This window comes from Thunnus thynnus, chromosome 6 (genome assembly GCF_963924715.1).
Source record: "Thunnus thynnus chromosome 6, fThuThy2.1, whole genome shotgun sequence".
In the NCBI taxonomy this organism is placed as follows: Eukaryota; Metazoa; Chordata; class Actinopteri; order Scombriformes; family Scombridae; genus Thunnus; species Thunnus thynnus.
Window position 1 is genome coordinate 32,279,668 of NC_089522.1, and position 112,749 is coordinate 32,392,416.

A 112,749-nucleotide genomic window follows, 5' to 3' on the forward strand; every position below is an offset into this window, starting at 1 on the left:
CAGAGGTTCGTGAAAACACAACCAGTAGAGTTTTATTTCCTGTTAAAAGTATGACAGGACCATAAATTTGTTCTTTTTGGAGAGATGTTCCATCTTTACTAACACCTGCTATCAGTTATCTATAACCTCCTACTTCCTGTTTTTATACAACAGTTATATAAACTTGTATGACAGTCTAAATTATGGCTTCACATATTATTTTACTTTTTCATGAAAGTAATAATAATAATGGAAACAATAATAGCATAAAAGTATATGGCTGCATGACTGTGTAAATAAAAAGCTTTTGTATAAAATGCTTTCAACAATGCTCTTAAATAAATTAGTTATAATTATTATGGAGTGAGACTGAAGGATACTTAATAACATCAGTGTTTTATGACTCTTGCTCAGCGGGTGAGTGGACTGAAAAAACAAGCCGCGACTTACAGTTAATATTGATTTGTGTTTCAAGTGTTAGAATAGAAAATGTCTGTGTGCTGCAATAATTAATTCATTTACTGTTAAATCAATATTTCCTTCCAGTCTTTAAACAGGGACTTCTTGTACAGTCCTGCAGTGTCTTCATGCCGATGACGAGTTTCATCACAATCACAAACACTAACATGTAACCACAGTTTACACTCAGTTTGCCTGTTACATCATCATGGAGGCACAGTTTGACTATGCATGCCAAGAAATGTTCATGCTTTCTGGTCAGTTTAAGCATCCGTACATCTCTTTAACGGGACGACATGTCTGCTGCTCTGCTGGTGTGCCGTCCTCATAGAAAATTAAAAATGTGAATTAAAATGATTTTCTAATTAAAGAGAAGGCCATCACACATGAGTAGAGAGACCATTTTAAAGTGTGTGGTTGCTCAATATACAATTACAGACACGGAAAGAGGTTTGAACATTTCACAGACAGGAATGCAGAGCAGCTGTCGAAGGCTCTGCACCACCGGTGTTCCTCGGAAAAGAAAGATGGAGGACGTCCAGTCTGTGAGTCAGACGGTGTTTCAGTTCGTACTTTTTTTTTGTTCTTCTGTGCGTAACAACACTATTGCTGAATGCATGATTTCCTGACTGGTCTTTTACAGGTTCCAGGAGACGACCACATCTAATCCAAGGTGTGGAGAGCCGCCTCTGAGCCCTAACCTCGACCCCCTGTCCCTTCATGGTTAAGGATATTAAGGCTGTTCCTGTGCTTGAGTGTCTTGTCTGAGGTCGTAACACGAGGACGACGAAGCATTTACGAATCTGATCCTCTCAGGGCTCCAAGTGCTTTTTCTGCCCCCCTCCCCTCCCCCACCCCCAACATCTTTTTTGAAAGCTTTTTTTACTTAAGGGACTAACGTTGTTTTCATGTCTGTCACTGGTTGGTATTTGTTAAAGATGTGTTTGGTTTCTTCTGGTTATCTCCTTTTTTAAGCCCATCATTTATTTACAGGGTATCTACGGGTCTTGAAAAGTCTTGAAAAAGGCCTTAGAAGGTATTTAAAAGTCTTAAATTTCATTCATAAATATCTTAAATGTTAGTTATAAAATGTGTTTTGTGTGATTTTAGCAAAACCTGGCTTGAAAATCCCCAGTTCTATTGTTCCAGACCTCTGACCTTAAATTAATTGTTTAATTGTTTAATCTATCCATCAGTTAATCCATTCTTTGTCTGCTGCTTATCCAGGTCATGTTAATGAGTAATTAGTTATATTATGGAGAATGATTGTTATATACTACCAGGAAGTAATGACAAAAGTGAAATAAATTCTCATAAACTGACATTTATTTCCACATTAGACTTGGTAAATAATTCTAGGCCTTATTATCCCTAACAGTTGATATCTTTCATACTTTGACTATGACATGATTGAACATCATCCTGCTATGACTGAACTCAGAGGCGATGAACCCAAACACACTGCGAGGCTGGTAAACAAAGTCTGGTTCAACGTCCAGCTACATTTTGTGAGGAGAGGAGAGGAGGATCTGAGAAAACCTCAACCATGATCTTTTGTAATAAAACGAGATTCGACGGCTGGGTTAATCATCATCAAAGAGGCTAAAATACTTTTATAATAGCATAATAATGACAAAGTAATACTAATAATAGGTGTTATGAAGAAACTTGGTCAAACTCGCCAATTGATTCCTGTTTTATTTCTACCTTAAGGCACCGAACATGTGACACTCACCTTCAACGAGGAAACAAAGAACCACAAAAACCATCATGAAAGGATCATCAAAGCAGAAGAGGGTCAATGTTTGATGTTTGAAGGCCTGAGGAGTGAACTGTTTCATCATTTCAAACACATCTAAGATGACCTACATAGAGGCTTTTACCTCCAAACAGAGGAGAAAAGTTAGAGGAGGTGTGACACTCTTTGGAGCCAGTGGGTGTCAGTTACTGGGTTCAATGGTATCTCTAAAGAGTCACAGCATCAGGAACTGGCTGAGGGCGGACTAGAAGCAAGAGAAATCATGTTCTTTACAAAGCTACTAGGCTCCTTCTCTGCATAGTCGAAAACGGTGGAGCGACGCGCTAAACGCCAGCCGTGGAAACGTCAGGCCTTCGGAGGACAAAGCTTCAAACAGCTCGACAGCATCACCGGCTAAACGGCGGAGATGCAGCATGGGACTTTATGGACAGCTGGCTCAGCAACTGCTCTTTAATGGCAGTATGCAATTCAATTTCTACAAATAGCCCCAAATGCATCAGCACCCGTAAACAGCTGGCTGCTGCTGCTCTGCAGAGACGTCATGTGACTGACGCTGCTGTACTGTAGGAAGATATATGACTTCACTGTACTGGACACACACACACACACATGCTGTATTAATATGTTATTATATGTGTTTTCAGAACATCTTCACTTACTGAAAAAAACATTTTGTTTGTCAGTCTGTGGTGCTGAATCTCTCCTACATATTATTTATGTTTGTGTATTAGATTTCAAACACAGCTTAATTAAAAAATGTATAAAATGAGCTAAAATTTATAAATAAAACTTCTTGTCACAATCTACACTGAAAGCCAACATTTAATAAACGATCTGAAACATTTTTCTTTCGTTCTTTATTTCAAAGGTAACTTAATCAATAACTTGAAAAGCTGATTAGCAAAAAGTTAATTGCTTAATTAACTTTTTGCTTAATTAAATTGTATTCTAAGTGGTATTAAAGTGTCTTTACAAGTCTTAAATTTAACTTGGCGAAGCCTGCAGAAACCCTGTGTAGCACTTTATGTTTACAATCAGTGTGCACATAGAAATATATTCCTTAATGGGACTGCAATTATAGTAGTTCTTCAATACATGTGTTTGATTATTTTACTGGATTGAATAACATTCAGGAATTTATGCTGCATGCAAGAATCTTCTGTCATTGTTTCTCACATGAACTGATATAAAATAATATTCAGTCAGCTGGTAATAATATTGTTCTATCATCAGTCAGTGTGAGTGAAACAGACAGAAAAATGCAAATTTGGAAATAAGAAATCCACTAAACTTACACATATTCACTGTTCTGGTTCTAAACAATGACACATTTCATTCTAACATTTATTCACATAATTATTAACGTTAGAGACATAAATTCAGAACGTTGAGTCAGTAGTGAGATTAAAGTGCTTCAGACAGGAGAGTTATTCTTCATGATGAGACTGGCGCAGTCAGCAAGACGACTACTTGACAGATTCTGCTGCCAGACATAAGAAATGGATGCTGCCTAATAAAATAGAAAAGCCGGCTAAAGACCAGACGACAGCTAACGTTAGCCAAACCACCGCCCATGAGGACGGACGTGAAGTCATTCCTGCTGCTGCAGGTTTAACGGCGCAGTCATTGACGAAAAGTCAGCAGAAAAATTAAAAAACGCATCCTCTTGAGTAACAACACTGGTTTCCTGAAGAATGAATGATGTGTCAGACAACCTTGAGGAGCAGTTTATTTCAAGAAGCAGCAGGGGGATTCATCTATGCAGCTCAGTGAGAGCACAGATGTCTCACATAGAACATCTTTTGCCGGTTTGCTTTCCAGAAGTCCCTGAAGACGTGGCTCTTGCACAACTCAGGCGGCAAAAAGCCAAACTGCTACATGTTACAGCATATAAATAACAGCACTGACACAGATTTTAAACATCTGACTGGACTTATTCAGACTGTCATTGTTAACTTTGGTAGCTCTTTCCCAGCAGAGAGATCTGACATTTTACGCGACAAAAGTTGGATTCAGAATCCCTTTGAATTGAATTGAATCCATTACTGGAAACGAACTGCTGAAGACACAGAGCTGTTAGAGCTGAGCAGCGATCGCACGCCAAAGAAGAGAAGACATGAATGCACGGCATTATCTTCATTCTGGATCTGCATTTGATCCGAACATCCTGTCCTAAGCGAGGAGAACGTTTTGCCCTCACGACCTCATACGAGCGCGGAGTTTGAGCTTCTGTTTTCACAAAAATAAAGACAAAACACAGAAGAAGTCGACTGAACTCGATATGCGCGTCCTGCACGGCAGGCCACTCATCACATTAGCAAGATGTAAGTGAAACTAATCTGCACAATTGGATAATTGGAGCAGATCATATTCAGGATAAGTAAATATCCCATAATAGACCTGATGTTGTTAACGAACTGACTGTTTGATAAAAACAGCTGCATTTAAACATGAACCCACATGTTCTGATAATATGAACGTTTCAATAAACTTTCAACAACAAGCCTGTTTTTCATAGTAATGAATGTTCATATTGTTCTGATTATTGAACATTGACTCTAATATGAAAAGCTAACGTTCATTCTGCGTCTGTTTAAATGCACGTATCTGGTCTCATTTATAAATATTTAACATGTTTTTAATAAAGTGCATGAAACAAAGTTGTGATTTATCAAACTTACTCTTTGAAACGGCTGGTTTACCTGCTCAGGATGATATAAGCTGATGTAAAAATGTTCATTTATGCACAAATTTGCTCTTCTTATGATTTATAGATGAGGCCTGATGTGAACTGGTCTCCAGAAGAAAAGTTTGGGAAACACTGATCTACTCTTTCAAAACTTACGTGTCATGGTTTGTTATTGATTATTAATAAGTTGTGTATGTTTTGAATGTCATTTGTACAGCATTCTGCATGAGAAACAATACACCTGTGACGGTTTTTAGCTAAAGTTGGTGTTTAACACTGGATCAAAATAATAGATTTGAATGAGGAGAGTTAAGCCAGTGTTGCACTGGTGCCATGTTGACCCAAACTGGGTAGAATTTAAACGCAGAGATTTTTATGTGTTGATTAACTGATAGACAGAACATTAACTATTTAGACGATTGAATAATCATTTTAGTCATTTTTTAAGCAAAAATGTCAAACATTAGCTGAAAAATATTAAAATTTAATACTTTTCTTTGTCAGATATGACAGTAAACTGAATATCTTTGGGTTTTAGACTGTCGGATTGATAAAAGACATTTCAGGTTGTATTCTGGATCATTTCCTGACATTTGATAGACTAAACAACTAATCGACTGATTGAGAAAAGAATCGACAGATTAATCTATAATGAAAATTAGTTGCAGCCATAATTAAGACGTCACCTTTGATTCAGAGAATTTACTGCTGAAATTCATGGAAATATTTGTCTGTAAGTCTGCGATCATTTCAATGATATTATAAGAGTATAACAGGAATATCATTAACTGTCATCATACTGTAAACAAAAGGCTTCACATGTTAACAACACAAAATAATATTTTAGGAATATTAACATAAACATACTGTCTCCATAGAGAACCTGCAGCACATGTTGTCTCAGATTATTATAGAAGCGTTGAAGTGAAATACAGATGGGTCATTATTATAACTGATATTATAGGAAACATGTACAATAAGCCATATTGACCAGAATATTGTAGAAAAATGATAAAGTAAATGTAAGAAAACATGACGTTAGATTCTTCCTGCAGGATAAACCTTTTATAGAAAATGAAAGCTGAAATACATGAAGATATTAAGGCTTCAGTTATATCATAAGAGTATTATGGGAATATTATTAACTGTCATCATGAAGAGGATCCAAAAAAAACCATAAAGTGAACAAGAGTCAGAAGATGACTCAACACAAACAAATCTGCTTGACTTAATATGAGAATATTTCATGATTATTACATAATGGACATATTATTCCCATAAAATCACACGAGAATGTTATGAAAATAGTGTAGGATTGTTAGTAAGAGATGAGTAATTATATCAAATCGACCAGAATATTATAGAAAAATTCATGAATGCAGATGTTCATTGCAGAGGACAGAAGGATTAATGTGTCTGTAAGAGTATTACAGCTGGAAGAACTGTTTGTTATAACGGGAATATGAGGAAAATATTACGATAAATTTCACAGGAATATTTTTAGGAATATTCCAGCAGAAACTCGCTGGTCTCCATCTTACAGCAGCTGCTGAGGATGAGGAGGAGCAGGTGACACCGGGTTATAACCCGGTTAAATAACACGGGAGCAGCTCGGGTGGGAAACATGAAGAGTAAAAAAAAAAAAAAAAAAAAAAAAAAAAAAAAAAAAAAACCAGAGCAGAGCAGAGCTGGTTAGAGCCGCAACAACATCAGCATCCCGAGCAGAGAGGAGATCCTCCTCCTCCGGCTGCCATTTTACAACCACACACACACACACACACACACACACACACAGACACACACACACACACACGCAGAGGAATGTCATGAATATCATTTCATTTACACGGAGCAGCTGAAATATTGATGTTTATGACGGTTGGTGTTTTATTTCGTTTCTCCTGCAGGCAGCGCGCAGGGCTGAAAAAACCCACAAACCAAACGCTCCTCCCTGTGAAAACCTCCTGCAGCCAAAAACACAGACGGGTTGTAAAAACAGCGAATATCACCCGGACAGCATGAATATATGAATATATAAAGACAGAGTATCATGAAAAATCAGCGACATGTTACACATTCAGTCTCAGCAGAGACACAAACGGACGCAGCGGGTTTTTTTCTTTTTGATTCCTATAAAAAATAATTCCTGAATAAAAACGGATCAATCAGCCTGATATCTGACATTTGACGCTTATTTCTCATGATTTTTCAGTTATCAATAATAACGATAATATGTCTGATGTCTCCGTGCCGCCGACCGTCCTGCAGCCGTGATGCGGCCCGACACAGAGATGCTTCTCCGGGAGACAAACACAAACATGAAGCCCCGGCGGGCCGCCCCGCACCACGACACGAACACACCCCGACCACCGAGCACACATACATGAGGACATGATGAGAAAAGAGAATAAATGATATATATATATATTTTTAAAAAAGATGAATGTTTAGTGTTTGTACCTGATTTACGAGGTCCATCCTGCAGCCTGTCGAGAGGAGAGAGAGGAGATGGAGGGATGAGGATGAGGATGAGGAGGAGGAGGAGGGAGGAGGGAGGAGAGGGAGCAGGATGGAGGAGGAGGGGGTTGTTTCTGTGTTCGCGTCATTTATTATTTTTTTTTCTCTTCATCTGTATTCAGACGCTTCAGCAGCTCAGAGATGAAAGTGTTAATGATCTAAACAAACAATCTGATTCAGACTCTTTTTAATAACAAACATAAACTGAACGGATTAAATATGGGAAAAAAATATTTTGTCAGATCAAATTTTTAAAAACTGAAATATTATACGAGTGATTGCGTCATCTTGGTAGTAGGACGTGTTGACGCGGTCTTATAGATCCCATTGCTTTTCTTATCAAGACCCGCCCTGAGTAACAGGCGCTGTGATTGGCCAGACGTCCATGCTATGTCCTAACTGTATGGCCAGTGGGTGTCTGGTGCTGAGTAATACAGGAAACGTTCATTCTGAAGAACTATGAGTTAACAGTTTGAGACAAAAGAGGCTTTATTGTAAGCAGCTTGGGGGGAAAAAAGGCGCTGAATGTGATGAGTTTCCTATTTATCAGACTACAAAGGAGCAACACGCTCTGTTCTCCTGCTGGAGATGAACTGACGGAGAGCAGCTGTCAGTTGTTTTCAGTTTCCTTGGTTGTTTTACACCTGGGACACACTGCCTACCTGTTCCTGAGCAGCGCGTGCGTCTCTGAACTGCTGCGCGCGGTGTCGACACAGACACACATCCCTATCTGTCTACGTAGAGTTTGACTCTTGATAATGTTCTTCAAATAATATAATGTTACATATAATTTCATTATAAGTTTCATTTATATTTAGACAGAAAAAGGTTCAGAAGTGCTCGATTGTGAGGAATAAATACTATGTGAGGTGAAAGTGTTTCTGATGGGCATACACTCACACATACACTCATACATGATGGGGTTTTTATTGGTTATATCGATTATTCCGCCAGTTAAACCCCTGCTGTCACCGCTCCAAGAGAAGAAAATCCCTCCAGGCGACACCAACTTCCCCAAACGAGCCAAACAAACCTCCAAACTAACTGTCAGCAGGGAAACTGACAACAAATAAAGGAAAATATGACAACACTGAATCTCCGTTTGGACGCAGGTGAAACAACAGGCAGGAGTTCCGGTTTGAACTAATATCACAGAAAGCGAGAAGGAGAAAAGAAGCTCCGTGTGTCACCGACTCTCCGCTCTGAAGTTCCCCGCCAGAGAGGCTTCCTGCCCCGGCGTGCACCGCGTAGGCTGACCCGCAGTTTTTTTTTCTGTGACACATTCTACACATATAGACGTTGAAACTATAGTGAAAGGTGTAATATTGCTGCCATGATGTCAATATGACTATCAATAGATCATCTTCACTGTCTATTTTTTGCTGAGAACCGCGTGCGTCACGCGTAAAAAATAGGCGAGATACTGACGTGTGATGGTGCAGGTGATGATGATGATGATGATGATCAGTGATGGTGATGCCTATAAGGTTTAAAATATATTCAGTTTTATATTTGAACATATCTTTCACATGATGTTGATGTCGTTACAGGTGAGTCAGAAAACCACTAGACTCATATTTCACCAGGATTTCTAAATTAGCCTACTTCATTTCTTTTCTTAAATCAGAAAAATCATATTGTTATATTTAAAAGCACTGTGACAAATCTATCTGTAAAATTACAAAAAAACAAACAGTAAACTACAAAAAAGCCAGTAAACTACTGGCAGCTGTAGTTGCCAGTAGTTTACCGTTTTTTTTGTTTGTTTTGTTTTTTTGTTTTGTTTTTTACAGTTTCTTACTGTAAATGTTACAGTAAACAAAAGTTTTCTTATTCATATCAATAAAAACAACTATAAATTGCAGACATAAACTGTAAATAACAACTCAATCTTAATGGTCCATTGTAACAAATCTATCTGTAAAATTACAGATACAGTAGTAGAGTAAACTACTGGCAGCTGTAGTTGTCAGTACTTTATCAGGGTTGTTTTTTTTTTTTTTTTTTTACAGTTTCTTACTGTAAATGTTACAGTAAACACAAACGTTTTCTTTTCATATAAATAAAAACAACTATAAACTGCAGACATATACTGTAAATAACAACTCAATCTTAATGGTCCATTGTAACAAATCTGTAAAATTACAGATACAGTAGTACAGTAAACTATTGGCAGCTGTAGTTGCCAGTAGTTTATCAGGGTTTTTTTTTTTTTACAGTGTCACTACTGTAATTTACTTTAATAGTTAATTGCTGTAAAAATAAAACAGTATTCTGCTGTAGAATGTGATGAACAGTTTCTTACTGTAAATGTTAGAGTAAACAAAAGTTTTCTTCTTATTCATATTAATAAAAACAACTATAAATTGCAGACATATACTGTAAATAACAAGTCAATCTTAATGGTCCATTGTAACAAATCTATCTGTAAAATTACAGATACAGTAGTACAGTAAACTATTGGCAGCTGTAGTTGTCAGTAGTTTATCAGGGTTTTTTTGGGTTTTTTTTTTTTTTTTTTACAGTTTCTTACTGTAAATGTTACAGTAAACAAAAGTTTTCTTATTCATATCAATAAAAACAACTATAAATTGCAGACATATACTGTAAATAACAACTCAATCTTAATGGTCCATTGTAACAAATCTGTAAAATTACAGATACAGTAGTACAGTAAACTATTGGCAGCTGTAGTTGCCAGTAGTTTATCAGGGTTTGTTTTTTTTACAGTGTCACTACTGTAATTTACTTTAATAGTTAATTGCTGTAAAAATAAAACAGTATTCTGCTGTAGAATGTGATGAACAGTTTCTTACTGTAAATGTTAGAGTAAACAAAAGTTTTCTTCTTATTCATATTAATAAAAACGACTATAAATTGCAGACATATACTGTAAATAACAGCGTGTCTTCAGTCGTAATTGTTCAGTAATGAGATCAGCTCAGTTTTACATGTAAAATCTTAACATCAAGTGGCAGCTTTATGGAACTGAACATTTATTTAAAAGCTTTCAGATATGTCGAGTAGATTCAAGTATGTGTTTGAAAAGAATAATTCTCAAGGTTCAAGCCCTTCATTATAATATCCTGAACTGCCAGCAGAATTTAGTCATGAATCAAAACAGCAACTGCTTTTAAAACTACTGTTTAAAAAAATATAAAAGCACAAACAAACAGATTGAAGGATATACAGTTTGTAATGCCTTCAAATGTACTCTGTTATAAACGGCAGAAGGTTGAGCTCCAAGTTCACTGAGTGAGAAAGAAACAAGAATGAAAATCGAGCGCAGAGTGAGAGAAAGAGAAATGAAAGAACTGAATGGGAGAGAGAAACTTTTTACACAAGAAGGAGACTTAAAATTCCTTTTTGAAGTGACGTCAAGTTTTTATGAAGAGAGACGAGGATTCACTGTGAGCTTTCTTGTCTTCTTAGGAATTTACTTGCCCCAGCTGGCGTCTGTTCTCCTCTCAGAGTGAATCACAATGAAAACATGTAAACATATCAATCAATCTGATATGTTCCAGGTTTTAGTGCAACTTGGCAGGAAACTACAGCTTAGAAACACACTAAAGCTAAAATAACTTAAATCTTTATCAACTTGACTACATATCTGAATAACCTTCAATCGTTACGTGCTTTAGATTGAAGGCTATTATTAATTATGAAATACAAGTGGGATAAACAAGGTGAAGTTATAGACTAGGTCTGATGTGTAGTTCAAGAGAAAACAGTCATCCTAAAACAATCTTTAAACTAGACTTGCAAACAGCAGTAAGAATAATGTTTAAATATCAGTAATTCAAACTTCCAACTGAAGAACACAACCTGAAAAACACTCAGTCAGGTGTTTACTGGGATTATACCAGTTTAATGTTAGTAAAAATTTAAACGTTGTCACTATAACTGGGTAACAAGATGCACAAATGTATTTTCTATTTTCTCAGTAAGATGTTACTGAGCTTCTGGTTTGATTCCAAAAGGAGGATGAATGATGTTTATATGATGTTGATGGTTGGTTGTTGCTTCTGTTCTTCCATCGCTGCAGCAGAGAAAATTAAAATACTGTATTTTACCCTCAAATCTTACAGTAGCTGACTGTTAATGTCTCATCTGTCACATCCTGCCTGGACTTTGGTTTCTGGACTTTTTGTGTTCTTTTGGGGTTTCCAGCATAGACTGAATAAAAACATGGACGTAGTTACCGTGACGTCACCCGTTGGTTTCTGAAGAGCGGTTTTGAAGCTCAAAGCGAGCCGCTCCAGCCGTCGCCATCTTGGCAGTGCGTGACGCTGCCTAACTCCCAGCCAATCAAAAATGGGCAAAGAGGCGGGCCGAATGGCTGAAACAAGCCACCTAGTGGCTGGCGGACCTGTCACTCAAAGCAGCCATGTCCTTCATTATGCAGAACTTTACGGCTTAATAAAATTTAAACAGGTGAGTTATAAAAAAATTCACCTCCCGTACAGTTGTCATGAAAGAGGAAATTAGCTACAGAGACCAAAACCGTTGTTTGTACCAGTTTATTTCTGCTGTAAAGTTGGGCATTTTAACATGGGGGTCAATGGGGATTGACCCGCTTTTGGAGCCTCAAGTGGTCATTCAAGGAACTGCAGTTTTTGGCTTCATTTTACAGCCCTGGAGGTTGCTGCTTGGTTTCCAGTAGCTTAGAGTATTGTGTTTTTTGGTTTCCTGGTTTCCCTGTGTTTCCTCCTCCTGTGTTCGTGTGCTCTTCCCCTCACCTGCCCTGCTCCCTTTGTTTCCCTCAGCCAATCACTCCCAGCCTACCCTTCCTTGTGTCTAGTCACCTGTTCCCCATTGCCTGATTAGTTTAGTTTGTATTTAAGGTCTGCTTTTCAGTTGAGTCTTTGTTGGATCGTCTGTTTTTGTCCTGTCAAGCCTGTTCTGTTGGAGGTATGCCTGTCCCGTCACCTTTTGTTTGTATGCTCGTGTCAAAATAAAACGTTTTTCTTCAGTCCTGCATTTGGGTCCACTCATCCCTCCTACATCCTGACATGATCTTGGTATTGGCTCCAAAAAGCATCAAAATTTACAGTATTTAGAAAGAACAGAACCTTACTGTTAGAATTTGACTGTATTTTTACAGCAGTTTATCACAGTGAAGAGTTTTCTGTCATTAAGTTGCTTAAAGTTAATAAAATAATCATTTTAACTCATTTCGCTTCCCTCCCTCCTCTTAAACAATCATCCCTAAAGTCTCCAAACTCTGTTTCAGCACGTGAGACAATGTTTAAATTTACAATAAATGTCATTATTATCATGACCAGAGTGTGTAAATGATTTAATGATGATGATTTATGATGATACATGATTTAAAACTTGAACTTTTTTCTACTTTTACTATTAGATTTCCAACAATAAATGCAATAATCATTTTTAAACCAGTTTCTCTCCCTCTTCCTCCTTCCTTCCTCTTCTGTCTCTCTGTTCTTCTTCTGTGGTTGTTCTGTGGGTGTCAGTCTTAGATAACGGTGATGTATGTTTGTGAACTATACCAACATGTTGATCTTCTCTCAGTGATCGGAGGGTAAGACTTTTTGTTTTTAAGGCTTTACTAGACAAGTTCCCCTCCTACCTCACTTCTCTTTTAAAACCTAAATCCATCTGTCATCACACCCACTCACAGTGATATTTTATATCCCTTGAAACTCCTCAGATCAATACTGAGCTTGGAAAATTAGCTTTTATCTTTTTTTTTTGCACCAAATAAATGGAACAAATTACAAGAGGTATTGGATTTAAACAGGAATGTGTCAGCGGATCATTTTAAGTGTCTGCTGGGTGATATTATTGTTGCACAGTGTTTCATAGACATGGTTGCTATTTATTGTTTGTTTTTATTTGATTTTTTTTTATTTTTCTACACTGTATTGTTTTTATTGTTGCTGTATTTCCTTCTCTGCAGATTTGTTTGTTATTTATTTGTTGTTATTTGACTTTTTCGTAATTTTTTACTGTTTTTATTGCTGTATATTTACTCCTGCCACACTGTAAAAAAAAAAAAAAAAAAGGTAAAAAAAATGGTAAAAAGTCTGGCAGCAAAAGTTGCCAAACACTTACCGTCAAATAACAGTAAAAAACCTTTAATTATTCTACAGAGATTTATTTTAAAAATACGGATATTTACTTTGGACATTGTCTACATTTTTACAGTCCAACCATAATAAAATAAAAAGAAAATCTCATTATAAAACATTGCTAGAATGTGAAACAAATGTATAAATCTGCACAAAAAATGAAAAAGATCATGCAATAGTTCCAGCATGACAGTGCGGTTTAGCCACTGATCTATATAATGAGTGAGCTAGTGCACACACCTGGTAAACAGACAGTAGGCCTGGGTCATGCAGTGTAGCACCCAGAAGCAGTTCCTTAAACTCCACTTGGCTTTCCCCTGGCTGAGAACGCCCTCCTGCAGGGTGGTGAGGCTGGGTATGACCATGGGGATGTTGAGGCCCAGAACCTTCCAATAACCATGCAGGCCGTATGTGAAGGCTGTGCCTGGGAAAACCATGCCAGCGATGCAAAACAACTCAGGAAGAGGCTGGGGGATGCAAAGTTCAAATTATTATCATGATTAAAATATTTATTTTATCAATAAATTTGTGACACATTGATATACTAACATTAAATTAAAACATACATATTTTGAGGTGTTCTATTATTTTCCAAGTGTATTACAACTGTATTTCTAACCACAACTACGGATTGTTTCAGCTTCTGCCGTCTGGTAAACGGTACCACAGCCTCAGAGCCCGGACCAGCAGACAACCAGGCTTATGAAAAATGAACAATAATTGCCTGTCTGCACAGTATACACACACACACTCACACACACAAACTTACACAGCATACCACACTCATTTCACTACCACACTGTAAATCTTACTGCATTGTGGTGCATTGTGTGTTCTTCACACCAACACTAACTTAGTCGGTAGACAGCAGGTTACTGGTAACGTATTTACTAGCAGTAAATAGGAGCAGCTGGGCGGTCTGATGTTTCTTTAATAAATAATATTAGTAACTTATCAAGCTAACTGGCTAAACTTATTAACACTAGCATACTAGCTGTCACTTAAAGTCTTTCTCAGGTCACAACTTGCCACAGCCTTTTATTTAATGTTTGCAGGACAGAACAGGAGCTGAAACATGTAAATGGTCAACTGACAAATGTAATTTATTTAACGTTACTATGACTGATGTGAGATTCTGATTCAAGGCTAATGTTAATAGCTTCATTAGGACTGGCATAACGCTATGTTATCTGACACCACACAGACTTAACGTTACTTAATGCATACAAAAAGCAAATGCTAACATTAGCACTGCTGACTCCACATACATTTTAAAATTCTGGCGCTTATGCAACATCATTGCTTTAGTTATGTCAAGTTGTAGCTAGCGTTGAATGCTACTATCTCACTTTCCCTTTCTGCTGCCCTTGGTGTTAGCTCAACTCATGACAAGTTCAGTTTATATTTCTTTTTATATGAAACTTCATGTTTAGAAGAAAAACAAAATGATTACCTTACCTTTACTGAAAGCTGAATGTGAGTCATCATCTTCAAATCAACAGTCTTGGGAAATGACTTGCGTTACTTTATCCAGAGAAAGTTTCTCTCTGTAGTCTCTGTAGCGCTTCAGGCAGAGATCAACAAAGTGCGCGTATATGCAAACAATTGAATGTTGCGCAGTCATTGGATGAATCACACCGGGAGGACCCGCCCCCAGAACTCAAACAATATCATTGGTCGAGATTATCGCCCCACAGCCTGATTCATCCAATGATTGTACAACATTCATTTGAATCTGCTCACATTTTCTCGATCTGTCTGAAGCACAGAGAGTATAGAGACGTTTTCTATGTGTACATTTATATGTTTTTTCAAGTGTTTTAAGGTCTTACATCCCTTCACCCATATTATCAAAGCTCAAGCCAGACGGATATGTTGGATAGTTGCTTGTAATTACTGTCAAATACTATTTATATACAGTAAATATTATACATTAGTTGGAAAAGTCTGTAGACAGTTGCTTGTAATTACTTTCAAATAATGTTTATATGAAGTAATGATTATTGAAATTATGTTTTTGTATGCCATTTTCACATGATCCTATTTTTTGTACAGTATAAAACCAGTATTTACCAGGAATTTACTGTAAATAGATAAGACAATCACATACAATTAAAGCCTAAAGCTCTCAAGATACCTTTATTGGGTGTTAAAGGAGGATAATTTGAATATAATTTTACGTAATTTTTTTGTGTTTTATATCTGGAAATCTGTGCTTTGATTGGGCGGCCTTAAGCATAAACTGGATAATTCTATGAATTTACAAAATAATACTGTACAAAACAAGCCTTTATCTAAATTAGGTCATTTTAAAGTATTTCCTCAATGTTTTTAATTTTTTTGTGCAGATTTATACATTTATTTAACATTCTAGCAATATTTTATGGCGCAAGGCCCGAAGGGGCCACAGCTGGGGCACCTGGACAGGGGCCACGATGGGTGCCAGGAGGAGGAGGAGGAGGAGGAGGAGGAAGAGGAGGAGTTACTGAAGAATTATTTTTCTGAAAAAGTGGAATCATCAAACAAAATCCAGACTGGGCGCAGACAGACAGACAGATAATCAGCTCAGAAGCACAATAGACAAGAGGCTGGTATAAATGCTAGGTAGCTAATGAGGAAATACATTACACTAATACAGTTTTATTTCTAAAAGACAACAACAACAGTGTCTCTCTGTCCCTCTTTCTCTCAACCCAACAGGTCGAGGCAGATGGCGTCCACCTAGAGTCCAGTTCAGCTTAAGGTTTCTTCCCATTAAAGGGACTTTTTACTTGCTGCTGTCACCAAGTGCAGCTCATGGAGGGATGTTGGGTCTTTGTAAATTAAAGACTACGGTCTAGACCTGCTCTATTTAACATGAATTTGAGAAGACACTGGGCCTTTTTTCTTTTTACTTAGATCCTATAGTTGTTCTTATATTGTTTATTTTGGTAAAACTGGTTCATGTTGAAGATGTTAATCTTTGGCCCTGAAAGTTATAAAAGTAGTGTTATAAAATAAAAGTATACAAACATTCAGTATGTACTTGAGCATTCATTCTGAAACAAAATATAAGCTATTGCATACATTACTACAGCTATACAGAATAGCCAATAAACTATTTTATGAATTATTCATAATGTAACTAACCTTTTCTTTTATTCATTTTGCCAAGGCATTTTTAGAGGGTAATGAGACAGAAAATGTTCCATAAACATATTCACAAGTGAACCACTTTATTGTCCTATTGAAACTATATTTGTGGATAATGAAAACCAGTGTAGTCATTGGATGGATCAGGAAACTTCTGCCTTATTCTCAGCACCACACATGATGATATTACCACCCGGACATGTTTATACATGTTGTTGTGCCTCCAGTTCACCATAGTCCTGCCTGTAGGTGTTGGACGCAGCCTGCAGGACCCATGGATGGAGGCACACTCCATCTAGTCCAGTGTGGACTGTCATGCATTGTATCTCTTCCTCCAACTCTACACACTCAGTCATGACCTCATTTACACCAAAGTAGAGACACACTGACCAATAACTGCCTTGAGAAGACATGTTATTTGATAAAACAATAGACAGTTTTATAACTTAAAACCGTTGTAACTTTAAACACTCTGTCCCAGTATCTTTTAAAATGTCTTGGAAAAATGTACCTGATTGACATCCCTACAGCACACACTCTCCAAGCTTCTGGCATGGAGGCTCAGTGACAACAAATGCACCTGTTTACTACAACACAAGTCAGGTTTGTAGCAGTTGTATCCATTTCAGTAATATACCTGGTCTTATAAGTAGTAATGTCCTATAACTGATTTGAATATGGGATTATCATAACGTTAACGTCACCCTATCATCCACTCCCAGACTGGTGGCATCATAGACTGGTATATCATTTTGAGTTTGAGACCTTCTACTATAATCCACACCTCCATTGTTTTATGGACTATGATTATTTGGACATGCCATACACTATCATCAGTGTTTCACTATTGCTGTTGCTATTTTCTTTCATTTACTTTCTCCTCTTTTATTCGCTCCATTATTGAAACTCTAAACTCGGCATACGTATGAATGAATGTTACCATATAATGTTTTTTGGGTTTTTTTCCTTTGGCATGTACCTCCCATTGAATCTACAGGCAGCCAGGGATCTAACATATTTACAAAGACACTTTTAATTAATGTGCAGTATTCAATGTGCCACCAATATAGTTACTTTATGCTTGTTATATTTGCATAATGGATATTTATCCCTCTGCTTTAACACTATTATAACTGCTAATAACGTTGCTACTACTGTACTACTATAGTTTTGCAATGATTTCTCTGGCTCTCAGTTTGCATCATATGTGTTCCCCCCTTATTTGACAGCCTTCCTAAAACATGTTCATTACTTGACCACCAGAGCGCAATGTAAGCTCAAATGATCTCTGTTTGACTGTTATTGCATCCAATCCTGCCCACAAACATCCGGGTCAGTTCAGTTGAGCAAATTCAACTTGCCTATAACTGGTTGAGATGTGTAGGGGGTAGAATATGTGGGTGACAGCACTGTCAGGTAGGGCTGGGCGATATGACCAAAATCTCATATCCTGATAACGATCCCTATCCCGACATAACACATTTTAATTCAATGTATGAATAGATGGTCAGCATAAAGCCGCTTCCATATGTGCTTTTACAACATTCTGGCGGAGGTCCGACTGATTAGAGCTGTAAACTCTGTCATGACGGAGGACAAAGACGTTTCTAGGACGAGGGGAGGACATTTCTCTTCTTTGAGAACACTAAAAGTTAAGTTAGACTTTTCTGTTGGCTTCCTGACTCATTTAAAAAAAAGATGAGAGAAAAAGAGAGAGAGCAGCTGTGGTCAAGTGAGCTAGAGACTGAATGAAGAGAGGGAGGGCTGGTAATGAGAAAGCCGGTGAATCAGATCAATAAAACATTATTTTCTGATTGTTTCACAGCTGTTACTCTAAATCACAAACACGCCCACACCGACACACACCTCCGCTCAACCCTGCAGCTGTAGCAGAGACTCTCACACACTGAGCTGAAATTAAAAGAGTGCACATAAATTTGGTAAATAAGATCAATAAATACAGTGTCTATTGCGTTTTGCCGTCATTTATGGTTGCCGTCTCGCTGCTTCTCTCCTCTTCCTCAGCGCGGGCGGGGCTCAGCCCTCCGCATATGTGCAGCAGAAGAGACAGACAGCGGTGAAGAGTTGACAACAACTAAACTCATTATGTTACTGTCATTGCAATAAAAGCTTTTTCTCTCTCGTCACACGATGTGTATCGTCACATCGCATATCTTTTCTATTATTTTTATTTCTGTTGGATGGACTGCACTGCGCTTTCCAAATGAATCGGCGCGAGATGATGGAAGCGGAGGACAGCAGCGACGCAGAGCGACTGTGTTTCTGCTCTGAGCTCTGACGCTCTCAGCTCCGGTGTTAAATGTTGTGAAGTCATTCAACTCCTGTTGAAACAGACATGTACCAGCGTCTCTGCGTCTCCTCCTCTACCGTCCAGTGTGATCAACTCTCCGGCTGGCAGCGCTGTCAGCAGCCTGCAGGAGAGACGCTCCGCGGTGCTTTTGGATGTTATAACTGAACTAATACCAGGATACAAGCTTTTTATTTCTCTGATGTTTTCACATCACAAACGATGAACAACAGCATTAAAACACGAGTCTTGCAGGTAAAACATGCGACTCATGCAGCTGATGATGATCAGTTCTCCAGATCCTCTGTGTTGCAAAGCTGCTGTGCTGATCCAGTTTGACCTGCTGTGTGTCTGTGGTCACCCGCCTTCCTGCTTCACTGCCTTGAGTTGAGATTGTCAACTAGAAGTCTGTTTATTGAATTTAAAAGTAAAACTGTCTTTCACTCAACCAGCCTGTCTGAGTGTCTGCATGAGGGTTCTGCTTCCTGTTGTCTAAACTGGTTTGTTACAGTACAAACTGGCCAAATGTGGACGATCAGCACGTCTACCATGAAAATGGAGATATGAAACCTCATATTAATTGTATGATTTAAGATTATCAGAGGAGGTTTTCTGAATAAAGGAACTGGGTTCCTGAATCTCCACACTGTCAGCCAAAGAAACTGAGTCCTTTAAGTGAATTTAGGAAGAGTTTCATAACGACCAAGTGAAGTAGTTTTGATAAAGCTCATTAAAAGCTTCTCATAAATATCACATTATAAAGTGACACTTGATGATTACAGGCCAGAAAATGTATGATGCAACATGTGATGTCAAACAGGAAAAGGTGCAAAGATGAGCAGCTCAGATTAAAAAGCTGCAGCGTTCAAAACAATTTGAATCAAATATTAAAGCTCTCTGTGTGTTAAGTGTCTTTACGACCACTAGGAGGCACCAGAGTCAAACACTTTTAAATTTTATACATACTGGCTATAAAATGACTCACTGAGGTGGACAGAATGAACACATCCTGTTCCTCACCTATTATGTTAGGGAGTAACCCCTCTAGCTGTCTTACTAGCACCTTGCTAAGAGTTTTTGTGCCTGAGTTCAGGAGACTGATTGGACGCATATTCTCACATCTGGTATTTGGTTTTCCAGGTTTTGGTAGGAGAGTTTTTAGGACCTCTCTTAATGAGGTAGGAAGAATTTCAATAACAAAAAGCACTATAATAATATAATATAATAACAAATGAAATGATGGTGGAATTACTGTGCTGATGAACTGAGTGATGTATTTCAAAGATATTTCAGTTCTCTTTAGACTCTGAGGTTGTTCCTGATCTCTGGAAGAATTCTAACATCATTCCAATTCTGAAGACCAGTGCACCTGAAATCCTAAATAACTATAATATTAACATCACTAGAAATGAAAGATGAGCCTGGGAGAGGTGTTGATGATGCAAAGTTATTTATTTTGAACTCTCTACATGAACATTTAGAACAAACAAGCACATATGTAAGATTATTTTGTGTAGATTTTTCATCAATCTTTAATACAGTGCAGCCTCACATACTAATAAAAAAAGCTCAAATCTTATTTCCATTTAAACCATCAACTCATCAGATTGATTATCAGTTTTCTCACTAACAGAACTCAGACAGTGGTTATAAATGGTCGAATATCTGAATCGGTTTCAATCATATTGTAAAATAAACAAACACTTTCATAGTGCTGGAGTTTCTACCAGCTGATATTTTACTGCAAAATCAGATATTTTGGTGGAAAATACAACAACCAGGTACGTTGTCTCTGAACATTTCACCCATATGTTCAGTATCAACATTTTTGCAATTTAAATACATTAATTAACCACAGAAACTGTAGTCAGTAGGCCATTGTAGAAGATGTGATGAAGCCTCGTTTTGATCAGAAAAATTAAAAGTATGTTTCACACATCTAAACATGAAAACCAGTTAAATTTGACCCTAACACAATAGGAGGGTTAAATGATTTTAACATTAAGCTGCAACATAACAAAATGTGAAAAAAGTAGAGTCTGAATACTTTCTGAATGCACTGTAATATGCAATTGAGTTGAATATGAACATAATTTCTAGGAGACAGAGTTGGCTCAAAGTGTAGAAGAACAATATCAAACAACATCTACATTTATGAAGACAGGATGAACATTTCAGAACACGCACGTAAGAAGAAACATGATCAGTTGTGTATCATCAGCATAGAGGTGAAAAATAGCATGTTTATAGATAATATCTGCCGATTAAACAAAAAAAAAACAAAAAAAACATGTTAACCTGCACAGTACAGAATCCAGATCCAAATCCAAACATCATCATTTGTTTGCTGTGAGTGCAGAGTAGGTTTGGTCTGGATCCCTGCTGTCTGGATCCAGGCTCTGGTAGACGGAGTCTTCATACATGGAGACTGGAGGACAGTTCTCATAGCTGACAGATAACTGAAAATAAAACAGGAACAACATCAAACCTAATATAGCAGTAACCATGGTAACAGCCCAGATATTGTGTTCTTCAATTGTTTGCTGATATTTTAGTGATAATGACTGGACAGGCCAGAGGTCTATTAACAATAATTATGATTTTATTTAATTATAGTTTTGTTCATATTAGTGAAGAAGTTGCAGACATGAGATTGTTTATTCCTAACTGAAAAAATAAAATGTATAAATGCCAACAGTAAGAGTTAACATGAGACATACAGAGTTAAAGGAAGTCACCTCCATGTTTCTGCTGTCTGAGGTTCCTCTGGTGTTCAAACCAGAGTTCTTCCTCTTCTTCAGCTTGTAGAGGAGCAGCAGAACAACAGCCAACAGCACAACAATCACAGGTGGGAATACAACCAGAGGCCAGAAGTAACCTGGGGGAGAGACATCAGAGACGGCTGGGAAGGAAGAGAGAGAGAGACATGTAGTAGTTTAAAAGACTGGGATCTTTTGTCTTGAATTAGAAGCTTAAAGGTTCCCTGTGGTGCTTTTGACCACAAGTAGCTTGGTTTTACATCACATGTTAATAATTAATCCTGCCAGTGGTTTCACATCATCCCACTGATCTACAGGATGCAGGAACCTGCCCAGAAACACAGCAATGCACCAACAAAAGCAGGAGAGAAGAAGACGAACCACAAGCAATGCAAGATTTAAAATACTTTAATAATCAGCTTTGCAAATATTTTATGACTGAGGAAACATATTCAACACTTATGTTGGACCTAAAGGATACACTCAGCATGTTTTGGTGAGTAACACTGAATATAAACATAACCTTGTTTACAAGAAAACTACACAGGGAACCTTTATCATAAATGAGATCTTCCTGTTGATAAAGTCTTTGGTCTGAATGTTTCTTGACTTGTCATGTGCTGACATCACATGTTAATAATAATCTTACATCATTAGAAACGTAGGATGTGTTTAAACATTAGACGTGAAGATAACAAGGAAATTTATTGTAAAATTAAATGTGAAATGTTTTCTTCTAGGTGCTGAACTGTCTTATGTGCTGAAACACATGTTGGACCATCTTGTTATTCTTATTAGACAACGTTGTTATGCTGAATTTGACTGTTTTAAGAGGACGTTTTGTTGCAGAGAGACAGTGATGGACAGATGGACAGACATGAACTGTCCTGTACCTGTAAACTGCTCTGTGGTTTCAGGGAAAGATGATGAAGGTGTGAAGCTACCTGAACTGGAGATCAAACTCTGTGTTGTTGTTGGTGTGGAGGCTGATGGGACTGATGTTGGAAAATGTAGGAGAGTCCAGTTTGGTTTTGAAGTGGTTGGAGCTGTGAACAATGAAAACACATTGAAACAGTCAGATACTGAATCAATAATGCAGAGAAATGAGATACTGCTCTAGACAGAAAGATCATATTGACAGCATCCATCACATACACAAGAAATACGCAGCATTAAATATGTTAATGAAGTAAATGATTAAGAATATTTGAAGTGGGTTTGTTCTATTAATCACAAGAAATTATTGTTATTTGTTTTCTGATTACAGAAGAGTAAGAAAATAACATCCACAGGTTGGTTTTCTGACATTAAACATAAAAGCAGAAATGTCTGAAAAGGTTTTTAAAAATCGGACAATAAAGTCAATTAATCAATCAATATGTTTTGTTAAATTACAAGATTAGATTATCGAGATGTTGTAATTAGTAACAGAATATTTTAGAGAACGACAGGAAAACTAATTAACATGACAGCGACATGAAAACTTGTGTGATACAAATCTGACATTTGTTCAAATGAACACAATGAATGTCCAGAAGCAGTTTGTGCGGCAGCTTTACAGACACAGTCAGGTAATCAGTCCTCACCTGATAAGAAGCAGAAGAACAGATTATGGTGGATATTCATTCTGAGTTTGATCTTGATGCAGAAAATCATCAAACTGTCAGAGACTGCCTCTATATGTCTGTCTGATCAATCAGGAAGCTGACGATGCTTTAAGTTAACACTCTTCTCTCTCTCTCTCTTCTCTCTCTCTCTCTCTCTCTCTCTCTCTCTCTCTCTCTCTCTCTCTCTCTCTCTCTCTCTCTCTGCAACATGAGTGATCTAGAGGAAGCATACATGTCTGACAAGTACAGTATTCAGGTGGTAGTCCACTGAGCGTGTTTTTAATCGAGTCACTAAGTCTCGAGTCCTCAGTGTTCGAGGTCGAGTCATCAAGGTTGAGTCTGAGTGGAGTTCCAGGATGGGCTCCGGTGCTCCACTCTGGCAGTCAAAGAGCTGACATACAGATAAAAAAGTTCTATATTAAACATATTCATGATGCACTGATTGCAATTTTCTTGGCCGATTCTGATTTTCTTTCTTTCTTTCTTTCTTTCTTTTTTTTTGGACTTAAAGGTATTACAAATTGCGAGCTTTGTGTCTTCTTCACTCACGCTAAAGAACTTCCATACCAACGACATGTGTGGTTGTTGCTGTCTGTGCCGCAGCTGCTGCTGTGTGCGTGACGTGAACCATAGTGTGGCTATGTGCGGAATATTTGACAGCGAAACATCGGATATATATTACTTCTTTATCAATTAACAAGTTCAAGTTCCTCGTCTTCAACTTCCGAGTCCGAATGCAATCAATGCTCGAGTTCAAGTCCGAGTCGAGTCACGAGTCCTGAAAATCAGAACTAGAATCCAACTCAAGTCCTGGACTCGAGTACTACAACACTGTCACTGAATGATTTCAACACCAATAAAAGGATCTTAAAATTGATTCTAAAACTGACAACCAATGAAGGGACTTTAGGACGGGTGAGATGTGTGCTCTCCTTCAGGTCTTAGTCAGTACACATGCTGCTGCAATCTGAATGATCTGCAGTTTATTTATAACTTTCTTAGGTAGACCAGAAATGAGAGCATTGCAGTAATCAAGCCAGCTAGTGATAAAAGCTTAGATAAGTGTCTCAGTATCTGCCTGGGAGAGAAACAATTTCACTTGAACAATATGGGGATAAAAGGCAGTTTTAAAAGGCAGTTCAAAACAGTCTCAGCCAGACAGATGAGTCCTAAACCAATCTAAAACTGAGCCAGAGAGGCCAACACACTTCTGTAGGCTGTTAATAAGGATTTCATGATCACCTGTATCAAAAGCAGTGCTTAAGTCTAAAAGAACTAATATTGAAAGTTTCTTGTCATCCATGTTCATTCTCAGGTCATTTAAATCATTAACTAGTGCTGTCTCAGTGCTGTGTGGTGAGGATGAAAGCCAGATTATAACTTCTCAAATATACAGCTGAAATTTATGTGATCATTGAGCTGTTTAAATACTAATTTCTCAAGAATTTTACTTAAAAAAGAAAGATTTGAAATTGGCCTGAACTCATTTAGCACTGAAGGATCCAGGTTACTATCAGTTTTCAGTGGCAGGGGGAAACTACCAGTCAGCAGGGAGTGATTTACAATCACCAGCACTTCATCCTCCAGACCAGAGGTTGTCAACGTGGGAGGTGGGCCTCATTCTGTATTACATAGTTTATATCAAATCTGATTTAGATTCATGATCAAAACTGCTGTGAAGGCTCTTATATAATGATATACAATAATTAATAATATAATATTTCATAATAATAAAATAATAAATTATCATTTCAACTCTGGCTGAAGATAAGGACACTTTACTTTAATCAGCTCCATTTAGGATCTATGAGCACCATATAAACATTTAGTAAATATTTCATACTTTCTAATATCAAACACATTAAATGTTTTCTTCCTCTCACTCTCGCTATCTGTTTTGTACATCAGCAGTTTCATGATGAAGCTGCTTTGACTCTGTAACTGTGATGAAACTCTAAAATGAATTTGACTGATGTCAGGTTTAAATCTTAACTCTTTTATTTTAAGCTAAAGAAAGTAAAGTTAAAAATAAAGTGAATGTTCAGTTAGTTTTAATTTAATGTTGATTTGGTGTTGAGAGAATGATTCAGATCAGTTGAAGACATGTTGTCTTAAAGTAGTGTTTTAGCTTCCTTTCATTAGTATTTTACACACTGATAACACATATTCAAACCACTGTGGCTTTACTCTGTGTTTTAAGATCATCAGATAAACATCAACAGCACATTCAGCAGCGTTTCACAGGCTGTTTCCGCAAAGAGAACATGGTCAAACTTCACTAGATTCAAATCATTCATTAGTACCGGCTCAAGGGTCTGTATCATGAAGAAAGATCAGATCAAACATGTCAGCAGCACAAATACTGAAGAATTAGCTTGATGAAAAAGTGGAATCATCAAACAAAATCCAGACTGGGAGCAGACAGACAGGCAGACAATCAGCTCAGGAGCACAATAGACAAGAGGCTGGTATAAATGCTAGGTAGCTAATGAGGAAATACATTACACTAATACAGTTTTATTTCTAAAAGACAACAACAACAGTGTCTCTCTGTCCCTCTTTCTCTCAACCCAACAGGTCGAGGCGGATGGCGTCCACCTAGAGTCCAGTTCTGCTTAAGGTTTCTTCCCATTAAAGGGACTTTTTACTTGCTGCTGTCACCAAGTGCAGCTCATGGAGGGATGTTGGGTCTCTGTAAATTAAAGACTACGGTCTAGACCTGCTCTATTTAACATGAATTTGAGAAGACACTGGGCCTTTTTTCTTTTTACTTAGATCCTATAGTTGTTCTTATATTGTTTATTTTGGTAAAACTGGTTCATGTTGAAGATGTTAATCTTTGGCCTTGAAAGTTATAAAAGTAGTGTTATAAAATAAAAGTATATAAACATTCAGTATGTACTTGAGCATTCATTCTGAAACAAAATATAAGCTATTGCATACATTACTACAGCTATAATAGCCAATAAACTATTTTATGAATTATTCATAATGTAACTAACCTTTTCTTTTATTCATTTTGCCAAGGCATTTTTAGAAGGTAATGAGACAGAAAATGTTCCATAAACATATTCACAAGTGAACCACTTTATTGTACTATTGAAACTATATTTGTGGATAATGAAAACCAGTGTAGTCATTGGATGGATCAGGAAACTTCTGCCTTATTCTCAGCACCACACATGATGATATTACCACCCAGACATGTTTATACATGTTGTTGTGCCTCCAGTTCACCATAGTCCTGCCTGTAGCTGTTGGACGCAGCCTGCAGGACCCATGGATGGAGGCACACTCCATCTAGTCCAGTGTGGACTGTCATGCATTGTATCTCTTCCTCCAACTCTGCACACTTAGTCATGACCTCATTTACACCAAAGTAGAGACACACTGACCAATAACTGCCTTGAGAAGACATGTTATTTGATAAAACAATAGACATTTTTATAACTTAAAACCGTTGTAACTTTAAACACTCTGTCCCAGTATCTTTTAAAATGTCTTGGAAAAATGTACCTGATTGACGTCCCTACAGCACACACTCTCCAAGCTTCTGGCATGGAGGCTCAGTGACAACAAATGCACCTGTTTATACAGACTCAGGTTTACTCTCAGCTCTGCTGTTAAATGTTGTGAAGTCATTCAACTCCTGTTGAAACAGACATGTACCAGCGTCTCTGCGTCTCCTCCTCTACCGTCCAGTGTGATCAACTCTCCGGCTGGCAGCGCTGTCAGCAGCCTGCAGGAGAGACGCTCTGCGGTGCTTTTGGATGTTATAACTGAACTAATACCAGGATACAAGCTTTTTATTTCTCTGATGTTTTCACATCACAAACGATGAACAACAGCATTAAAACACGAGTCTTGCAGGTAAAACATGCGACTCATGCAGCTGATGATGATCAGTTCTGCAGATCCTCTGTGTTGCAAAGCTGCTGTGCTGATCCAGTTTGACCTGCTGTGTGTCTGTGGTCACCCGCCTTCCTGCTTCACTGCCTTGAGTTGAGATTGTCAACTAGAAGTCTGTTTATTGAATTTAAAAGTAAAACTGTCTTTCACTCAACCAGCCTGTCTGAGTGTCTGCATGAGGGTTCTGCTTACTGTTGTCTAAACTGGTTTGTTACAGTACAAACTGGTTATAGCTTAGCTAGCATTAGAGCTAACAAGCTTTTTCACTGGCTCTTATTCCATCTTACAGGTTAAGTAACGTTGGTGTAGTTAGCACAGCTAAACAAGGATGCATTCGGTTGTCTTCTTGAGTCACATTACCCTCACCTGGTATGTCATAACAGAACCTCAAGATTATCACGCATCTCTTTCCTTGACTTAAAGCCACCTCTAGACTGTGCGACAACAACGATTGTATAAGTTTATTGCATGTCACATTGTGCGAGACACCTATGATAAAATCTTGGTCACAATCTGTGTCAGACTGTAGATATCAATATGAGGCTGTCAGATTGTGAGATGAATGTGTGGTGAATTGTAGCACTAGAATGTAGGACGCCGTTTGGACTGACATCAAAAGATTTCACCACATTTCTCTCACAATTGTCAACCTTTGTCTCAGACAGTCTTGTGTGGGCCTGTATAGACTGTCTTTGATTGACATCTCCCCTAAAGCACATTTCCAATCCACTGGAGATAGAAATATGAACGTATATTCAGCCTATACAATATATATCTAAAAAAACACAGCAGTAGAGTGGACAAAAGAGTCATTAAGTTTCATTCAGTGTATTCTGCTCATTCGTCATTCACCACAGTTGGATCACTCATTCAGTATACAGCAGGTTTAAATGTTTAGTGTGTTCATAATGGAAAAGTGACAAAATTGACTTTTGATTTATTTTTGTGTGTGCTATTGATGGATAATATTCTCCCACAACGCAATGCACGAAACAAATTGAGGGAGCTACAAAAAATATCCCTCTGAAGAAGAGTGTCAGATGGATATATTGGATAGTTGCTTGTGATTGCTGTCAAATACTATTTATATACAGTAAATCTCATACATTAATTGGAAAAGTCTGTTGATCTATTGGATAGTTGCTTGTAATTACTTTCAGATAATGTTTATATAAGGTAATGATTATTAAAATTATGTTTTTGTAAGCCATTTTTGCATGAACATTACTGTAAATAGATGAGATAATCACATACAATTAAAGCCTAAAGCTCTCAAGATACCATTAATGGGTGTTAAAGGAGGATAATTTGAATATAATTTTACATAATTTTTTTGTGTTTTACATCCAGAAATTTGTGCTTTGATGGGGCAGTCTTAAGGATAAATTGGATAATTCTATGAATTTACAAAAGAATACTGTATAAAACAAGCCATTATTTAAATTAGGTCACTTTAAGGTATTTCTGCTATGTTTTTCATTTTTTTGTGCACATTTATACATTTATTTTGCATTCCGGCAATATTTTATATATTTTTTGTTTTTATTTTACAACACTTGGACTGTAAAAATGCAGATAATGTCTACAGTAAATATCTGTATTTAAAAAGAAAAATCTTTGTAGAATAACTAAAGGGTTTTTTTTTTTACCAATATTTGACGGTAAGTGTTTTTTTAACTTTTTTTAAAAAACTTTTTTTAACATTAAATTTAAAGTAAAAATACAGAAAGTTGTCTTAATTTTACATTCAGTAATAGGATGTACATTATTTGTATTTTTACATAGAATTCAATGTAACGTAACATTCAAGACCATTAAGTAATTGAAAAATCCTGTTAAAAAACTATAATATTCCATTATATTAATTTACAGATTACAGCCTTTATTTTATGGTGAGTATTTTTAATAAAAAATAATTTACTGTGTTTTTATGGCATTTACACTTAATGTAGAAAAAACAAAAAAACTGTAAAATAATACAGTAAATTTCTGTGAAATAACTTTTTTTTTTCAGTGCAGACATGTCTGATAGTTATTTGCTTTATGTGATATTTTATTGTTATTACTGTGGTTGTTATCATATATCATATATCATACTGTATCTCCTTCTAGCCTGTATGAATATGAACTCAGGACACTGCTGTAAAAGAGCTTAATGCTCAATTTTCCCTGAATAAACAATGGTTATAAAACAAACCTCAGACAGCAGAAACATGGAGGTGACTTTCTTTAAGTCTTTCTGTCTGTGTTTAGTCTTTTTTATTGGTTTCGCTGAAGGATACGACTCAACTGTAAATCAGATGAAAAGGATCACATGGTAGTTTAAAGTTGCATTAATGTATTTTTGGCTGAATTCCCAATTAAAGTTCAGATATGTTAAAGTGAGAGCAGGAGCAGCTGCTACAGCACCCTCTGCTGCCACAGCTGGTAACTACAGGACGCTGCGCATTTAAAGGACGAGTTCACAGTTTTTCAAGTTTTTCCTAAAACAACAGTCAGGAGTCCGAATGAACATTGAAACATGTTTTTCGCTTCTTCAGTGACACGTCTTTATTCCACCTGTTTCACATAAGATGAACAATCGTCTTTTATTATGTCAAACAAAACTTTTTCCTTTTGTAAAACAACTATGTACATAGTGACACGTGCTACAGATAATGATAATGATGCTGTCGATGATGATGATAATGATGAAGTAGCCATGTGAAACAAATGTTTTCTAACGTCAGTTTCATTTCTAATGGTACATGCAAAATATTTGATCTGTTCGTGTATATTTGATAAAAGTCAGTGAATAAGAAGTTTTTATGTTGATGTAACATGTTTAAATATAAACAAGCTACCTGGAGGGAATAATGTGCCATCTTCTATTGATCTTCTATTGATCTTCTATTGATCTTCTATTGATCTTCTGTTGATCTTCTATTGATCTTCTATTCTGATCATGTTGAACTTCTGAGTTACATTTTTCCAGACACATAATGAATTAAACAAGATACAGAAAGTTGTGCTTTTCAATCATTGATTATAAGTGTTTTGCTTTTTTACTGGTTGACATACAGAACAGAATAGAACAGAACAGAATAGAATAGAATAGAATAGAATAGAATAGAATAGAATAGAATAGAATAGAATAGAACAATGAGTTACTGATTTCTACTAAACATGTGACATCTGTTCAGATATTTTCTGTTTGTTATCCACAGTAACATTCACACTTTCTGGACACACAGCTGTTTAATTTTAAAATGTGATTTTTAAACACTTTAAGTACCAAAAATTAAATCTCATTAGAGTTCAGGTGGCAGCAGAAATATTACAGAAACATTTCTAAAAAAACTGGGCAAATAAAACCAAACTAATCTGCATGGCTCCATGTTCTAAGAGGTTTTGGTTGGATTGATCCTCTAACAAACAGATGCTCTGTTCATTTTGCACTTAACTATTATTATTCATGATTTGCAGAAAATGAAAGGCTATCCTTTATTTCAGCACTGATTCACCATTTAAAGAGCACATAGTGAATAGCAGAGAAGTGATACGATGCTGCCACATGAGGGCACAAGTGTCAAATCTACACTGTGTCTGATCTAAACTACTGCAGCTTCTCAAATAGAAAATCAAGAAGAATATTCCAGAGAGTGTCTGAACTCAGAGGCGGCAAACTCTAATTCATATATTAATGACTCCTGTCTGCGTTTAGATTCAGCAGGATGACGATATATTTAAAACATCCGACTGTTGAAGGATTAATGTTTGTCCTGTGGAGCTCGTTAAACATCATTACTGATAACTCAGCAGCTGAGTCGACTCCTGTGTAAATACACTTATCTCATGTGCACAAATCAACCAAAGCGTGGGGATGAATTGTAGTTCGATGTAGTAAAATGTGGCCTTGATGTATTTTGGCCACTCTTTACATACTGTCTACATACCTATTTACACACATACATATCTATGTACAGTTCATACATACAAATAAAACAAAACAAAACTACTTCACAGTGCTGCTAGAGGTCAGAAACTCCATAATGTTGCTACTTAAACACTATTCAGGACATTCAGATAAAGACATTGTGGGATTGTACAGTAATTAAATAAGTAATTATTACAACATCTAAATAAGCTGCAGACATGTTTATGTTTGTGAGACATGAAGAATATCAGCAAAACAACTTAAACTATATTAGAAACGTGTCTGAAACGTTTCCTGTGGATATAAAAAAGGCAACGTGAGGCGTTAGTGTCCAGTTTTTTTTTTTAAAACTGAAGCTTATACTTGTGAGGAGGCAAAGAAAACAGAACCGAGATGTGAAATAACATCGAGGCAAAACAGCAGCTTGTTTTCAGTCTTTATTTGAGGTAAATGAGGGTTCAGACAGAGCTGTTTCTCACTTCTGAACGTCTGAGGAGGATTTTGAGGGAATCCAGGTGGGGAATTAAAAAGCCCTTAACTGCTGGGAAACTGTCCGAACAGTTGGAAAGAAAAAAAACAAAAAAAAAAGATGACGGAAACACAAAAAAATTCAGACGAGACATAAACACACCGGACTGTCGGCGGTCGAGAATCAAACAAACAAACAAACTTTTTTCTCCCGTTTCTCTCTTTTTTTAGAATGAATAAAAAATATCAAACATTTAAAAAAAAACAAAACAAAACAGAAGAGCTGAACACAGTGAACGAACAAACAGTTTCTCCTTTCAAATAAAAAACAAAACAAAAAAAAGTCTTTTCAGTTCATCGTCTGATTGGATCTCAGCCAACACAGAATAATAAAAATACACGTTAATAAAATCTTCCAAACGGCTCCAGAAAGCTGCAGAGCAGGAAGTTCAACACAGCGTCAAAAAAAAACATCCTGATATATAAAACTCAAACTCTCAGTCGTGACCTTTGACCTTTAAAAACACATTAAATCCAAAGACAGGAGCTCAACTTCCTGTATTTCTGAAGAACGTTCACTGCTGACTTTCATCTTATTATTTTAATATCAGAAAGACAGTAATGCATGATTCTATTAGCTAATACCTCGTTCTTTTATTTAATACTTAAATCTTCTTCTATCCTTCCTTCCTTTTGTCTTTCTTCTTTGTCTCTTTCCTTCCCTCTTCTTCACCTTCTTCCTTAAATTTGTATCCGTTGTCTCTCAGCCCTCTTCCCTTCCTTTCCTCTTCGTCTCCTTCCTTTCTTCCTCCATTTTTTTCCTCTTTATCCCATTTCAACCACCATCCTGCTCTTCTTCCCTTTACTCTTCCTTTCATTTCCTTCTTCCTAACCTCTTTCCTTAAATGTTTATCCTTTCTCTCTTCTTCCCTCTTTTTGTCTTCTTCTTCTTTCCTTTTTATCGTTTCTTTCTCTGTTCTTTCCTTATTATTGTTTCTTCTTCTTCCCTCTTAAACTCCTCCTCTCTCATTTAAATTCTGTCCATAAAATGACAACATTTACATCAACAGTGACCTTTAACCTTTACTCTCTCTGTTTCCTCCTATTGGTCAAAAATCTTAAACTTTGAGTAACCCCGACGCCTCTCTGTCTTGTCAGCTGATTGGTCAAATGTCCTGTCAATCACTGATGCCCCGCCTCTCTCAGGTCCTCTCTCTCTCTCTCTCTCTCTCTCTCTCTCTCTCTTATCATTGATTGGTCCAGAGCGTCAGCCCGTCAGAATGATGTCACGCAGGTCATCTCGTCGGCCAGCTCGTCCTCGTCGCGGCCCGTCCTGATCGGCTCCTCGTCGCTGTAGAGCGCAGCGGGGTCGGCGCCGGCGTTGCCGAGGAAAGTGTGGCTCCCGGAGCCGAGCAGGTCGTTGGCGGCCGACTCCATCTCATCCACTGTCATGTGACACGCGTCGGCGATCTCCCGCTTCGCAAACGCCACAAACTTCGGATCCCGAGCGTAAAGGCCGAGACCCTCAGAGATCAGAACCTGCAGAGAGAAGAACCAACAGTCAGCGGCTTCAGTTTAACACACCTACTGATCAATATCTGATCGATCAATATCAATGCTCACCGCCTCCACCAGACTGTCAGCTGATCCACGTTTCTCTGTGAACTGAGCGCCGAGCTGAGAGGGAACTCTGAGGGTGGTGTATGCTCTGTACGGAGGAGGAGCTACAAGAAAACAAAACACAGTCACATGACCGCTTCAAACAGGAACACAGCTGCAACCATCAATCAATTAGTAATCAATTAGTGAATTGAAAGAAAATTAATTGGCAGCTACCGTATTGGCCTGAATATAAGACCATATTTAATTTTGGAAATTACGTTTGAAAGAGTGTGTAGTCACATGTTCACGACATCAGATATTATTTTTGAGTGTTCTGGTGTAAAATGACTACAGGGAGTGTTGCATTATGGGTTGTTTGTAGCATTAATGTTGCTAGGCTAGCGAGTTTCTCCCAGTTTGTTTATCAGTCAGCAGTAAAAGTGTTTGTTAGCTCAGTTTGAGCTGCAGGAGTTTCTGAAGGTTCTTGTGACGTGTTTTTCCACTGCGAAGGAAATAAATTCATGACGGGTGAAAACGACGCTTTTACTGCAGAAACAGACTAAAACGGCGTTTTTCTCCCCTGAAAACGAAGCTTTTCCAAAACGTCCTCCAGAGTGTGTAAATGTGAAACGCCGGCTTGGTGTTGTTGTTTGTACGGGGGAGAACGGAGCTTTGTAGACACGCTGTCATATCAGTGACAGAACAGATGGTGGCAGTAGCGCGGCGCTTCATTGGCAGAGGAAGAAGAAACACAACAATGGCGGACGGCTTCATGCGGGTGTTGTTCTATTTTCTACCTTGACAGCTTGTTCAGAGTTAATCGTAGTTATCTACCGCCTTTCTCTGCTCAAACTGTTGGAATCTGCTGCAAATGTCAGAAAACCCCTGCAGAAACGGAAACAGCATCCTGGTTCTTCTTCGCTGGTTTTCTGTGGCTAACTTGCTTGTCTGCCCTCTGCACATGCCCAGTAGGAGGAGCATTTGGCATTTTAATGTAGACAGAGGTATTTGCAGAAACAAGCATTTGTCACTATTTTCTGACATTGACATGATGATGATTAGTTGCAGCTGTAGTCACGTTCATGTCACATGCAGGATGAATATGAAAGGAAATTTTAAAAACATTCATATTTATAATCTGTGCTCATAAGACCCTCGATCAGACAGGATTAAAATCACAAGAGGATGTCGGTAATAAAATATACAGTTTAACCTTTGTGTTGTTCATTCTTCCTACCTGATGTCCCTGCAGGGCCACCGTACCAGGCCGGTCTGGGCGCTGCACCGGTCACACTGACACCTGATGGACAAAATACAGCAACATGTTTTCACTCAGAGGCCACCAGTTTAATCAGATATGATCCAATACAACAGAACTGGTTTTATATATTTATATTTTCTACCTTAACGCAGTTTTATAATGTTATTAACTGTCAGAGAGACATTCAGTCAACTATATGTTTATTACTGAGTTTGTAGTTAAAGGACACGTTCACAGTTTTTCAAGTGTATCTTACAACAACAGTCAGGTGTCCATATGAACAGTGAAAGAGGTTTTCCTCGCTGTAATCATTCCTCCTGTTCATACTGGATATTAAAAGATCCTTCAAATGTGTTTTCAATGTTAGTGATGGAGGATAAAATCCACAGTGTGTCCACACAGTCATTTAAAAGTCTCTGTGAAGCTTCTATTCAGCTTCAGCAGTCTGAGTTAGTCATATCAAGTGGATATCTGACACATTTACAGTCTTTTTAGCATCAAATTCCCTCTTTGTGTTTCCTCGGACAGTGTTTCCCTGTTGAGCTGCAGGTGGAAGTATAGTAACAAAAAGAGGGACTTTGGTACTAAAAAGACTGTAACGTTGAAAGATATCTACTTGATTTGACTCATTTGGACGCTTAAATACATTTTTGTGACTAAGATTAGCGGTGAAGGTAATAATGTACGAATGCTAACAGTCCTCACCTCGTCCTGCTACTCCCTTCTTGCCCTCTCCTCCTGCTCCTCCTCCTACTCCACCTCCTCCTCCTCCTCCTCCTCCCCCTCTTCCCCATGATGGGCTGCCTTCCTCCTCCACCAGGATGAGAGGAGCATAAAGTAGGCGACCGCGGCGAGGACAAGGATTCGCCCAGGACGCCGAGGAGGCCGCAGATGAGCGACCGGATGAGAGACGAGACTCATAACTGCCGTACGTCTGCTGCTGCAGAGAGAAGATGAGTGTGTGTTAATGTCTATGTGTCTGTGTGTGTGTGTGTGTGTGTGTGTGTGTGTGTGTGTGTGTGTGTGTGTACCTGTGTGCGTGTGCGGCGTGGAGGGGAGGTGGGGTGGTACGTTCCGGGGATCGGCAGGTCGTCGCTGCTGCCCTGACGTCTCAGACACTGGATGTTAAATGAAGGCTTCCGACCTGACACACGACAACGAAACAAACGCTCAGCTGTCACTGATGATGTCACACTGACAGTGATGATGTCACACTGATAATGATAATAGCAATCTTTATTTATATAGCACTTTTAAAAAATATATAATTTATTTGGATATTTATTTGCCCACTTTTTAAATTAATTTAGAGAAGTATATTTTCATCATTTATTATTATTATTTTTTTTTTTACACTTTTTAAAATATATTTCATCACTTACTTATTCATTTTATTGTCAATTATTTAATGAATAAATCTATTTAATTGTCTATGTTATTAATATAATCATGATCTGTCTGAAGTCATCTCACCTGTGGGCGTGGCAGGAAGCAGGCGTCTCCGGGTCGTCCTTCTGCCCTCGTTGTATCCGTTACCATAGTTACTGTTGGTGTAGGAGGCGTGGCCATTGTAGTGGTCTCTGTACAGAGGAAGCTCGTCAGGATAATGCCTGGAAACACACACACACACACACGTTTTAACACACAGAATAAGACACACATTTACCTGTCTGTCTGTGTGTGTGTGTATGTGTACCCGTCTGTGTGTGCGTACCTGTCTGTGTGTGTGTACCTGTCTGTGTGTGTGTACCTGTCTCTGGAGGTGATGCTGTCGTTGTCTTCTTCTCTGCTGTAGTAACCCTGCTCTCCGTACGCCTCCATGTCTTCGTTCCTCCAGTATCTTTCCCTCGAGTCTCTCCTGCAGAAGAAGAAGACAGCGTGATGGGCTGAGACACGTCAGTCAAAGCACACGGCTCCCCAAAAACACGTTTCAACCTGAATATCTTCTTAATTGACTTTATGTGACCCGCAAATTTGAAAGCCCTACCTTCAGTGTTTGTAGTACTACAGCCTACCTTTCATTGTTTGTAGTATCACAGCCTAAATTCCGTGTTTCTAGAATGGTGGCCAACCTTCTTTGTTTGTAGTTGGAGGCCTATTTTCCATATTTGTAGTACAACAGCCTACCTTCAGTGTTTGTAATAGGATGACCTACCTTCAGTATTTCTAGTACAACAGCTTACCTTACATATTTTTTGTATGGCCGTCTACCTTCCATATTAGTAGTATGATGGTCTACCTTCCATATTAGTGGTAAGATGACCTACCTTCCATGTTTGTAGTAGGACGGCCTCTTGTGGACATGGTCCAGCACACTGTTCTTCACTGAGGCCCGTCGGTGATGATGATGATTGACAGATGACCTCATGTTTTCTCCACGGCGGATGTGTTCGTCGTGCTCGCTGCCGTTTGGCATCTTGGTGAGCGAACCAACCCGGTGGATCAGACCGCCGTTAGACACACCGCCATCACCTACAACGCCACCAGGCCCTGCAGACAGAGGAGGGATGTCAAGTTACACACTATGCACTGATGCAAAAGAGATTTCCAGTTTTCATTTAAATAAAGGTCACATTTAAAAATATTGATATTTACCTGTGGGAGAGGTCAGTGTGGAGCCTCGTCGATCTTTTTCTGGTCCAAAACCATTTTCACCCTGCAGACACACAGAGAGCATCAACGGAAGTTTAATCAGAGAGACGAAAAAACCTTAAAGGACGACTTCACCAATGTCTACATGTTCCTACTACTCACTGATGGGGAAAAGCAGACACCAAAATATCATACTACTAAACACAGGCCGAATATCATGTTGTGAAATCAGACACAACAGAATATGGAGGAGAAAGAACCACCGGAGCTACACTACAGTCGCAGCTGACACACAAACTTCAGCTGCTGAGTTTGTCTGTGATTCCACTGATGACAAATCAGAGAATTTTGATCCTCAAGTGGACAGAAAAACTGAATGAAACAAAAAAAACCCCAACTAGCTTTATAATATAACGTCAGAGCAGAGGTGTGTTGCTACTATTTCCAGATAGCATACGGAGGTGGGCCACTTCAGGCAATGACTGCTGGTCTTCTTCTGGCCTTCACAAAATGGATGTGAGCCTGAAATGGCCCCAATTTAAAATAGAAAATATGACCCAAATATCCCAAATGAAATCTGGGCCTTTTTTGGTAAAGATGTGGTGCTCTCAGGTATGTGTATTCTGGATGTGGGCCAGTTCTGGTTTATCTGGTTTGTTCTTGGTTGACATACAGCTCGCTTGTGGCCCAGATCTGGGAAACAGATCAGTATGTGGGGCGGATGAAAAGTGCTGAAAGTGTCGAGTGTGGGTCTGTGGATCTGGGCCACATTAATTTTGCTATCTGGGTTACAACTTATAAGGCTGAGTATCGTGATGTGGAATCAAACACAACTGAATGTGGAGGAGAGAGCGACCACCGGAGCTACAGCCTGCCTGGTGAGGATCGGCAGACAGAATGGAGACAGAACTGAAAGTTCTGTGGTGCTTTGGTAAACCTGACTTTGTTTCCTCGCAGAATATTATATTATAGAACAGCACAACAGCGACTGTGTGTTACCTGTAACTTTTGCGGCTGCATTCAGCTTGAGCATTTAGTTCCCAGTTTCTTGTCGTCCATAATGATAAACAAAACAGCGTTTGGTTGCAGTTTTTCACAACTTTGACCAGGATTATTTCCCAAACCAAGCTGAAATGAAGAGGGGTTTTTTTGGCTGTCCACTGGCAGCATTCTGGCTTGTGTACAGCTCTCAGTAAGTTTGCAATGATACACATGACTAACTCCATCACGCTGTTTGTTTAATGCACTCCAGTACGATATATCCAGACTCAATGAGGAAAAATGTTGGGAACCCACCTGCTTTCTGTAAACACACCATCAGTAGCGGACTGTACGGGACAGTTTGCAATGCATTCTGGTTGTTTTAGGATTCCCCCTTAAGAGCGATACGGGGAATCTACAGCCTTTGTCTCAGTATTCTCTAATCATAGGGCACCAATTTAAAAAATACTACATAGGTGACCTAGTTTTAACCTGTGTGTGACCTGTGTGTGTGTGTAAGATAAAATAATGACCTTATATCCACCGTTCTCCTCCAGCTCTTCATCCTCCATCATCACCTCCTCCTCCTCTTCCTCCTCCAGGTCCTCATTCAGAGCCAGACGCATCTCTGGACCCAGATCCTGCAGAGTCTTCAGACCGGCTTTACACAGCTACACACACACAAACATACATGTAATACACACATTATGAACTACACACTGTTTAATATACAGTACACACGGACAGACAGACCTGTATGGCAGACGGGTTGGTGGTGTCGGCTTCTCCCTCTAGATCTCCCTTCTCCTTCCTCTTTCTGAACTTCCTGAAGTAATCCTGGATCAGGAAGGTGGCGTAAAACTTCCCAACTGTCACTTCTTCCTCTGCAGGAGGAAACAGGAGAGAGAGGTCAGTCAGCAGTAGCCTACTTGTGGTAGCAGTTATCAATACACAGTAAAATGTGCCAAAAGTGTAGTAGTGACCATTCCTCTGGAAGCCCAGTATTCATGTTAAAAGATGACCCGGCCTTATATGTACACTGTATCTGCTCAGGCTGACCTACACTGGCTTGATAGGCAGCTTCATCTGACTGTAGCCACTAATTAGATTAGTTGATTAGTCAATTGCAGAAAACTTGCCAAGTCTTTTGATAATCTATTAATTGTTTTGCCAAATATTCTCTGGTTTCAACTTCTCAAATGAAAGGATTTGCTGCTCTTCTAATCGTTTTGAGTCATTTTTTAAGAACAAAATGTCCAAATTCTCTGATTCTAGCTTCTTAAATGTGAATATTTTCTGGTTTCTTTAGTCGTCTATGACAGTAAACTGAATATCTTTGAGTTGTGGACAATACAAGACATTAGTGGACGTCACCTTCGTCTTTTGGAAACAGTGATCGACATTTTTTCAACACCTGAGCCGCCAAAACAACACACAGCATGTTAAGCCAACTAGCATGTTAAGCTAACCTGCATGCTAACAACATGCTATGCTAACTAGCGTGCCACCTGAGCTACCAAATAGCCAGAAAGTCAACTTCAGCTGTCTCACCTTAGCAAGCAATAAAACATGCACTACCATTAACCAACAACATGCCAGCTAACAGCTAACATCTTGTTAAGCTAACATGTTAAGCTATTTAGCATCACTCCAGTAGTATTATTGGTATCAGTAGTATTTGTAGTACTTGTACCTTCATGTGGTGGTATGACCTCATCAAGCAGTTTTGGTTTCATTCTCTTCCAGATCTTCTTGATGATCCCCCTCAGCTCCTCGTTCTCCTGATCCGGGTTACCTAGCAACAGCACATAGTGAGTGTAGCTCAAATTTTAACTGAATTTCCAGCTAAAATGATGGAAAACCAGGTGGAAAACGTGATGGAGATATGACATTTCTGTTTGTTTTCATGTTTTAAAGGTGCAGTGTGTAGAATTTAGTGGCATCTAGCAAAACGGACTTGGCAGAAATGGAATATAATATTCTGGACTAAAAATGGCGCCCATTCAGTCCTATAGGAACTGCTCGGCTGGTGCGTTCGCCAAAAAAGTTTCTAGCTTCCCGGTTTGCTTCCGCGTTGTGTGGCCCACTGAATGCTTGGTTTGTGCTGCCTACTTTATGTTTGCTTTTGATTTTGTGTGGTTGCTTGTTTGTTTATTTTTGTAGATCACATGACTTTTGTATCTGTTTATAATGTGTAATGAGATGAGATTACTCCCATTAGGCTCTAGGGGTTTTCTAAATCTCACCTGCACAATTTGTTTCTTCTCTTTTGTTGTGTTGTTTTATGCTGTTTTGCTTTTACTGTGCAAATAAACAAATAAAAAATAAAAAAAGAATATGCGCTGGTGTGTTTCTCCCGCTGGCCCTGCCCGCGAGTTCCTGCTCGGCCCATAGACTTTACATGTGGTGACATCACGGACCTTTCAATCGCTTTTCTCGGCTCGATGAAAGTTTTACCAATATAAAACCTCCAAATGGATAATAAGTTCATAATAAAAAGAGTCATAATTGACGTTGTTTGCAGTTCGAGGTGTCTTTTCAACAGTTTTACAGATATCTCTTTTACAATGGTGGTCTATGGGGAAAATGCTTTATGGCTGAGCGGCGGTGCCCTATCCAGCTCTTGTTGCACTGCCATGTTTCTAACAGAAGCCCAGGACGGACGAACAAAACTCTGGCTCTAGAGAGGACCTTTCACATTTTTCGCGAGTTTCGTAGCCACTGTAGGTTCTTCTACACGCTTGGACGGGGAGGGTGACGGGTATTTAGCTTGTTGCAATCTGCAACCTCACCACTAGATGCCACTAAATCCTACAGACTGGTCCTTTAATATGATGAACATTACAGTCTCCTTACAGAGCCGCCAAAGGGTTATGACAAGAATTTTTTTCTTATGTGTTCCCTTGCAATAATTTTGCATTCCCATGTTTCCTCAGTGTAACCCCTCTGGGATCCAGCTCTTTCATAATCAAGCGGACATTCCCTTTTCTTACTCGTAGGCTGTACTCTCTACAGTTAGAATACATCCATCTGTTTCCTTGCAGTTTTCCTGAGTACAGTAACCGGTCACGAATTAAACCGACAGCATCCTGCAGATCACCGTACTGCTTTCTCCTGGAGAGACCTCTTGAGAATTCATCACTTTCACTAATTACGTAACCATGCCTATTGAGCAGTCGTACTATATCAGCATACTTAATGTCCAGTAAAATTCACTGAGCTGACCCTTACTGGGGGGGTTGTACTGGGAGCAGCTGAGCGGAAACAGACATATGGCCGATCTGATGTTTTTGTCTATTCAGTGACAGTCACATGCTTCATTCACATCATCATCTATTCACTAAGTCCATTTACATTTGCTTTTTATCCACACACCAACTTTTACACCTCAGATAAGAACAAACACTTTTTAACATATTTTAACCTTTTTTTTTTTTTAATTAAATTTCCACTCAGGTGTTTTTTAAAAACACAAATTGAAAATCCAAGTAAAAATGTAGATGGAAACAAATGTAGTCAGATACCTTCAGTCTTGATCTTCAGCGCCGTGCGAACCAGAGCAAAGAGCGTCGCGTTATAGGTCACCATCCCATCAGCGTTCAGAGGCATGTTCATCGCTACCAGACGCTGAGGAGGAGGAGGAGGAGGAGGAGGAAGAGACTGTAAGACTGTAGCAACAAAACCCCCAGTATACTGAACTTTTTATTACTGAGATATGATATTTTCTTTACCTTACAGGCCACTCTGTGAGGACAGAGCTTCCCAAAACCCAGAGGAGGCTGAATCCTCCTGAGCAGAGCGACAACGTCCAGGTGTTTAATACGACCCCTGAGAGAGAAGAGAACACAATACGATAAAATACGACACAATACAGATACTCTACTATCTTCTGTAAGTCTTTGATGATGTATATTCATGTTTTTTCTTCGCTGATATACGTCAGTTTTAAATGTTACTGTTTTTTTTGTTTTTATCTCACCAGCACGATCACTTTTTACTTCTTTAATGCATTCTGGGTTTATTTTTGTGTCTTATTTGTGAAAAATAAAAAAATTAAAAATAAACTAAACAGATGCTTTGTTAGAATTACTTCTATTTATATTCTGCTTTTTTTGCACACACAGTTTTTATCAATGTCAATATGGAAGCACATAGTTCACCCACACTACACACAATCTCTAAAATAATTAAATTACTGTACTGTTTGTGTTTATGTTTATTGTTTCATGTTCATATTTATTGCTTTTTCTGTTGACATCTGGACCGAATTGAATTCCTTGTACTTGCTACATGGCGAATAAATCTGATCCAGAATCTGATTCTAAGTGATGGTTACGTTTTGGCCTCATGTTGGATGAGAACAAAATGTCAGAAATCTTTTTCTGAAACAATTATTCATCATACATCCGTATAATCCTGCTGCTTGGCAGCGTCCTGGAGCCGAGTCAGTGGGTTCTTGAGATGTAAACTGTCTTGTCACCATCTTTTATTCACTCGTTCATGCATCTTAAGCAGAACAGATCGCTATCAAATATTAGAAAAGGACTGGAGGCTGTTGGCCGAGAAAACCGAGACAGATTGTGATCAGATTTATGATCTGTAAATGAAAGAGTTTTAAATATCTGGATTTTATCTGAACTGGAGAGACAACTGAAATTACGAGTAGAAATGGTTGCCAACTCTGGAATAAATGTCACGTCTGTCCTCCGTCCAGCAGGAAGAGATGAAACCATCGACCTTCATACTGTCAGAGTTAATTTACATAAAAACATTTATGACAATGTTACGTCAGAAAATAATGAACTCACTCCAGCCAGTAAACAGCTGCTCCTGATTTCAGTTTTTGTGTTAAAAAGTGTTAATAATTGTGTCTGTGTGTGTGTGTGTGTGTGTGTGTATTTGTGTGTGTGTGTGTGTGTGTGTGTGTGTGTGTGTGTATATATTTGTGTGTGTGTGTATTTGTGTGTGTGTGTCATACTTGGCTTCTGGATCGTATTCAGACCAGATCCTCTTGAACTCGTCCAGGTGATGCGGCCCAAGAATCGACCAATCACGTGTCAGATAGTCAAAGTTGTCCATGATGACGGCGACGAACAAGTTGATGATCTGAAGGAGACAAAAAGTCCAAAAAAAAGTGAGGACATTTAGTCAAAGATACGTAGTTTTGTTTTAAAGGAGTCCTGCTCAGATCTTTTAATTCACTCCTGTAACACATAACAAAAATAATTCATGTTTTTAAAAGGATGAAAATCGATGCAGCAGAACTAGAAATATCTTCCCTTGTCTTTTTTTATTCCACACGTTCTTCTTCCTTGTCAAAACCTGCGCCTACATTACCCACAATGCAACTGGAGCTCTGACAGTTAAGTGGGAGATTCAGTCAGGTATTAAACTTCTGCAACCAGAGATTTTATTTATCAAACTTCACCAGAATTGTAAAAACAAGGAATTAAGATGCTGTTTTGAGCACAAAAGCTAACAATAAACATATGAAGAACGAAATCCAGAGAAATAATTTGTACATTTGTACTCTGACAAAACTGAGACAACTGCAACTTCCTGACACCGTCTACCGTCACCACCCGAGAAAACTTCTCATGAAAAAATCTTGTTATTGTAAAGTTATTGTAAAATAAAAGTTAAGTGTTGACCCTAATTCACAGATGAAACTGTAACTCATCGTTTTTAAGACTGAACCTTTACTCAAAGTCTTTTGGTCTCATTTTAATCACTTTTTAAACAAAAAAATCAATCAAATACTAAACTCAAATTTAAAACTGAATTTATTTTATTTGGTATTTCTGCTGATTAAATGTCTGTCAAGAAAATGTGTCTTTATTAGTAAAATTCAGTATATTATGAAAACTAGAGCCTAATTTGATGAATATGATCATTTATTTTTAATTCATTCATTGTTGCTTTTGTTTTTTATTTCTGTATTGATGTATTATTTGTATACTACCTCGAGCATGAAATGTGTGTATATATATATACAGTATATATATTCATATGTGTGTGTGTGTGTGTTTGTTCAGACCAGGAAAGCACACAGCATGAAGAAGCTGATGAAATAAACGATGGCGAAGTTGCTGCCGCAGGTGAACTCTTCTCCTGGTTCGTAGTCTGACTCAGGATCACAGCGTTTCCCCGGCAGACTGGCCAACATGATCTCCTGCCACGCCTCACCTGTAGCACACCTGCAGCGACACACACGCACACACACACACACACACACACACACACACACACACACACACACACACACACACACACACAAAGAGCACAGTTAAAAAAAAACAAAAAACAGAACACAACCAAAGTGTGATAAAGGAGTGATAAAGTGATGTTAGTGCACGGAGGGAGGAAGAGGAGGCGCAACAGGAAGAAGATCTGACCTGAAGAGGAGGAGAACGGCTTGAGGAAAAGTCTGGAAGTTGTTGTTCCTGTTGATCTGAGTGTGAGACTGCATCGCTACCTTCCCGAACGTCTGACAGAGAGAAAAACAGAAAGAAAGAGAGAGTGGAAGTACAACCTGTGTTTTTAATCACATCTTTAAAATGTATTTCCACAGTTTTTTTGTATCTGTCTGTATTTCTAAAGTCTTCGGCAGATAAAACATTTCTTTAGTTTTATTTCTTTGACTCTTTATGGGGTTTTTTTTGCTTGTTTTTAATTTAATTTATAGTCTTACGATAGAGTCACTGTATGTCACCCAGACTGCTGTATATTGTTTTCTTCAGGACAAGTTAGGCTATTCAGAAATACAATCATTTAGTATGTGAGAGGTACTATATACACTGTAGGAAACTTAAAACAAAAAAAACAATTTAAATCTTGTAATTTTTTTTGTCTTTATGTGCAGAAGTTTTCAATACAGCACAAATCACCATGTTTGGGAGATTAGAGGAGATTGTCTGGGTTTCAGGGATATAAAAACCATGTTGATGGCACATTTTAAGCCGTAGTAAAGGTTTCATTAATTTGATGACTCTAATTGATTTGCTGGTTGTAATTGTTCTGTATGAGTGAGCAGAAGGTCAAACAAACCCCGGGCCTCGTCATAGACCGAAGGGAAACACCTGAATCTCCTTCCTGTTATTGAAATAACACGACAGACTGATGCATCTTTCTCTAAAAAACATCTTTCTGTGAGTTGGCTGCACTGTGCTGAAGTAACCAAAAAAAATCAGCACCTCAGAGCAGATTTACAGCAACATCAACACAAAGAGAGCAGCTATCAGAACAAACAGATTGTTACCTTCCTGCAGGATCACCTGTTCAAACTCACCTGCATGCCGATGACGGCGTAGATGAAGAAGATCATGGCGATGAGCAGAGCGACGTAAGGCAGAGCCTGCAGGAGAGACAGAGAGAGAGAGAGAGAGAGGAGGAGAAGGAGGTTAGACTCTGCCGCTGTGCTCCGAAGCAATGCAGCAGCCGCCTGGTTAGCCCCGCCCCTCTGACCTGCAGCGATTTGATGAACGTCCACAGCAGCGTACGAATCCCCTCCCCTTTGCTCAGCAGCTTGACCAATCGCATCACTCGAAACAGACGGAAGAAGGTGATGGACACTCGAGAGCTGTCCTCTCCGCTCTGAGACAAACATTTACAGTGACGTCAGCAGCAGCGCTCACAAATACAAATATTAGAATTTAATTAATGAAGAAAAATGTAGAAAATGAAAATTACAAAGAATTTTGTGGGTGCAGCAGATAAAAAAATATTTTAAAAATTGTGCAAAAACATGAAAAGTTAAATTAAGACAGGATATTTCTGATCAAAATTATATTATATTAATCTAAAAACACTGAAATCAATTGATAATAATATACAGTATATAATATAATACACTGCAGTATAACATTTTGAAATATGATACATCTACTACTGATAATAATACTAATAATAGAAATAATAATCCAGTATATAAGGTGCAGTCGTATCGTTATAAAAGACCAGCGGCTGAATAAAACATAAAGATACTAAAGAAGACAACATGAACAGTATTTATAGTGTTTTTACTCACACTGAACTCAGTGACCACGATGTCGACCACGCTGCCGACCACGATCAGAGCATCGAACGAGTTCCAGGCGTCTATGAAATAATGCTGGAAAAAAAAAACGAGACAGAAAGGTGTTAAACACTCATTCAGACTGTCCACTGGGTTTCCTCACAGGTCAAATATCAGTATATGAACAGACAGAAGAGAATGTCAGTGCTCTAAAATATAAAAAAAAAAACATGTTGATAAGATATTCTGAGCCTCAGTAACATCAAAACAAAGATCATATTAATGGATTTTGTCATTTCTTTTGTTATTCTGTCTGGAATCATCTTGTTCTATATTTTTGGAACTACAGATTTATATCTGTGATCGGCACATCTGAGATATTTATAGCCCCAAAATGTACAGACTCAAACCAACAATGTGTTAGTCCTCTAGTCTCTCAGTACTTTCCTTCTTCCCTACTCTATCTATGTCTCTCAGCTCCAAACTCATTGGTTCCTACTGAAGATCTTTAAAAATACTTTTAAACTAGACCTGCAAGCAGATATACACAACTCAGAACCAAAGGCTCCCCGACTGGGTCCAATGTGATGCTGGGAGGGTTTGTTGCTTTGGGACATTTTTCTATAAATTAGCTCCATTCCTGCTGCTTTAAATAATTACTGCATATAAAGTTTAGTTGGGAGATGATTTTAAAAATTCTTTCCTCCTTCCCAACTCTATCTGTGGCTCTGAGCTACAAGCCCATTGATTCCTTCTAAAGATCTTTAAATATAACTCACAAATATACAGTGTAGTTTCATATTTAAACTATTTAAACAACTCAGAACCAAATGCTGGAAGTATTTGTCATTTTGGGACTTCATTTTATATAATTAAGCTCCAAGCTCATTGGTTCCTACTGAAGATCATAAAAAAACTCCTCATAAATATAGTTTCATGTTTTAAAAAGTCTCAGAAAAACTGGAGGAAATATTGCATTTGTTCAGGACTATTTTCAGTGGCGGATGAATCCACATTTGATGCTCTAGTGAGTATTTCTGGCTGCAGGACAGTGTGTGTGTTGGATTGAGTCAAATGAAACTACAGCGTGTGTTCATGGTGATGAAGAAACATGTCATCAAAGCGCAACTGTGTGGCTCACTGATGTGTTTTTCATCATTTTTGGACACAGTGAGGAAGAAGATAAATCATAATACTTGTTGGTTTGATCAGAGCATGAAGAAAAAGACTGAATATCAGCAGTTATTTGTATTTTTTTTGTAGGTGTGTTTGGTGTTCTCACTCTGAGTCGGAGAGCGAGCAGCTTCAGCACCATCTCCACAGTGAAGAGTCCAGTGAACACCATGTTGAGGATGTCCATGACGTAGCTGAAGTCTTTCGACTGCTCGTAGTGCTGCAGGACAGGAAACACACACACGCGTCACACACAGGGATTCATGTCAGTCAGTACGAGTCAGAGTTTGAGTGACAGGTTGGAGAGAGAGATTAACCTGAATAGCCAGCGTGACGGTGTTGAGCAGGATGAGGACGAACATGACGTACTCGAAGCCGGTCGAGTTGATGATGGACCAGAACTTATACTGAACCGGATTCTTTGGGATGTAAAGTTTCAGCGGCTGAGCCTTCAGGGCGTATTCTACACACTGACGCTGCAGTGGAGACAGAAAGACAAAAGATTCACAACTAGATTCTGAGAGGTAATGTTTCCACGGTGAGATTTTGTTTTGTTTTTGCTGAAAGAAGCAAAGTTTTTTATTGTTTGTCTATTTTGATTCTTTTATTCTATAAACACATTTATCTCTGTGCACTCATCATGATACAGTATATCGTTAAATACAGATTCACATGATTCAATATATGTGAATCTCCTTTCTGATTGAAAGCTGGAAAATACATCACCGTCCACTGGAGATGTAATAATTTGACAATTCTTTCACAAAGGTGGATTGAAATTTGATACTTGACTAGTTAAAGGGAAACTAAAAATGTACATTTCTAGAAACACTTTGCAAACTCCTGTAAGTTGGATTTTTAAGTCACTGTGCACCTTGTGAAATTTGCTACAAGACAAATTGAAACCTTTACACCTGCATTTGCCACCTTATAGGTCAGTAATATATGGAAGTCCATTTCTGCCAGTAAAAAGGAAAAAACTTGATGAGTAAAAAAATGTTCACGGTATGTCAAAATTTTGATTTATTAAGTCAAAATGATGAGATAAAAAGTCAATATTATGACATTAAGTATCTAAATTATGTGGTAGAAAGACAATATTATTGTAGAAAAAGTCTAAATTATGAGATAGAAATTCAATACTATGAGATTAGAAATCTAAATTATGAAATAAAAGTCAAAATTATGAAACAAAAAGTAAATATTATAAGATAAGAAGTCATAATTATGAGATAAAAAGGCATAATTATGAAGTAAAAAGTCACAATTATGAGACAAAATGTAAATTTTAAGAAACAAAAAATATAAATAATGAGATAAAAGTTAAAATTATGAGTTGAGTCCAAATTGTGACTCTTTATCCCATATTTCTTTGTAATCTTTGTAATGGGCTTCAGTAGTAAGAAGATTCATCCAGTTAGTTCATATTTTCATTATTCATCCTACAACGATTTTAAGAGCTACTCAGTGACTGAGTTCGATCAGGACGAGGAAACACTTCTGTGTGCTTTTGTTTGGATGACTCAGTGACTGTTCATGTAATTCATTAACAAGTTTGATTCAATATATGTGGATTTAAAATGATTGAAAGCTGGGAAATACATCACCGTCCACTGGAGATGTAATAATTTGACAGTTCTTTCACAAAGGTGGATTGAAATTTGATACTTGTCTAGTTAAAGGGAAACTGCAAATGTACATTTCTAGAAACGCTTTTCAAACCCCTGAAACGTGGATATTTAAGTCACTGTGCACCTTGTGAAATTTGCCACAAAAAAGTTTTTTTATGTTTTACACCTGCATTTGCCACCTTATAGGTCAGTAATATATGGAAGTCACTTTACACCAGCAAAATGAAAAAACTTTTTAAAAACTTTGTCATGATGATTAAAAAAATATTCATTTTGATTTATTAAGTCAAAATTATGAGATAAAAGTCAAAATTATGAGGTAAAATTCAAAATTGTGATAAGTCAAACTTATGAGATAAAAAGTCAAAACTGTGAGACAAATATTATGAGACAAAAGGTAAAAATAATAAGATAAAAGTTAAAATTATGAGATATAAAAGTCAAAATTATGAGTTGAATCCAAATTGTGACTCTCCATCCCATTTTATAATCTTGTTATGGGCTTCCATAGTAAGAAGATTCATCCAGTTAGTTCATATTTTCATTATTCATTCTGCAATGATTTTAAGAGCTACTCAGTGACTGAGCTCGATCAGGACGAGGAAACACCTCTGTGTGCTTTTGTTTGGATGACTCAGTGACTGTTGATGTAATTCATTAACAAGTTTAAAGGTGTTGAGGATGTATTAGTTCTACATGTGGTATGAAACATCCATAATAAAGATAAAAGTAACCAAAACTGTATGTACCACAGACAGGTGGACAGGTGAGTTTACCTGGTTCTTGTCCAGCTCACAGTTCTTGTACTCTTGCTCTCCCTGCTCTCTGAAGGTGATGATGACAAAACCCACAAAGATGTTCATCATGAAGAAGGCGATGATGATGATGTAGACGATGAAGAAGATGGAGATCTCCACTCGGTAGTTGTAGATGGGACCAGAGTTCTCCCCGTTAGCATCGATGGCCTTATACAGCAGACTGGAGAGGGAGGGGTTAAATATGCAGTTATCAACCTGCTCTGTTTGTTTGTTTGTTTGTTTGTTTCTTGTCAGCGGTGTGACTCGTCTTTCACAGTCTGAGTGTCTCACTTCTCTATGAGCGAGGTAGAGAGTTGTAGAGATTTTCTTATCTTACTGTATATCTGAGCAGGAAAAAATTAAGTGTGGAGTTCCTCAGGGCTCAATCCTCGGGCCTCTGTTATTTAAAGAGGCCATATTTAGCACATTTCCAGCCTCTATATTTATTTTCTGGGGCTTTACTGGAATATCTTTACATGATTTCCAGTTAAAAAATCCTTACTTATCTTCTACTGGTCCTCTATGCAGCCCCTCAGTTCAGCCTCTGTCTGAAACAGGACGTTTTAGCTCCTGTCTCTTTAAGGCCCGCCTCCTGATGAGCTCCACTCTGTTCTGATTGGTCAGCTTCAGGAAGCTGTGTCATGATTGACTTCCAGCCATTCTGGAGGCTACATCGACAAGTCATGAAGCAAACTATAGTAGTAGGATTTCACTACTTTTTCTTGTTCTTCACTCTAAATATCAACTTCTCAAATACATCTGTACATATTCAAGACGAAATCTGATCTAAAAATACATGAGTGGACAACCTTAGCAACCAAAGCTACGGAAACCAAATAGCCAAATCACCAAATAATGATTTTTCCCTCTAAACTTGTCACATGCATAAATCAAGCTGCATCTACATCTGAATACTTCTTCCACCACTAAACACACACACACACACACACATATACACACTCTCAGATACTCACGCCGGCCAGCCTTCGAAGGTGGACACAGTGAAGAGCGCCATCATCCCCATCAACACGTTATCAAAGTTGAAGTCGCTGTTCTGCCAGAGTCTCTCTCTCACCATTGGTTGGTTCACGTCTCCGTCTTTATATACCACAAAGGTCCCTCTGAACACACACACGCACACACACACACACACACATACACACACACACACACACACACACACACACACACACACAGGATGCCATGTGTCAGTATTTAAAGGAAATGTCTGGTGATTTTCTATATTTTTCTTATTGTCAACACATCCCATGTCCAAAGGTCAGCAGAAACCTTTAACACAGAAGTTGGATTCACAGTTGAAGAAGTAAAAACTTACTTGCACTGTTCAGGAGTGTGTTTGGCTTCGTCAGTGCAGCGATAAAATTTACCCTGAAACACAAAAAAAACATGTCCAACAGTGAAACATGCATCTCTTTAAAACAGTTAAATATTCCATAAATACAGATAAATCTGTTAAATCAATATATTGTAATAAGTTGGACTAAATATTAGGAACAGTTTTCAATATAATGCACCACCAGCACCCACTACAACCTCAATAATAAACATCAAGTAGAAAAATCACCTTTCTGACAATGTCAACAAAAACTAAAAATGTAAAAACTTCATACAAGTAGAATTTATGACAGAGCTGTTGTACTGGACTGCTCAGGTGTTCCTAATAAAGTGCTCGGTGAGTGTAAACTGTAGTGGTTTTATCAGATTCATTGGTCTTATTGTGTGTTTTGGTTTTTGTTTACTTGTTTGTAAGTATGTAAGTATCTTATCTTATCTTAAAGCAATGAATGAAGGAAATGGAGGCACTGCTCACAGCTGGAAAATGTACCATTAGTAGTTTTATATACGCTATTAAAAAAATCTATGGAGGGAATCTGGAATTAAATAAATAGTTAAATAAATAGTTATTATAAAAACATTTTGTTTCTCTTTGTGATGATCTAATCATCTAACCGTTGAATTCCAAAGTCACCATTTAATTGGTGCACAAACTGCATCATTTCCTGATACTACAAATCACAAATCTCCAGTATGTAATAGGGGTGTGCCCGAATACAAATACATTATTCGGCAAAGCACAAATAGTGAGGTTTTTTTTTTACGAATATTTGTTTCATATAAATATTTTTTAAAAAGTTAGTTAGAGGTCTGTCTGCAAAGTCAGTACAGTCGTCTGTCATCTGGGAGACTCCAGTTCGAGACCCAGTTTGGGGTCCTACTTCACAAGGTAGTTTATTCATAAAAACTTATTGTAACACTTTAATTTACTAAAATTAAAAGCATAATAAAAGCAAAAACAGGATTTGTAAGCCTCTTCTCACTTTTATTCAAATACAAATAATTTTGCTGCCTCAACAAATACTGGACTCTCTGCACATCACTAGTATGTAATAAATACTGTATACAGTTAGTATGTAGTGTATGTAATTAGTATGTAGTATGTAATTAGTATGTAGTATGTATGTAGATGCAGTATGTTACCGTCTCACCTTGAACAGCTGGACTCCGATGCAGGCGAACATGAACTGCAGCAGAGTTGTGACGATCATGATGTTTCCGATGGTCCTGATGGCCACAAACACACACTGGACCACATGCTGCACACACACACACACACACACACACACACACACACACACACACACACACACACACACACACACACACACAGAAACACAGAGACTAAATCCAGTGTTTACAGGAGTGTGAGTGACGTATCAACACATTCCTTCAGTCTTGAACATGTTCAACACTGAGTCCACATCTTGTAAAACTCTTCACACAGCTTTACCAACACGCCGCTGAGCCCAGCAGGTCGTCCTTTAATCTGGTGAAACACTTTTTCCTTCAGAGATACAGAATCAGTCTTCACCAACTAACAGAACTGAATGTCGAACCATATTTATAACCAACCCCGTCTCCTAGAAATTACCTTCATATACGACTAAATTACACTAAACAAATATGTTTGGTAGAAACATAACGCTGGTTGAGTCACGTTTTCTCTCAACATGATGAGAAAATGTTGTTAATTAACATATTTGGCAAGTTACAAAAATGTTGATACTGAACATATCTAAATGTTTTTTTCCCCACCAGAATACATGGGACTGTATGATCTTGTAGCACAATATCCATCAGTAAAAACTACATCAATATTAAACAGTTTACGTTTGTATTCAGACTCTGGCAGCACTTAGTTAAGGTCAGAGAAAGGTCATGGTCTCTGTTTAATACAGAGAAAAGTCTACAGCAACTTGAAGCTCAAGATTAATAATTAACATTTAAACAAAACAACAATCTTTCAGAAACCTGATCCAGACCTAGACCTAAAAACACGCAGGACTCAGGATGTGAATCTGGATCTCCCATCCACTCCGACCTCCTCCCTCCGACTTCAGAGCCAAATATATGGAGATAAATCCGTTTCATAATGATTTGTGTGAACAGATCGACAATCTGTGTGTAAATGTAAACTTTGCAAATATAAAACGGATTTGCAAATACACAAACAAATTCCACAAATAAAAAAAATATCTGTGAATACATTAAACGTACAATATGCCGCTAGGCGTCTCAATCAAAACAATAACAAAAGATGGAGTGTGATGATGACGGTGTGAAGTAGCAAGGGATCATGGGAGTTGTTGTCTTCCTCGTTAATCCCAGCTTCACCAGGATAGGATTACTCCAGTGTTCATCATTCAGGATGTTTTTACCTGCAGAGGTCTCCTCCTCTCCAGAACAAACATACACGCAGATTAAAATCGTTAAAAATACAAATTAAAGCTGTTTCACCTAAAAAAATCAATATTTCTCCGACGATGTTCGGTGACCACTGGACTTCCTGGAGGGGCTGTTAGCCGAGCTGCTGCTAACGTTTGTCCAGTTTATTTCTCTGATAATTTAAGATCCAGACGTCCAATGACTAAAATTCTTCTTTCGGCTAAAAGATATAGTTAAAAACCACCTAAATTTATCATGAAAATTTGGCTCAAAATTGAATAAAAGTCAATTTATAACAGTTTGTGTGGAACAACCACAACGCCGATGTATTATCTTGTATGTGTGTAAGTTACTCTTTGGTAGACGCCATTGTAGCGGACAAACACAGCGCCGCCGTATGCATCTGGTGCGTGTTTACTCTTTGGTAGAGAAGGTATGACGTCATCGACAGGCGACCAAATGAAACGGTCCGTTACTTTGATTAAATGACAGATTAAATGACCTGTTCAAGGTGAGACGGTAACATACTGCATCTACATACATTTGAAAATTGTTGGAAACATTTGGTATAAACAAAATATATAACATAGTTGTTTTTAGACATTTTAATGTGGAATAATTACATATTATACCTTTAAATTAATTCACAAATAAATGTGAAGCATTTGTGAACTCAGTTTTTATTTGTGAATCGTAAAAACATTAGTGGATCTCAGTTCTACGCGTGTGGATTTGCTTTTTACACACACAGAGTTTTGAAACTAATTTTCCACCGGTCCGAACGAAAATCCACACGTATCACTCGGCCATTTTCTGACAGCATGTGATCGCCTGCTGACGACGTCATTTCCGCATTTCAAAGTAAGAGCATGCAGTCTTTCTATGAGCTGTTTTTTAATAAGTAGCATGCGTTCATTGTTTTGTGTTAATGTCATACAGTGAGTATTAGTGTGTGTTTATTTGTTCTATGTATATTATCTAGCTCACATGTACGAGTATTATTTTGGCCTTCTATCTTTGTCTTGTCTGGTCTGATCCAGGTCCTGGTCCAGCTCTGAGCTCTGCTACATGTGAGGGACATATCAACGTGTTGTTACCTTGAGTCCTTTGGCTCTGTTGATGGCTCTCAGAGGTCTGAGCACCCTGAGGACTCGGAGGATCTTCACTACGGAGATCGCGCTGGAGCTGCAGAGACACACACAGTGTTTAAATGAAGAGCTGAAGCTGTGATCTTCTCCCAGCAGAGGGCAGCACAAACACACATCTGTTTCACATTCCTAAAAACGTTTCATCATATTCGTCCACTTATCGATCTGATCATAAAAAGGAAAATCAATGGGATCTCGATACTGACTGCAGGAAGAAGGAGACCAGTGAGACGCTGACGACCAGCAGATCCAACAAGTTAAACCAGTTTCTGCAGAAGGAGCCCTGATGGAGGAACGCTCCGTGGACGGTCATCTGATACAGAGAGACACGAAGGTAGCATCAAATACAAAGAAGAAGAAAAAACAACTCATTCTAACTAACTTATTTCATCCGAACTGGAGGTGATTTTTTTACCTTCAACAGGATCTCCACGGTGAAGATGGAGGTGAAGGCGTAATCTGCATAACCCAGAATCTGCTCACAGACAAAGACAATCAGTTAAACAGATACACTCAGTCCCAGAATTATGACTACATCTACATTTTCATGGGCAGTTTAACTTCAGTGTGACACAAGTTTTCATCCTCTGAGGGGCAGGAATGACATCATGGAAACCAGTATAGTAAATGTTGAAAGACGTGTCTCCAGATCAAAGTGTTGGAAGGATGAGCATCACCTCCTTTTGTCTCTGGGATCTAGTTCAGTATTTATATTGCAAATATTTGTTTTACAAGTAAGTCTCAAGTCTTTGCTATTAGGATGTAAGTCAAGTCCCAAGTGTGGACACACTGTGGATTTTATCCTCCATCACTTACATTGAAAGCACATTTGAAGGATCTTTTAATATCCAGTATGAACAGGAGGAATGATTACAGCGAGGAAAACCTCTTTCACTGTTACTATGGACACCTGACTGCTGGTTTAACACACACTGAAAAAAATGTGAACCTGCCCTTTAAGTTGTAGATGAAAATTGAGAAAAATCATCTTTGTAAATCTTTGTTTTTAGTGAAAATGCAGATTTTTATCCAGAACAGAGGTGGATAATATAGAGTTAACATCTGTGTGTGTGTGTGTGTGTGTGTGTACATACAGTATATATGTGTGTGTTGATTGTATGTTGGAAGTCATTTCTTCCTCCAGCTGCTGCTAATTGCTACGTCTTGCATGAAGACAGCTGCTGCACTGTGTGTGTGTGTGAGTGTGTGTGTGTGTGTGTGTGTGTGTGTGTGTGTGTGTGAGTGTGTGTGTGTGTGTGTGTGTGTGTGTATAGTCAGTTTTCAGAATCAGACAGTAAACTGGTGATTTTCTCTCCCTCCATGTGTTTCCCTCTTTAACCCGGTTAGTCACTGACCCACTTATGCCGTGTAATCTGCTGAAGCCCCGCCCCCCTCAGCTCAAACCACAGAGGTGTGTCGACGACATCATCAGCGACAGAGCGATCAGGAGACCTCGCTGAGCGCCTGCTCGGCTCTGATTGGCTCTGAGTTTGAAACCTCTGACATCACGGTTTGGACCTCCTGTTTCCATCATTAGCCGTAGCTACGATGCTAGCTGCTTTGTCAAGTGACTTTAAATCTAACTGCAGTGATGTCATCAGATTACATCACTAGCGTGTTAGCAGACTGCAGCTACACGTTGCTCCGACAGCATCCAACATCTGTACATGTTTCATACACGCAGCCACACGTATCTGCTTGCTGGTTTGAATGTTTCAGGACTCACGTTGTTCCTGAAGGAGTGGGCTCTGATCGGATCCTCAGCGGCCAATGAGCAGCTGCTGAGGATGATGAAGACGAGAATGAGGTTGGTGAAGATGTGGTGGTGGATCAGAGTGTGACAGCCAACACGGATACTGGAGACAGAGAGAGAGAACAACCGTTAGAGGTGTTTAGGTGTAAACATGGTTTCTAAAAACAAACACCTGAAACTGTCAACAAAAGCATTTTCCATCAGCTGGAAGATCCTTTACTGCAGTAAAAGTACCAATACATAAATATAAAAATACTTCATTACAAGTAAAAGTCCCACTACAGTAAAAGTACATGTGTAGTATTATGAGCTTGATGTAGTTAAAGTACTGCAGTAAAAGTAGTGGTTTGGTCCCTCTGACTGATATATTATTATATATGACATCATTAGATTATTAATAGTGAAGCATCAGTGTTAGAGCAGCATGTTACTGTTGTAGCTGCTGGAGGTGGAGCTAGTTTACACTACTTTATATACAGTTAGCTAGTTTAGTCCAGTGGTTCCCAACCTAGGGGTCGGGGCCCCTCCAAAGGGTCAGCAGATAAATCTGAGGGGTCATGAGATGATTAATGGGAGAGGAAAGAAGAAAAAACAAAGTTCTGATACACAAATGTGTTTTCAGTTTTTGGACTTTTTCTCTAATCTTTGATTTTTGCTGAAATATTGGATCATTTGAACATTTATTGAAATGAAAGCATGTGAGAAGTTTAGAGGGAAAAATCACTATTTGGTGGAGCTGTTAACAACTCATAGACATGTGAAATGTGACCCCGACTACACACTGCTTTTTGTAAGACGTCAAAAGCCAAAAAGGTTGGAAACCACTGGTTTCATCTTTAACAATGTGTTGTATTTTAAAAGCTTGTTATATTATCCATTGTGTCAAATCTTCATCTGAAAAGTAACTAAAGCTGTCAAATAAATGTAGTGGAGTAGAAAGTACAATATTTCCCTCTGAAATGTAGTGGAGTGGAAGTATAAAGTAGCATCACATGGAAATACTCAAGTAAAGTACAAGTACCTCAACATTGTACTTAAGTACAGTACAGTCATATAGTAATTTTACTGAAGTACAGATGTCAGTCATCGGTGAACTTTCCACCACTGCTCTGTATCCGGACAACGTCCAGCTTTCTTAACACATCCAGGGTGTGGACAGACTTACGGGTTTGTCTTGCTGAGGCAGAAGAACGCACTGCCTTCTGGGATGGGAAGAATCTTCTCTTTAGGAGGAGCGAGATCGGCCATCTTTAACTCGTCTCCTCCGTCTGAGAGCAGCAGAGGAGACGTTATCACACTCAAAACACACAATCATCTTCTTTTCTGACAGGAGAAAAAACTGGAATAAAGTTTAGTTGTGAGTCACTTCAGAACTAAAGTGTGTTCTTATGATTGAAGCCACTTCAGCACCAAACACACTGAGCCTCAAGCAACAGGCAGCAACAAGTGATTATAGTGAAATTTGTGAGATTCACCAATTTTTCTCATATGTAGAATATCCTCTCTGGAATACCACATTCTGGTTTGAATGTCTGATTGTGTCAACAGGATCTACGCAGTCACTTATCTGTGCTGTCTAGGAAGGGCCTCTCTGACCTTGGTAACCATGGCGATACTGATTTACCCTTTATCAGAGAGGCTCCTGTTTCCCCAAAACATCCCAGACAGCTGCATATCCAAGGAGAGGCAGCGTCTCTCTCTGAGAGACTTGATGTTGTTTACTCTGTGACCTCAAGGACCAGGTTTGACCCAACGTAACCCCTAAAGATGGAAAATTCCATAACAGGCTCAGTGTGTGCTTTGTTCTCTCTCCATGTTGAAGATATATATTAATAATACAGAGATCATTATTTTGTCTGACTGTGTGTGTCTTTATTTGGATTTTAGTCTTTTTATGGCTTTGATTTGGACTCTTTTTGGATGATATTTTCTCCAGAGCTCCAGGAACAGAACAGGAGATTTGACCCTGATGTTGTTGGTCGTGTTGGAAATGTTTCAGGACTTTGAGGGACTGACCTTCGTCTCCCTCAGCGATCTCCTCTTCCTCATACTCGGTGTCTTCGTCGATGTTGACCTGCAGAAACAAACGACGGTTAAACTGACAGACTCGCATTTAAATGATAAAGACTAAAGATCAAAGTCTCCTTTTTCACCTTCACTTCTTCCTCTCCGGTCGCCTCCCCCTCCTCCGCTCCCTCCTCCTTCTTACTGCAGGAACAACAGAAAAGATTGAAAAGTAAACAAACCACTCTCTCCTTCTTCTTCTTTCACTCCATCATCTCTCATTTTCTTAAGTTTTATTTCTTCTCCCGTCCTTCCTTCCACCATTCACTCCTCCTTCTTCTTGTTTAATTAAAATGTTTTCCCACCTCCACCTCTTCATCCCTCCATCACTCACTCTTTCTTGTTGTCGTCTCCGTCTCCTCCAGCCAGGTTGTCCACAGCGATGGCCAAGAAGACATTTAGCAGGATATCTGACACACGCTAAGAACACGTAACATTCGACTCTGTACAAGACGTTTTCTCACAGATAGATGAGTTTTCCTGCAGCACCTGAATGCACCTCTATTAATGACCTAATCACTGCACAAAAAAACATTTAACTCAAACCTGCAACAACTGATGTTTTTGTCAACTACTTTTCAGCAGTAACATCTTTTAAGTTGATATGTTGAACTTGTTAGCAAACAGTTGCTTATTTCCACATCCAGCAGTTACAACATGATCATCACATTAATAATGTCAATAATTAATCGTGGGGTTCCTCAGGGTTCTATTCTTGATCCTTTGTAGTTTCAGTCTGGTTGAAATGATTTTTTTTGTCCACTTGATTTTAGCAGAATAGTTTCTAAACATGACTTCTGTCATATCATCAGTTTATAGAGTAGTTGTGGCTAACATGTTAGCAAACAGTTGCTTATTTCCACATCCAGCAGTTACGGAGCAACATTATCATTCATGTGGAGTCGTGTTTCTGTCCAATATTCACTCTCTTTTGACTCTGTTTTTGTTCTCCACCAACTCCTGAGGGAAATATCTGGCTCTTTAGCTGCTAAAGGCTCAACCCAGTCGCCAAACAAAACGTTGGCATTGAACGTTCCTGCAAACCGCAGAAACATTGAATATCTATGTTTCTACATGTGAATTATGTATCATATCAACATTTCAACAAACGTCGCATATTAACATTTCTACCCGTTGAACAATGATGTTTCATGGTGTGACAACGCTGTGGTTTAGGTCTGGTTAGGTTTAGGGACAAAGGCCAATTGGTTAGGGTTAGGGAGAGATCATGGTTTGGGTTAAAATTAAAATAAAAAATAAAATAAAAACAGCCAATGTCTCACTAAAAACACCCACTTTTGTCAAATGAAAGTGGGCATTGGTTTCGAGGTGGTCTCGAACCGTGCTGACTTCAAACTTGCTGCCAAGAAACTTACTAACCATCCACCAGCCCCCCCTCCTCCTCCTCGTAATAGGAAAGATCAGCTCATATAGATCTCATGTGAACTACGTCACTTTAGAAATGTTAATATGCTACGTATTACACGTGTTGAAACGTACATATTCAATGTTTCTGTGGTTTGCAGAAACGTAAACTGCCAACGTTTTATTCGGGTGACCAGCTAGTCTACAGCTAACTGTGTCTGTTTGCCGTTTGGTGCTGAGCAGGTAGTGTACAGTTTAGAGCTTTTTCTCTGAAAACAGCTGCCTGCTGCGGCCCAAAACGATGCCATGAGAGCCCTGAGAGTGAACCAGAACAGTAAAGTTGCAGCCGGACAGATAAACAATGAGCTGAAACTCACTATAAAGCTCCGTAAAGCCGAGAGGAGCCGCAGAGTCTCTGATAATTCTCTGTAGGTTCATCACTATGAGCCACAACCAACATATTACACATATAGATCAGACAGTAGAGTTATAAAAATATATACTGATAATATATGTTGATTATTTTCTCAATTAATCACTTAGTTCTTTGATCCATAAAATGTCAGAAAATGGTGAAAGACACCAAAGATGACGTCCTCAAATGTCTTGTTTTGTCTACAACTCAAAGATATTCGATTTACTGTCACAGAGGACTAAAGAAACCAGAAAATATTCACATTTAAGAAGCTGAAATCAGAGAATTTGGACTTTTTTTTCTTAAAAAAATGACTCAAAACTATTGATCAATTATCAAAATAGCTGGCGATAAATGGTTGCAGCTCTATAATTGATGGTTTAATGAAGTTCGATGAATGAATCCTGCAGGTGAAGGATACAGTTGCCGCAGATGAAAAGGATGACGAAGTAAACGCAGACGATCATCCCTGGAAACACGGGGCCGCCGTACGCCATGATGCCGTCATACATCACCACGTTCCAGTCCTCACCTGTCAGGATCTAGACACACACAGTCAACAAGGTGTTCGTTAGCGACACGGCCGCTGCACGCCGTGACATCACTGATTACCGATCAGCTGTGTGGTCATGTGGTTTACCTGGAAGCAGGTGAGCAGCGCCTGCGGGAAAGCGTCGAAGGTGCTGCGTTTGGTCTGCGTCTCGTCGAAGTTGAACTTTCCGCCGAACAGCTGCATGCCGAGCAGAGCGAAGATGATGAGGAAGAGGAAGAGGAGCAGCAGCAGGGAGGCGATGGACTTCATGGAGTTCAGCAGGGACGCCACCAGGTTGGACAGCGCCGTCCAATGGCTGAGCAGAAAGACAGTGACATCAGAAGAGGTGTTGATGACTCAGTTATGACCTCAGTGACCTGCTCGGGTGTGTGCGTGTGTGTCTCACCGTGTGACCTTGAAGATGCGCAGCAGACGGACGCAGCGCAGCACCGAGATCCCCAAAGGAGGCATGATCTCCAGCTCCACCAGGATGGTCTCCATGATGCCGCCACACACCACGAAGCAGTCGAAACGGTTAAAGAACGCCACGAAGTAATGAGCCAGACCCAGACTGTACATCTTCAGCAACATCTCCACGGTGAACAGAGACAGCAGCACCTTGTTGGCTATGTCTGCACACAGAGAGGGTTATTGTTTTAGTTTTAGTTCAACGTGTGAGGAAGGAGGACAGTGACGGCGTGTATTTGTACCTTGGACTTGTGTCAGCCAGTTAGGTTGGTTGTAGTGCTCGGAGGCGCTGAGGGAGGTGTTGAGGAAGACGAGCAGCAGAACGAGCCAATAGAACGTCACCGATTTGACGGCGGTGCGACAGTTCCTGCGACACACTCGGTTCCACCGCCGCAACGTCCGACTGCAGAGAGACAGAAACTCCAATTCAAACTCACAGAGCTTTATTGTACAGCAGCGTAGTTTCATTATAACGGGACGCCAGACAGCTAATATATTGCGCTAATAGTGAAGTCAAAGCTACAGCATTGAAAATCTGAAACAGATCTTTTTATGTCCTGTCTCTTTAAGGCCCGATGAGCCCACTCTGCTCTGATTGGTCAGTTTCAGGAAGTTGTGTCACAGCTGACTTCCTGTCACTCAGGAGGCTACATCAACAAACCATGAAATAAACTACAGTAGCAGGATTTCACTACTTTTTCTCGATCTTTTCTTGAAATAGAAACCTCTCAAATACATCCGAAACATGGCAAACGAAGCGTTCAGAGCAGGTTGAAGCCCTGACTTTTGACTTGCAGGCAGCATTTCTACATATGTTCACCTCAAGTTTTGAAACTTTTACCATGTTTAACATCTGACATTAGAACAGGATATAAATAACAGAAAATCACAAAAATCAGAATATGTTCCCTTAAACGTCTTCCGTTCTGTTCCCAAACATCTTCTGTATTAGTCGATATTGGAGGATCGATGTGTTCAATTGCGTCATACAGTCTTGAAATGTTTATTTAGTTTCTGTCGTGTTATATTTCTAGTTGACTCTGATAAGTGAAGCGTCTGTTGGGTAAAAAGTGACGCTGCTGTCTTAAATGTCTGACAGACATTGAACTCACCAGCAGCTGATCTTCATCATTCGAGCGCTGAAACAAAAACACACTGAAGTTAGTTTACAGCAGTTAGAGGAAAGCTGTTCACATATAAAGATCATTTTAATGATAATCTGAGACAAAGTGGAGTTTTAAACAAAGAAATAAAACGTTTAGATGATTGTGAGTTTGACGTTAAAGAATCTAAACTCAAGATGCACTTACTACCTTTTTCCCTAGCTTTTTCTTTTGACCAAAAAAACTGTGAGACATGGTTGAAAGCTCCATAGAACAACTTGACTTCTGGGTTTGGTTAAGACTGGCAGCTGGTGAAACTGTGGTCACATGACCTGAAGGCTTGACTGTGATTGGTGGATTCAAATAAAGCATTGAACGTGTGTGTGTGTGTGTTACCAGCAGGCCTGGCAGCAGTTGGTGTGTTCCTCGTCGATGTTCTCGGTGTTCTCAGACGCCGTTTCACTTGCAGGAAGACTCGCTGAGAGACACACAGACAGACGGTTATTATTTTATCGTCTTTCTTTATTTTCACATATTGCAATAAGATGAATTTCCATCTTTGTTTTTGTGAGTAAATCAGTTATTTATTCTTTTTTTAAAATATTTAACTTACTCCTTTAATGTGAGTAAAATGTTTCCGATCTAAACTTCACACACACACACACACACACACACAGGTTTACTTAAGTCACTTTTGGGCTATTTACATAGACTTACATTCATTTCCTGCAGACTTAACCAAACTCTAACCATAACCACTGACCCAAAAATCTGCATTTTACCAATCCGGGGCACAGCTTTTGTCCCCAATTACACAAGCCATCCTAAATCAACTGGTCTTAAGTCTGGTGTGTGTCCCTGAAAGTGACTTAAGTCATACCACACACACACACACACACACTGATGAGAAACAGGGTCGGATAAATTGGAGGACAGATAGAGACCCAGATATTTTACAGGGACAGTCTTTCTACATTTAGACTGTGTGTGTGTGTGTGTGTGTGTGTGTGTGTGTGTGTGTGTGTGTTTGTGTGTGTGTGTGTGAAAGAATAAGGCTGATTTTCTATATTTTTCTTATTGTCAACAAACCTCATGTTTGGATCCAAACCAACAATGAACTGATCTACTAACAAGTATATTGTGTGTATCCGTAGACCTCTGTTGTTAAGACTAATAACAGAGATCCTGTTTTCAGTCTCTGGAGAGTATTTCCGTGTCAGGAAGAGGCCGCTGCACATGTGCGTAGTCATGCTTCTCTCTGACCCAGACATTGTAAATTTCTCAAAGAAGTTTACTACAAAGTTAAGACTTTGTGATGCGTAACTAGCAGAGCGGTGTCAACAGAACCTCACGCATCAAGTTTGTTACATGTCTGTTGAATCTGAGAGAAATTTAGGAGAAGAAAATGCTCCTATATGAGGCTCGATGTGAGTGTGAAACGTGTGTGTTTGTTTTACCGTGTGTTTCGTTGGAGTGACTGAACCATCCAAACTTCCCTCTCTTCTTATCTGACAGATCACCCAGAGACGGACCTGAGGGAGACACACATGCAGTAGAAGGAAAACACAGCGAAAGAACAGTTATCATTTCAATCAGAAGCACAGAAGCACATTTACATTTATTCAACACTTTTGCCCACAGCGATGTAAGAATGAGGAACAATCCAGGCTAGAACTAGACCTCTTTAAGTTCAACAACAGGTTTCATCCAAATGTTCTTCAGATTTTAAAAGAATTTCCAGAAAATCATTAAAAGTCAAATGTTCCGTCTCAGGCATATTTCCTGCCCAAGCTGATCAACGGCCCCTCAGAGAGCACCTAGAGTGAGACGTGTGAGAGGTATGCATCGGATTGAATAGGAAGGGATGAAGGGATGAGGGGATGAGGGGATGAAGGGATGAGGGGAGGAAGGGATGAAGGGATGAGGGGATGAGGGGATGAAGGGATGAGGGGAGGAAGGGATGAAGGGATGCAGGGATGAAGGGATGAGGGGATGAGGGGATGAGGGGATGAGGTAGGAGGATGCAGGGATGAAGGGATGAGGGGATGAGGTAGGAGGATGCAGGGATGAAGGGAAAGGGAGGGTGGGTTGAGAAATCTGAGACAGACAGGGTAGGAAGGGTTGACCCGGTATAAGTAGGCTTGGCAGATGATTAGAGGTGTGGTTGAGGCGTGGTTCTGCTCCCAAACCTGAGTTAACAAGTTAACTACATTTCATGCTTGTGTGTTCAGATTTGACTGAGTTATGACTCCAAGAAGGATGTTTGACTCTTCTATTTTTGCCTCACCTTCAACTCTCCAGTTCCCCCCCACAGGGAGGCTGTTAACTTTCTCTTTTTGCTTTGTCCTGCTGAACGTCCACCTCTGTTATAGACCAGATTCTGTCATTTCTCTGTTGTTTAAAAGCCTTTTCATCTTAGCATTCTCCTAGTTGTGATCTACTTGTGCCCTAACATTGTATACACACACAATGTCTGTTTGTTATTTGTTATGTTAGATTGATGTTAGATGATTTTACAGTGAGTGCATGGTGCTTCATCATTTCTCTGATTACTTTCTGCCTCATTGATTTCATCAATTGACAAATTAGCTTTAACTGGCTTCATTAATTGATATGAATTAACTTGATATTTTTTAATTAGCTGTGCATAAATGACTCATTTAGCTCTCATTTAAAATATCAAACTGAAGCAACATATCAGCATAAACTCACACATAAACCAGTCAAACCTTCAGTAACACACACACACACACACACACACACACACACACACACACACACACACAGTCTCAGTCTTACGTGGGTTTCCGTCCTCGTCCAGTTCGTCCATGTCCTCAGCCTGAGTGATCCAGTCCATGTATCCACACAGATCTTCCTCCATCTGCTGCTTCTCCCGCAGCTTCTGGAAATCTCCCCGAGCCTTCGCCTTCTCCCTCTCCTTACTGAACTCTCTGCAGCGGTCAAACAACGTTCAACAAACATTTAAACAATATAAAAATATTCAAACAATGTTCCAAAAACGTTCAAACAACAGTCAAACGTTAAAAAAATCATTCGCACAACACTGAAACAGGCATCACGCTACGTTCAAAAAATGTTTCAAAAATATTAAGCAACTTTTAAACAACACTCAAACAATGTTCAATGTTTAATCAACATTCAAACAACATTCAAACAACACATAAATCAAATCTGAATCTCAAATCAACACCTTAAGTCTCAACAGACCAGTGGAACAAGCACTGCGAACATACTTACATACTACATATACTACTAATCTGTAGATAGAATAATGTCTGTTCTGTTTTTAAGGAGAGACAAACCCGCTGAGGACTCCCAGAACCAGGTTGAGAACGAAGAACGAGCCGAAAATCACCAAACTGACGAAATAAACCCAAGGTAGCTCGAATCCTATAGCGTCATTCATCTGCACAGACAGAAACACAGAGTGAGAAACAGATCTGAGTCTCTGCTGCGTTAAAGGCTCTGATAATAGTAAACAGTTGAGTGTGTTACCCAGTAGAGAACGTCGGTCCAGCCCTCCATGGTGATGCACTGGAACACCGTCAGCATGGCGAAGAAGAAGTTGTCGAAGTTGGTGATTCCTCCGTTGGGACCTTCCCAACGCCCGCGGCACTCTGAGCCGTTAACGGTACACTGACGGCCGTGACCAGCAAACGCACACGGCACCGGGTCATCCTCCACATAGTTATCTGCAGAGAATATCAGAAATATGAAACCATATACATAAACTTATGAGACCATGACAGGGTAGACAGTTCACACATGGCAGGAACGTGGTTATCAAGGACAGTTTAGCAACTTAAAGGAAAATTCCGGTTTATTTCAACCTGATGTATTTCCCATAAATGTGCGCATTGTGGCTCTATGTGTCATGCTAATTTTGTTCTCTCTAGCTCCATTATAGAGGTTTGGGGGATTCACAAAAAGACGGTTATTGTACAAAATGACGATCATTGGGTATGATTTTTACATGAACTGCTTCAAAAGTTTGTATATGAGTCTGATCCGGGGCAGCTTGCCGGCTAACCTGATCACCCACATATTCATCTGCACATGCCAGTTTGTATGAGGCTGAGTTTCACAGCGGTTATCCCGTGGACTGTTGTGAGTCATTTCACTTTGATGGCCAAGCGTATTCATTTGAGCTGGAGTACACAGAGAAGAGATAAAACAACTGAAAGAAGAAAAACAAAGAATGGAGGCAGGAAGGCAACAGAACTGTCAGGAAAGACAGTAAAGTAACCTCCTTTTCTGACGAGTGAAGAGAAAAACTTATTCTGCAGAGTGGGACCATGATGGATGAGAGTGATCCCAGATGTGTAACGACTACAAATGGATTTACAGCGTTTATCGACATTGTCGTCCTGGAGACTGTTTCACCCCCACAGAATCAACTGGATGAAAAGAGTGAAGCCGGCTGGACCAAACATTCAGGATATGATCAAGAGAATGAGTTGGCCCCTCTACAAGTGCTTCATGGCAGCTCTTGGAGTTGTCGGTGAGTCTCTCCGGAGAGTTTCTTAGTCTCTGTTGATAGTTGGTGTGTTGGTTGAGTGGCTTGAGAAATTGTAGGCTCACAGTATGTCATGAGGTGGGGGCCTTGCAATGCTAGTTCGAAGTTCATGGATAACAGACGGGGTCCTATTTGGTTAGGATGCAGACGATCAGGTTTAAAGAGTCCATTCTGGTTTAGAAAAGTTGAAAATGTGTCCACAAAGGAGGATATCCCTGCTCCTACAGTAGCCTTTAATCCACATATGGAGTTGTCTTAGATGGTTGAAATTATTAGCTGCTTACCTGAATCAAGCAGAGTATCCACAAGACAGATGAAATCCGCCTTCAGGTTCGCTGACGCGCATTGGTGCCCACAAGCACAACAACAGTAGAAGCAGAGTAATGTTCTTTCAGCAACTGTGCAGCAGAGCTGTTTATATCCTTAACATGGACCATGGATGATCCAATCACAAGCACCACCAGTGTGCCAGCTGCTCCACTGGACTTTCTTTGGGACCCACTGGCCGGTTGATGTGGTTGGTGTTCAGCGGCTGTAGCAACAGCAGGAATTGCTGGAATAGCAAATATGCGCCACAGCATCAGCAGAAAACCCAGCAGAGAGAAGGAAGAAGGGATCTTTGGTCTGCAGGCAGTAGGCAAAGTAGCTCCTGTACGAATCTGGCCCAAGCCGGGGTCATTGTGAGTGGCAGCCAAAGGGACATACGCCGAGTGAACAGGGGCCTTATTAGGTAGCGCAGCAAAACATTTGGAAAGGTCGAGAGGTGGTGGTGACCAAAACTGGTGTTTTCCCTTTTTGTTGGCCTCCTACAACCACATCTGACCAGGTAGTCTGAGCGTTGGGGGTCGAGCAGGAGGATGGCTGCAGATGCAACACAGGATCCCACAAGATAGTTTCCGAGACAGCCGGATTCATGGCTGTGATCTTTCTAGCCTGTGCACTTGCCGACGTGGATACAGCCGGACAACAGACAGTCCTTCTTTCTGGGCTGTTGATCAGTTTGACGGTGATCATCAAAATTAATTTTTACAAACTACGTAAACAAACTATAGTAGCAGGATTTCACTTCTTTTTCTCCTTCTTTACTCCAAATGTCAACTTTTCAAATCCATCCATACGTGTTGGAGTTGAACCAGATCCAGAATATGAGAGCGGACAACGTGAACAACCTCAGGGACCTCATGGACATGTGATGAGCTGATGTCATCTTGTCAGCAAAATAGGAAAAAACGCTACAAAGAAGCGTTCAGAGCAGGTTGAAGCCCTGGCTTTTGACTTGCAGGGAGCATTTTTAGTCCATTTCTAGTTCCATTCACCTCAAGTTTTAGAACTTTGAACATGTTTAACATCAAACATAAGAACAGGATATAATTGACAGAAAATCACTAACAGCATAATATGAACCCTTTAAAAGTATGTGTGTGTGTGTGTGTGTGTGTGTGTGTATACCTGTTCCTATGTAGTAGCAGGTCCTGTGCATGCGTCCTATGAAGAGCTCCAGACCGATGATGGCGTAGATGATGATGACAAAGAGAACCAGCAGAGCAATGTGGAGCAGAGGAACCATCGCCTTCATGATGGAGTTCAACACGATCTGCAGACCTGAGCAGACAGACAGACAGAAGTTAAGATGTGAACAGCCGTACAGGACTCTCAGGCACTCACTCTACAGTCCAGTAAACTCACTGGGAACTCCAGAAACCAGTCGGAGGGGTCTCAGGACTCTGAAGGCTCTCAGAGCTTTGACGTCCAGACCTCCAGGTTTCCCCGGCATGTGATGAGTGGTCGCCTGTTCTCCAGACTTATGAGTCATCGTCTCCAAGACGACACTGAACAACCTGCACAAACAAAAATAAAACAGAAGAAGAAGAGGGAGTTACAGTTTGAAGGTTTCAGCGGAGAGAAAAGCTGAACAATGATCTTGAAAACAGAGTAAACACGTGACGTAAGAAAGATGACAAAGAGTGATGTACAGCAGGATATCATCTGCAAAACAGTAGAAATAAATATTGTGTTTGTGAGTGTTTTGTCCTAAAGGAGCCTGTAGGTAAAGGGTTCATGAGATTAAACACTGTAGAGAATAATCAGTCTCAGTCTGTGCCAGAGACAGATCAATAAGAAAAGGCAGTTTGATGATTGATTAATCGTTTTAGCCATTTTTAAGCAGAAATTCCAAAAATGTATAGTTTCCAACATCTCAAATGTGATGATTTCATGCTTTTCTTCATCATACATGATATGAAACTGAATGTCTTTGGGTTTTGGACTGTTGGTAAGACAAAACAAAACATATGAAGATGTCAGCTTTGACTCTTGGAAATAGTGATATTCATCAATTATTTCTCACCATTTTTTTGACATTTTATAAACCAAATGATTAATCAATTAATCAAGAAAATAATTGCTAGATTTATTGATAATGACAATAATCATTAGTTGCAGCCCTAATAATTTTATTTGTTTATTTATTTATCTTACTTTTCAAACTGAGAGCACAAAGTGATTTCCAGTGCAGAGAGACAGCAAAAGACAATCACACAAATAAAAAACAAAAGCATAGAAGATTTAGTCTTAAATAAAATCATCCATCAGGTAAAACAATTAAAACTATTAAAAATAAAGATTAAATCTGGCAGTTACACAACAGAGCTGTTTTGTATAAACAGATAAGTCTAGTTGTCAGACAAGAAGATGAGTGGGGCTGCAACTAACGATTATTTTAAATATCAATTTATCATTTGATTATTTCCTTCATTAATCGATTAGTTCTTTGGTCTATGAAATGTCAGAAATGGTGAAAAATGTTGATCACTGTTTCCCAAAGTCCAAGATGCAACCTAAAATGTCTTGTTTCTCTCAACCAACACCCACAACTCAAAGATATTCAATTTACTGTCATAGAAGACCAAAGAAACCAGAAAATAGTCACATTTAAGAAGCTGGAACAAGAGAATTTTTGTATTTTTTTTCCTAAAAAATGATTCAAAACAATTAATCCATTATCAAAATAGTTGGTAACAAATATTCTGTTGATCGACTAATCGATTAATCGACTAACTGCTGCAGCTCTAAAGGCGAGTCTATAAAAATGTGTTTTAAGAAAGATTTCAAATCTGAGACGGTGTCAGCAGACTGAAGCTGAGGAGCGGGAACAGCTAAAGATCTATAACCTTTAACCTTTAACCTGGTCTCAGGAGCAGCGAACAGACCTGACGCAGCACATCTAAGACGCCTTTTTGGACAGTAAGGAGTTAAAGGTTCGCTGTTGTACTTGGGCGCAATGTGAAGCTTTTGTAAGGAAAGAAACATGAGAGTGACATGTAAACTGCGATCAGACTAACATAAAGAGAGCAGAGACACAAATATAACTCAAATCACTTCTCTGCTTAAGATGTGGAGGAAGACACATTCATACGAGAGCCCGACCGATAAATCAGCCAAAAAATGTTTCTCTATTCTATGGATCCTACCTGGACATTTATTTGTTGCAGTTGTTAAAAAAAACCAAACTAATTTGAGGTACCTTTACCCAAGATGTTTATTTATGTTATGGGTTGTGTAAAAAAATGTATATTGGCTGATATGTCACTGTCAGATTTTTTAAAACTCTCAAATATCTGTATCTGTGTTGGTTGAGCTATAATTATTACGTTCCACTTAGCCTCTGATAAAATATATGCAAAACTATTAATCAAAAAATTCTTTCTTCCCGGGCAGTGTGACCCCCACGCAGACAAATAACACCTCCAACACAAAGTCAAAACCTAAATCCCTGGAAGGATCCCTCAGTGTCGCTGTAAGGCAGCCTCTCAGTGTATCAGCTCTGACTGTAAAGTGGAACAGAGCGTCCTCAGGTCCTCATGACAACAGGCTTCATCATCGCCCCGAGGACATCCAGTCACGCCGCCGTCCTGCAGCGAGGACACAAAACAATTTGGAGGACGAAGCTCAGGACCTGCAGGACTCACGTTGACCTCAGCAGGTGTCTCTCTGATCGCTTTCCTAAAAACTGAAACTAGTTGAGACAAAAAAACTCTCACATAGCTGCAGCCGGGTTCATAAAGAGAGAAATTTACTCAAAAAATATTTACAATGTTCTACTTTGTGCTACATTATAAATCAAGAGGTTGTGATATGTAGCACAACAACCTAGCGAAGCTCTATAAACAGAACCACGTTCCTGCACATGCTCAGTGGCGTCTGCCTTACACAGAAATACTCTCCTGAGTCTGAAAACCTCATCGCTGTAATTAGTCTGTTTCTAAACAGACTAACGTGACCAAACTCTTCATAATGAAGGAACATGTCACCCAGTGCAGCGGTGTGGTTCACTGATGTGTTTTTAATAGATTTCGGAACAACAACGGAGGTCTACAGCACAGAGGAATAAGATTAGTGGTAGAAAGACGTACATTTACTCAAGTACTGTACTGTACTTTCTACTCCACTGGAGAAAGATTGGTTTGCAAAATTAATTGCATAATTTTTGTAACAAACATCCAAGCATAACAAAGCCCAACTCAAACCCAATATCAGGAAAGTTTACAAAAACTTAAATGACAATATTTTGAATTTGGATTGAAACTAATCTCTAATACTTTTTAGATGCTTACTATTATGTACATACGACCTTAAATTACATAGTTTGAAGGCTATTGTGCATTTGGGTTTCCAGTGGCTTTAAGTAAAGGATCTGAATACTTCTTCCATCACTGCCAAACACTCCCTATCCTCAGCTACAGTCCTGTCTGTCGGTCTAGTTGTGGTTCTGTATAAAGCTTTGTAGTTTGTACATGACTGACTTTGTACAGAAAGAGGAACATGAACACTTCTAATAGCCAGAAACCAGAGGAGAACCAGCTGATCTTCCTTCAGAAGCTGAGCTGCAGCCACCTCACCCCTGAGAAAAAAAGGGTTAATTTAATGACTCCGGCTGAGGACGCATTTTCTGTCGTGACTGCTGAAGTTCTGAAGTGGTGGATGTGTATTTGTGTATTTAGAGTTTAGTTACAGAGATCAAACTGGGCTGTCACAAACACTTAACGAGAAAACACAAAAATCAGAGAAATTGTGGCATCGCTGCAGGCTTCGCTCCACCGGCCACATACAGGAGGCTGCTGCGCTTTCTGCAGTCAGCTCGCATTTACTGCAACACGTCTGTAAACACACATTCAACACACACACACACACACACACACTCAGAGAGCAGCAGAGGACAAGAACAAAGAACCAGAGAACCAAGATCTAAAGAGAGAACCAGGATGTATAGAGAGAGAACCGGGATCTAAAGAGAGGACAAGAACAGAGAACCAGAGAACCAGAAGACTAATAGAACTAATGTCAAGAGAACCAACATTTAAAGAAAGAACAACATTAAAGAGAGAACCACTGCCCAAAGAAGAGAACAACCAATATCATAAAGATCTACAACCAGAGCCAATGTCTTAACATGGAACCAACATCTCCTGATTGAACTAATGTCAAGAGAACCAACATCTAACGGAGAACCTACATGTACGGAGCGACTCAGCATCTAGAGAACCGACATTTACAAGAGAACCAGCATCCATCTGAAGACACAACTGACATCTTGGTAGAGAACATTTACAAATACTTAAATATTTACACAATCGTCTGAAAAACTGATCTTAGGAGAGAACCATCATCTAATGAAAGAACAAATGTCTACAAACAGAACCCACATCCTCTGATAGAACTTACTGTATATCTAAAGAGAACCAACATCTAAAAAGAGAACGTATATGTAGAGAAAATCAGCATCTAGAGAACCAACATTTACAAAGTGAACAATCATGCAGAACACTGACATATGAAGAGAGAACCAGCATCCAAAGAAAGTCAGAACCAACATCTTAAGAATGAATCACCACCTAAATAGAGAACCGACACGTTCGTGGGTTCTTGTGCTTTCTTACCCGACGATGACGATGACGAAGTCAAGCAAGTTCCAGCCGTTGCGGATGTAGGAGCTGGGGTGCATCACCAGGCCGTAAGCCAGGATCTTCAGGAAGGTTTCCACGGTGAAGATGATGAGGAACACGTACTCCACTTGTTCCTGGAACAGACAGAACACAGAACAGCATCACACACTGAATGTGTAGATGTCAACGACCTGTCAGTGATAAAGATAAAAGAAAGATAAAAGTGAAAATCCTTCACTTTTACTCACAAATTTCAGAATGAAAACTTTTTTATCAAACTTGTTTTGACTTGAAAGAGCTGCAGAGGTCTGTTAAGCTGGTTAAAGGATCATTCTGGTGATTTTCTATATTTTTCTTCTTCTCAACAAATCTCATGTTTGCAATGAACTGATCTACTAACAAGTATTATGTGTGTATCAAAGCCTGATATATCTTATTCCTCTGTGTCATAGACTTCCGTTCAGATGGCAGGCAGGTTGCTCTGGTTCTGGTTCTAAGCGACTGGTCGTCCTCTGGCTCGTCCCTGCGTCTGTGTGCGCTGCAGACTGGTGTCGGCACATCCACACACACACTCTGAGCTGTTCCTTAAAACCCTGATGAAGGCCACAAGCCGAAACATGTCGGTCAACTCATAAAGTTGCTCCTCATACTACAAGTGTTGCTGGAGTTCTCTTCTTTCTATTCCTTAAAGTAGCAACGCTACTTGTATAACACATTTTAGTTTAGAAAAACATATTCACATTTTTTTTTTTTTTTTAAATTCCCGGAAGCGTAGGCCCAGCGGGGGTCAACTTGCAACACACTGGTGGAAACCCTGCAAGAGTTTGTCTATGTTATTAACACAACACTGTACAGCTGGGTTGTCAAGGTTAGCTGTACAAAGCTGTGTGCTATTTACAGTAGAGCACTATATATCCGGTATTATGGAATAATTAATTTAAGAAAAATCACCAGTCACACAATAAATCTTTTAGCTTTTTGGCTCTGCCTGCACATCTCTTGTGACCTGTTATAAATGACTTTTTATATTTTATCTTATTTTGATATTGTGCAAACAAACAAACAAACAAACTAACTAGTCATCCTGTAAAACTCAGCTAGTGATAACCATCACATTACTTTACTTTAATGCTCTCTGAATGAATGAAGCTTTGGATGCTGGTGGACAGCTTTTACACAACAAAACAGTGTGTGTGTGTGTGTGTGTGTGTGTGTGTGTGTGTGTAGCAGAGATGATGACAGATTGGTAATCCCCTCAAATGCTCACAAATTCTCCACAACCACGTTTACCAGGTCTCACACACACACACACACACACACACACACACACACACACCACACACACACACACACACCACACACACTAGCTTAGCATCTCTCTTCAGTCTCAGCATCCTGCACTGAGTTTTGTGTTTTACATATTAAATATACTGTATTTGTACAACAGCATGTACATAATGTATTTATAACATTCTTCTACTGTTATATCTTTGTTTATCTCCATCAGTAGACTGACATACAAATTATTCATACACAAAGATGTAGATTTGTTTTAAGGAGTGGGAGGAATGAAGTCAGAGTTTATGAAGCACTAAACCTAAAACCATCTATACTTTAATAAAGACCTGATACTTTATGATTGTCATGATGTTATAACAAAATGTTTGACAAAAAAAAATCAACCTACAATTTCAAATGTCAACAACGAACCTTTAAACTCAATAAATAAAGTTTTATTTCCATCTTTACTACAAATGTCTGTTACTGCATCTTTGACTGATGATCAGTTTGATCCTTTTTTCAGGAGAATTATCTGCAAATAAAAACAGACAAATGTTGTTTTATTTTTACTTGAACATGTAGAGGAGGTGGAAGTGTGTACTAAACCTTAGCGTCCAAATGAGTCAAATCAAGTAGATACCTTTCAATGTTAGTCTTTTTAGTGCCAAAGTCTCATTTTACATCAGTAAAAGTTCTGTATTAAATATGTAACTGAAGTAAAAACACTGAAGAATTATCAAGAATATGTACTTTAAGTACAAAAAGTAAAACTGCTGTTATTGTATACAGTATTTTATTGTATTCATCTGCAGTAGTTTTGTATCCCATCACATGACAACAAGAGCAACACACACACACACACACACACACACACACATAGCCGTCACTTGAATATAAAGTGACTTCATGGACAGTGTGTACAGTTCAACTGTAACTGACGGTAGAGAGACACCGACGTACAGAGTAGAGAGAGAGCTGAAGCATCAGAGCAGAAACTCTCAGCTGATCACATCTGATCAAAGAGCTGTCAATCATTTACTGCATCACTACATATCAATGACCTCTGACCTTTACAGCAGCAGAGGAGGAGGTGAGAGTCTCATTAGATCCTCGAGGAAAACAATCCAATAAAGTTACTGAATGTTCAGAGAGACAGACATGATGACAGACAGGAGACACAACTGACAGAAAACAACAAGACAACAGAGATCAGTTTCATCTCTGTGTGTTCTGTGAGAGGTCCAGGACAGGGTTAGCCTAGCTTAGCACAAAGAAGCAGGGGGAAACATCTAGCCTAGCTTAGCACAAAGACTGGAAGCAGGGGGAAACTGCTAGCCTAGCTTAGCACAAAGACTGAAAGCAGGGGGAAACTGCTAGCCTAGCTTAGCACAAAGACTGAAAGCAGGGGGAAATTGCTAGCCTAGCTTAGCACAAAGACTGAAAGCAGGGGGAAATTGCTAGCCTAGCTTAGGACAAACACTGTAAGCAGGGGGAAATTGCTAGCCTAGCTTAGGACAAACACTGTAAGCAGGGGGAAACTGCTAGCCTAGCTTAGAACAAAGACTGGAAGCAGGGGGAAAGTGCTAGCCTAGCTTAGCACAAAGACAGACCACTTCTTCATACATACATTATAACTGTGCTTTTTGTTATGTTTGTTATGGAAGAATTATGTAGTGTATTTATTGTCTGTCTTTTTATACCTTAAAAGTGGTTTGTTGTTTTACACCAATGAAAATAGGCTAACCTGAGGCTGAGACGTTAATGCCAGCTGAGTCCATCAACCTCTAACACACAATCTTTATTATCCTAACTCCTCTTCTCATTTAACTCCTCTCCTGATATTTAAACATTTAATGTATTCATCCTTTCATCCAGTCATCACATGTCAATGTTACAGTACAGTAACATGTAACACATATGTACAGTTCGCTCCAGTACAGAGCTCACAGACAAGAAAACAACCAGTAATTCTGTGCTGGAGTAAATCTGGTTTTTCTGTGTCATTTATTTAGAGACAATTTGATTAAACACTATTATTTAGTATTTAGTATTGTTCTTATTTAGGAGCATGCACCATGTGAGAGCAAAATAATATTAAAAATAATATAATAAAGCTCTTAAAACTGAATTTTGACCCACAAAGCACGGTAATACATCTGCAATATTGTACAGAATCCATTTATTCAGTTGTATTTTATTCTGCAAAAACTTAAATAATTATAATTTCATTCAAGTCATAAATGAAGGTAATGGTACTTGTGTGAAATCTTTAAATCTTTAGTAATAATGAACATGTGAAATGAACAACAATCTAATATATTTATAATGTATAAATATGTAAATATGGATGAAATAGTTGTGCTGTGAGACATTCTGCTGATGATGAGGTACGTCAGAGAAATCATATAATGAGGAAAATCAGATCAATGTTCAAATACAAATAACCAGCGATGGAAGAAGTACTCAGATCTCAAAAGTACCAATACAGCAATGTAAAAATACTCCATTACAAGTAAAAGTCCTGCATGAAAAGCTGTCAAATAAATGTAGTGGACTGGAAGTACAAAGTAGTATCACATGGAAATACTTAAGTAAAGTACAAGTATCTCAAAATTGTACTTAAGTACAGTACTTAGTTATTTCCCGCCACTGCAAATAACAGAGTAAAATGACTTTATTCTTAATGATTCAGTAACATATTATTGATCCTGATCAATGATATTTAGTCTGATCAGACACTTCAGTCATCTGAACACACCTCTGCAGCTCTCTGACATTTAACTGACTTTTACAGTCAGAACCAGTTTTATCAACAGTATTCTCAAATTTGTTAGTAAAAGTGAAGAATTTGTACTTTTATTTTTCACTCAAGTCAGCTGTTTTACTTTTAGTAGTTTGATAAATACAGACTGAGGTCACAATGCAAACCTGCAGTAGTTAATGTTGATGTTCCATTAAAATTGTGCAATTTATCAAATTCCATACAAACACATTAATCTACCCTGTATAGTGAGCTGTGTGTTGTGTATTTGTGTAGTAGTATAATAGTGTAGTCGTGGATTAAGACTCACCAGGTCATGATTGGTGGAGTTGGAGTCATCCTCAGGAAACGGTTTGGAAACTCCCAGAGCGACACAGTTAGCAAAGATAGCTAACAGGATGAAGATATCAAAAGGTCTGAGAGACGTTAAGGAAGCTCAGCAGGGACCAAAATACTCTAAACTATGGATGTCTGCTGCACTTTCTTTGAGTCTTCATCTCTGTATTTATGGCCACATTCAAGAAGTATTTTATTCATCTAGAAGTCCTATTAAATGGTGCCAAAAGCTCCAGCTCAGAGCTTCCTTGTTTGTTCAGAAAGCTGTCGATTGTTGAACAAATTCAACACAATTTCAACAAAGTAGCAGGAAGTGATGTAAACCTTTAACTTCATGTTTCCAGATTGTGGCTGTTTTTTTATTCTGGAGTTCCTCCTAACCTGAAGATATTAGATCTCTTTACTGAATGGTCGTTACATTTTACATTAGCAGAGCTAACGGCTAACAGCTAACCATTAGTCAATAAGCTGATTGGTCAGATTAAAGGATACTTCCACTCGACGATAGAGAGCGCGGCTCTTCTGATTGGATTGTTAAGTTTCAGACAGAATAACGCTCTGGGAGCTCGCTGCACCTGATTACTGCCTTGGACCTGAGGAAATGACATCATCATCATCATCATCATCATCATCATCATCATCAGAGGTGTGCTGATAATAGAATTTTTACTGTAGACACTAAGACCAGGTGTAACCAATGTCACACCTGTTTCTTAATGTGCTGTCTCACCTGTTTCTTAACGTACTGTCTCACCTGTTTCTTAACGTGCTGTCTCACCTGTTTCTTAACGTGCTGTCTCACCTGTTTCTTAACATGCTGTCTCACCTGTTTCTTAACATGCTGTCTCACCTGTTTCTTAGCGTGCTGTCTTACCTGTTTCTTAGCGTGCTGTCTTACCTGTTTCTTAGCGTGCTGTCTCACCTGTTTCTTAGCGTGCTGTCTCACCTGTTTCTTAACATGCTGTCTCACCTGTTTCTTAACGAGCTGTCTCACCTGTTTCTTAACGTGCTGTCTCACCTGTTTCTTAGCATGCTGTCTCACCTGTTTCTTAACGTGCTGTCTTACCTGTTTCTTAGCGTGCTGTCTCACCTGTTTCTTAACATGCTGTCTTACCTGTTTCTTAGCGTGCTGTCTTACCTGTTTCTTAGCGTGCTGTCTCACCTGTTTCTTAGCGTGCTGTCTCACCTGTTTCTTAACATGCTGTCTCACCTGTTTCTTAACGAGCTGTCTCACCTGTTTCTTAGCGTGCTGTCTCACCTGTTTCTTAACGTGCTGTCTCACCTGTTTCTTAGCATGCTGTCTCACCTGTTTCTTAACGTGCTGTCTCACCTGTTTCTTAGCGTGCTGTCTCACCTGTTTCTTAACGTGCTGTCTCACCTGTTTCTTAACGTGCTGTCTCACCTGTTTCTTAACGTGCTGTCTCACCTGTTTCTTGGCATGCTGTCTCACCTGTTTCTTAACGAGCTGTCTTACCTGTTTCTTAACGTGCTGTCTCACCTGTTTCTTAACGTGCTGTCTCACCTGTTTCTTAACTTGCTGTCTTACCTGTTTCTTAACGTGCTGTCTCACCTGTTTCTTAGCATGCTGTCTCACCTGTTTCTTAACGTGCTGTCTCACCTGTTTCTTAACGTGCTGTCTCACCTGTTTCTTAATGTGCTGTCTCACCTGTCTCTTATGGTGCTGTCTCACCTGTTTCTTAACGTGCTGTCTCACCTGTTTCTTAACGTGCTGTCTCACCTGTTTCTTAGCATGCTGTCTCACCTGTTTCTTAACGTGCTGTCTCACCTGTTTCTTAGCATGCAGTCTCACCTGTTTCTTAACGTGCTGTCTCACCTGTTTCTTAACGTGCTGTCTCACCTGTTTCTTAGCATGCAGTCTCACCTGTTTCTTAACGTGCTGTCTTACCTGTTTCTTAACGTGCTGTCTCACCTGTTTCTTAGCGTGCTGTCTCACCTGTTTCTTAGCATGCTGTCTCACCTGTTTCTTAACGTGCTGTCTCACCTGTTTCTTAGTGTGCTGTCTCACCTGTTTCTTAACGTGCTGTCTCACCTGTTTCTTAGCGTGCTGTCTCACCTGTTTCTTAACGTGCTGTCTCACCTGTTTCTTAGCGTGCTGTCTCACCTGTTTCTTAACGTGCTGTCTCACCTGTTTCTTAGCGTGCTGTCTCACCTGTTTCTTAACATGCTGTCTCACCTGTTTCTTAACATGCTGTCTCACCTGTTTCTTAGCGTGCTGTCTTACCTGTTTCTTAGCGTGCTGTCTTACCTGTTTCTTAGCGTGCTGTCTCACCTGTTTCTTAGCGTGCTGTCTCACCTGTTTCTTAACATGCTGTCTCACCTGTTTCTTAACGAGCTGTCTCACCTGTTTCTTAACGTGCTGTCTCACCTGTTTCTTAGCATGCTGTCTCACCTGTTTCTTAACGTGCTGTCTTACCTGTTTCTTAGCGTGCTGTCTCACCTGTTTCTTAACATGCTGTCTTACCTGTTTCTTAGCGTGCTGTCTTACCTGTTTCTTAGCGTGCTGTCTCACCTGTTTCTTAGCGTGCTGTCTCACCTGTTTCTTAACATGCTGTCTCACCTGTTTCTTAACGAGCTGTCTCACCTGTTTCTTAGCGTGCTGTCTCACCTGTTTCTTAACGTGCTGTCTCACCTGTTTCTTAGCATGCTGTCTCACCTGTTTCTTAACGTGCTGTCTCACCTGTTTCTTAGCGTGCTGTCTCACCTGTTTCTTAACGTGCTGTCTCACCTGTTTCTTAACGTGCTGTCTCACCTGTTTCTTAACGTGCTGTCTCACCTGTTTCTTGGCATGCTGTCTCACCTGTTTCTTAACGAGCTGTCTTACCTGTTTCTTAACGTGCTGTCTCACCTGTTTCTTAACGTGCTGTCTCACCTGTTTCTTAACTTGCTGTCTTACCTGTTTCTTAACGTGCTGTCTCACCTGTTTCTTAACATGCTGTCTTACCTGTTTCTTAACGTGCTGTCTCACCTGTTTCTTAACGTGCTGTCTCACCTGTTTCTTAACTTGCTGTCTTACCTGTTTCTTAACGTGCTGTCTCACCTGTTTCTTAGCATGCTGTCTCACCTGTTTCTTAACGTGCTGTCTCACCTGTTTCTTAACGTGCTGTCTCACCTGTTTCTTAATGTGCTGTCTCACCTGTCTCTTATGGTGCTGTCTCACCTGTTTCTTAACGTGCTGTCTCACCTGTTTCTTAACGTGCTGTCTCACCTGTTTCTTAGCATGCTGTCTCACCTGTTTCTTAACGTGCTGTCTCACCTGTTTCTTAGCATGCAGTCTCACCTGTTTCTTAACGTGCTGTCTCACCTGTTTCTTAACGTGCTGTCTCACCTGTTTCTTAGCATGCAGTCTCACCTGTTTCTTAACGTGCTGTCTTACCTGTTTCTTAACGTGCTGTCTCACCTGTTTCTTAGCGTGCTGTCTCACCTGTTTCTTAGCATGCTGTCTCACCTGTTTCTTAACGTGCTGTCTCACCTGTTTCTTAGCGTGCTGTCTCACCTGTTTCTTAACGTGCTGTCTCACCTGTTTCTTAGCGTGCTGTCTCACCTGTTTCTTAACGTGCTGTCTCACCTGTTTCTTAGCGTGCTGTCTCACCTGTTTCTTAACGTGCTGTCTCACCTGTTTCTTAGCGTGCTGTCTCACCTGTTTCTTAACGTGCTGTCTCACCTGTTTCTTAGCGTGCTGTCTCACCTGTTTCTTAACGTGCTGTCTCACCTGTTTCTTAGCGTGCTGTCTCACCTGTTTCTTAGCGTGCTGTCTCACCTGTTTCTTAGCGTGCTGTCTCACCTGTTTCTTAGCGTGCTGTCTCACCTGTTTCTTAACGTGCTGTCTCACCTGTTTCTTAGCGTGCTGTCTCACCTGTTTCTTAACATGCTGTCTCACTTGTTTCTTAACGTGCTGTCTCACCTGTTTCTTAACGTGCTGTCTCACCTGTTTCTTAGCGTGCTGTCTCACCTGTTTCTTAACGTGCTGTCTCACCTGTTTCTTAGCGTGCTGTCTCACCTGTTTCTTAGCATGCAGTCTCACCTGTTTCTTAACATGCTGTCTCACCTGTTTCTTAGCATGCAGTCTCACCTGTTTCTTAACGTGCTGTCTCACCTGTTTCTTAGCGTGCTGTCTCACCTGTTTCTTAGCATGCTGTCTCACCTGTTTCTTAACGTGCTGTCTCACCTGTTTCTTAGCGTGCTGTCTCACCTGTTTCTTAACGTGCTGTCTCACCTGTTTCTTAACGTGCTGTCTCACCTGTTTCTTAGCGTGCTGTCTCACCTGTTTCTTAGCGTGCTGTCTCACCTGTTTCTTAGCGTGCTGTCTCACCTGTTTCTTAACGTGCTGTCTCACCTGTTTCTTAGCATGTTGTCCTCTCCTCCTCTGTGTTCCAGTTGAACTGGTGGTCGAGTGCAGCGTGTCAGTTCTCGTCATCCTCACTCCTCCCCTGTCCTCTCCATCCAGCTCCTCATCCCACTCTGCGTCCCTCTCCTCTCCTCCTCCTTCTTCTCCTCCTCCTCCATCCCCCTCTCCTCCCTCCTCCTCTTCCTCACCCTCCCCTCCTCCCTCCTCTCCGTCCACAGCATTGGTATAGCCATTACGACCAGTACCTGGAGACACACAGACAGAGAAGATGCAGTCACTGAAATTATCAAAATCCGTTTCCTAGTTTTCAACTCACAACAGCATCATGTTTCCAGTCTCCAGAGAGTAGTTCTGTGTGAGGCAGACAACACTGAGCATGTGCGGGAAACGCAGTTCTGTTCTGTTGCGCGACATATCACAACCTGTTAACTTTGTACTGAAGTTCTTTGAGGAATTTATAATGTAGTACAAAGAAGAAACCGTGTTCCCTGCACATGCTCAGTGGCGTCTACCTTACACAGAACTACTCTCCCGAGGCTGAAAATGTGATCGCTGTAATTAGCCTTTGGAGCCGTTTCTAAACAAACTAACATGACCAAACTCTTCATAATGAAGGAACATGTCACCCAGTGCAGCGGTGTGACTCACTGATGTGTTTTTAATAGTTTTTGGAGGAACAACAGAGGTCTACGGCACCGAGGCATAAGACATATCAGGCTTTGATACACACACAATACTTGTTAGTAGATCAGTTCATTGTTGGTTTGGATCCAAACATGAGATTTGTTGACAAGAAGGAAAATATAGGAAATCGCCAGACTTCTTACAAGAAACACTTGCTTGTAAATTTTATTAAGTTTAAGCAGAAAACAGCACATAAAACAATGCATGACATCCAAAAGGAAATAGTTTCATGTTGCTGTTGAGAAAACCCTGAACAACCTGAGTGGGACGAATGATAACATGTGGCAGTGGAGAGACCAACGGGAGGGTTTATCATGAGTTTATCTGTTTCTCAGTGTCACTTCAGACTCCTGACGATCCTCCTTCACTTCTGTGTTTGACCTCCTCATGTTTTCATCAAGGTCAAAGAAGAGGAAGATGAAGAAAGAGGAGGAGGATGGAGAAAATAGAGGAGGAAAACTGAACAGAGAGGAGGAGAGCGAGAGATGTGACAGTTCCAGAGGAGGTGAAAACAGAAATATTGTAGTGAACAGCTGTGACCTAGATCTGTGTGTGTGTGTGTGTGCATGTGTGTGTGTGTGTTTGTGTGTATGTGTGTGTGTGTGTGTGTGATCTGGGCCGTGATTCATGTGTTAGTACCTGAGGACCCTGAGCACACACACAGAGATAAACCCAGTGATGGACAGCACAGCGAGATTACATGATCTGCTGCCTCTCTCTCTCTCTCTCTCTCTCTCTCTCTCTCTCTCTCTCTCTCTCTCTCTTCTCCCCGACCTTCCCTCAGTGATTTCCTAGATTTCCTGTCTTTCCCAGAATGCTTTGCTGTTGTGTCCAGCTGTGAGACAGAGGCGGACTGAAGCCAAGTTTCATCCAAATGTAGCTTCAATCTTAACATGATTCTATTCACTGCTGTTGTGTGAATATCAGGCGATAAACACCGGGTGGCGCTGATTCTCCAGTCGGTGACATTAAACCATATCAGAAGGAGAGGACACGATGAGATTAGGAGAGTCAAAACTCAAACAGCAGATCCCAACATCTTGAGGCTGAGGTACCTAAAAGTGCCAACGATGGCTGCGAGATGCTCCAACTGACTCCCATTCAAAAAGCCTCAGTTGGAGGTTTGATGTCACCTGTTGGTTTCATTGGAGCCCAGAGTTGCAGCTTATGGTCGGCGCCATCTTTTCCGTTTGGCGCCAGGACCTTCCAAATAACGAGTGCGTTGCCTTTTGCACTCTGGAAACACGCCTCGCTACCTCGGACAGAGGCTAATGCTAGCTTACTGGGAACACCGAGTGCTGCACACTTGGGCTAACGTTAGCTACTTTAGATAAATTGTGCTAACAGGGCAGGTATCATAATCAAGTAACATTCAACTTGAGACAATAGTCTGACTAAGTGTGAGTCCCAGAGCACATCACACAGCAGACATCAACACAGCAGACATCAAAGCTACTATAAGTCTTCAAATCTTATTAACAGAGCAATAATTTCCAAAATGACCACCAGCACACTGATTAGAGGGCCTGAATTTAGAGATTGAGACCATAATGACTCACTGAGAACAATGATTGACTCAGTGTTTGTGGAGAGAAGTTGAGGCTTTTTGAATGGGAGTCAGTTGGAGCATCTAGCGGCCGTCGGTGGCACTTTAAGGTAAAGTAAAGTTCTTGAACTCTGAAAGTATTAAGGGCAGGGGCGTCGGATCCTAAACTCTGACTGTGAGAGAACCAAAAGATCCTGCACACTGTTGATCACTTGCTCACTTTATTGACAAAGTTTCACTGTTCTTAACATTAATGCACATTGTGAATATAGAGAACATTGATTTAACTTAGTTTTAAAAGTCTATGGGCCCTTTTTTCCTGGAGGTGCAATGACCAGTGCAAGCAGTAAGTTCTGATTGTTTGGTGTTTTCATGACCTTGAAACGTGCTTTGTCTTTGTTTGTTGTATTTTAGTGACCAGTGCAGAGCAGACGGTGCAAAGGTGGGAGGTTCATTGAAATGAAGCAGCACAAAACAAGTTATATTTTAGTTGAAATTTGGTCGTAGACAAAAATAGACGTCTCAGAATCACATCTGTAGAGTAAACTGAATACTTTCTGTAAACGTGCTACAATAACGGATTATTGCTTGAAATATAAATATCAATTAAACACCATCTGACCAAAATTATCACAGAGGATAATATTTTTTTAGCAAAAGTCATGTATTATTCTTGAAATACATCGTGGTGCAAACACTGTTGGGTAACATTCATTACTAAACTATGTGACCATTTATGATGTCAGATACATTAGAATTATGGCTGAAATAGCGTCGGTCCGATGCAATCATATAAACGGCTTCATCAAATATATTTTTATTTTGTTTTTAATTCTATAACTGATGAGAAAAACCTTCTCTATCTTTCTTTGGCTGCAGATTTGTGGTGAAGTGTTTTCATGAGGAAAAGCCTTCCTTTTGTTGAGCTGTGAACTGTGATTGGCACATCTGTTTCACAGCTACGAGACCTGCGATGTGACTGGCTGAGAGAGTATTTAATAATCACCACACCCGCAGATCTATACTCACCTTCACCCAGCCCTTTTTGCATGTTGTGCTGCTGAAAATACAAGAATAAAAACAGCAGGTGCGCATGGAGACGTCCAAACACCCTCCACTTTGCACTTGTACTTGTGCGGTTAAATAGGGCACTAAATGGTAAATAAATGGTAAATAGCTCCATTTATATAACCCTGTATACATGACATCTGTCGCTTTGTTTATCTGGTCCCTGTTCAATGAGCACAAACCAAATTTCACCGCGATCCATCCAACAGTTGTTGAGATATTTCAGCCTGGAACAAAGAGGTGGACCCACAGACCAACGCTGTCATGCCTGGAGCCGTGCTGTTCGCGTGACTAAAGACTAAAGCTTCCTGAACATGCGCTGTGATGGATGATCTCTCAAAAAACTTTAAAAAAAATTAAAAATAAAAATGGTTGATTTTTATAAACATTTAAATATATAAACACACAAACACATACAACATATAAACGTCTGTCTGCAATAAATATACACATTTTAAAAGCAGCAGCGTGGTCCTTTAAAGTGTTTGCTCCTCTGAACTCAGAGCTTCCAGTGTCCCAGCAGGTTTGTCATCCGTCCAATGAGCAGCGGAGGTTTGGACGGAGCAGGTCACATGACTGAAGGTCACGTTGTTTTGGTTCCTGTGGAGGAGCTGGTGGAGCCGCAGGAGCACAAGAATCCCTCTAATTATCCCCGAATTATCCCGATTCAACTGAGATCATCCTGACAACAGCACACATGCGTACACACACACACACACACACACACACACACACACACTCTGTATGTGTGTGTGTGTGTGTGTTGCAGAGCATCCCATCACTCGCACACAACCCTGCATCCGCCTTGTTAACTTTCTACTTTTCACTGCTTCCTCGCTCTGTGTATGTATGTGTGTTTCTGTGTGTGTGTTTCCCCCTCTCTCTTTCTGTGTGTGTGTGTGTGTATGTGTGTGTGTGTGTGTGTGTGTTTCCCCCTCTCTCTTTCTGTGTGTGTGTGTGTGTGTGTGTGTGTGTGTGTGTGTGTTTCCCCCTCTCTCTTTCTGTGTGTGTGTGTGTGTGTGTGTGTGTGTGTGTGTGTGTGTGTCTGTCATGCTGCCCTCCAGCCTGGTCCAGCTGGGTAGGTCATCAGTTCATTTAGTGAATGTTGGGGCAGTTTTCTTCTTCTTCACTGCTCAGTTTACAGACTCACAGTGCAGCAGCAGCAGCAGCATCAGTGGGACTCTCAGTATAATCTGATCAATAGTAGATTTTACGCCACGTTAACGCCGCATCGGAACGTTTGGGAAGGATGGGAAAGATTCCCATGTTAAGGACTTAGTCGTTTGAGGGTTTAAAACACTGTACATTGATAAAATTACATTATAACCATTAAATTTGGGTTTAATTACATTGACTTTGGCTGACATGAGGCGTCCATGTTTATTTATTCTTCAGCCACTTCTGTATTATTTACTTTATTTTATTGACTTATTTTATTGTATTTGTGTTGTAAAATGTATTTTATTATTATTATTGTTTCCTCTCTTATTGCTTGTCTTTGTTTTTTACCTATTTTATCTAGTTTTTATTTCATTATGTTTTATTATTATTATCATCTTTTAAAAAATTTATTAATTTATTACATTTTCATGTTTTTTTTAAATTTCTCATGTGCATTCATCTCAATTTATTTTACTGTTTAGGCATCAGAGTCTCAGTCTTAATTACGATTTGGAGGTTGACCTGAACGTTATTTACAAGTCAGAAACTCGTAATTACGTTAACTCTTTTTAAAAAAATTTTTATATTTTATTTTATTGTCATCATGGCATTTCATACATTTTACTTATGTTATATAGCCCATGTAATGATGTCAATACATTTTTTTAATGACATACATAAATAATGTGTGTGGGTGTGTCACCCAGTGATACATCATACAATAAATTATACAATAAATTAAAATAATAAATTAATAAATAATGACAATTTTACAGTACTGACTTTGATTATACAATGTTTTAGTAATTTTGAATTAATAGAAAAATGTCTTTGATCTCATTTCATATTTGAGAATCGTAATTACGTTAACTCCGATATGAACGCGGTATTACAGTCACACTCATAGGTGTCGTATCTGTTCAAATATTTAAGACTGATTGGCTTTAAAAATTGTTAAATTCTATTTTCATAATAAGACTTTTTAATTATCTATAATAATGTAATTTAGCAACAAAAGTGTCTTTTCTTTAAGTTTTATTTGTATTTAACTCTTCCTGCTACACACAATTAAAACTTGTGACATCATTCTAATGTAAAGTTAAAACAATATTTTGCATAATCAGCGGGCCGTGCAACGCAGAAGCTCAGAAACTTTTTTAGCTTATGCTGCTGACGAGCAATTCTGTGAAGTGAATAGACGCCATCTTTTAGTCTGATATCCAGTTCCTATAATGAGACAAACAACACAACAGGTCGTATGTCAGTCGATCAAAAACAACGTATAGTAACGTTTGAGTGACAGATGCCATCTAGTGGTCGTAGTAACTGTGAGGTGGAGCAGTGGTGCAGCTCAGATGACGTATATATATGTGGACAGATTTCCTCATGCAGAGGAGGAGGATGGAGGCTTTAACCCAACAGTGGACTTTGTCTGTTTGTTTCCTGTTTCCAACGAGTCCAGACAGATTTTTAAAAACCTTAACTACGATCGTCCCCTAACTTTAACTCCACGGTTATTATGAAGATGAAGGCAGCCTAATGTAGTAACTTTAATCCACACTACATGTGAATTAGAAAATGCTCCTATGTGTCATTCTGGAGTGATTGAATGAGTTATGAAAAATCATACTTTGAAGCTCCTTTGATTAGATAATTTTAATATAGTGGTTAATAACTCTGACTGTCTGCTTCAGTCACATGACACTGGACTGGAGCTGCTGAGACATAAAAGTCAGAAACAAAATGCAGGAGAGACCTGAAGGACAAACAGAAATAACAGACTGTTGCTTCCTGCTCTTCAGTCTGGTGTTGTGTTGCTGAGCAGAAAGCTCAGCTAAACTCACTCTGTAACATTTAAACTGCGTCATTCTGTGTGATCAAACACAGCTGCACATTTTAAACCTGCTTTTCTCAGACATTCAATTTCAGACTCTTGAATTTCCATTTCTTCCTCTCATAAAATACATATTACACGGGACCAAACACACAATTTTGAGCAGTGCCAAGTCTTTTCCATTTTACCAGCTCAACATCTCAGTGTAGTCCTTCAGTAAACACAGTTTGGCTGTTTTACACCTGAAAAGGAGCCACAGATCAGCAGAACACCAGTTATTAGACCGATCCGCTGGAATGAGCAGAGAAACGCCTCAGCAACAAACCATAAATGCACTTTTTGCTTCTTCCAGCTTTGATTAAAATCTCTTTACTTTATACTGAGAGATTTAAACTGATGAATAGAACTGACCAAAGACATGAACTTTAACTCTACTGGATTAATAAAGATTTAAACATGATGTAAATCCATATTAATCCAACAGAATGATACAACTGAAGAGTTATTTCTTATTATTGTCTTATTTATTGAAATATATTGTGACTGTTTTATAATCATTTATATCAAATTAAGTGAATATCACTCAATTGTGATATAATTTTTTGCTACTTTATTTTGTTCAACTCAACCTGCAGAGAGATGATTCATCCCACTCGGTGTTCAGTAAGATTAGTTATCATTATGTCCTGATGCAGAACACCTGTTTAAAACACCTGGTGATGCTTTCACTGACACTCCAACATCTGAGATTTGAGAGTAAGCAGCTGAACCTTTTAAAGGCAAAAAAAACACCAAAACATTATTCTTTTCACTGTTTGATGATAGTTTGTTAGAAAGGATCAATAAATGAATCTGATCGATCTGAACAGAATATTGTCAGTGTCTCAGTTTAAGGTCACTTTGGGGTTTTAACAGAGTTGGAATAAGCCTCATTTAATGGCTGGAACAAAAGGAGGGATTAACTCTGCTGCCACGGTAACCAATGATGTCAGGTCTCGTGCTTTAATGCTCATTTCCATGACAACGCTATCAGAGGGTCCGCGGGGGCCATCTTAATTCTGAGAGCAGGAAGTCTGATCCTCTTGTCAGGATCAGGAGGATTAATTGAGTCACACTTTATATGATGGAGGTTGTGACCTCAGATGGCCCGTTAAAGGTCAAACATCACTGTTACCTGTTTCCTGTTCAGCTGAGGTCGAACTGAGACCCAAAACATTAGAGAGTCTTTGAACATTCAGGACACTCATTTCCTGATAAAAGATCCATCTGAGAAGTTTCTACATGTTTCCCAAAAACAGAACAATAGAGTGGGTTCACATTAAGAGCTTAACATCAGCTGCTGTCTGAGGTGAAGAAGACGATGATGAATACACAAGTAACTCTGCCTATTCAACTGTCCGTAAGCCATGCTGCATATTAAAAATACATAACTAAATGTCAGCATGTTTTTAAATGTATTGTTAATAGTTTTATATTATTAGAATGAAGAAAAAAGATCTTTGGAAAAATATGAGAAATGCTCCTTTTTTGCGTGTTGGTGTCTGAGGTTGATTGACAGTGGCTGGGGAGGCGTGTCGGTGTCTGGGGTTGATTGACAGCGGCTGGGGAGGCGTGTCGGTGTCTGGGGTTGATTGACAGCAGCTGGGGAGGCGTGTCGGTGTCTGGGGTTGATTGACAGCGGCTGGGGAGGCGTGTCGGTGTCTGGGGTTGATTGACAGCAGCTGGGGAGGCGTGTCGGTGTCTGGGGTTGATTGACAGCAGCTGGGGGGGCGTGTCTGTGTCTGGGGTTGATTGACAGCAGCTGGGGAGGTGTGTCGGTGTCTGTGTTTGATTGACAGTGGCTGGGAAGGCGTGTCGGTGTCTGTGTTTGATTGACAGCTGGTAGGCTACCAGTGTTACACCGTATTAACGGAGACAAAGTGAACAAACTGCTGTAGCTACAAGTCATGGACAAACAGTGTGTCGCTAACAGGGATTTTGAAGAGCAACGAACAAACCAGCATCTAAAGTGACATTTACAAGTATGTTTACATGCTGTTTAATGTGCCGCAGCTGAGCAGCTAATTGGCTTTCTAGCCTGCTAACTGCCATTAACGGTACAATTTTTCCTGGTGAATGTTTGTTTGGTGGCTCGTTCAACAAACTAAGCTGCAGGACGACGTGTGTTCATGTTTGTAACTTAGAAAAGAAGGAGACTTTAGCAGGAAAGCTAATGTGGGTTGTTGTTCAGAGTCTGTGACTCTTGTGTTGTGTAGCAGGATGCTATCAAGCTCAGTGTGAACGTCTGCTCTGCCTGTGATAGAATGACACGTCATCACTTTATGCAATATTTGATTTGCTGTATGGAGATAAGGCCTGGAAACTTCTGGTTTCTGATTTTCTCTCAAAGGAGAAGACAGCAGGTGACTTAGAGAGCAGATATAATACTGTAGACAGAAACATGACATTTAATTTCATTTTGAAATTTAGATGTTATTCTGAAGATCATGTTCAACTGAAAATAAATTCATGAATTTGAACGTCATCTATTGTGAAAGTCATTCTGTCAACAGGCCTGCTGTATGTAAGTGTGTGGAAAACAACACACACATGTACCATAAATAAAAAGAAAGCTAATAATATCCCATCAGGGAAGTTTCAGCCAGAAGATATGAAGATGTGAGGAGAGAGCAAAGAGATGACGACCACAAACACTGACTGATTTAAACACTATCACTCATAAGGGCAATTCATTTCAGATCAACATATAGTTCATATAAATTACTGAGTTTAAAAGAATGTAACAGCCATTTAAAATGACTACTGTTGGTGTTTAGTAGTGATGTGGTGATAGCAGAGGGAATGAAGGACTTAAAGTAGCAGTTTGTTCTCCTAAAGAGCACATTATAACAGGGGCCTGAGGGCATTACAATGAATTCACTGGACAGAATATGGTCAGATTGGCTGATAATTCTTTGTGCTTTCTGGGCCACCTGTGTCTCCCAGAGGGAGCACAAGTCTCTTTGCTGGGCTCCAATTATCTTGGAGCAGACTTTCACAATACAATGTAGGCTATTCTTATCCTTCACAGACAACCCATTAAACCAGCAAATAAAGGAGAAAGTTAGAAGACTTTCAATGTGTTTACATTGAACTTGAGTTGAGAGTCGAACACTGTTCCTAGATACTTATGTTTTGACAATTTGAATATCCTCGTCATGTATAATGCTAGCTTTAGGTTTGTCACTATTCTGCCTGAAATCAATGAATTAGTTAGTTACTTAGTTTTTGATACGTTACGGTCGAGGAAGTCACCGTCATCACACCGTTTAACAAAGGTAGAAAGGGCACAACCATGATCTGACTCTGAGCAGACAATAGGGCGGTGTCATCAGAGAATTTCGCTAGATAGCTGGCCTCTTGAGAAGTCCTGCAGCTGTCTGTATACGTAATAAAAACCAGGAGGGACAGAGCACAATGTTGGGATGAGCCCTTGTTTTGAGACCTTGGTGTTGGACATACATCTATTCACTAAAACCTGCTGGATTCTGTCCTTTCGACATCAAAAGCTTATCAGGTAATTCAAAATAAGGAGCAAGTCGCTCAATCAAAACACGATGCTGCATCTTATTAAAAGTGGAAAGAAATCAGCGAATAAAAGTCTCACATGAGATTATTTTCACTATCGAGAATGAAGAGTTTTGCTCCACACCTTTACCAGCTTGGTAAGCAAACTGCAAAGGGGTCTAATTTGCCATCAACGAGGGAGACAACCATATCTTTCAAAATCTTCTCAAGATTTTTCTTGACAAGGGATGTAAGTGCAACAGGTCTAACCTCATTGAGTTCCTTGAGATTTTTTTATTTTGGGATGATATTATAGTGGATGTTTTCCAGATTGTAGGTATCTGGCCAAGTTCAGCACACATCTGGAAGAGTCAAGTGAAGACCCAACTAAGCTGGTCAGCACAATAGCGTAAAGTCTGCTCATAGATGTCATCAGGACCATCAGCCTTCCTTATGTTTACCCTTTGAAACAGGGCTGTGACACATTCCTGAGGTATTGCAATATCATTCTGAGGTACAAGAGACCCTCTAAGCATGGAAACATTTTCAGAGAACTCAGACCTTTCGATGAGAATCATCCACCCAATTTACACTGATGGATTGTTTAGTCTCATTTGCACATTGATTAATGAAGGCCATTGTTTTAATCCCTTGCCAGGCTCCTCTAAGATCACCACTGCTAAATTGCATTTCTATCTTTTCCCTATACTTCATTTCAGCCTTCCTTATTTCATTACGCACTTCTCTGGAGACCTTTTTCTCCAGAGGATCACCAGTATAATAGGTCTGTTGATTTAAACTCTTTTGTTACCCAAGGCTTGTTACTTGGATAAGTAGCAACCTTTTTAGTTGGGATGACTGAGTTGATACAGAATGTATGTTGAGACAGTGTCAGATAGTTCTTAATGTCATCACAAGCATCATAAAAACATTGCCAATCTGTGCAGTCAAAGCACGCTTGAAGAGAGGAAACACTGTCCTCGGACAAACTCTTCACTGTTCTCTCCACACGTTCGAGGTGCTTAGAGGTTCGTATGTAGGCATAAGATACACTACTGTGATAGGACGCACCGAAGGAAGGCATGGGCAAAGATTTGTAAGCACCTCCCACTGAACCATAACAAAGGTCGATCGTAGAGTTCTTCTGTGTAGTGGCAGAAGTAACATACTGTTCATACATCCTCAAAGTCTTGTTTAACTGACAGTGATTAAAAGGGTAAATTTAGGGGCATCCGGACAGATTGAGTCTAGTCTATGCTTTACGTTAGCAATAAGCTTTGCTGCAGATGCATTAGCTCACGGATGTACACAATCGTGAAAAACAGCTGTTGGAATTCACAAGGCTAATAGTATGAGCGGAGTGAGACTGTCAACAATCTGACGTTGGGGATACATATATCCTCTCCTGGAGGAAGCACATGGCCCCTCCACGTCACCTGTTGGTAATCGTTGGTGACCGGTCTGGTCCAAATGGGCTACCAAATCTGCTTATTGACAGGTCTTCATCCGGTCTGATTCGCTGAACCATCTTTTGGTAAAAGCAAGACGACAGGTTTCCTTCACTTCACGATTGAATCATGGCCCACACTTCCAGCTCATCTAACTTGTTGCGGATAGACTTCATGTTAGAGAGAAGGACTGTTGGTCATGCAGGAAGCTTGTGGTGGTCACTGAGACCCATACTCCTAAGTCTACGGCGTATTCCACCCCTTCTCCCTCAATTAGTGTTTTTATCTGATCTGCAAAGCTCTGTTGGAATGCTCGCTGGCACAACACTATTCATTGAAGACTGTAGGGATAGGAGAAGGTCACGACTGAGGGTGATTCTCCTGCGGATAACGTCATGGCTGATCTCCTGGCAGGTGTAAAAACAAGTGCGAATAACTCCGCAAACTTCCACATAGTCCGTGTATCTCTGACGTATAACTTCACACACACAAGATTTTCGCAAGTAGGATGGACTTTAAAGACAATTAAAACAATTAAACAGGACAGGAAGGCTACTCGAGACGCACCGTGAAGCGCCCTGGAACTGAACGTTAGCATACTAACATGCTAAACTAACATGGTAAACATGGTAAACATTATACCTGCTAAACATCACCTTAATAGCATTGTTGTTGTCGATCAATCAATGAATCAAGAAAATAATCAGCACATTAATCCGTGTTCAACATTAAGACTAGAAATAAGTTTTTTTAAATAAAAAGGACAACATGACATGTTATAGATACCGCAGAGATAGACAACAGGGTTACAACTAATGATTCTTTCATGATCAATTAGTCTGACGATTATTTTGTCAATTAATCGATTTATCGTGTGGTCTTTAATACCGTCTACAGATGTTTGTTTTTGTCTGATCAACAGTCGAAAACTCAGTTTAATATCATGTATGATGAAGAGAAGCATCAAATAATGTCATTTGAAGAGTTGAAAACAGATCATTTTTGTCATTTTTGTTTTAAAAAAATCAATTATTGATTAATTTTCTGTCAATCGGCCAATTGTTGCAGATCAACTTTGCAACAGTCTCTTTCAGTTTATTTTAAAACCGTCATCAGGAGCAGACAGAGGTGGAAACAACAACTAACAAACACCAGGTGTGTCGATCAGTTGCATCAAGGCCTAAACTGAACATCAACAACCAAAACCTTCAACATCATGTCAACAACTTCAGCTCCTGCTCAGAGGTTTATATCTGTCCCCATATTTACCTTATATTTTATTTATTTACAGTGTAAATAATAATTCATGTAGCTGATATGATGTATATTTATTTGCACCTCCTGACAGTGACAGTGTGTTTGTATGTTGTTCTAAGTATAATATATAACTGTGTTTGCAGCCACAACTAATAATTATTTTCAGAAAATGGTGAAAAATGTAGATCAGTGTTTCCCAAAGCCCACAGTGACGTCTTCTTTTATCCAAACCAACATCCCACAACCCAAAAATATTCAGTTTACTGACATAAAGAAGCAAACAAACCAGAAAATATTCACATTTGAGAAGCTGGAATCTTTGAAAAAGAACATTTGGACATTTTCTTCTTAAAAAATGACTCAAAATCATTCATCAATTCTCAAAATTGGTGATTAATTTAATAGTTGGCAACTACTGATCAATAATCTAATCTAGTTGTGTGTGTATGAGGAGTTTCAGCATTTAACAACCGACTGTTACTGTGACTAAACTGTATGTTTAGCTACTAACAATTATTCTTATTGTTTATTAATCTTAGAATTATTTAATCAATTAACTAATTATCATTTAGGCCATATAATGACAGAAAACTGTGAAAAATGTCAGTTTCAGAGTCGAAAGGGCCCCCCACCCCCTCCCAAATAAATATTCAGTTTAAGATGATATAAAACAGGAAATCTTTTGCACTTGAGAAGTTTTTCGTTGATCGATCATCAAAATAGGTGTCAGATAATATTCCGTCAATCGATTAATTAAATAAGGGACTAATTTCTTCAGTTTTAGAACATGTGAAGCTGTGAATCAGACACAGTTTTTGCTTCATAAATAAATAAAAAAACAGATTTCAGCAGCGACATTCTTCATTTTCAATAAATGACTGTAAATATATTTCAGATGATCAATAATCTAATCAAATCTAAACTTTTACTGTAAAAATCACAATATTCATCTTTACTCAGTATCTTCTTACTTTTGCGGCTCTCCTCGTACATCTCCGCTGCTTTTTCTCTCTCAGCTGCAAACACCGATAATCATGTTTCATCGATCGATCCGCAGTTTGATCAGTTTCCGCTGGATTTGATCCTCATCCTTCTTCTTCTGCTTCACGCACGCAAACAACTTCTCCGCATTTTAACCCGCGATCACTGTGCGATAAATTCAAATTAATCCACTTTTTTTTTCTTCTTCTGCTGCAGCTGCCGATCGATTATCGATTCATCAATATAATCGTTTACATCAACAACAACAACAAAAAAAAAAAGTGGGAAGAAAGAGAATAAATCCAGAGAGGAGACAAATTCAGCTTCTTTTTCAGCTTCGGTTCACTAATCTGACTCTCTCTCCATCTATCTGTCCATCTCTCTCTCTCTCTTTCTCCCAGTTGGGGATTAAACTGAAAAAAAAGCTCCGCGAGTTAAAGGGGAGGGCAGCTGGAAGCCAGTTAAAGGCGCAGAGAATAAAAATCTGACTACATGTTTGATTATTATGGACAGATTAAAAAACAGAAAAAAAGCTATAATGATGAAAACAGAACGAAATAAAGATTTGGGGTAATTTATTACCTACAGAGACAATAAAAACAGGCTCAAACATATAATTTTCTCTGATTTGTGAAATTATTATTTTGTTTTCTCATCATCACGAGGTCATAAAGAGATCTAATCCTGATATTTTGGTTACAAACCTGATGACTGCATGCTTTAACACAATATCATCCTCAACAAACATCATAAATCATAAAAAAATAACACACAAATACATATAGTAGCAGTATTTCCAGTGAAAAGTCTGCACACATTTTCTCATTCAAGAGAATATATATATATGCCAATATAATGACATATATACATATATACCACTGTGTACTACAAATGTTTTAGGCACTTTAGATGTTTAGATTCTTCTCCATAATGCAGCAGCATCATCTGCAGCAGGACAACGAGCCCAAACATCCAGCTGGAGTCATAAAGAACTATCTTCAGCTATGAGAAGAACAAGGAGTCCTGCGACAGATGGTCTCTGATCTCAACATCATGGAGTCAGTCTGGGATTAATATGAAGAGACAGAAGCAGCTGAAGAAGAACTGCGGCAACTTCTCCAAGACGCAGGAACAAACCGACCTGCCGAGTACCTGAAACACTGAGGAGAACTGCTGCTGGTTTAAAGGCGAAGCTGCTCACAGAAAAAAACTATTCATGGTGTTATTTTTTAAAGAATATTCGCTTTACTTTTACTGCCTAAAACCTTTGCACACTACTGTAAATACACACATAGATATATGTAATATATCATCAAATACAGTACTTATAATATCAGGTCACAGGATATTTTAACACCAGCTGTACCTCTTCTTCACACTGTCTTTGAAAAAAGTGGGTTCAAATACTCTGCTGCATGCAAATGTGAAGCTCCTCTCTAATTTAACTTGTAGATTTTAAACGGCTGTACTTATGTTCACTTTTCTTAATGTGAAAATAATGTCTAACGTGTCTGTGAATTATCTGTCTATGCTTTAACTCTACATTTATTCTTGTATGCAGATCTCAATGAGACGATCTGTTTACATAAAGGATTGAATAAAACTCTGAACTAAACCAGCTGATTGTAACGTTAGTGAACCGACGGTAGAAACACACAACATGTGATCAGACACCTCTGTTGTTACCTGAAGTCACAGATGAGCAGAACGTTTCCATCTGAAGGACTTTACAGATACTTGAAAGTAAATTGAAGCTTTAAGAGTCTGATGATGAAACATCGACCTTCAGAGAGGATTTCTGCTTTATTATCATGTGAATGAATATTTCAACACACACACACACACACACACACACACACACACACACACACACACACACACTCAGGTTGTTGTGTTACAGTTTAATCTGCTGCTCTGATGAGTCTCAATGTTCATTTTCACCACAAAGTCAAGAAGGAAACTGACTCCTCTCACCTCTGAGCTTTTATATTCTCCTCTAAACAACTTTCCACATATTTTCTCTCCTATTTTTCTTTCTTTCTTTACCTCCTTTTATCATCATATCATCTTATCTCATCATCTCTTTTCTTCCTGTACATTTTCTTTTAGTCCTATGCTTTCCATCCCTCCTTCATCCTTCTCTTTCTTCTCCTCCTCCTCCTCCCTTCTTCCTTATCTCTTTCACCTCCTCATATTCTATTTCTTTCCTCCTCCTTGTGTCTTTTTCTATATCTCATTCTACAGTTATCTTTCCCTCTTTTTTATCCTTCTCTTTGTCTTTTTTTGCTCATCCTCCTTTTTTCTGATTCTGCTCCACCTCCTTCTATCTTCCTCTCATCCTCATTTTCTTACTTTCTTCGACTTTAGTTCCCTTCTCCTCTCCTCTATTGTCTGCATCATGTTACCTTGTGTTGTGTTTCACACACAAGGAAGTGCTCTGACTCTGTATGTTTGTCTTTTAACTTCCTGTCTGCACAGGAAGTGTGGTCATGTGGTGTTGTGTACATCTGCTGCTGTGCATCTGCTCACATTTGATCAAATATTTATCCAGTTTTATAAAATAATGCACAGCGTGAAGAACTGATGGGGACTTCCTCCTACAGCAGTCTGATTTTATTCTGCAGCAACATTGAGCAATAAGAAGATAATTTTCCCCACACAGCACAGAGATCAGCTGCTCATGTTACTGTTGTAACAGTCATGTGACCGCCAGAATGTGTTTGTGTTTTATTATGTGTTAATAACAATATGACATCAGAGCAGAAGCTGTCTGAGTGGCCGTTCAACCAAAACACAGAGAGCACAGTGGAGACTCAGTAAGTTAGTTATTATTACACACAGTCAGTTTCACATGATGTGGTCTTATTATTGTGGAACAAGATGATTATTCCGACTTATATAATCAATGAGTGCGTTTACATGTGCACTAGTATCCTGGTTTCTTCTGGAGTATGGATACTAGTGTGCATGTAAATGCACTCAATTAATTATATGTTATGTTGCACAGTTGTGTAAACGGATGTTTTAATTTATGTATGAATCAGAAAACAGACCAATAAATTAATGAAACCATCTTTAAGGTTTTATTTGTATAGCACCTTTTTAAAACAATGTTACAAAGTGCTGTAGAGGATACAGAAACAAAAATAAAAAACATACATATTATGTACAGAAAAAGGAAGCGGGGGACTCGGAAGTCTGTTTGCAGCATTTTGTGCGAGTTGCAGGCAGGAAAGGGCTGCTTGGCTGAGACAGGACAAAAGAGCATTGCAGTGGTCAAGTTGTGAAAAAAAAAATAGGGTATGATGTCGGGTAATAATTCTTGATCTCTGGTTGATAGCACTGTTTTGATTTTAGCGATGTTTCCGAGTTGGAAAAAGCAGGTTTGCACAAGCTTGTTTATCGTTGGGTCAAAGTTCAGATTTTGGTCAAAGATTACATCCAGGTTTAGGGTTTAACATCAGAGGCTAGAGGGCCAATACAGGTTTTTGAATTAAGCTGAAGGAAACTGAGTGACATCCATCCTTTAATAGCTGCCAGGCAGTCATGGAGGGTATCAATATTACTTATATGTTTTGGTTAAACTGAAAAATACAGCTGCGTGTCATCAGCGTAGCAGTGGTGAGAGATGCAATTGAACTGGCTAACCAGGTTGCCTAGAGGTAAAATGTAAAGTGAGAACGGGATGGGACCAAGGACTGAACCCTGCAGGACTCCACAGAGTAGAGGGGCAGTTGAAGACACAAAGTTGTCTATTACAACCTGAAACTTCCTGTTTGACAGATAAGACGAGAGCCAATTGAGAGCAGAGCCCGAGATACCCACCCATTTATTTAGACATTCGACCAAGATGGAGTGATCAATAATATCAAAAGCAGCTGTTAAGTCAAGCAGGACCAGGATAGAATGTGTCAGCCTGCATGAGGATGTCATTTGTCACTCTTAGTAGTGCAGTTTCTGTACAATGTTGGTGGTGAAAGCCGGATTGGAATTTATTGAAGATATTGTGTCCTTCAATCAACTCAAGGAGCTGCTGTGCAATGATTTTTTTTTGAGAATTTTGGAGATGAATGGTAGTTTCAAAATAAGTCTGTAGTTATTTGGTTGGGTTGGATCAAGCACAGGTTTTTTTTAAAAATAGGTTGGGCGCTCGCCATCTTAAAACCATCAGGAACACAGCCAGAGGTGAGAGAGAGATTAATAATGGAGAGTAGGCAAGGACCCAGAGTAGGCAGGACCTCTTTAAGGAATTTGGGAGGGATTACATCTAAGGGGCAAGAGGGCAGGCGCATATGGGATACAGTGTCAATGAGATTGTGCAACGAGATAAGGGAGGAATCAGACAAGAGAGCAGGACAGTAGACTGATGGATCAGAGAACACAGTAGCATTATTAAATTAGACTGAATGTTATTGATTTTGTCAATAAAAGAAGACAAAAAAGTTTCACGGTCTACCGGGGAGGATGTAGATACAGTAGGATGGGCAGGGTTTACAAGCTGGTCAGTGGTTTTAAACAGGAACCTATGATTGTGTTTGTTGTCACTAATTAGGCCTGCAAAGGAGGCAGCTCTCGCCTCTTTGATGTTTTGGTTGAGTATGGACAGCAACGCTCAAGGAGAAGGACCTTTAGTTCTTAGTTTTGTGAGATAAAATGAGATTGTTAAGAATAAAAGTCTTGTTTAACTGAGATCTTACGTTACGTAACATAAAAACACTGCTGGAGTGAAAGGCTTGACTGAGAGTGAACTCTTGATGGAGATCTGAGTCACACTGTTTCTATTAAGAGCAGTCTGACAGTGTTTGACACGTTTTAGTGGTCTGTTGTTAATTATAACAGAGATAGGATGGTCTGGAGGAGGACCAGGCGCAGCCAGAGAAATAGAGGTCTGTGTCCTGGTAGACAGAGCCTGGACACAGTTTAACGCATGGTCTCTACATGCAGCTAAATGTCAGACTGAAGAAGCCATTTGCGTGAATACCGTCTTTTTTGTAAAGATCCCTCCTATGAAGTCATGGCCTGTAGTGGTACAGATATTCATTAACCAGCAGTACAGACTGTGGAGGCAGCTAAAGAGCTCAGAGCCCTTACCTAGAGATGGCATAAGGCCAGACAGGGTACAGTTTTTGCCCGGGTTCTCTGGAGTTAGGCTGAGGGACTCAAAGCTAGACTGTAGTTTTATTGATTGTCTTGACATGATGTCATTAGTTCCAATGTGCATGATAACAGTGTAGAAAGTAGAAATGCAGTCTGTATGGCTGGAATGTGTATAGAGACATCAGAGACTTTACATCCAGAGAAACAGTAAGTTATGTCACAAGGGAGCTTGACGAACCTGGAGATGGAATCACCAATCACAAGGATTTTGGGTTGACCATTGAGGCATCCTCCATCGTAGATCGTCAGCTTTGGTTGCCGAAGGTCATCTGTATTGGCAGCCAAACCTGCTCAACTCATGGATCTTGGGGGTGTTAAGTGGAGAGCACGCCGAGCTGGATGATGCAGGACGTTTTCTAGTCGATGAAGTGACATCAGCCACTGGGGTAACAGGCTGGGATCTGTTGTCAGCAAGCGCTGTCATTGGGGAGAATGAGCTTTCCCAGGGGAGGTAAAAGTCTGGATCAAACAGGGCGACCTTTACCAGCTGCAGGAAGGAGGCGGACCATCAGCCAGACCTCCGTGCTCCTCTGGGTCGGACCAGATGGCAGCTAACTGCTAAGTCATAGTTGAGCTTGGCGATGTAGGAGATGGTCATCACTGTTATTAGTCTTTGGAGCCGTTTCTAAACAAACTAACACAACCAAACTCTTCATGATGAAGGAACATGTCACCCAGTGCAGCGGTGTGGCTCACTGACGTGTTTTTAATAGTTTTTGGACAACAACGGAGGGATAAGATATATCAGGCTTTGATACACACGCAATACTTTTTAGTAGATCAGTTCATTGTTGGTTTGGATCCAAACATGAGATTTGTTGACAATAAGAAAAATATAGACAATTGCAGCCAAATCCTTTAATGCTGAATGTAACTTTATTCCAGAGATGTTTTTTAATCTGATATCTGTGTCACATGACCTCCTCAAATATGTCGACGTGTGTTCCCAACTTTGAGAAATGTATAGCGACGGGCTGCGTGAACCAATCAGGACTCAGACTGTTGACTTGTATTTACTACAGTCACCAATAGCAACAGGAAGTTACCTCCGCTTTTTGACATCCACCCTGTCTCTTTCCTTTCCTTTTCTTTCCTTTCCTTTCCTTTCCTTTCCTTTCCTTTCCTTTCCTTTCCTTTCCCTTCTTTTCCTTTCCCTTCCTTTCCATTCCTTTCCTTTCCTTTCCTTTCCTTTCCATTCCTTTCCTTTCCCTTCCTTTCCTTTCCTTTCCTTTCCATTCCTTTCCTTTCCCTTCCTTTCCCTTCCTTTCCTTTCCTTTCCTTTCCTTTCCTTTCCTTTCCTTTCCTCCTTTTGTCCTTGCTTCCTCCCTCTACATCCTCCACTGTCTTTCTCTCCTCTGTATCTTCCTCTCTCCTCCTCTACCTCCACCTTTCATCACTCACTCCTTCTTCTCCCACTTTACTTTCTCTCGTGTTCACCTGCTCCTCCTTTATTCCCTCCATTTCCTCCTCCACCTCCAGATAGATGGACAGATAGAAACTCTCCATCAGATCAGTATGTGTGTGTGTGTGTGTGTGTGTGTGTTAGTGTGTGTATGTTAGTGTGTGTGTGTGTGTGTGTGTGTGTGTGTCACTAAGCTTCTATATTAAGCCGTTCATAATCTGCTGCTGCTGCAGCCACAGAGAGGATTTACCTCTTTCTCTCTTTTCTGTCTCTGGTCAGTTGTTTGTGTCCCAATCAAAACGAAAACAGTCAAATCAAATAACTCTTCACTGATAAAAAACACTTTCTAAATATCTCTCCATGTTTAGTTTCTCCTTGTGATTTACTTCCTGTATTTCATCTCTTGAACTCAGCAGAAAGTCACATTATGTTTTATTTAATTCTAAAGACATAACAGAAATAAAACATGTTCAACATCTTCGCTTTCTTTGTCAAATTCTGTTTGTTTTCTGTAAAACTGAGCTGCTGTTCACGCACTGAATACTTCACCCTCATATTTTCATATCAGTTACACATGTGATATATAGAAATAGATAAATAAGAAGGATAATGTTAGCATATACTGTAAAATATCATACATCATACTAATATGTTGTCATTAGCTTAACATAATTCAACCTAAGATTTCTAGTTTTTATTTCAGTACCATTTCATGACTCATATCTATGAGTCCTTCTGGCTTATTAAGATGAATAAATGAACTCATCTCATTAAATTAAGTTTCAAAAGAAACATAAACAACATATTAGCAGATTTCCCAGCATGCACTGTTTTAGAGTTAAAACATCTCTTTTGTAGTTAGAAGAAAATAGACATGATAGCAACTTACTGTGTGTCTTTATGTTCAAATAATTCACAGTGGTTTGTTTTTATAACAATAAAAAACAATGTAAACCATGATGAAGTTATTAATATTGAACTCAGTCCCTGAACTCTCACTGATCTTTGTTCTGACTTTACGGAGCAACAGCAGCAAAAACAGCTGTAAGTTCTTTCTGTCGAATAAAAAACTGACTCATCTAATTAAGAAAATATAAATGATAATCTGAATTATATTTACAATTTCAACCTTTCAAACCAAAACCTGAGGTGTTCTTGTCCACAGTTTCATGTTTGGTAAAGATTTCCTGTTAATACTTAAAGGTTCAGATACACAAACAATCATGACGTCATTGATGCGTCATGAACTAGAATCTCATTCATGTCTTAAATATGTTCATTAATGCATCAACTGCAGTATTTCAACTTTCAGGATTTCTGAGTTATTGATGATGTTCAGGTCTTCTTCAGAGTTCAGTCTGCAGTTAAAGGGATGTTCATCTGCATCATGTTGAATTAGAAGTGTAAATAAACTCAGACCTGCTCCTCAAGAGAGTAGTTCTGTGTAAGACAGACGCCACTGAGCATGTGCAGGAATGCTGTTCTGTTTACAGCTTCACTAGCTTGTTGTCTTACAAATCACAACCTCTTGACTTTGTACTACAAATAATTTCAGTACAAGAAGTCATGATAAGTAGCAGAACAAGCTAGCGAAGCTGTACTAGGAACATCTCTCCTGAGAGTTACTGTCTTAATGTTGTTATTAGTCTTTGGAGCCGTTTCAGAGTAAAGGAGAACAGACATTATTTTAGTTTGTGCTACATTAAAAATTTCTCAAAGAACTTCAGTTCAAAGTCAGGAGGTTGTGATATATAACACAACAAGCCAGCGAAGCTGTAAACAGAACAGCGTTCCTGCACATGCTCAGTGGCATCTGTCATACACAGAACTACTCTCCTGAGACTGAAAATGTGATGCTGTTATTAGTCCTTGGAGCCGTTTCTAACGTGACCAAACTCTTCATAATAAAGGAACATGTCAGCCAGTGCAACGTTGTGACTCACTGACGTGTTTTTAATAGTTTTTAATAGTTTTGGTTCAAACATGAGATTTGTTGACAATAAGAAAAACATAGAAAATCACCAGAATGATCCTTTCATAACTCAGAAATCATGATGATTAAATTACTGCAGCTTCTTGTATTAAGATACGAAAGAGATTCTGTTTATTCTTGTACATTCCTGATAGTTCATGATTATTAAGTATTATTATGAAGGAATATATTCACTCATGTACTCTTATCATAAGGTGTCACCAAATTATCTTGCAAGGCAAAGATTACAGGAAAATATGAAAAATTAAACATAATTTGGTGCAACAGAGATAATTTTGCTTCCTGTCATCTTAATAATAATAATCTTCATTTATAGAGCATGTTACAAAGTTCTTCACAAAGGCAGAAAAATAAAACAGACGAATCATAAAATCATCAGGTTTTAAAAAACAGATAAAGCTAATTTAGTGTAAAGATAAGGGAAATTTTAAAATAAATCATAACAGATACAGTTAAAAGAAAATACAATATATTTAATCAATATAAGATAAACTTAATCATCTACTGAGCCCTCAGATTTGTCTTGTGGATCATTTAGAGGCTGCGACCCTCAGGTTGAGAACCGCTGCTGTACACAAACATATCTGTGGTTTTATTTTTTATTTCTAACTGTTTTCTAGTGTTGAGTTTCCTCTTTGATGACCTGAGTGAACTTGAGTGTGTGTTTGATTGTGATCTGATAATAATAAGTCGTGTTTAATATTCTTCATGATCTCCTTTTAAAAAAAAAAAAAGGCAGAATCCTCATCAGATGTGTTTGTTTTCTTCTTTACAGTCTGAATGACTGTCAGAATTATTCCTGCTCTTTTATTTTCATAAAACCTGCTCTCATTTTCTCTCTCCCATAATCCTCTCTGTGTGTGATGTCATCCTCAGACAATTTAAACAGACCTCTGCTGCCTCCTGCTGGACAATCGAGCTGCTGCAACCAGAGTTCAGTCTGATTATTCTGCTTCCTGCTGACGTCACTGCTCTGTGGAGGAAACAGGAAAGAAACAAAAAGCCAAAAAATCAAAATAAAACAAAAGAGAGAAGATAGAGTTTTATTAAAATAACAATATATAAACTGAGCTGAACAACTGTAAGATATCTTATCTGTTAGTTGATCAGTCTTTTACATTTTTGCAGGATGTGTACTCCACATATATGTACAACAGAACATCATATCATTCATAAAAGGTGTGTTTGAAAACAGATTTTGTACACAGTTTTGTAAGAAGGACACACCAGAGCTGCAACTAATCTGTCTTTATTTTATGGGGTGTGCTTGAATACAAATATGTTATTCGGCAAAGCACAAACAGTGGGGTTTTTTTATGAATATTTGTTTCATACAAATATTTTAAAAATTATTTGTTTTTGGGAAGAAAAAAAACAAACATGTCAAATACCAGCGTGCAGGTTGGTTACATCACTATCTCAGTGTCTCTCCTCTGCTCCGCTGTGACGTCTATCAGCAGGTCTCAACGAGGGGAGTCACATCCACCTGCTACATGACGTACATTTCTTAATTTGGACATCACTTTTCTAAATTTTCTAAAATTATAGCGTAATAAAAACAAAAACAGGATTTTTAAACCTCTCTCCACTTTTATTCAAATACAAATACAAATAATTTTGCTGCCTCAACATATACAGATACAAATACAAATACTGGGCCCTCTGCACATCCCTAGTATGTATTTATTGGGATCATGTACAGTGTTAAACATAAATGTTACCATGTGTTGTACTGTACCAGAGTTAGCTTAGCACAACTAGCACAATTAAAACATATAACAGAACAATAAACAGTACAGCTCTAAATTAATCTGTATAAACACAAGAGCACAAGCTTGTAGCACAGAGATCACAGCTTCAGACTTTAACATAGAGAACTAGTTTCTGTGTTTGCAGGTGTGTTTATGTATTTATGTATTAATTATGTTTTGTTTTTATGCAGAAACATTTTTTAATCTAACAGTTTTCTCCTTCAGGAGACAATAAACAACAATAAACAAAAGACAATAAAGTAATTACCTTGATTACAGGTACAAACTCCTGTTTTCACCTTTATGAGTGATTTAATATTCATTCATATACAGTTTAGCTGTTTGAATAAAGTTGTTGTTGACACTAATCAATAAAGTTATCTGTCAGACATCATCAGCTGATTAAACATTTTATTCTGGTTCAGGTTTGTGGATCCTGCTGGAACTTTATTTCTCTTTTTTTTTTTTTTAAATTCTTTTGTTTATGGTTATTGTTGGTTTATTTTTATAAAATCATTCACAATCTTCTCAACAATCAACTCTGTGACAAACAGAGCTCGACGATAACAAGAGTCTCCACTAGAGGGAGCTGTTCTGTTACATTTTGCTCAAAGTTGAGTTAAAACTCATCAGATGTTGTTTTTTTTTTTTTTTTTTGGTGTAAATATACTAATGTATGTATTTGTAACTTTTTTTTGTTTTGCTTTGTTTTTTAAAATTTATTTATTTATTTATTTAATTTATTGATTTACTTTTTATTTACCTTTTTTTTATTATTACTATTCATTTTATTTACTTATGCACTAATAATGGCTGTATGGATGATGGACACATGGACACATGATGGAAGGTCAAAAATCATGATCGGACCCTTAACATTGCTTCATTTACACCTGTATTAATGTAAATATTTGAAAAGCTGATTGTACTGTATGACTGCACTTGAGAAAAGGAAATAAAATAAGTAAAAAAATAAAAAAAAAACCTCATCAGACATTAAAGTCTTTATATCTGAGCATCAGCAGGACAGTAAAACATGTTAAATCTAGTTTGAAAACACGTCTGAAGGAGATTCAGAGGTTCTTTCACTGATGAAAGCATTAATACTTCCTGTCCGGCTGGAAATTTCTTTTAATTATGAAATGTTTTTAAAGATGTTGAGATTACTGTCTGATTACTGATGACTCATTAGGGAAAAGTACTGTTGTGTTGTTTTATGTGTCTGTTTTAATTCACCTCTACTGACTGTTTTGCTTTTACTGCATCACTGCTGGTCTCCAGATTCAGAGTCACGACTGTCTGCAGGATCCTGATTCATTCAGACTCACACGAAGCGAAACGAGACGAAGATTCAGTCTGATTATCAGCTCGGATTCACACAAGGTTGTTAACGAGGGTCCTCACAAGTATAGACGACACACACACACACACACACAGCAGATGATGAATTAATCATTAGGTTTCATATGACAGCGTACAGACACTAATTGACCTGACTGTGTGTGTGTGTATGTGTGTGTGTGTGTGTGTGTGTGTGTGTATGTGTGTGTGTGTGTGTGTGTGTGTGTGTGTGTGTGTGTGTGTGTGAGCTGTTGATTAGAGACCGTCTCTCTGTCTCACACTTTTCCAAACAGAAGTTATTAAAAGCTTCACATTAAAAACATTAACAGAAAATAATATTTTATATATATCTACACTCACTGAGCACTTTATTAGGAACACCTCTGCAATCTGATGCAACAGCTCTGCCATAAATTCTATTTATTTATTTATATTTATTTATATTTTAGGAAGCTTATGCATTTTCAGTTTTTGTTGACATTGTCAGATACGCTCTGGTTCACCACCATCACCCACTACGACCTCAATAATAAACATAAAGTAGAATTATCACCTTTTCTGATAACGTCAACAAAAAACTGTGTAAAAGCTTCATAAAAGTAGAATTTATGTCAGAGCTGTTGTGTGTTGGTTCCTGTTATCAATCCATCTCAAACTGTTTTACTGTTTACTGTCTACCCACTCGTTGTGTTTTATTATCAGCTTGTCATCTGTGAAGCACTTTAAACCTCACTAACCTGCATGAAAGGTGCTACACAAATAAAGTTTAACTGACTGAGTGTGATTGATATTTTCATCCTGTTCATCCAGGAAGTATTTATGTAGTTTTGCATCTGTTGCACATCTGTCCGTCCTGAGAGAAGAATCCTCTGCTGCTCTTCTTGAAGTTTCTCCCGTTTTTTCCCTCGTTCACATCGAGGGTCTAAACTCGGAGGACTGTGAAGCCCCCTGATGGAAATTAGTGATATTTGGCTTTATGTATAAAAATTTACTACAAAACACATTAAAACTATTAAAAGAGTTTTGAGACTTTTTTTTAATAGTTTCAGTGGATCTGTAAGAGGTAAAACTATTCTAAAGTTTAGGGACAAAGACAGTAAATGCAGCATATAGAATTTAGTGGCATCTAGCAGAACAGACTTGGCGCTGTTCCTGAGGTCTTGAGAGTGAACCATGGAGTGGGTAATGGATGTAGAAAGAGAACTGGATACAGGAAGAGCACCAGGCTTTGAAGCCAATTTGACATAGTGGCCAAACTGTGTAATTACAATGTCACGTGATGCACACTGGCCCAAAAAGACTTTTTCCCAAAGACTTACATTGTGAAAGAGACGTCTGTAAATAAGCAGATACATTTTCTTGAGCGTCACAACTCCCGCAAAATGACTCGTCTCGCTATCAGAATTAAATCCGCTCAGTCCGATCACATTTCAAAAGTCTAGAAGAGCCGCATGATTGAATTGTTTTATCCCCATTCAAGTTAGCCGGAGGGCTAAACCGGAAGTAGCCGACTCGGCCAGCGAAAGTCACTAGTGCGCTCGCTCTATGGGCCGCACAATGTGGAAGATCCGGGTACTTTCATACCCGTCGATTTTTTTATGCTTCATGCCATGGATGTATAAAGAGAACTGGACACAGCGACGGAGGCGGGGCCCCGTTCATTCCTATGAAAGTTGCTCAGTGGTGCATGAAGCCAAAAAAGTTCAACTTATGTGTATAAAAGTACCCGGATCTTCCAGGATCATTGGGCCCATAGAGCATGCACACTAGTAGCTTTCACCGGCCGAGTCGGCTACTTCCAGTTTAGCCCTCCAGCTAACTTGAATGGGGATAAAACAATTCAATCGTGCGGCTCTTCTAGACTTTCAAAATGTGATCGGACCGAATGAATCAAATTCTGACAGTGAGACAAGTCATTTCGCAGGGGTTGTGATGCTAAAAAAATGTATCCGCTGATTTACGGACGTCTCTCTCACAGTGTAAGTCTGCGGGAAAAAGTCTTTTTGGGCCCAATAACGTCACATGACGTTGTCATTACACAGTTTGGCCGCTATGTCAAACTGGCTTCAAAGCCTGGCGCTCTTCCTGGGGGCTTGTTCATGCGCCACTGAGCAACTTTCATAGGAATGAACAAGGCCCCGCCTCCGACGCTGTATTCAGTTCTCTTTATACATCCATGGGCAGGTCCTCTTCCAGGGAGTCAGCCATATTGCACCACCATGTTTCTACAGTAGCCCAGAAGGGACAAACCAAACACTGGCTCTAGAGAGGAACTTTCGCATTTTTTGAAAGTTTCATGGCCACTGTAGGTTCTCTTACACGCTTGGAAGGGGAGGAGTAATCAGTTTGCTGCTCACCGCTAGATGCCAGTAAATCCTACAGACTGGTCCTTTAAAACAAACACCAAATGTTATCTCGACTGAAGGCTGCGTGTTGTATAAACTCTTGAACTGCTCAGGTTCTTGTGGACTAACCTTAATCTTGATTTGCATTGTTTTCATTGTTACGAAAAGAAACAATCATACTTATTTCAACATGTATTAAAGACACACAGCAAGTTTCCATCATGTCTGTTTTCTTCAAACTTTCTTCAAACTACAAAACAAAAGTTTTGCTGATGAACTGATGACGTTTCTTTAAAAACTTAATTAAACTAATTTCTCCAACTTGTCATTTCAAGTCAGAGGGACTCATAATTAACACTGGAAATTTTAGATTGAATTAACTTAAAATGATAAAAACAATTCTATATTTAAGTTGACAAAATATTGATTCCTCTAAATTTCTGTATGTTTGTGATGTTTTACAGTGTTGAGACCCTTTAAGTTACTATTTTCAGAGTCCAGAAAGAATAAATAAATTTTCTGCTAAAAACAGAACAAGTAGAAACATTTTAATCTGGAAACCAACAGTCCAGTTAACCCAGAACTCTGCACACGTCATCAACAGGTTTAAAAGTGTCGTCTATGACATCAGTAACAGCAGCAGAGAGAAGAGCGTCTGCAGTGAGAGATCCGGCAGCAATAGAAGATCTTTGACTCCATGTAAACAGAGAGAGAAGGAAGCGCTGATGTCAGCAAAACACAGAGAGACAGAAACAGATGGAGGAGAGAGAGAGAGAGATCCTGAGGGAGAGATGCTGAGAGCAAACAAGACAAATACAAACTACAGTCTATCTATATATATATATGTATACACACACACACACACACACACACACACACACATATATATATAGAGAGAGAGAGAGAGAGAGAGACATCCTGAGGGAGAGATGCTGAGAACAAACAAGACAAATACAAACTACAGTCTATCTATATATATGTATACACACACACACACACACACACACACACACACACACACACATACACACATATATATATGTATATATATATATAGAGAGAGAGAGAGAGAGAGAGAGAGAGACATGCAGCAGATTTACTGACAGAAATGTGATGAACAAACAGAGAAATAAGGAGCTTTGTGTCGACATCTAGTTTTATTATTTTAGTTTGTTGTGTGTTTACATGATGCATATTCCAATTTAATCATCAAATGATCACAAACCAACAGAAATGAATGATTACTGGTTGCACTGGGCTTCATGGGAACGTTATTGTTATCCCAGAAGTTCAGATCTGAGCTTAATATCTTGAATTTTAGTGTCTGAATTTGGACGACAGGATTTATTAAATTTGAATTTTAGATCTAAATTGTGTTTATTGAATTTCAGTAATTGAATTATGAATTTTTGTGAACCTTCAAAAAAGTAAACAAATTAGAAATGTTTTTTTTGAAACCATAGTGTTTAAGTGTCATAATTAAGTGTTCAGTTGTTTTCATAATCACATCTTTACAATGACGTAATGAAAGTCTATGTATTAGGGGTGTGCCCGAATACAAATACGTTATTCAGCAAAGCACAAATAGTGGAATTTTTACAAATATTTGTTTCATACAAATATTTTAAAAATTATTTGTTTTCGGGAAGAAAAAAAAACTCATGTCAAATACCAGCGTGCAGGTTGGTTACATCACTATCTCAGTGTCTCTCCTCTGCTCCGCTGTTACGTCTATCAGCAGGTCTCAATGAGGGGAGTCACATCCACCTGCTACATGACGCACATTTCCTAATTTGGACATCACTCCCGGAGTTGGGGGTGTTCCCCAGAGATAAAGATGAACTACTGAGCTCCCAAGAGACTCTCCATAACCTGTTGTTCCTCTTCTCCTTTCCACAAAGTTAGGTTGTAAAAAATAGGCAATAAATGAAAAGTGCAAAGCAAGAATCGCCTTTGAAGTTCTTCCCTACACGTTACATCTGTCTCTGTGTTATGGGTGTATAAATAGGTAGAGGTCTGTCTGCAATGAGGTGATGAGTAAAGTTTTAGCTCAGTAGTCAGTGAAGTCGTCTATGATCTGGGAGACTCCAGTTTGGGACTCGATGTGGGGACCTCCTTCATAAGGTAGTTTATTTATGAACGCTTATTGTAACACTTTCATTTTCTAAAATTAAAAACATAATAAAAGCAAAAACAGGATTTTTAAGCCTCTTTCCACTTTTATTCAAATACAAATACAAATAATTTTGCTGCCTCAACAAATACAGATACAAATACAAATACTGGGCCCTCTGCACATCCCTACTACGTACACAGCGGGGGGGGGTTTTCGGGGATCAGTGAGGGTCCAACAGTAAATCTTTGCCCTGAAGTCTCCTCACAGATGAATCCAGCTGTGTTGAAACATCACTGAGAAACAAAAACCTGCAGAAAATATGAAACTGTCTCCTGAGAAACAACAAGAGGTCATAATATCAGTCACTTCAAACAACCTGTAGTTATGTTTAAGGGACAGAAGCTTTCTAGCAGCTGTAGCAATTGTTACTATTATTAGTTATTAGTGGAAGCAGCCTGTTTGGTGTATTTACTACTTTATTATCAGTGTCTCTTGCATGACTTATGTATCAGCTGTATAATTATATGAACCTGTAACTCATGTATATAGTCACGTATATATTGTGTCTTACCTTGACTGATGCTTCAGTGAGTGAATGTGCTGCCTGCAGACTGTATGTGTGTGTTTTATCATGTCCACTGCGTCATGCCTTTTCTTTATTTCTAGAGACACGTCAGCATAAACCTCTCCACGCTGCCGGAGGGAGGGAGCCAAGCTTGAAATGTGTTGCAGTCCAGAGGAGCTGCTGATCAAAGCCTTTTTCTGTGTTCTTCACGCCGTTTAGTGTTTTTGTGCACATACTGAGCTTATTCTATTAACTCACTTTCTTTTTTTCTTTTTTTTGCATTTCACAGCCCCCCTCCTCCCCCCCCTCCGTGAAATCTCACTGACCCATTTGGGGAAAAACAGTTTTCCATGAATTACTAACTTGTAACTGCATCTTTTAACATTTTTTTTATTAAGATCAATATTATGATTATCATGTTTTATTTATGTCTTATTGCTGCTCTGCGTGTCTGCATGCACCAAATAATTATTATAATCAGTTTTACTCGGTTGGGGGGGGGGGGGGCTGCATCAACATCTGCAACTCAACACACAGACTACTGGTTACCAGTGATGGAAGAAGATAAATCTGAGGGGTGGTGAGATGATTAATGGGAGAAGAAAGAAGAAAAAACAAAGTTCTGATACACAAATCTGATTTCAGTTTTTGGACTTTTTCTCTAATCTTTGATTTTTGGTGAAATATTGGATCATTTGAACATCATTTCAGTTGTTGCACTAATGTGTTGCTGTTTCCTGTCGCTGTGTGTGGCGTCTGCTCCGTCACGTTTTGCTTATTTTCTTGTCTTTATGGCGTCTTCACTGGTTCCAGGAGATTTTAATGACTGCAGCTGAAAATGATCCAGCTGGTTGACATCAACACGTTTACAGAAATCTTCATTAATGCGTTTCTGTCCTTATAAATAAACACATGATTCCACTGGTACCCACACACACACACACACACACACACACACACACACACACACACTCACACACGCTGATGTCAGCCTATCACCCTGAATACCCCCCTCATCACGCAGACTCCTCCCACTGAAGGTGGAGCTCTGACTTCCTCTTCTCCTTCCTCTTTCCTTCCTGCTGCCCCCC

The 112,749-nt window shown here is 39.1% G+C and overlaps 2 protein-coding genes and 1 long non-coding RNA gene across 5 annotated transcripts in view; all 3 read right to left on the bottom strand.

Moving 5' to 3' along the window:
• LOC137185144 (synaptophysin-like) overlaps nucleotides 1-7,469 on the bottom strand; it is a 30,047-nt gene extending 22,578 nt beyond the window's left edge. The window contains exon 1 of one of the 2 annotated variants that reach the window (XM_067593436.1): nucleotides 7,347-7,468. In XM_067593436.1, coding sequence (XP_067449537.1) covers nucleotides 7,347-7,364 — 18 coding nt within the window. In that variant the 5' untranslated portion in view covers nucleotides 7,365-7,468. Of the gene's footprint in view, nucleotides 1-7,346 lie in introns of both variants that reach the window. The other variant, XM_067593437.1, reaches the window with a different exon arrangement.
• A 12,966-nt stretch (nucleotides 7,470-20,435) lies between these two features.
• Nucleotides 20,436-22,919, bottom strand: LOC137185409 (uncharacterized). Its single transcript, XR_010928856.1, has 3 exons — nucleotides 22,642-22,919; nucleotides 21,677-21,840; nucleotides 20,436-21,397 (listed from the first exon to the last, which is right to left on the bottom strand). It is a non-coding gene; the product is annotated as an uncharacterized lncRNA (long non-coding RNA).
• Nucleotides 22,920-31,553: 8,634 nt separating this feature from the next.
• Nucleotides 31,554-95,331, bottom strand: cacna1fb (calcium channel, voltage-dependent, L type, alpha 1F subunit). Of its 2 annotated transcripts, none has more exons than XM_067593439.1 (51): nucleotides 94,979-95,331; nucleotides 81,452-81,708; nucleotides 77,590-77,690; nucleotides 77,072-77,177; nucleotides 72,714-72,853; nucleotides 68,464-68,615; nucleotides 68,227-68,379; nucleotides 65,757-65,953; nucleotides 65,564-65,667; nucleotides 65,040-65,191; nucleotides 63,698-63,772; nucleotides 62,637-62,718; nucleotides 62,250-62,276; nucleotides 61,380-61,540; nucleotides 61,076-61,301; nucleotides 60,778-60,985; nucleotides 60,559-60,679; nucleotides 58,692-58,767; nucleotides 58,447-58,501; nucleotides 58,310-58,367; nucleotides 57,459-57,561; nucleotides 56,267-56,396; nucleotides 54,956-55,015; nucleotides 54,747-54,853; nucleotides 54,490-54,577; nucleotides 52,156-52,263; nucleotides 50,985-51,037; nucleotides 50,623-50,769; nucleotides 49,628-49,829; nucleotides 47,538-47,696; nucleotides 47,330-47,440; nucleotides 46,060-46,143; nucleotides 45,498-45,626; nucleotides 45,322-45,387; nucleotides 44,429-44,520; nucleotides 44,071-44,230; nucleotides 43,012-43,139; nucleotides 41,765-41,861; nucleotides 41,558-41,660; nucleotides 39,727-39,828; nucleotides 38,787-38,917; nucleotides 38,567-38,704; nucleotides 37,056-37,116; nucleotides 36,728-36,950; nucleotides 36,211-36,318; nucleotides 35,934-36,040; nucleotides 35,492-35,604; nucleotides 35,166-35,400; nucleotides 34,437-34,499; nucleotides 33,221-33,321; nucleotides 31,554-33,136 (listed from the first exon to the last, which is right to left on the bottom strand). In XM_067593439.1, exons 1-51 carry the CDS (start codon nucleotides 94,998-95,000, stop codon nucleotides 32,873-32,875), a joined length of 6,246 nt encoding a protein of 2,081 aa, XP_067449540.1. In that variant the 5' UTR covers nucleotides 95,001-95,331; the 3' UTR covers nucleotides 31,554-32,872. The 2 variants fall into 2 exon arrangements, with proteins under 2 accessions (XP_067449540.1, XP_067449539.1); XM_067593438.1 differs by having other exon boundaries at nucleotides 35,934-36,070; nucleotides 94,979-95,330.
• Nucleotides 95,332-112,749: the final 17,418 nt, after the last annotated feature.

What these genes read in the sequence shown, in the direction of transcription:
- cacna1fb (XM_067593438.1), bottom strand. Translation starts at nt 95,000, where the DNA reads ATGTACGAGGAGAGCCGCAAAA. An exon ending in CTGGCTGACACAAGTCCAAG is followed by an intron (nt 61,302 to 61,379) that starts GTACAAATACAC and finishes CTCTGTGTGCAG; the next exon opens with ACATAGCCAACAAGGTGCTG. An exon ending in TCGTGGTCACTGAGTTCAGT is followed by an intron (nt 45,627 to 46,059) that starts GTGAGTAAAAAC and finishes TGTTTGTCTCAG; the next exon opens with AGCGGAGAGGACAGCTCTCG.